The sequence below is a fragment of the Culex pipiens genome, chromosome 1 (genome assembly GCF_016801865.2).
Source record: "Culex pipiens pallens isolate TS chromosome 1, TS_CPP_V2, whole genome shotgun sequence".
In the NCBI taxonomy this organism is placed as follows: Eukaryota; Metazoa; Arthropoda; class Insecta; order Diptera; family Culicidae; genus Culex; species Culex pipiens.
The window spans coordinates 28383593-28505488 of record NC_068937.1 but is presented as its reverse complement, the minus strand read 5'-3'; the positions used below and the strand labels follow the sequence as shown (position 1 = coordinate 28505488).

Below are 121896 nucleotides of genomic sequence, written 5' to 3'. Positions count from 1 at the left end.
TCCGATCAAGTAAAAAGGGTCATTATGATTTGCAAATTAATAAAGAAAACATATATTTTTGCAACTATTACAGAATTTTACCTAAGTCAAACTTGAACGTTTTTTAAATATTTCCAAAATTGACGATTCAATCGTGTGATATTTTTTTAATTATTAAATGTTTTGAACTGTTTATTTGTATTCTAAAGTGGGGATCAAAATATTGATACATCATAAGTATTTTTATATTAACAAAAAATAAAAAAAAGATTCGCATATAAATGTTTAAAATAAACCTTATTTTAAAATCACTTTACAAGTAGTCAACGGGCCATTTTATATGATCATCCAAAATGGGTCCGCTAGCCACAAAATATCACCCCGCGGGCCACGTTTGGCCCGCGGGCCATACTTTGGTCACCCCTGGCTTACAACATTGAAGATCTGGCAACCCTGTCTCGAGTTATGACCACTTAAAAGATATTTATGTACTTTTTTGAAGCCGGATCTCGATTCAATATATGCAAACGATGTCCGGATCCATCATCCGACCCATCGTTGGTTAGGTTATCGAGAGACCTTTCCAACGAGTCCACAACATTGATAATCTGGCAACCCTGTCTCGAGGTATGGCCACTTAAGTTATATCTGTGTGCTCATTTTTCTGATCTAAAAAAATAGCTGAAATATGTGTCCAAACCTCTCATATTACCCATTGTTGGTAAAAAGCGAGGAAGGCATCAACCACATAGGTTACTTTTTTTACTGAAATTCAGTAAAGTTTTACTGTATTTTATTCTACTGAAATTTAAATAACGACGCTCCCCCCCAACCCCCTTTAAAATTGGTCCAAAAAATATTTTTTCAAAAATCTTAAAAATGTTATTGAAAATAGTAGTTAAAACAATCTAAAACGCATTTTTCTGCATTTATAATCATATTTAGCATGTTTGGGCTGGATTAAAAGTATTTTGAATTTTTAAGAAATTCCAATATACAGCACCGCAAAAACCTTTTTTTTGCAAAAAAATAAATTTTCGTCAATACTTAGGTATTTTGGAAACTAATGATTGCAAACAACTGAGCAGGTGTAAAATGCATTTTTAAATACTTTGTTCATTCAAATGTTGAAACCATGGCTCGTAAATTCATTGTTATTTTTTTTATTTTGGTGATGATTACTGAATTGAATTCAGTTGATTATTTTACTGCAATGGCAATCCAAAATTCGCTGTGCAACAAAATGTGTACATCTGTTTTAAAATTTAAAAGCATTAAGTGCTCTGAAAACTGCTGTCCCTATTCAGACTGCAGTCCCGATTCACCCAGATGACGGTACTATCAAAAATTAGCAAAGTATCAATTATTTTACCAAGAAAAAAACTGAACCTTTTCCATTTTGTACCGATCTGTGCTCCAAAAATTGAAAATTTGTAAAAAGTTAAAAAAGTCTTAATTTGATTCAAGTTTAATAATTTTTGATTTGCTATTGACTAGTATTTCTTTTGGCTTATTAATTCTTGAAAATATTTAAGGCGATTTTTTTAAACCATATTTTTAAGGTTTTTAATCCTCTATTTCTTTTCGAAAATTTTGGTTTTTCCCGTGTTCAGGAAGTCATTTTGAGCAACTTTTGTTCTAGGAAAAACTTTATTTGTCTTGTTTCATGTTTTTCTTGTTTATTTTTTAAGTATTTTAACCTGCATTTATCTTGTTTATACTTGTTTGTTTTTGGTAGTATTCGGCCTATTCTACCACCTCCTATCTTTAAATTTTGCCTATCTAATTTTTCATGTTTTTACAGTCACTTTTTCAATTTTTTGCTTGTTTTTCACTTTTTCTGCTATGAAATGGCACCATTATCATTTAAATTGTTTAAACATTCATAGAGGCATAGTCTGGTACACTAGAAAAATTACTGCATACTTCTTTTTACTTAAAATATAGACATGTTAGTAAAAAAACACAACCAAAGTTGACCCCTAAAAAAATTACATTTTTAAAAACATTGCACAGTGGGCGAAATGGAACCCAAAATCGGACTCAATTGAACGCGGCTGGTTCCTTAATATGAAAAATAGTGTTTCTTATGTAAAAAAAGCCCGGGAATCGATTGGTGATGGTTTCATCCACCGCACAAAAAGGCAATTCCCAAATTCCCCATTTTTACATTTTTTCTTAAAAATCAGTCTGTATTTAGAGCAAGCCATCCAAAATGCACTGTGAGAATGTCCGCAAAAATCATCTAGGGTAAATTTAACCCCAATTCCGCTAAAAAAGCATTTTTGGCCGTTTTTAAATGTTAGGTCAGATTTAAAAAATCTGAAAATATTTTTATCGTAAAGATCAGACAATTTTACATTAGAATTACGATTTGCACTTGATAGTTTGATACATTTATGTAGATAAAAATAAAAAAAATATATGTAAAGGGCAGTTAATTCTGCGTTTGGGAAAATTGGCCTAAAACTGATTCTTCAATCTTTTATTTAGTTTAATTTCTATATCAACATAAATGTATCAAACTATCTAGTGCAAATCGTCATTCTAATGTAAAATTGTCTGATCTTTACGATAAAAATATTTTCAGATTTTTAAAATCTGACCTAACATTTAAAAACGGCCGAAAATGCTTTTATAGCGGAATTGGGGTTAAATGGACCCTAGATGATTTTTGCGGTGCAAGTGGTTATTTTTACTGGATTCTTGGGACATTTTCACATAAGCTAAGGGCATTTTAGATGGCCGCATGAAGCCTTCGCTCTAAATACAGACTGATTTTTAAGAAAAAATGTAAAAAATGGGGAATTGGGGCAAAATGGACCTTTGGTGCGGTGGATGAAACCATCACCAATCGATTCGCCGGATTTGTTTACATACGAAACATTATTTTTCATACTCGGGAACCAGCCGCGTTCAATTAAGTCCGATTTTGGGGTCCATTTCGCCCACTGTGCATTGGCAAAGTCACAAAAAAAGCAATTAAAACTTCCAACCTATACCTTTTACAATTTTAAGAATTCTTCTTTCTAATGCTTTTTAAAGGTCTAACATTGGATGAAAAATTGATTTTTGGCGATTTTTTAAATCGAAGCCCGTTCAAGGGCGGGGTTGGGTTGTAGAGGGTTAAACCTAAAAAGCAAAAACAGAAACGATAGTAAAAAAAATAGTTTAAAAAAACTCTAGAAATGTCATCTCTAGCAGACACCCTGCACCGTTATCCTAATGTGCAAACGGAATGTCCTGCCGAGTCCTTTACAGTCACTCTCGCTCTCCCGGAAAATCTCTATCCCTCTCTCGCGTCGCTTTCTCTCCGAATTTCCCTCGCCACACACTCACACACAGTATAGGTGGGTGAGAGCCAAAAAAGGCTGGAAAAAAAAAGAGTCACAGGCCTTAAAGATGAAAAGTTTCCTCCTCCGGACGAGTTTTTAGGGTGCGCGTTTTAAAGTTGCGATTTTTACCAGGGAAAAGTTTAACTTTAATGGTTGAAAAGTTTTCCAAAACAGCACCCGGGTGCACCCGAACCGGACGGGGACAAGTTTGGCCGTGATCCGGGCGGTCGAGCGGTGGAAAACGCGCTGCGGAAAATTGATCTGGAATTGGATTTGCTGCGAGCGACGGCGGACCAGAGCTCTGGGGTAGGAAAATTTTCTGCGCCCAAAAATCCCCACACATTCGCCATCATCGTCGTCGCGGGGCTGGCATTCAGCCTCCAGCAGCTTCAGCGAGGGGAGGGGGGAAGGTTGATAAAAGTTAGACATTTTATTTGATTGCAATGTGAAAGTGAGTGAGAGTGAAATTACGCCATGGAACTCGGTCGGAACGGGAAGACGACGTCGTCCGGAAAACGCGACGCCACCCGCGGGAAGTGAAGAAAAGTGCCAGGTTTTTTCGCCACTTTTCAAACGCACCGAAAATGGAGTAGAAGTGAAGGATTTCTCGAGGGATAAAGAGGAGATAAGGAAAAGAAGGGATAGCAAAAAAAAAGGTCGACGGAATGCAGGATACGATGCCAAAGGCGCTCGATAGCGACACGGAGTCGGAGATCCCAGCCAGTGTGCAGAGCAACAACAACAGCGAACCCAACACGGACATTGACGAGAAACCGGAAGTGGACGCCCTGTGCGCCAGGCTCGGCAAAATCGAACCCGGAACGCTTCCACCTACCACCAACGGTCCTGCCCCGACCAATGGCAACTGCAGCGACACCGACAGCTCGGTCAGCATGGCCAGCAGTGCCCGGCTGACGACGACGCCCTCCCTCGTGGCCACCGGAAGTGGCAACCTGTCCGATGGGCCGTCCTCCCTCCCCGCTCCTCCTCCCACCCTGTTGCCCAAGGTCAACCCAAACGCGACCCCTCCAACGACCCCCACCAAAGACCGAGGCGCGTCCGGATATGGGTCCGGTTCCGGCGGGACCACTTCCAACCCGGATCGCGTCAAAAAGTACCGCCACCAGCACTTTAGCAAAAACATCTACATCGGAACGAAGAACGCCGAAAAGTGGGACACGCTGCGGAACCTGCTGCAGTTCAAGAACGACGTCGAGTTTGTGTCCTTTCTGCTCCGGCTGGCCGAGCTGGACGAGCGGAAGCGGAAGGTGGCGCGGGCGGCGGGGAACGGGTGAGTTAGTGGGTATTTTCGCTTGGTGTGTGGTTGTGCGGGGTAATGTTTTGCCGAATGCGTTATGTTTTTTCTTCCTTTCGTCGAGACGCACCCTGTTTTTCTTTTTTGTGTGCTGGATGGATGGAAAATGGAGAAATAATACGCACTTTGCGGTGCAAGTGACCAATAACAGTGGTCAATCGATCTCTTTTTTCATGAGCTTTATGTATCGAATACAGATACTAAAGCATAAGCATTATCAGTATTGCAATTTTTGATTGTTTTCGACAACGAATTAAAAACATAGGATGATTTTTTTAACGGTTCAAAAAAATCATAAACATTCAAACTTGTTAAAAAGTCTTTCCAGAGCCATTTGTAAAAATGGTTAAAATTACTTTCTATAAAAATGGGAAAAGGCATAAAGAATCAAATCAAATTGTTCGCTCAACAGCATTGCCTTGGCGTTCTCTATTGCGAGATTCCTACTCGACACTGGGTGTCCGAAGGCTTTATTTTTGAGGCAATCCAAACCTCTTTTTACACCCAAGCTTTGATCTACCCGAGATTCGAACTGACCTTTGGATTTGTTAGTCCAACTGCCTACCAGCGACTCTACCGAGACAGGACCAAGGAATTTTTTTTCTGGGGATTCCTAGGCCGAAATAATAAGACCCGTATTTTTTCGTTTGGCCATTAGGGTGACCTACGCTGTGTTAGGGTGGTCCAAAAAAAATGCAATTTTCTTCGATTTTTGCAAAAATAATATTTTTTCAAAAAATCATAACTCCGCGCCATTTTAACCGATTTTAAGCTATGAAAGCTTATTAGACAAGCTTTTAACCCTCTACAACCCAATCCAGCCTCTGGACGGGCTTCAATTTGAAAATTCGCCAAAAATCCATTTTTCACCCAATTTTTGATCTTTTAAAAGCATAGAAAAAAAGGAACTCTTAAAATTTTCGAAAATTTTCGGATTGGAATTTTTTAAGGAGTCAACTTTTATTGTGTTTTTACTAACTTTTTCTAAATTTTAAATTTAAAGAATTATGCAGTAGGGTAGGGTAGTCATCAATGAGACACTTTTGTTTTTCAACTTTCAACGATTTTTCTAATTATTTCATCAGCATGTTTTAATGAGGTTTTTTTTTTCTTTTAATGTGTTCTAACATTGACCAAAATATGAGATCGATCCGACATCTACAGCCAGAGTTATTCAACTGTCTCATTGTAGACGCACTTGGCAGGAACAATGAGACAGCTGGGGAACAATGAGACACTCTATGAAAATCAATACTTTTCTAGTAAAACATCATGTTTTTGTATTGAACCATAGCAGGTGACTTGCCTTGAACATTTTAGAGCAATTTTGCCAACATAAAAGTTTAATTAACAAAATTTTGTAAATCCATACATTTATACCAAATAACTTTGTATTGTTGGTTAAATGATGTTAAAACTCTATAAATATGCAAAAATCACCTTCAATTCATATGTATTTTGAATGATTTGCATACATTTTGAAAAGTTTAATGAAGAAAAATCGAAGTGTCTCATTGTTACCCATAGGCTGGAATGAGTGGGGAACAATGAGACAGCCCTGGATTTTGGGTATATTCTTAATTTTGGCCAAACTTATTGAAAGGACATTGTAGCCCAACTCAATCCCTATGGAACGTCGAAAGAAATTTGAAGAAATATTAGTTTTGGTGTAAATGGCAGCTTACGAGTGAAAAAGTATTGTCATTGATGACTACTCTACCCTATTTTTTGTAGTGAGTGTCTAAGACTACGCCTCTACACATTTTTTACTTTTTTATTTTTTAAATGATAATGGTGCGATTCTATATACAGTAAAAAAAATGTGAAAATTTGGAAGGTTTAATTTTGTAAGGTTGAATATTAACTCTTTTATAGTGCAATTTTACCTCATTTTATACTGAAAAAGTAAAATTACACCAGAAAAGTGGTAAAATTACACGTTTTCAGAGGCAAAATTACTCAATTTTTCTGACATAAAAGATGTACTCCTTCCCAGATGTAATATTACCATGATTTTTTTTTAATGTGTAGCAGAAAATGTGAAAAACAAGCCAAAGATTGAAAAAGTAGCTTTCGCAGTAAATTGAACTGTATTTTGCAGTAACTGTAATGAACCGAACTGTTTTGACCTGTTCTGAGACCTTTCGGGGAATGGAACAGATCTTGAGATGTTTTCCCTCAAGAAACTAAGGGATCAGGACAAGTTCACTGACCCTTTTCTTTCCGTTTGTGTTCTGTGAGTACAAATAAGTGTGTCTGATTCTTATTAGAAACTTATTATTGTGTGTAAACAATGATCTCTTGAACACCGGAAAAATAAAAAAAAACCGAAAAAAATGGACGGTAGAGGGTTAAGGAAAAATAGTTAGAAGTTTCAAAAATCTAGCCTAACATTTCAAAAGGTCGTATGAAAACGGGAAGGCACTGTATTGTATTAATGCTTCTGTAAATCAGAAGGAGTAGAATCTGGCCGAAATTCGATGCCTCTGTGCTCTCTTGTAATAAGCTTGCTGGTTTTCCTATCTAGTTAGCATAAGAGAGCACAGAGGCATCGAAATGATGACACAACTACTTAGTTGGGCAGCCCAGAGCTTTCCTCTTTCGTTTACCATGTTCGAAAAAGTGCAGCTGAGAAAAACGCGATTGAAATTTTTCGATCGATTTCTGTGTTTCTACGCATAATTGTCCCGTGGGTTCCTATTCGCCCTATGTGTCCCTAATTGCCCCAGTTAGCAGTGTATCACTCTTATTTGTAATCCTCTTGCCAAACAACAGGTAAACACGACATAATGCTACATAAAACTAATGATTCGGTATAAGAAAATACTTGGTGGGACAATTATGCGTAGAAGTTTAACGATGGGACAAACAGACTTGATGTTGTTTTCAATGAGTTTCCGAACAAAGTACCCGATTTTATGTATTTTTCTTAAAGTATACGACAAACTAAACTTAAAAATGTTAAAAAGTCAAAATCGTCCAAAAATGACATGGGACAATTATGCGTAGAACGGCAGTTTAACCCTTAAAAGTTTTTCAACAAATCCGTAGTAACTTTTCATTAAGGAGCGGCCGTTGCTGACTGGTTACGGTGTTCGCTTTGTAAGCGAATGGTTCTGGGTTCGATGCCCATCTGCTCCCAACGAGAAAGTTAAGAACTCATAAATTTGAAATTGAACGAAAAATTAAAGTCGCTCGAGGCGGGGTTCGATCCCCCGTCCTTTGGGTTGGTAAGCAAAAATGCTAACCACTAGGCCATAACGACTTGGTGAGCGTGGACTGGAATTAGGAATACTGTTACAGAGAGCGAGTTGTGGCGCTATAACCACGGCAAATAGTGTCCAGGGCATTCGTGGAAATACAATGTCCCATCCCAGAGGGTCCCGGAGTACCAAACCTTCTTAGCATGGTGCTCCCAACGAATACAACCATATCTCGGAGCGTATGGTGGTGTGTCCCCACGCTTCTTCCTCCCCTGTCGATTCAGAATTGTGTTGTTGTTCGAACACTCAGTGCTCAAACTCAACCCAATTACGAGTCATCTCTGCGATACGGCTTTACGCAGTAGGCCTGGCCGCTTTAACGCTTGTGGTGTCTCAATGCATTTCAATGCAATGGCGCACTACAAATGTTAATAAATGACAAGAAGAGTGCTAGGCGTCATCTAACCTAAGGCACTCTCCAGGATCCCTTCGAAAGATTGGCTGCGCTAGGGTCTGATTAGATTAGATTAGATTAGAAATCCGTAGTAACTTTTCATTAGAACGATACCTTGGATGTTAACAATAAGTCTATCCCCCTTGCTCTTGTGAATTAAGTTTGAGTGTAATAGGTTGCTTGTTTACATCCAAGGTTTCGCCGTAATGAAAATTTCATACGGAATAGAAGGTGACGAACGGGAATTCCCGGTAAATTGCCCATTTTGAGCATCTCGATCCCCAATAAATTTTATCGAGACTCCCGGAAATTTTGATACTTATAAATATTGAGGCGAAAAAAAATGTAAATCCAATCAGCGACAAAATAAGAGTTGAATTCCATACACAGAAAATATACATAAAAACATACATACATTTTAAGCTCGATTCTATCAATGCTTCTTTGATTTGCAAATTCAGAACAGGTAAAATTAAACTTGTATGGAAATAGGAAATGATGACATGACCACTAAGTTGGAGAGCCCAAATTTAACCTTCAAAAACTTGCAGTCATAGCCCAGACAAGCTCTTTTTTATAATGTTTAGTTGAGTTTTCCTTGTAACAAACAAGTTGAGAGCGAAAAAACAACTTTCAAATCTGGAGTTTTTCTTAAGGTCTAATAAACCAAATGTCCAGTTTTTGCAAAAACTGAAAATTTGGTTTAGTGGACCTTAAAAAAAACTCCAGAAATATTGCTTAGGAGTCTTAATTGTCTTATAGCAAAAATCTCAATCCTGCTAATTAGGTTAATTAACCCTCTTCCGCCCACGAATTTTTAAATTTTACCCGTGTTTAGGAGGTCATTTTGAGCAACTTTTGTTCTCCAAAAAAAAATCTTCTCTTGTTTTATAATTTTTCTTGTTTATTTTTAGTATTTCGCATTTGTATTGCATTGCATTTTTCTTGTTTATTTTATTCAATTCAATTCAATTCGGTTTTATTGGTGAATGATCAAGATACAATGAGTTATTTTGAAGTGCATAATAGAGTTTTGGAGTTCCTTTCAGCTGTGTGTTGCATCATAATCCATTTTGGAACAATTGTTTCTTTAACTAAGGCACTAGCAAGAGTAAGAAAAAAATTAAAAAAAAAACTTACAGAAATTGCAAAAGAAAGGGGATAGAGGAAGAGAAAGCTTATATCTAGATCACAGGTTATTTATCCTTTGTAGATGTGTTTGATCATCAATTCCCCAAGGGCCAGGAATTGTTCCGCCTTGTCCCGCCAGCTCCGAAACCGCGTCATCATCTCCCCCGCGAGAGCAAAGAACTCCGGCAGGGTGAAGAAATCTTCCCCGGTGACTTCTTGTTGGGCCGTACTGCCGCTACCGGCAGCGACTACGCTGGCGAACGAACGCCCCCAACCAGGAGGGAACGCTGAGTTTTCCGCTGGAACCGTAAGCTGTTCAGCTGCAGGAACGGCTGCGCTCGTACTTCGCTGAGGAGGGTGGGATGCTGCTGCTTTCTTCTTCCTCTTTTCCAGCTCCTCGAGGTAGGCCTTGCGGGCGACGCACCCGCGGTAATTGCCGGTATGGTTGCCGTCACAGTTCGCGCACTTTACGCGCGGCTTGGTTTGTTCTGCCTTGTCCCCCAAGTCCGCCTTTCGTGGCAGTGCGCACGCCTCCGAGAGGTGTGACTCACCGCACTTCACGCAACGGGGCCGTCCGTCGCCAGTTTACCCAAAAACCGTCCAACGTCTTAGTCCGCCGCAGGTCTTGGATCTTGACGGTGCCGCGGTCGAAGTACAATAGGTACAGTGTGTGCACACCCGTGACCGTTGTCTTGCGCGAGAGCACTTTTATCTCCCGTGGTTTTATTCCGGCGTCCGAAAGGTGCTTCTTCAAGTCGGAAACTGGACGGTCTTGGTAACCCTGTAAGACGAACTTAACAGGGGGCTTCTCGGGGTTGAATGTGTAGAAGTTGAAGTTGCTACGCTTCAATTCTTCAAACACCAGGTCGAAATTCCTTTTATTCAGTGTGATCACTTGCACTGCCGATTTACCAATTTTCAGACAATATCCGAGGCCTTCCAGCAACTCGTCAACATCGTCCGCCAAAGTGTCCAAAACAAAAATTGGTGGTGGTCTTCGTTCCGTCGGAGAACTGTTCTTTTTAGTCGTCGACACTTTCTTCCGTGCACGACCATCGTCGTCGTCGTCGTCGTCGGTAGTGCTGCTACCGTCGGAGTTGTTGTTGTTGTTTTCTTCGTCGTCACTCAGCATCTGGAACTCGTTCCTGATGGGGATGTTGGCGGATGTTGATGTGTCACTGGTCGTGGCACCGGAAGTACCGGAACGGGTTCGCACTGGGGATCTCGGAACATATCCGGGATGTAGTAACTTTTTATCGATTCCATCTGCGCTCACGCTCCCCTGCGCGATGGCGGCCGACACGGCGTTGGTTTGTTTACCTTTTTGCACACGGCCGGTAGACGAACTTCGCGGGTTTTTCGAGGCCGCACTCGAAATGCCACGGCCACGGCCAGCCTTTGGCATGCTGGAGAAGCAAACTCGTGGATATTCACAATTTTTTGCCTTCCTCACCTTTTTCTGTTAGTTTTTGGCTTACTCTACCACCTCCTACCATTATTGCAATTATTTGCCTATCTTTTGCCTTTCTTACTAAAGAAAGGTAGGCGTCATCCATAAAGTATGTCACGCTAAAATCGGCCAAAATTAACCCTCCTTTCTCTCTCCCGCAGATTAAACGGTGAAGATCTGCACCGCGACGACGAATCGCTGCACAACGTTCTTCCAAGCATGTTGGCAAGCTCCAAGGTCGACGGCAAACCTAGTGCTAAGAAAACCAAAAGAGTACAATTCCAAGATAGTGTAAATATAATCAACGACAACAACAGCAGCTGTAGTCTGCGCACTTCCGGTGGCGGCGGCGGCGGCGTCGGCGGTGAGGACAACGGTGGCGTGTTTGACTTCCATGAAGACGAAGAAGACGGGGACGGGGCGGAGGTCGAGTTTAGACGGCGTCGAGCACGGTCCCAGCAGCCGCTCCGATCGCCGGGTCCACCGGACGGGGATGACCAGCGAGACGAGGAGGCGGCTACGGATGGGGGAGATGAGGACGAGGAGCAGTACATCGTGCAGAATATTATTAAGAAGCTGCCGGGGCGTTTGGGGCAGGGTAACGAGGTTCAGCAGGACTCGATCAGCAGCACGATGGGTTCGGTTTCGGAGGACTCGTTGCACACGGAAATGGAAGTGCTGGACTATCGTATAGCGGAGAAGATCAAGACGGAGCTGGAGGAGAAGCAGAAGCTGGAGCGGAGATCGTTCAACGAAGAAATGCCATCGACTTCCAACTTTTCGGAGCATTCGGATCGTCCGTCTGATGACGAGGGTTATGACAGTAAGATCAACATTAAGAAGCTGGATATTCGGAAGGCACCGTTTGATCCGAAGCTTGGGGCGCACAGGAAAGTAAAGCGCGAAACGGGATCTGTGGATCTGCGTATAGAGTACGAGGAGCAGGACTACAATCCACTGAACGGCAATGTAGACGAGCAGAGAATGCTGTTGCCTCCACCGAAGAAGCCTAGAAAAGCACCTACAACGAAGAACAAAGCCTGCACGGGATGTGGACTCAAGCATGGAACGGATCCGTGTCCACTGAACTCACCACTCGCGGTAATCAATAACAAAATCGAGCTTAATGAATGGTTAGAACAGAACGAGGAAATTATCAAGAAGCACAAGATCGTGTTGAAACCGGAAAATCCGGAGGAGATGGACGACGAGAACGAGGACGATTACAATGACGACGAAGACGATGACGAGGGCGATGAGAACGAAGAGAACCAGTACGAGGAGAAGCTGGACATTCTGCCATCGTTTGCAGAAACGTCACTTCCACCGGAGTTTGAGCTGCGTTTGGCCCCACTTGCAACGACTTTAAGTACCGTCGCCGCGGCCGGACTCAACACGAGCACGCAATCGCTAAACATCGACCCGCACGATTCGGCGTCTTCCTCGGCGATACAGCTGAGCGATTCAAACCCCGCAGCACAACAGCTTCCACCACCGCCAACGGCGGCATCCGTTACCAACACAATCAACCACGGACTAAGCGTCTACACCAAGATCCCCCTGCCGAAGTACACCCAGCTGGGACCCGCCATCGGGCTGATCGTGAAGGAGACGGAAATCCAGGACGACTGCACGATGCGGTACATCTTCGAAACGTTCAACGGCACCAAGTCCACGTACTTGAGCATGGAGAACAAGAACCAAGCCAACTGGTTGCGCTACCTGCGCCCGGCACGGCACCGCGACCAGAAGAACTGCGTGCTGAAGGTACGCAACGGGGACATTGTGTTTGTGACCAGCGTCGACCTGGAGGTGGGCAGCGAGCTGCTGTACTGGAGCGACGACACCAACTCTGCCTGGGGCAAGAAGAAGATGGAGAAGACCAGTGAGTCTTTCGGCACCTTTCTGTTAAGATTAGTTCTAAAATTGTGCATTTTTTTCAGACTGCGGCGGCTGCAACCTCAAGTTCGACCACCCGCTGTTCTACCGGACGCACTGCTCGGTCTTTCACGATCCGGCGTTCAGCCTGACGATCCGGAAGTACCACTGCAAGGTGTGCGGCATCGCCGTGCTCGGCAAGGAGAACATCATGAAGCACGCGGAAAAGATGCACGACGGCAAGGGCGCGTACCAGTGCCAGTTCTGCTCCAAGGTAACCTTTTACGGGGTAGTTGTTTATCGAACCGGGCACCGAATCTGTGAGCGGAGTGGTCAAAGAATTACACTGATGGTTCACAATTTCACTTTGTTTACATATTCGGTGTCTTTTCGCAGCTGACCTGTACAGATGCGTCCGTGCTCCCGCTTGCTTCGATTGTTTTTGATTCTTCTGATTGATTGCCAAACAACAGCACGGGCACCTGTCAAAACAATAACAAGCAACACGCAGAAACGAGGGGCTTGCTAATTGATTCCCCTTTTTCGCAGTTCTTCCTGCGGCTCAACTACCTGGAGATGCACCGGACGTACGGCTGCAGCATGAACCCGCAGCGGGCCCGGCCGCTGTGCGACTTTTGCGGCCGCAAGTTCTGCCAGCCGCAGAAGCTGAAGGTGCACATCAAGCGCATGCACAGCGATATGGCCGAGGTGCTGCGCGACTTCCAGTGCAAGCTGTGCTCGAAGCTGCTGGGATCGCGTGCCGCCCTGCAGCGTCACTCGAAGGAGGTGCACAGCCGGAACTCGGCCGTGGTGAGCTGTCCCCGCTGCCAGAAGCTGTTCCAGAACCGGAGCAACCTGAAGATCCACATGCTGACGCATTCGGGGGTGCGGCCGTTCAAGTGAGTGTTGGTTTGAGGGGGTTCAGGAGTATTCCGGATGTTAATGGGTCGTAATTGTTTCCAGATGTGCGGAGGGCGAGTGCTCGGCGGCGTTCACGACCAAGCAGTGTCTGCAGTTCCACTACAAGAAGGTCCACGGGTACACCCAGGAGCAGATGCCGAAGATCGAGCGGAGCGTGGCGTACACATTTGACGCGTATTCTGGTGGTATGAATAATGGATTGGTTGGTGAGTAGCCTCTCCTCAGCCACCGCCGTCTTCGGAGCATTCGTAATCGCTGTTGATAAAGATCTCCTTACAGATGGGCTGCAACGTCGGCAACGGAGGAAACTGGAACCGGGCGAGGAGGGTCAGAGCCAGGGCGAGAAGCGGAAGCGCGCACCGAAGGAACTGCCCGGCAACATTCTCAAAACGAAGAACATCCTGGAGTCGTTCAACGAAATCTGCAAAAATGACAGCAACTTGTCGTTGCTTTCCACGAAGATTTCGTCGATCCTGAACGGGAATCTTAAAGATTTCACCAAAATGACCGGGGGAGTCCCCGGCATGGAGGGCGAAGGAGTCCGGAAGGAAGAGCTGGACGACGAGCTGGACTCGAACGAGTGCGCAGAGCGTGACGAACGGCTGGAAGCGATCCAGCGTCACCTGAATCAACCGTTGCACGAGGACAAGCACGACGACTTTGGTCAGCTGCACTCTCGTCTGTCAAACATATCAAGCCACAGTGACCCGAGTGCGATGCACTACAAACTGTCAAACAATGAAGACGAGAAGCCGCTGACGGACGCGGATGGCTTCGGAGACCTGGGCTCGCTCGCGGCCAACCACAAGTACAAGGAATTTATGAACAGCGGAAATCCGGGGCTGGTGATCAGCAAGGGAAGCAAGAAGTGGATCAGCGACAACGATCATCTTCCGGACGAGAATAACTCGGAAAGCATGCTGGCAGCAGCGGCCAACCGTGACTTCCTCACGAAGCTGATCATGAACGGCAATGTTGGCCACAGCAACTCCCAGTCTCAAGCGGTGGATGACGACGAGGACGACGATGACAACTCTACCATACTGGATGTGGTCGATTCCAACAATCAGAACCAGCAAAATTCAGCCGTTCAAAATCAACAACAATCCCAACAACAACAGCAACAACAACAGCAGCAGCAACAACAACAACAAGAGCAACAGTATACGTCTAGCTTTGCAGGGTTGAACAGTAGTCTGCCGGATCTTCCAGCGTTCCAGAGTCACACCTTCCCATCGCACTTTAACCACCAGTCGTTACTCGGAAGCTTCTACAACAACAACAGTGGAGTGTCAGGCCGAAACGCCATCAACACCATCCCGACTTCGGCTAGCATGTTGGTCGAGGCCGCCCTCAACTCGGTCAGCAACATCATAAACGAAGCGGAGATGAACAACAGCAACAACGAAAACAACGATCTTCACATAGGGGACATTGACGGCGGCACGGGAGGCGCCGGTACTGACAACAATCTACAGTCGGACACCTTCACCACCAGCGGCATCAACAATTCCGTCGACGACATGAAGATGTTGAAGCCGCACAACTTCCCACTGCAGATGAACTCGCTGTCGCAGTTCTCATCACAATCCCCCGAAGATGCCAGCATTATTCAGGAACGCAACGAAATGGAAGCGTCGCGACCAAAGTCTCGCGACAAGCTGACCAACTACCCGGACGGTGAGATGCTCGGCTACTCGGATCAGCAACACCAGCAACAACAATCCCAAACCGCACAATCCCACAAACACACCCCAAGTGTGGAGTCCGTGCGGAGCGAACTATCACCAGAACAGAACGACTTCAACTACTCAAACTCGAACGGAGCGCAGCGACAGCAGCAACTGGCAACCAACTCACCAGCACGTTCGACGACCTCTCGCCAGATCTACGCCGAACATGATCTCATATCTCCAGCGTCAACCCCATCGCTTCCACGGTACGATTTCGGCACCGAGAACAACAACAGCTACGCAAGACGGCAGGAGAAGACCATCAGCTCGCTTGCGTTGGAGAACTTTGAGGCGAACCTCAAAGCCAACAACCACCACATGCAGCACCTGTCCAGCGACGAGGATAGCAGCATCGTGATCGCGGAGAATCTGTCAGTGAACGCGAACGCCAGCGAGGCGAAGCTCAAGATTGCGAACCAAACGAGTGCGGTAGATTTTATGGCTTCCAGCAACGGCACCGCCAACAGCAAGTACGACACCGGTCGAAACAACATCGGGTCCGACCTGTCGACCGATCTTCGCCTCAAGTACAACGCGGAATCCAACGTGGACCTGCCGGACTTCCGCTCCGGCAGCACCATGAACGACACCACTTCCGACTTCCAGGGCCTGGACATGACAGCGCGGGCCGGTCTTCCGTCGAGTTATTCACACAGCAACTTCCAGGTCCCGTCCGCGGCGGGAGCGAACCTTAACTTTAACCGATATCATCACCATATCTACGACATTCTCAGCGAACGCGAGCAACACCAGCAGCAGTCCCAGCAACACCAGCACCAACAGCAGCACCAGGAGTTCCAGCTGCAGCAGCAACAACAACAACAGCAGCAACACCAGCAGATGCAGCACATGATCCAGGATCACATCGCCCAGCAGCAGCAGCAGCAACAGCAGGACACCGAGTCCGAACAACCGGCGTCAGTCGACCTGAGTCGCACCTCCAACTACCTGGTCCCATCCCCACCATCCCCAGCGCTTCCCTACTCGCACCCCCATCCGGACATGATCCGCATGGTTTCCCTCGACCTGAGCTCCAACAGCGGAGGCAACATGATCGTCGGCAACACGCCCCACCACGTGCGCCACCCGTCCTTCCTGTCCTCGCAGATCCAGCACTCCAACCGGGACCCGCTGCCCGATCACCACCGACTGCTGGCCAGCGAGCAGCACCGTCTACTGGTCGACCCGGCTGCCCATCTGATCTTCGAGCAGAACAACCGGCTGCTGGCGGAAACTCCCGGACCGGCGCCACCTCCGCCGAGGCACGTCGTCTCACCGCAGCGAGGCTTCGGTGCGTACCATCATCACCACCATCACCAGGTCAGCTCGTCGAACTACCATCACCACTCGGTGAAGCAGAATCTTACCTCTCCGCCGCTGAATCAGCACGCTTCCGCGGCCGCCGCGAACTATCATCCCTTTCCGACTTACTACTAGGAAGGGGTTGGACGGGGGGAATAGGTGGTCTCTTTCGGTGCAATAGCCATGCATAACATGTCAGAAATTTCTTGTCGGAATTTTGGATAATCGGATCATTGGATATCCGAATTGTTATCCTCCTGTCAAACGCATCATTTGATTTCGACCGCCGTGGTTTGTTTTCATAAGGTTACCTTTCTTTTGACCTGTTTAAGTCAGTTTTTGTGCGCTCGCTTCCTGATGTTGAGTTGACAAATCCTACAGGGAGGCCCTTAAACGTGACAGGTTTTTGTTTACATTACGAGTCACCCGAATCAGTGATAGGGCTTTCTAGGACAAGGCGCTGTCAGTTTACAAGTACACTGTCAGCATGTTTGTCCACTTTTGCTCGTTGCCCGTTGTTTTTTTTTGCAAGCAGAAACATAACTAAACTTTTCGGTACCCTCAAGGAGGTATCAGACTATGACAAACAAACAAGCAAACTCGTACTTTTGACAGTTTGACAATGTGTATGCACTTGTTTGCAGAAATGTCAGCCTGGCCCATTGTTTGGCTAGACTTGTGTGACAGTTCAAGCAAAAGTGTATTGTTTTTTTTACCAAATTTGTCGGATACCTAAACGTCAAATCAGTACACATTGCTGTCGGATCTTTTTCCGAATCTATTCGAGATAATAGCCGGCAGCTATTTTGTATGGTTTGATGTTCGCGGGGAGAGTCTACAAAATGTAAACAAAATTCTTCGCGCATCAGCCAACTCTGCTCACGTCGGTTTATGTTTACATTAGGAACGAGCAAGATTGATAGTTTAGGACATATTAGACTATGACAAACAAACAAACAAACTCGTTTTTTTCGTGTTTTACAGTTTGCCAAACTCGCAAACAAAGCGACTGGCGTTTCTGCAAACAAATGCAGGCAAACAAACAAAGCAGGCAAACTGCCAAACTGTCAAAAAGCTTGTTTTTTGCGAGTTTTTTTTTATTTGTTTGTCGTAGTTTAATACGTTCTTTTGTTTACATTTCGGGTTTGGCCCATATACATGGTTTTGCTTGAAATTTTTATGTTCGACTTTAAAGATCGCTTGACTTTTTTACATTGAAGTGAAGGAAAAGTTTGCCGTAAAGGAGTAGCGAAAACCTGTCAAAACTTTGTACTAAAAGATTATTGTGACTCTAAGGCTTTTTAGTCGAAAATTTACAAACACATTCACACCTCTGCGTGCCACAGAAGTCATTTTGTTTGGATCAAAATCTGCTTTCTCTTTCTCGCAAAAGTTGTTTGTCAGGCGACTTATATCTGGTTTTTAAGGCCCGATGACAGTTATAATATTTCATAGTGACAGCTCAGGCTCGATCTTTGTTTGCATCAGAACACTGTGACGAGGAGTTCGTCTTTTTGAGTTGAATTATATTTTTTTTGCACTGGGCCTAGAAAGCCTTATTGGAAATGCCAACTTGATTAGTGAGATTTACCCTCTTCATTCATTTTAAGACCACCGTGCGGACGTACTACTAAAGTTTGGACAAAAAATTCAATTTTGCGTAAGAATGAAGCAGGTATTATACTATGACAAACAAACTCGCTCTTTTTGACAGTTTGTCAGTTTTCCTGCTTTGTTTGTTTGCAGAAACGTCAGCCAGCATACATTTTGAGTTGTTTGCGAATTTGTCACAAACAAGTTTGCGAGTTTGGCAAACTGTCAAGCACGAAAAAAGGACAGTCTGTTTGTCATAGTCTAACACCTGGTTGGGCAAACAAAATGGCGGGTTTTCATAATCAACATGGCGATTGCACGAGGAGGTCGCACCAAAGAGACAAAATGTAACATAAGCTAGCCTAGCTTTGCAAACAAGAAAATACCCACCAGTAATGAGGATTGTAGAACAAAATGATGTACACGACTTAGAATTTAGTAGCGTAAACACAGACACAGAAACAAAGCAGTCGAGTTCATTTGTTGAGAATGTCACAACTGAATTTTGATAACATTAACTTATTTCCTATTGTTTTAATTGTGCAAATGTATTTCGTGAATGTATTAAGCATGGGATGTTTTTTATTTGTTACCACTATTATCTTTAGAAACTTCCAAACAATCAAAAAAAAACTTAAATCGCGCAAAAGGCAACGCCCAACTGTATTCAGAAGAACAAAAGACATTATAAATGTTTATTGGAGTTTTTTTCTTTTTTACATAAATAGTACGAAGCGAGCAGACAATGCTTTATAATAACACTTATCGTAGTTTGTAATGTTTATTCCAAGCGAAAGAAGGAGTAAAGCTAAAATACTAGAGTTATACCAACAAAACAAAACAAAAGCATACAAAATTCAACAACCATACGAAGGCGTCGTCCATGGATTGCGTAACAAAAAAAAAGTGAATCGAATATTTAAAAAAAACACAAAAAATCTTCCCCAAGTTTCCCCAACATTGTGCAATGCTTCCCATTATGTAAAAAATAAATTGTATTTGCTCGTGCATCAGTGTTACGTTGAATTTTGTAAGGCGACGCCGCCCCACGCGAGTAAATCAGTAAATAAATGTGCCAAAAACAAAACAAACAAACAGCAAACACAAACTAGTATGAAAAAAGACACATCCTTTGTTCTCATGCTCTCTTATCTATACCGAATCAACAGTCTTGTCAGTCAGTCGTTTTATGATTAGTAGCTGTATAATCGATATTTACAAAACAAAGCAAGAAAAAAAAAGAAAAACAAACCTGTATCTGTGTAATATTATGGCAAACTTTAAATACAAAACAAAATAGTGTTCTATGTAACAATGGCACAACTCAAACAAAAAAGAAAAGAAAAAGAGAGAGATATCTAATCTAGACAAGATTCTCTTCCGCGTTAGAGCAGACACACCCACATAGCAGCAGCAGCGTACCATAACTCGTAGAGAGTAAATAAAACATAAAAAAAAAAACAATGTTTCATAAATATTTGCTAACTCACCACATTTGACCAATCTGGCGAAAATACGACATACAAATGGCTACAATAAAAACATATAGAATCACCAGCATGTTTGAGGTTGGCAAGAAAAATAAAAACCTTGAAAAAATAACCTGAAACAACAACATATTACTCAGCCAGCAAAATTTTGCAAACCAAAAAAATATCAATTCAACACTTACAAAGAAGAAGAACAAAAAAGAAGAGATAAGCAGAAAACATAAATAAAATCAGGCATGTGTATAATACGATAAATTAATAAAGAAAAATTGAAATATGTTCCGCGTCTTCTGTTATCCGAAATACACTCAACCCCCGGTGGTTGGTCACTTTTTCGTTTGACACTTTTTTAGGTTGTACCCCGTTGGTTGGTCAAAGTCAAACTAAAAAGTGACGAACTGTCACTTTTTACACGGAGCTTACGCACACTATCAAAATAAACGTTTGTTAGTATGTGTGAACTCCGTATAAAAGGGGTGTCAAACTAAAACCCCGTTCGTTTGACAACACATTTTTTCAAAGATCTGACAAACTTGTGATAAAAAAATAAACTTGAGTGAGGTTTTTCAAACATTCAATATTGACAATAATAATTTTTCAAATCAAGATGAACATTGAAGAACTGGCAACCCCATCCTGAATTATTCAATGAAACTTTTTCTGATGTTGAAAATTGAAAAAGTCTTGAAAAGTTTTTAAGCGACCTTTCAAAATACCAGAAATTTAGAAAACCAAATGTTACCATTTTTGATAAAAAAAAAACGATACCAACATCCAATAATTTTCATTTCTCGAGTTAGATTGCATTAAGTCCTATTTCGAAAAGCTGGAAATATTAATTTTTTTAGGGAAGTTGAAATTTATAATTTTAAGGAATTATATAAAGCTTCTTAAAATATTTCTATAATTTTTTAAATCATGTCCTTTATAATGGCTCAAAAATATAATTCATTTTTAAGTCTTGAACAATTGGATAAATGAAAAGACAATCAATGATTTTAGTTTGTGTTTTTCATTGTCAACCATAACAGGACTAAACGTTTTTATAAGTAGTTCTTTGGCCACAAACAAATATTAAACTTGGAATTATTTTTTTTTCAAGTAATATAACCTCAAATTTAAGATATCTGGCATCAAATAATCATGATTTATTTTCAAATGCATGTTAAATTAAGGTTTTCAAAAGTTTGGATAATACCGGAAATTTTTTTTAATGTTTTTTCCATACAAAAAGGAGTCTGTGATAAAAAGTAAAACTGTAAAACTTTGATAAAATGCGCCGTCATCAAGTTTATCCTATGATAAATTTGATTGTTTTTTGGATTTTTTTAATCTCTAAATGAAGCTCAAACTTATCTGAAATTTCTATGATTTTCTATTATCAACATTATTGATTGGAACCCCGATTGGCGATAGAGTGCCTTTTGAAGTATTTCCAACATTTAAAAATTAAACAACATTTTGGTCTCAAATGCCATTTTTATGGTTTTTGTTTGTTTATGTATTTTGCAGTCATATTTACCTTATAAGCTTGCCTCTACAAAATCGGCCGATTTTGCGCACCTATTTTTTTTTATTTGGCTCAAACATTGGGACCATTTCTATGACCAAAGAACTGACACCTCCGTACAATTTTGGCAACTGTCCATGGAATTTTCTGATCGATTTGGTGTCCCCGAGCAGAAAAATAGTAGTTTATGCAACAAGTTGCAAAAAGAGGATGAATACGTAGGGTGCTGAAAAAATCAAGTTTGGCAACGAGTTCCATACAACATTTTTTGCAATTACAAAAAACACACACTGAGTGAAATTTAATGTAAAATTTTCATGTGTTTTGTCAATAAATCGTTTGTATCAAAAAAATGTTGAAAAGTGTTACTTTTCGAAACAAGTGCTGAAAAGTGTTGCTATTCGATTCTGTTATTATACATAAAAGTAGGCTATTTCGTTGTTCAAGGATGACAGGTAAAAGTAAATAGTTTCACGACGGAATTGCAAAAAAAAAAAATTTTCGGTATTCGATTATCCGAAGGGGACTATCCACAAACCACGTAAACACTTTTTTGTAAATCCCCCCCCCCCTTCCCCCCTCGAGGACAATTGTCCATACAAAAAAAAGATTTTTGGATGGAGCGTGGACAATCCCCGAGCAGACGGAAATAACTTGGGAAGGTCAGTTTTTGATATTGTGAGAAGATCGAAATATGTTATTGGGATGATCAGATTAGTTGTTAAAATAACAAAAATCAATAACAAAGATTTGTTCGAAGAATAACTTAAACTGTTATTATATTGTTATTGCAATAACAAACCAATAACACAGAAGGAATCATGAAGGAATAACAAGATTTGTTATTTTGTGCGGAGAGGTGGAGCAGCATAATAACAAAAAATGTTTTTGAACTGGTATGTCTCCATAACAAAAAAAGTTATAGTTACTCCTCTGTACTAGTCAGGGCTGCCCGGGCAGACGGTAATAACAAAATTAATAATATTTCAATAACAAATCCTGTTAAAATAACAAAAAGTGTTATTATTTTATCCTGAAGTTCAATTTCAAGAAGAAAAAATAAAAACAGTTTCTGATAAAATAACAAAATTTGGCATTGAAGTGATATTATATTGAAAATGTTTGATAACACGCTAATAAGAGGAAATGTTATACATTTCAAAAACTCTCCTTATAACAAAATTTGTTATTCGTTCGGTATACTGACCTAGAAATAAAATTACCATAAATCGCACAAATGGAAAAGTTTCTGAGTGTCCATAACACAATCTGTTATTATTTTTTCTTTTGTGAGACTAATAACATTTTGCGTTATTCTTCGAACAAATTTTTGTTATTCTTTTTTGTTATTTTAACAACTAATCCGATCATCCCAATAACAGTTGGAGTTATTCTTCCATAACAAAAAATGTTATTCCCAAGTTGTTTTGACTTTCAACCAATATCAAACCAATAACAAATTTGGTTATGATAACAAAAACTGTTATTCAGTTATTGTTATTTTAACAGTATTTGTTATTGAAATGGCATGAATTTTGTTATTACCGTCTGCCCGGGCGGGACCGACATTTTAATTCCTCATCCGATGGAAGGTTGGAGCAGATGGGAATCGAACCCAGAATCATCCGCTTACAAAGCGGACAGCGTAACCATTCGGCCACGCACTGCCATCGCACATGCCATAGTAAAATCCCTTAGGGGGTATATCAAATAATTAAAAAAATCAACTTTCAAAATTTCAACTTTTTAGAATAATTTTAGCTTAAGGATCCCATTTCATGGCCAAAATAATGACCCTGACGAAATTGGTCAACATTATCCCAAAGTTCTAACCATTTTAAACAAAGTCCTTTAGGGGGTATATCAAATAATTAAAAAAATCAACTTTCAAAATTTCAACTTTTCAGAATAATTTCATGGCCAAAATAATGACCCTGACGAAATTGGTCAAAATTATCCCAAGATATAAACATATTTCACAAAAGAAAAAATAATAACAGGTTGTGTTATGGACACTAAGAAACTTTTCCATTTGTGCGATTTATGGTAATTTTACTTCTAAGTCAGTATACCGAACGAATAACAAATTTTGTTATTAGGAGAGTTTTTGAAATGTATAACATTTCCTCTTATTAGCGTGTTATTAAACATTTTCAATATAATATCACTTCAATACCAAATTTTGTTATTTTATCAGAAACTGTTATTATTTGTTCTTCTTTATGTTGAACTTCAGGATAAAATAATAACACTTTTTGTTATTTTAACAGTATTTGTTATTGAAATATTATTAACTTTGTTATTACCATTTGCCCGGGTCGCCAGTTTAAAAAATGTCCTACAATTTCGTCTTAGAAGCATTGAAGATTGGTTGCTGAGATAAAGCGGATAAAATAAACAGGAAAATTGATTGAAGTCTCACCCAAACAACCCTCAATTTTCTAATATCGATATATCAGCAGATACGACTTTCAATGTTGAAATATGAAACATTCGTGAAATTTTCCGATCTTTTTGAAAACAATATTTTGTTTTTTTTTCAATTAGGACCAACATTTCAAAAGGGACAAATATAGAATATTACGCCCTTTTGAAATGTTGGTCTTGATTTAAAAAATCAAAATATTGCTTTCGAATAGATAGATCAATTTCACGAATGTCTTTCAATATCTATAATATGTGAACAACAAAGTTTATGGCCCATCGGCAATCACTTAGCTTAGAATAATTAAGTAAAGTAATATCTGGGTGCTGAAAAGACAGAATGCGTAACGTGATTTCCAGCCCTCTGTCACGACGGCCAAGTTTATGAAACCTAAATGTTCGACGCGAACATGAAGACAACAAAGAAGATGAAGAACGCATTTGCTGTCAAAATTTGAAAATAAACAAACCGCGTGGTAAACAAAGGTATAATTTCATAATGTTGAAATGATTTCCATGAAAATCCGACACGGGACGGATTTCCAAACACAAGTTCCCGAAGGACCCTACCCGCCAGAGACTATGCATAAATGCCCCGCGAAGAAGCGATGAAGACGGTTTTGCAAGTTTAAAGTTCAGATTTGTTCGGACCACTTCGCGATGAACTTCTTGAGAGTCCACAAAAGGTCGGATTCTACACAAGCACGCGATTCCTTCGATTCCCTGTGCGAGTCGACAGCGGGAGTGGGCCAGGCCTCGGAGAAGGTTATCGAAGGATGCTCGGAAAGACCAGCTCCGCCACATCACCGGAATCACGGATGTTTCTGCACTTGGTCGGTTACTCCCTGCCGGAGATTTCAGCGAGTTGTTCGGAAGGATCAACAGCTGGACTTGGCCAGTCCCCGGTCCAGTACTACCCAGTAAATCTTACCGGTCAATCGACAGCAACAGTTTTCATCTTTTTTCGTAACAGATTTGCACTCACAAAAAGTGATGTTTCTTGAAGATTTGGTGTAAACAAACAGACAACACCAATACTGCTACACTCACAGAGCCCACGCAGTAGTATTAGTGAAGAGCCCACGATAAACAACGTGGGCTCTTCACTAATACTACTACGTGGGCTCTTCGAGGTTTTGGTGACTGTCAAACGTTCTAGCTATTTACAGTGGTGCCAGAGGGTTGGTGATTTCCGAATAGAGTTATCTACGTGCGCATGTATTGCGTGTACGTACACGAAAAAGATTGAGGTTAAATTTTGTACCAGCCAGCAAAACAAATGGCGTGCTAGTGTGCGTGAAAGCGGGCTTAGATAACTCTAAGATACCCACTGCTCCTCACTAATACAACTGAACTACAGCTGTAAACATAAACAAAGTAGAAAGCTTTGTTCAAGCTCAAGGGTGACATATTTTTTGCTGTTGAAGTGACTCGTTTTGAAACATTTTGGATCTGATGATACATATTAAAGTTTTCGCTGAAAAATTAAGTTCTTCGTGTTTTTTTGTAGACTAAACGATGGGCGGTTAAAAGAGTCCTTCTTTGTTTTTAACGTGATGAAATATTGCGTCAGAAGTGGGGGAATTTCGTGAATCAGAAGAGCAACCGGATGGAAGTTACGAGATTATGTAACTTTGAAGCGCAAAGATAATACAGGAGTAAGATTATTCAATGTTATTTGGCAGGTGCCATTCACAGTTACTGATAATTCGTCTTAAACAATTTGTAAACATAGGTTTTGAGTGAGACATAGCGCTTATGGAAATGTTAGCAACGAATTAAGACAATCTCGATTTCATCCCTTTTCTTAAGACTGACTCAAAAGCTCGACGCCCTCGACTTTTTTATTCCTGACAAAATAAATTATAGATCGATTACAATACTTGCCAATTCATGGCATCATTTTCCAAACAGTAAATTGGTTCCGCTTTGACAGTGCTAAATTAAGGCCGCTTTGCGGACAACTATTCTGCACCCAGAGTAATAAATATAGATAAGTAAATTAAAAAAGTACGCAACTTACGGCCGTCTTCTACAATCAACTTCGAAAACATGCTAGGCTGATATACGTTGCTTTGCAGTTGTTTGTTTACCTTTGATATGGAAACGTCAACTAACCGTAGATTTTGAAATTTTCCGAATCCATTGTAGAAGATCAGATTCATTTCCATTCCTAAGCTAAGTGATTGTTGATAGGCCATTAGTCGGCATTGAATGTTTGTTGTGGCTAAAGCCTCATCTATAATCAAACTTGCGCAAACTCTTGCGAAAACATAATCATCAAGTTGATCCAGTTGTCAGTAAAGTATCGACCATCGGTTGCTGCGATCCCTGTCCGACATCGAAGTAACAAAGTAAACAGGGGCAAAAGTGACAGACCCAACCAAGACGCAACATTATGCGATTTGCCACTGTGTTATAAACGCAGTAAAAATCACGTTACTCCCACAGGAAAAAAAATGAAAAAAAGAAGTTACTGGTTCAATGCTCGTTTCAAGAAGTTTTTCCAATATAATCAAACTGCCGTCGGTAATGTCGATAATTGTAGATAACAGCCAAAATAGGTATATACTTTTTCCAGGTAGACGACTCCTACACCAGTGCCGACATTTACTTCCCCATCCGTCGAAAGGCGTAATCGGACAAATCTCGTAACGAAAAATGATGTAAGTTGAATGAAAATGTGGGATCGTTATAAATTTGACTTCAATCTTTTTCTTTATTTCTCACATAGGTCAAACATATGACATCAAACCACATTCTACTTCGCTTCATGAGCAGTGAGAAGTGGGAAAGTGAACAAGTAATCGATACACGCTGATCTCACGACTACAAGCATCACACCAATACAACCAGTCCGAACCACGTGCTACTCTCACTATCAACGCATGTACAGACCGTATTACGACAACATAACCGGCCCCTTCGACATCGTCACATCCAAGCCTAGTTGCTGCAGTTAATCAGTGTGCAAAAAGTGAAAACTAGTTCCTGATAAGTGGAGTGTCCTCTACCTGCAGACCAGCTACGTCACCAGCAACAACAGTACAACAATACCCCCTGAAGCCTGGAGGTACAGGAAGCCCGCAGTTTATTGCACCACAGAGCGTTGAAGTCCGGAGATGTTTACGAAGCAGATGAGCGCTGATAAGCGCAGAGAATGAGGAGCCCGTCACTCACTCAGACGTTGCGCGTTGCCTGCTACCTTATCAGAGACTGGACGGGACGGACAACAACAGCTCGTAAATATTATTTTGGACACACGATTGTTGAACTTGAAGTGCGCAGAAATATCCATTCAGTCGCGATTGCCGCAAGTGTACGGACGCGGTGCGAGAGTTGTCTTGCCCAGGTGAAACCCTCAACGAATCTGCGGGGAACATCCGACGACACGTGAATACGGCAAGCAGTATAGAAGACCCGTTGATAAGAGCAGCTCGAGCCCCCCCTCAGCGTCAAAGTCTGACGCAATCGATCGTCACTTCGAACACACTTCTTGGTGATTCAGCTGGGGTTTAACCGAAGATCCCGCAGAGAAGCGGTCAGCAACTGACTGTTTTAGTCTATCGCGGCGTTCGCTACAATTACAACGTACTCGCGTGGAGCAGCAATTAGTACAAATCATTACTACAGGTGCAGAGCAGAAACGGGTTTCAACGTGCGAATTTCGATTCAATTTTGATAAGAGAAGGAGGAGGACCGTTATCAGGTGCCCATTGATAGTCTGAAGGAGTAGGTGGCAACGACATCAAGAGAAACCCCTAAGGAAAAGAGATCTTCCCACAAGAATGCACGGAAAGGGTGAAGGAAGTGGGTTCAAGACCGGTGTGATAGATCTGGTGGCGGGATCGCTGGGTAAGTTTCGCGGGAAAGTGTGATTTTTTCTTTAAATTGCACAGCGTGGAAGGTATTTCACAAGCTTGACTAGTGATGATTTGAATAGGTCGAAGCAAGCGTGGCGATAAGAGGAATAATTGAAGAATGGCGAGATTAAAATTTTTACGCGTTCGTTGTTGTGAATCATTATTGGACTTGCCACTTGACATTGAAAAGAGTGTTTTTTTTTCTAGTGAAAAAAGCATGTTTTGAACGCATCCGTGTTATGACTGCGGTTATTAGCAACAAACAGAATTTATATGTTGTTGTGAATGATGCTTGATTGAAGTTTATGCGACACGAACGTTAAGAGCGAGTTTTTCACCAATGTGCAACAGGTCGTATCGAGGTGCTCCGATTTGGATGAAACTTTCAGCGTTTGTTTGTCTCTACATGAGATGAACTCATTCCAAATATGAGCCTTCTACGACAAAGGGAAGTAGGGTAAACGGGCATTGAAGTTTGAGGTCCAAAAAACATGAAAAATCTTAAAATTGTTCGCATTTCCGTAAAACTTCATCAATTCCAACTCTTTTAGATGCATTCGAAAGGTCATTTGAAACCCTTTGAAATGTGCCATAGACATCCAGGATTGATTTAATTTTTTCTCTTAGCTTTTGCAAATTACTGCTCAAAATGGATTTTTTTAAAACCTTAATATCTTTTTGCAGCAGTCTCCAACACCAATACTCCTATAGGTCGAAAGTTAAGGAATTTCATGGACTATAAGCCTATGGTATTAACTTTTTGGTCAATCGCAGTTTTTCTCAAAGTTTTTCGATTTTTCTAGAACAAACATTTTACAATGTTAGTTTTTGCCCTGTAGGCTTCCATAGATGCACCTTTTGGTCTCAATTTTGTCATATTCGGAATCCTCGGAAAATTTCACGTTAGTTAGAAGTATTGGAGTTGTAAATTTGATATAAAAAATAATGAAATAAAACACTTTTGAAAAAAGAAATAGATCTTATTTACCATGTGATCAATACGTCAAATGCTGTATCAAGTGGGCGAAAACCTGTTTTTCCCATAATCCAACAAATTGTTAAAAAATATTTTAATTCATTCTGAATGGCATTTTTTCAATCAAATTTACGATTCCATCACTTCTAACTAACTAAATTTTCCGAGGATTCCGAATACAGTCGACTCTCTGGTTGTCAATATCCAAGGGACCGTCGAGGAAGAGAATCATCAGTTTACAGAACGATGCAAAATGAAGACTCGATTGAAATTTGTTTTTTCTTGCTGACCAGCTATAGGAAAGAATCATGGCATTGTCCAGCAAACAAAAACAAATAAATGTCAAACACCCTTCAAAGCTTCGTTTCTCAAATAAAAATGTCTATGCAAGCCATGAGAAAGTAAAATTAATGACAACCGGAATAGATTTTTAAAGCAAATAGAATTCAAGGGACCGTCGAGGAATAGATCCTTCAAGCAAGAGAAAATATCGAGGAATAAAGACAATCGAAGTATGCAGTTTGAAGGGACTGAAGAATTCATAGGTAACTGGAGCATTATTGATATCGAGAAGATCGACAGCCAGAGAGTCGACTGTATAACAAAATTGAGACCAAAAAGTGCCTCTATGGAAGCCTAAAGGGCAGTGTTTAAGTCGCAAATTTGGAAATCGGTGTACTAATTGTTTTGTTCGGTTCATGTTTTATCGGTATATGCACTTCGGAAGGAATAGGTAAAGAAAAAAATCAAATGGGCAGCAACGGCAGCTAAAGCAAGCCAGAGAGGGCAAAGAAAAGCCCCAAGAAATCGTTCTGTCTCCTTTGTTCTGCTGTTCGTAAAGCGGTTTCTTGACCCCTTTCCTTCCGATCTGCGTATACTAGCCTTTCAGTCGAATTCAATCAAATACACTCAAACCTCGATGGTTTGACATCAACTGTTGTCAAACGAGCGGGGTCACTTTTAAGCTTGACACCCCTTTTACACGGAGTTCACACACACTACCAAATGTATGTTGTGATAGTTTGCGTGAGCGCCGTGTAAAAAGTGACAGTTCGTCACTTTTTAGTTTGACTTTGACCAACCAACGGGGTACAAACTAAAAAAGTGTCAAACGAGAAAGTGACCAACCACCGGGGGTTGAGTGTAAATCAAAACATTATGCAAAAAATCCAACTCGGTAAAAGTACGACTCGTGCTGGAAAAATCTTCTTTTTAAAACATGTTGCATAAACTACTTTTTTTTGTTTTGATAATGTTTTTCAGGACACCCTAAAACCAAATACAGTCATGCCTCGGTTTTGCACGTCTCGGTTTTGCACTGCCCCGGTTTTGCACCGTTCAGCTGCCTCGGTTAAGTACGGCCCAGTGCTTAACTGAAGCACAGAGCTTATGGGTTTTTGGCTATATGGGAGACATTGGCTTTAATCGTATGAAAAATCATGCAAACATCAAAAAATTATAGTGTTTTGGAATCGGGATGATGTCAGTTATCCATTAAATCTATTATTTCATGAAAATTTTCACAAAAATACGTATTTTTCCTATATTTTGAAAGTTCTTTTTTTTCTCTAAAGAATCCAAAAATATATTGTTATTGGAATATGGGTATCAAATGATCCGGTTTTTTATACATTTCTGATATAATAACAAATTTTTTAGAAAATACTCCAAATTTTCACAAAACTACGTTTTTTTGAAAAAATACTCAAAATTTCAATTTTTACAATATGGTTATCAAACGATCGGGATTTTTTCATACATTTCGAATGTAATAACTACATTTTTAGAAAATACTCAAAATTTTCACAAAAATACGTATTTTCGAATAAAACACTCAAAATTTTAATTTTTACAATATGGGTACTGAACGATCGGGATTTTTTTCATACATTTCGAATGTAATAAAAACATTTTTAGAAAATACTCTAATTTTTCACAAAACTACGTATTTTCGAATAAAATACTCAAAATTTCCGTTTTTACATTGTGGGTATCAAACGATAGGGATTTTTTCAGACATTTCGAATGTAATAAAATTTTTTTTTTTTTGAAATACTCAAAATTTTCCCAAAACTACGTATTTTTGTAAAACTTTTCAAAATTACAGTTTTTACAATATGGGTATTAAATAATCAAATAATTTTTTTCAAAAATACGTAGTTTTGTGAAAATTTTGAGTATTTTCATTGTTTTAATAACTTTCGAAATGTATGAAAAAATCCCGATCGTTTGATACCCATATTGTAAAAACGGAAATTTTGAGTATTTTTTTCGGAAATACATAGTTTTGTGAACATTTGTTTTTTTTTTTCAAAAAATATTGTTATTACATTCGAAATGTATGAAAAAATCCCGATCGTTCAATACCCACATTGTAAAACGGAAATTTTGAGTATTTTTTAAAGAAAATACGTAGTTTTGTGAAAATTTGGAGTATTTTCAAAAAAAATTGTTACTACATTCGAAATGTATAAAAAAATCCCTATCGTTTGATAAGGACCATCCATAAACCACGTGGACACTTTAGGGGGGGGGGGGTATGGCGATTGTCCACGATCCATACAAAAAAGATTTTTTTTTGTATGGACAATTATCCACGAGGGGGGGGGGGGGGGTGTTGAGATTTCCAAAAAAGTGTCCACGTGGTTTGTGGATGGTCCCATACCAACATTGTAAAAACGGAAATTTTGAGTATTTTTTTCGGAAATACATAGTTTTGTGAAAATTTGCAGTATTTTCAAAAAATATTGTTATTACATTCGAAATGTATGAAAAAATCCCGATCGTTCGATACCCACATTGTAAAAACGGAAATTTTGAGTATTTTATTCGAATATACGTAGTTTTGTGAAAAATTTGAGTATTTTCTAAAAATGTTGTTATTACATTCGAAATGTATGAAAAAATCCCGATCGTTTGATACCCATATTGAAAAAAAAGAAATTTGGAGTTTTTTTTTTTCAAAAAGACGTAGTTTTGTGAAAATTTGGAGTATTTTCTAAAAATGTAGTTATTACATCCAAAATGTATAAATAGCCTGATCATTTGATACCCATATTGCAATAACAATATATTTTTGGTTTCTTTAGAGAAAAAAAATGCATTTTTGAAATACAGGAAAAATACGTTTCTTTGTGAAAATTTTCATGAAATAATAATTTTAATGGATAGCTGACATCATCCCGATTTCAAAACACTACAATTTTTTGATGTTTGCATGATTTTTCGTACGATCAAAGCCAATGTCTCCCATATAGCCAAAAACCCATAAGCTCTGTGCCTCGGTTTTGCATCCCCATATGCGGTGCTAAACCGAGGCATGACTGTTGACGTAGGGGGAGGGCTGGATTTGCCGTCTTTTCAGCGAACAAGAAACACCGTTCATTTTAGTGATCTTAATTGCTAAAAGCTGTTTATTAAACATTAGTAATTTGGTTAAACTAGATATAATTTTACTCACAAAATAGGTTTCCTAACCCAACTTCATTCCCAACTTAGAGCAGCAATTTGGTGCGTTGCGAAAACTGTAACAAATAATTCTTAATTTTTCCTCCTGCGGTTTACGCCCACCAACTTACTCATGAATTCTTTTCACTGACTTTTCTACAATTCAAACGCACTATCCTGATTGGACATCTAAGAATAAGTCTGCTTTAACTGAGATTAAAAAGAACATCAAATTACTCGCCTACTAATCTTGTGCGTTAAATCTTCTTATTCGCTATCGCTCGCCTAGATATAGACCGTTGCTCACCATCGCCTAACCCTACGTTAAGATCTTCGAGTTCGTAAGCACATCGGCAATTTCAGCGGCAACACATGACTGTATTGAAGATTTATTGTACCATTTGAAAACAACCCTGAAATTGAGATGTAAAATCAAAATCATTCCCGAAAATCTAAAATTTGTTTGATTGGGTTTCATTTTTCCAATGTTTCATACATGAGAGGGAAGAGATGAGTTCTCATTCGAATATAAGAGCTCGAATCACACGGAAAAAATGAAATCACATGCGTGAACAAAGTTCATGGCATCGAGAACCAGAGAGAATCTGTTCAACCTTTATTGCACATTTACAAATTTGCACCATACATGTTGAACAAAAGTCTTTCTGGTTTCCGATGCCGTGAACTTTAAAAATAAATGAATTATAAAAAAAACCAGTTCAGGCTTGAATGTTGAATGTGAATTGTAAACATAATCAACATGGAAATTATAAAATTGTGTTGAGATATTTAAATGTCAGCTGAATTTACAGTGTTTAAATATTATGTAAAATTTACTGTGACGAAACATACGACACAAATTAGCGCCACCCGAAAAGATAAGATTCGCATATTTACGATGTCTGTAAAAAAAACGAAGCCAACAATTGCCATCACGTGAAGATTATTTTAATTTCGCCGCTAAAATTAGTCTTCAATTCTCTCTTGTATTTTTCCAGGTGGCATCGCCCTGGTCTACGTCAGCCAACCGATGGACACGGTCAAAGTGAAGATGCAAACCTTCCCCCATCTGTACCAAAACATGATCGACTGCACAACGAGCACCTTCAAACGGGACGGCTTCATCCGCGGCCTGTACGCCGGAACCGTGCCCGCCCTGATCGCCAACGTGGCGGAAAACTCCGTAGTATTTGCGGCGTACGGCGCCTGCCAGAACCTGGTCGCGACCGTCAGCCGGAAGCCGTCGGTGTCGGAACTGACCGCGCTGGACAACGCCACGGCCGGCTTCCTGGCGGCCTTTTTCTCCTCCTTCACGCTCTGCCCCACCGAACTGATCAAGTGCAAACTCCAAGCGTTGCGCGAGGTTCAGCAAACCAACCTGGCGGCCAACGAAAAGGTCCGGCACATCTCCCCCTACCAACTGACGAAGCAGATTCTACGCGCCGAAGGCATCCCCGGCATGTTCCGCGGGCTGACGTCGACGTTCGCCCGCGAAATGCCCGGCTACTTCTTCTTCTTCGGCGGGTACGAAGCCACGCGGGAACTTCTGGCCAAGCCGGGCCAGCCGAAGGACGAAATCGGACCGCTGAACACGATGGTGGCCGGTGCCGTCGGCGGAGTCGCCCTCTGGACGGCGATCTTCCCCGCGGACGTGATCAAGAGTCGCATCCAGGTGCAGAGCCTCACCCACAGTATGACCCGGGTCGGGATGGACATCTTCCGGAAGGAGGGCTTCCTCGCGCTGTACAACGGGCTGCAGCCCACGATCGTGCGGACCATTCCGGCCACGGCGGTTCTTTTTGTCGTCTACGAGTATTCAAAAAAGCTCATGACCGAGCTGTTTATGTGAAAGTAGCATTTTTTTTTTCGTTTTTATTACTAGCAACTGTTGTATTGTTTTTTTTTGCATTTCTTAGGTAGGAACAAAATATAACAAAAAATAAAAGAGAATTACTTACTAAACGGTACTTTTCGGGTTGTTGAGGAGGGGGTTCAGCTTGTCAAATAGATAGCCATCGCGTGACTCCGGGGCGAACGTTGGCCATTCGTGCCAAGGTATCTGAAGAAAACAGAAATGGTTTGAATAAATGTAAATTTGGTATGATGGTTTCAAGAAATTTTTAAATTTGGAACGTGTTTGCAGCAGTACTTAAACAGAAATAAGAGTTTCTGTAACAAGTGGCAGAAAGAAGATCTATTCAACACGAGTCGTACACAATTAATTTTTTTTTAGAATTCGGTAAACCTTATGTCAAAATCAACAAAATTTTACCGAATGTCGGTAGTATGATAACCAATAACGAACCATCAACACGGGTGACATTGAGTCTGGGGGTGAGATTGGGTCATACAAATTTCAGCATTTTTGTATGACCCAATCTCACCCCCAGACCCAATGTCACCCCTGATGACGGTACCGAATTTTAATAAGTTTTTACCGAATTCGCAATTCGGGCCTTGACCGATCTTATGCACTAGGTTCCCGACGAACACGCACTGCCCTTACACCTACATCTCACCCTTGCTCAGTACGAGCAGCACGCTAGAACACGCTTTGAGTGTTCGTGCCAGGCATGCACACCTTCTTTTCCGGTTACGCATTTTAACTCGGCCGGGGGTGGTACATTACGTAGGGTTTGATGTAAGTATAAGCGCCTAACCATTTATAGTGTGCCTAACAACTTTCATTAAAGCAAAAACTGTTTTATTTTTAGTTTGAGCATGAGCATGAGCATGAGCATGGTTGACTGCCAATGAGCTGCTACTCCGTTATTGACAGATCAGCTGAAGTTAAACAATGAATCAAAAATGATCAGTGGGAGCCAACCATCCGTTCACTGTTTAACCCCTGAAGATCCCTACTTTATTAGTCAATACCGGCGCCCTCCCAAGAAGCCTGCAGTTCAACGAAAGGGAGGAATGTTAGTCCGATAGTTGAAGTTGCAGACTCATCAAGCACACAGTTTTTCGCTATATACTTGTTGATACCGCTTGAGACCGTTGAATCCACAGCATCTCCTTCAAGCATCACGTGATTATTATTTTTTGGGTTAGTAGGATAAGGTATTGGCTTTTCGATGCCTCCCGAGCTACGATGCTATGGGGAGGACTTTCATAACAGACCCGTCGGCGAGCCTTCCGAGCAACGATGCTATGGGAAGGTCTTTTTGGTTAACACACAAAGACACTCACACACAATTATTTCACTCCACTATTAATTAATCCAAAATGTCAGTGCGTCTTTCGATCATTATATAGAAATGTTTTTTTCACCATTAAAAATAAAACCTTATTCAAAACATTATACACAATTTACCGACGCCGTGCCTTCCGATCAACGATGATATAGGAAGGGCTTTGAAAATCACAAAACAATTAATTAAGATCTCAAAAAAAAATCACAAAAAAAATCACAAAAAAACACCAATTACTCAACGAAAATTACGCTCAAGACACAAATAATTCAGTAAGTCATGCTATTATTCGATTAGCACAATCACTCATCCCATACGAACAGCGACACAAAAGCACACCAAAGAATTAACCTGAATAATCACGATTTCGCGTCCCCACTTCCAGCGCACCAATGATGCTATTATTCGATTACCACAATCACTCACTCCTTATGAATAGCGACACAAAAGCACACAAAAAAAAATAACCTGCATAATCACGATTTTGCGTCCCCACTTCCAGCGCACCAATGATGCTATTATTCGATTAGCACAATCACTCATCCGATACGAACAGCGACACAAAAGCACACCAAAAATTATCCTGAATATTCACGACTTCGCGTCCCCACTTCCAGCGCACCAATGATGCTATTATTCGATTAGCACAATCACTCATCCGATACGAACAGCGACACAAAAGCACACCAAAAATTAACCTGAATAATCACGACTTCGCGTCCCCACTTCCAGCGCACCAATGATGCTATTATTCGATTACCACAATCACTCATCCGATACGAACAGCGACACAAAAGCACACCAAAAATTATCCTGAATAATCACGACTTCGCGTCCCCACTTCCAGCGCACCAATGATGCTATTATTCGATTAGCACAATCACTCATCCGATACGAACAGCGACACAAAAGCACACAAAAAAATTAACCTGAATAATCACGACTTCGCGTCCCCACTTCCAGCGCACCAATGATGCTATTATTCGATTAGCACAATCACTCATCCGATACGAACAGCGACACAAAAGCACACAAAAAAATTAACCTGAATAATCACGACTTCGCGTCCCCACTTCCAGCGCACCAATGATGCTATTATTCGATTAGCACAATCACTCATCCGATACGAACAGCGACACAAAAGCACACAAAAAAATTAACCTGAATAATCACGACTTCGCGTCCCCACTTCCAGCGCACCAATGATGCTATTATTCGATTAGCACAATCACTCATCCGATACGAACAGCGACACAAAAGCACACAAAAAAATTAACCTGAATAATCACGACTTCGCGTCCCCACTTCCAGCGCACCAATGATGCTATTATTCGATTAGCACAATCACTCATCCGATACGAACAGCGACACAAAAGCACACCAAAAAATTAACCTGAATAATCACGACTTCGCGTCCCCACTTCCAGCGCACCAATGATGCTATTATTCGATTAGCACAATCACTCACTCCTTACGAATAGCGACACAAAAGCACACAAAAAAAATAACCTGCATAATCACGATTTCGCGTCCCCACTTCCAGCGCACCAATGATGCTATTATTCGATTAGCACAATCACTCATCCGATACGAACAGCGACACAAAAGCACACCAAAAATTAACCTGAATAATCACGACTTCGCGTCCCCACTTCCAGCGCACCAATGATGCTATTATTCGATTAGCACAATCACTCATCCGATACGAACAGCGACACAAAAGCACACCAAAAATTATCCTGAATAATCACGACTTCGCGTCCCCACTTCCAGCGCACCAATGATGCTATTATTCGATTAGCACAATCACTCATCCGATACGAACAGCGACACAAAAGCACACCAAAAATTAACTTGAATAATCACGACTTCGCGTCCCCACTTCCAGCGCACCAATGATGCTATTATTCGATTAGCACAATCACTCATCCGATACGAACAGCGACACAAAAGCACACCAAAAATTAACCTGAATAATCACGACTTCGCGTCCCCACTTCCAGCGCACCAATGATGCTATTATTCGATTAGCACAATCACTCATCCGATACGAACAGCGACACAAAAGCACACCAAAAATTAACCTGAATAATCACGACTTCGCGTCCCCACTTCCAGCGCACCAATGATGCTATTATTCGATTAGCACAATCACTCATCCGATACGAACAGCGACACAAAAGCACACAAAAAAATTAACCTGAATAATCACGACTTCGCGTCCCCACTTCCAGCGCACCAATGATGCTATTATTCGATTAGCACAATCACTCATCCGATACGAACAGCGACACAAAAGCACACAAAAAAATTAACCTGAATAATCACGACTTCGCGTCCCCACTTCCAGCGCACCAATGATGCTATTATTCGATTACCACAATCACTCATCCGATACGAACAGCGACACAAAAGCACACCAAAAAATTATCCTGAATAATCACGACTTCGCGTCCCCACTTCCAGCGCACCAATGATGCTATTATTCGATTAGCACAATCACTCATCCGATACGAACAGCGACACAAAAGCACACCAAAAAATTAACCTGAATAATCACGACTTCGCGTCCCCACTTCCAGCGCACCAATGATGCTATTATTCGATTAGCACAATCACTCACTCCTTACGAATAGCGACACAAAAGCACACAAAAAAAATAACCTGCATAATCACGATTTCGCGTCCCCACTTCCAGCGCACCAATGATGCTATTATTCGATTAGCACAATCACTCATCCGATACGAACAGCGACACAAAAGCACACCAAAAATTATCCTGAATAATCACGACTTCGCGTCCCCACTTCCAGCGCACCAATGATGCTATTATTCGATTAGCACAATCACTCATCCGATACGAACAGCGACACAAAAGCACACCAAAAATTAACTTGAATAATCACGACTTCGCGTCCCCACTTCCAGCGCACCAATGATGCTATTATTCGATTAGCACAATCACTCATCCGATACGAACAGCGACACAAAAGCACACAAAAAAATTAACCTGAATAATCACGACTTCGCGTCCCCACTTCCAGCGCACCAATGATGCTATTATTCGATTACCACAATCACTCATCCGATACGAACAGCGACACAAAAGCACACCAAAAATTATCCTGAATAATCACGACTTCGCGTCCCCACTTCCAGCGCACCAATGATGCTATTATTCGATTAGCACAATCACTCATCCGATACGAACAGCGACACAAAAGCACACCAAAAAATTAACCTGAATAATCACGACTTCGCGTCCCCACTTCCAGCGCACCAATGATGCTATTATTCGATTAGCACAATCACTCACTCCTTACGAATAGCGACACAAAAGCACACAAAAAAAATAACCTGCATAATCACGATTTCGCGTCCCCACTTCCAGCGCACCAATGATGCTATTATTCGATTAGCACAATCACTCATCCGATACGAACAGCGACACAAAAGCACACCAAAAATTAACCTGAATAATCACGACTTCGCGTCCCCACTTCCAGCGCACCAATGATGCTATTATTCGATTAGCACAATCACTCATCCGATACGAACAGCGACACAAAAGCACACCAAAAATTAACTTGAATAATCACGACTTCGCGTCCCCACTTCCAGCGCACCAATGATGCTATTATTCGATTAGCACAATCACTCATCCGATACGAACAGCGACACAAAAGCACACAAAAAAATTAACCTGAATAATCACGACTTCGCGTCCCCACTTCCAGCGCACCAATGATGCTATTATTCGATTAGCACAATCACTCATCCGATACGAACAGCGACACAAAAGCACACCAAAAATTATCCTGAATAATCACGACTTCGCGTCCCCACTTCCAGCGCACCAATGATGCTATTATTCGATTAGCACAATCACTCATCCGATACGAACAGCGACACAAAAGCACACCAAAAATTAACTTGAATAATCACGACTTCGCGTCCCCACTTCCAGCGCACCAATGATGCTATTATTCGATTAGCACAATCACTCATCCGATACGAACAGCGACACAAAAGCACACAAAAAAATTAACCTGAATAATCACGACTTCGCGTCCCCACTTCCAGCGCACCAATGATGCTATTATTCGATTAGCACAATCACTCATCCGATACGAACAGCGACACAAAAGCACACAAAAAAATTAACCTGAATAATCACGACTTCGCGTCCCCACTTCCAGCGCACCAATGATGCTATTATTCGATTACCACAATCACTCATCCGATACGAACAGCGACACAAAAGCACACCAAAAATTATCCTGAATAATCACGACTTCGCGTCCCCACTTCCAGCGCACCAATGATGCTATTATTCGATTAGCACAATCACTCATCCGATACGAACAGCGACACAAAAGCACACCAAAAATTAACCTGAATAATCACGACTTCGCGTCCCCACTTCCAGCGCACCAATGATGCTATTATTCGATTAGCACAATCACTCACTCCTTACGAATAGCGACACAAAAGCACACAAAAAAATAACCTGCATAATCACGATTTCGCGTCCCCACTTCCAGCGCACCAATGATGCTATTATTCGATTAGCACAATCACTCATCCGATACGAACAGCGACACAAAAGCACACCAAAAATTAACCTGAATAATCACGACTTCGCGTCCCCACTTCCAGCGCACCAATGATGCTATTATTCGATTAGCACAATCACTCATCCGATACGAACAGCGACACAAAAGCACACCAAAAATTATCCTGAATAATCACGACTTCGCGTCCCCACTTCCAGCGCACCAATGATGCTATTATTCGATTAGCACAATCACTCATCCGATACGAACAGCGACACAAAAGCACACCAAAAAATTAACATGAATAATCACGACTTCGCGTCCCCACTTCCAGCGCACCAATGATGCTATTATTCGATTAGCACAATCACTCATCCGATACGAACAGCGACACAAAAGCACACCAAAAATTAACCTGAATAATCACGACTTCGCGTCCCCACTTCCAGCGCACCAATGATGCTATTATTCGATTAGCACAATCACTCATCCGATACGAACAGCGACACAAAAGCACACCAAAAATTAACCTGAATAATCACGACTTCGCGTCCCCACTTCCAGCGCACCAATGATGCTATTATTCGATTAGCACAATCACTCATCCGTTACGAACAGCGACACAAAAGCACACCAAAAATTAACCTGCATAATCACGACTTCGCGTCCCCACTTCCAGCGCACCAATGATGCTATTATTCGATTAGCACAATCACTCATCCGATACGAACAGCGACACAAAAGCACACCAAAAATTAACTTGAATAATCACGACTTCGCGTCCCCACTTCCAGCGCACCAATGATGCTATTATTCGATTAGCACAATCACTCATCCGATACGAACAGCGACACAAAAGCACACCAAAAATTATCCTGAATAATCACGACTTCGCGTCCCCACTTCCAGCGCACCAATAAAAAAAAAAAACTGTTTTATTTTTAGTTTGAATTTAAAAACTAGTTGTTATTTTACTGTGTATTGTTTTCTCTTGAAATCTTTCCTAGTGTTGAGTCGTGTTTATATGTAGCTATTTCTTTTGTCGCGGTGTTTTGTTACAATTTTTGGTCCTAAGCATCTTATAAAAGTTTTTCAAAAGTACAATAGTAATATTTCTGTTGATTCTTTGATCATTAAAAATTGAGTAAGGGCTCAAACCTCACTTGTTTTAAAGAAAAGGGTGAAGATTGAAAACAATGGACAGTGAAAGAAATATATTATTGAAGAATCAATAGTAAAAGAAAGATAGTAATTAATGAAGTAGATAAAGAAATTAACAATAGAGCAATTCTCTACGAAATCGGTCTTTTTTCTTCAATTTTAATTTTTGTATTTTTTAATCCGGCTGAAACTTTTTTGGTGCCTTCGGTATTCCCAAAGAAGCCATTTTGCATCATTAGTTTGTCCATATAATTTTCCATACAAATTCGGCAGCTGTCCATACAAAAATGATGTATGAAAATTCAAAAATCTGTATCTTTTGAAGGAATTTTTTGATCGATTTGGTGTCTTCGGCAAAGTTGTAGGTATGGATACGGACTACACTGGAAAAAATAATACACGGTAAAAAAAATTTGGTGATTTTTTTATTTAACTTTTTATCACTAAAACTTGATTTACAAAAAAACACTATTTTTAATTTTTTTTATTTTTTGATATGTTTTAGAAGACATAAAATGCCAACTTTTCAGAAATTTCCAGGTTGTGCAAAAAATCACTGACCGAGTTATGAATTTTTTAATCAATACTGATTTTTTCAAAAAATCGAAATTTTGGTCGTAAAAATTTTTCAACTTCATTTTTCGATGTAAAATCAAATTTGCAATCAAAAAGTAATTTACTAAAATTTTGATAAAGTGCACCGTTTTCAAGTTATAGCCATATTTAAGTGACTTTTTTGAAAATAGTCGCAGTTTTTCATTTTTTTAAATTAGTGCACATGTTTGCCCAGTTTTGAAAAAAATATTTTTGAAAAGCTGAGAAAATTCTCTATATTTTGCTTATTCGGACTATGTTGATACGACCTTTAGTTGCTGAGATATTGCAATGCAAAGGTTTAAAAACAGGAAAATTGATGTTTTCTAAGTTTCACCCAAACAACCCACCATTTTCTATCGTCAATATCTCAGCAACTAATGGTCCGATTTTCAATGTTAATATATGAAACAATTGTGAAATTTTCCGATCTTTTCGAAAAAAATATTTTTGGAATTTTCAAATCAAGACAAACATTTTAAAAGGGCGTAATATTGAATGTTTGGCCTTTGTGAAATGTTAGTCTTGATTTGAAAATTCCAAAAATATTTTTTTCGAAGAGATCGGAAAATTTCACAAATGTTTCATATATTAACATTGAAAATCGGACCATTAGTTGCTGAGATATTGACGATAGAAAATGGTGGGTTGTTTGGGTGAAACTTAGAAAACATCAATTTTCCTGTTTTTAAACCTTTGCATTGCAATATCTCAGCAACTAAAGGTCGTATCAACAAAGTCCAAATAAGCAAAATATAGAGAATTTTCTCAGCTTTTCAAAAATATTTTTTTCAAAACTGGGCAAACATGTGCACTAATTTAAAAAAATGAAAAACTGCGACTATTTTCAAAAAAGTCACTTAAATATGGCTATAACTTGAAAACGGTGCACTTTATCAAAATTTCAGTAAAGTACTTTTTGATTGCAAATTTGATTTTACATCGAAAAATGAAGTTGAAAAATTTTTACGACCAAAATTTCGATTTTTTGAAAAAATCAGTATTGATTAAAAAATTCATAACTCGGTCAGTGATTTTTTGCACAACCTGGAAATTTCTGAAAAGTTGGCATTTTATGCCTTCTAAAACATATCAAAAAATAAAAAAAATTAAAAATAGTGTTTTTTTGTAAATCAAGTTTTAGTGATAAAAAGTTAAATAAAAAAATCACCAAATTTTTTTTACCGTGTATTATTTTTTTCCAGTGTAGTCCGTATCCATACCTACAACTTTGCCGAAGACACCAAATCGATCAAAAAATTCCTTCAAAAGATACAGATTTTTGAATTTTCATACATCATTTTTGTATGGACAGCTGCCGAATTTGTATGGAAAATTATATGGACAAACTAATGATGCAAAATGGCTTCTTTGGGCATACCGAAGGCACCAAAAAAGTTTCAGTCGGATTAAAAAATACAAAAAAAATCGAATGACCGAAATCCTAGAGAACTGCTCAATAGTTAATAAATAGAGGCAACAAACAAGCTTAGATTGTATAAGGGCAATTTATAGGGCAGATGAAAAATTATTCAAATAGATAAATAAAGATAAACAAAATTGACATCGCTACCAAATTAAGGGAAAACAGACAGTTTGTTACAGCAGCATCAATTAGTAAACAGAGTGGAAAAGCGTTGAGAAATAAGAGAATCAAGAAAATAAAATCGAAAACAAATGGACGATAATAAACAGAAGGCGTGTTACAGAATCAGTGAAACAAAATAAACAGAATATAGATGGTAGATAGAGAGCCTGGAGCCTATTAGAGGACGGACACCTCAAACCAAAAGCACCAAACGAAGCACGAGAACTTTCAAACGGAGGTACCAATCGAGCAAAAGACAAAGGATTTTGCTCGATAGGCACCTCCGCTTGACAGCTCCCGCGCCTCGATTGGCACTTCAGGCCTGAGACGTCCGTTCTCTAACAAGCTCCAGGCTCTCTAATGGTAGATAAAAACGGAAAGAAGAGAAACCCCGTTGTGCGATGTTTCAGGTACATCCACAGCAGTTGACTCAACATACTGCGAATCAAAACAATACCGTCTACAATCACAAATTACTTCCCTTTCCCACATTGTCGCGCCCCTTTCTTTTAGCCGTCTCGACTCTGACCCGCGGTGGTCAAAGGTTTACGATCCGTTTCCACAGGCCACCAGCTAGGTCATCATGAAAACCAAGCCAACGTGGAGGTAAGAAAATAGGACACTCGCAAGGAACCAGAGCTATACTGTTCTGATCAAGATAATTCGGATGATCTAACAGAACTACGGATGTAGTTAGTTACGCTCCTTTCAGGATGTTCCTTACGTGGACGTCAACCGAAGAGCACGCAACAAGGCCAGTGCCATTGCATGCTCTTAGGTATCAATCCTTGGCCTGCAATAAGTTTTTACCGAATTCGGTAATTTTCAGTTTACCGAACTGTTCAGCAATTGAAATGTCAGTTAACTTTACCAAACTCGGTAGTGTGTACTGTACATATACAGTACTTGTTTGGTAATTGGGATGAACGAAAAATAACGAGGGAACCACCGATGCATATTATTTCTCTACAAAATAAGAACATTAAAAAAATTTAAATTTGTTTCTAAAGTTTACCAATCAACTACAATTTGACTTGAAATTCGAAAACTAAAACAATATTTTTAATTTGTTTAACATGCATCCTCTCACCCCTTGATCATAAGGTTTGTTATTGTTTTTTGACGGTTGTCTACTTAAAATCTAAAATTTTATAATCTTTAATTTTGGATATCATTTAGGAATCCGGATTATTGAACTTCCCTTGGTATTAAAAAAATCACACATATGGTATTGGGGTCCTTTTCGACCCCAAACTTGAAAAAATCTTCAAAAATCCAGTTTTTTACCGATTCTTTTGATCACAAATGAAAACATAGGACTTCCCCTTTCCGAAACCGGCCTGGAAAACCGGATTTCAACCAATCAGGATGCTACGGCATATTAATATCAGGGCCAGGTGACCTACCGGTTCCGGAAACCCGGAACATCCGAAAAGTTCATGTTTTAAGGCTGGTATGCAGATCGGAAGGAACGCAAAACTTCATATAAAAAACGCCCAAGAAACGGTCAAGGAAAGGGTCACAAAAAGATTTTTCTTAAGCGGAACGCAGCTGAAAAGGAACAACAACGGAAAGTGGCGTTTGACGTTTCTTCGCGCGGTGCTTGTTTGTAATATGTTTTGATGAAAAAATCAAAGAATTTGAATTTTGCTTTTTGAATGCGACTGAAAGTTACAAACGTTTTAATAATTTTATATTCGTTAGAATAATAGAAAATCCCGGCGAATCTCAAAATGCAGAATCTTGAAATTAAAAAGACAGATTTAGTTTTTTGGTCGAAACGGAGTAAAAGATATAAGTTGTTTTTTTTTTTTTTTTGCTATTAGCTCACGTGTCGCCAACTATTGTGAGTTTGTGTGGATTGTGAGTTCACTGCACTGTCTGATTAATTCAACCTAGTGGGACCGAAATGAAATAAACCGGAGTTAAAATAAACTTGACAATAATCATTCAAATATATATTTTCTTACTGAAAAATTTAGTAATTATCTGATATTTGACAATACAAATGATTTAAAAATAAAAATTTGAAAATATGTAAAAACAAATATTTCAGTAATTTCAAATAACAAAACAAAAATTAAGAAAATTCCAACCATAATTTGGAAATTCAAAAAAAATCTGCAGGATTGAAAAAAATATTTAAGTCGAGATTGAAAATGTATAGATTCAATAGCTCAAATTAAAATTTCAAAACCTTAAAAATTTAGAAATTAAGTCAAAATTTCAAAATAAAAAATTGGAATTATAGATTTTCCAAAAAACATATTTACGAAAAACCCGAAATTCTAACATTTAAAAGCTCTATTTTTTCAAAAAACAAAAAAAAACTTAAAATTCCAGAATAAAAAAGTGGAGTTCAGAAATTTCAAAATTTAAGAATTTAGGAATAACAAAAAACAACAAAATTAAGAAATTTAAGAATTTTTAAGAATTTAAGAATTCAAGAATTCAAGAATTTAAGAATTTAAAAATTTAAAAATTTAAGAATTTAAGAATTTAAGAATTTAAGAATTTAAGAATTTAAGAATTTAAGAATTTAAGAATTTAAGAATTTAAGAATTTAAGAATTTAAGAATTTAAGAATTTAAGAATTTAAGAATTTGAGAATTTAAGAATTTAAGAATTTAAGAATTTAAGAATTTAAGAATTTAAGAATTTAAGAATTTAAGAATTTAAGAATTTAAGAATTTAAGAATCTAAGAATTTAAGAATTTAAGAATTTAAGAATTTAAGAATTTAAGAATTAAAGAATTAAAGAATTTAAGAATTTAAGAATTTAAGAATTTAAGAATTTAAGAATTTAAGAATTTAAGAATTTAAGAATTTAAGAATTTAAGAATTAAAGAATTTAAGAATTTAAGAATTTAAGAATTTAAGAATTCAAGAATTTAAGAATTTAAGAATTTAAGAAATTAAGAATTTAAGAATTTAAGAATTTAAGAATTTAAGAATTTAAGAATTTAAGAATTTAAGAATTTAAGAATTTAAGAATTTAAGAATTTAAGAATTTAAGAATTTAAGAATTTAAGAATTTAAGAATTTAAGAATTTAAGAATTTAAGAATTTAAGAATTTAAGAATTTAAGAATTTAAGAATTTAAGAATTTAAGAATTTCAGAATTTAAGAATTAAAGAATTAAAGAATTAAAGAATTAAAGAATTTAAGAATTTAAGAATTTAAGAATTTAAGAATTTAAGAATTTAAGAATTTAAGAATTTAAGAATTTAAGAATTTAAGAATTTAAGAATTTAAGAATTTAAGAATTTAAGAATTTAAGAATTTAAGAATTTAAGAATTTAAGAATTTAAGAATTTAAGAATTTAAGAATTTAGGAATTTAAGAATTTAAGAATTTAAGAATTTAAGAATTTAAGAATTTAAGAATTTAAGAATTTAAGAATTTAAGAATTTAAGAATTTAAGAATTTAAGAATTTAAGAATTTAAGAATTTAAGAATTTAAGAATTTAAGAATTTAAGAATTTAAGAATTTAAGAATTTAAGAATTTAAGAATTTAAGAATTTAAGAATTTAAGAATTTAAGAATTTAAGAATTTAAGAATTTAAGAATTTAAGAATTTAAGAATTTAAGAATTTAAGAATTTAAGAATTTAAGAATTTAAGAATTTAAGAATTTAAGAATTTAAGAATTTAAGAATTTAAGAATTTAAGAATTTAAGAATTTAAGAATTTAAGAATTTAAGAATTTCAGAATTTAAGAATTTAAGAATTAAAGAATTAAAGAATTAAAGAATTAAAGAATTTAAGAATTTAAGAATTTAAGAATTTAAGAATTTAAGAATTTAAGAATTTAAGAATTTAAGAATTTAAGAATTTAAGAATTTAAGAATTTAAGAATTTAAGAATTTAAGAATTTAAGAATTTAAGAATTTAAGAATTTAAGAATTTAAGAATTTAAGAATTTAAGAATTTAAGAATTTAAGAATTTAAGAATTTAAGAATTTAAGAATTTAGGAATTTAAGAATTTAAGAATTTAAGAATTTAAGAATTTAAGAATTTAAGAATTTAAGAATTTAAGAATTTAAGAATTTAAGAATTTAAGAATTTAAGAATTTAAGAATTTAAGAATTTAAGAATTTAAGAATTTAAGAATTTAAGAATTTAAGAATTTAAGAATTTAAGAATTTAAGAATTTAAGAATTTAAGAATTTAAGAATTTAAGAATTTAAGAATTTAAGAATTTAAGAATTTAAGAATTTAAGAATTTAAGAATTTAAGAATTTAAGAATTTAAGAATTTAAGAATTTAAGAATTTAAGAATTTAAGAATTTAAGAATTTAAGAATTTAAGAATTTAAGAATTTAAGAATTTAAGAATTTAAGAATTTAAGAATTTAAGAATTTCAGAATTTCAGAATTTCAGAATTTAAGAATTTAAGAATTAAAGAATTAAAGAATTTAAGAATTTAAGAATTTAAGAATTTAAGAATTTAAGAATTTAAGAATTTAAGAATTTAAGAATTTAAGAATTTAAGAATTTAAGAATTTAAGAATTTAAGAATTTAAGAATTTAAGAATTTAAGAATTTAAGAATTTAAGAATTTAAGAATTTAAGAATTTAAGAATTTAAGAATTTAAGAATTTAAGAATTTAAGAATTTAAGAATTTAAGAATTTAAGAATTTAAGAATTTAAGAATTTAAGAATTTAAGAATTTAAGAATTTAAGAATTTAAGAATTTAAGAATTTAAGAATTTAAGAATTTAAGAATTTAAGAATTTAAGAATTTAAGAATTCAAGAATTTAAGAATTTAAGAATGTAAGAATTTATGAATTTATGAATTTAAGAATTTAAGAATTTAAGAATTTAAGAATTTAAGAATTTAAGAATTTAAGAATTTAAGAATTTAAGAATTTAAGAATTTAAGAATTTAAGAATTTAAGAATTTAAGAATTTAAGAATTTAAGAATTTAAGAATTTAAGAATTTAAGAATTTAAGAATTTAAGAATTTAAGAATTTAAGAATTTAAGAATTTAAGAATTTAAGAATTTAAGAATTTAAGAATTTAAGAATTTAAGAATTTAAGAATTTAAGAATTTAAGAATTTAAGAATTTAAGAATTTAAGAATTTAAGAATTTAAGAATTTAAGAATTTAAGAATTTAAGAATTTAAGAATTTAAGAATTTAAGAATTTAAGAATTTAAGAATTTAAGAATTTAAGAATTTAAGAATTTAAGAATTTAAGAATTTAAGAATTTAAGAATTTAAGAATTTAATAATTTAAGAATTTAAGAATTTAAGAATTAAAGAATTTAAGAATTTAAGAATTTAAGAATTTAAGAATTTAAGAATTTAAGAATTTAAGAATTTAAGAATTTAAGAATTTAAGAATTTAAGAATTTAAGAATTTAAGAATTTAAGAATTTAAGAATTTAAGAATTTAAGAATTTAAGAATTTAAGAATTTAAGAATTTAAGAATTTAAGAATTTAAGAATTTAAGAATTTAAGAATTTAAGAATTTAAGAATTTAAGAATTTAAGAATTTAAGAATTTAAGAATTTAAGAATTTAAGAATTTAAGAATTTAAGAATTTAAGAATTTAAGAATTTAAGAATTTAAGAATTTAAGAATTTAAGAATTTAAGAATTTAAGAATTTAAGAATTTAAGAATTTAAGAATTTAAGAATTTAAGAATTTAAGAATTTAAGAATTTAAGAATTTAAGAATTTAAGAATTTAAGAATTTAAGAATTTAAGAATTTAAGAATTTAAGAATTTAAGAATTTAAGAATTTAAGAATTTAAGAATTTAAGAATTTAAGAATTTAAGAATTTAAGAATTTAAGAATTTAAGAATTTAAGAATTTAAGAATTTAAGAATTTAAGAATTTAAGAATGGAGGAGAGCCATGCTACTTTCGGATTTTTTTTTCTCTTGATGAACATCCAAAGCTTTTCTTTTGATGATGATTGTTCCATTGCTGATTTTAGATTTTTCTGATTTTAAATTAGAAAAAAAAAACTTTTCGATTTTTTTTTTTAGAATTTTTGATCATTATTTTTTTTAAATTTTATTTAATTTTCAAATTTTAGAATGTAGATTTATTAAATTATGAATCTAGAAATCATTATAATCATTAATATTATAAAATACAAGTTGATTTGATTGATTGATTTTTCCAAACTTTGTTTTTTTACTGATTTAATTTATGAATTCATACTGGAAGCCCATGGCGCATTGGTTGTTTTGAAAAAGTAATCTAGAATTATTAGCTTTAAAATTTTCAGGATATTTGAAATTCAAAATTTTAAAAATTTTAACCTTAAATTTCAGACCTTTTAATTTTTTTAATTTAATATTTTTAGTTTTTCATTTTGTTTTTAATTTTAGAATGTGGGTTTTTATATGAATTTATAAATCTTAATCTTAATATTATAAATATTATAAATAAATAATTATATAAATATTACAAATTTGCAGTGCTGATTTTTTCAAACTTAGATTTTTTTTACTCACTGATTTATTTTATAAATGGCACTCAACCTTCCGGTGGTTGGTCAAAGTCAAGCTAAAAAGTTACGAACTGTCACTTTTTACTAGAGTTCTGTGTGTAGAGGGTGTAAAACTAAAAAGTGACCCCGTTCGTTTGACAACAGTTGGTGTCAAACCATCGGGGTTTCAGCGTATAAGTTTTGGAATCTGAGATTCCTAGAAATTTTTAATTAAAAATGTTAAAACTTTCAAAATTTTAAATATAAAATTTAAAGATTGTTTTTTTTAGAATGTAGTTCAATTATGAATTTATGAATAATTTAATATTCTAAATTCCAATCCAATTCCAACTATGAATTTTTGAATATAAAATTTGTATCGAGATTTTCTTGCAGGCCAAGTGCGAATGATGCTGATGATACCTCTTCAGTTGACGCTCAGGCGAGGAACATCCTGGAAGGAGCGTCACTGACTACGTCCGTAGTCCTGTTAGATCATTCTTGATCAAGACAGTATAGCTCTGGTTCCTTGCAAGTGTCCTATTTTCTTACCTCCACGTTGGCTTGGTTTTCATGATGACCTAGCTGGTGGCCTGTGGAAACGGATCGTAAACCTTTGACCAAAGTCAAAGTCGAGACGGCTAAAAGAAAGGGGCGCGACAATGTGGGAAAGGGAAGTAATTTGTGATTGTAGACGGTATTGTTTTGATTCGCAGTATGTTGAGTCAACTGCTGTGGATGTACCTGAAACATCGCACAACGGGGTTTCTCTTCTCTTCATTCTCAGCTACCACCTATCTTCTGTTTATTTTGTTTCACTGATTTTCTAACGCGGCTTCTGTTTACTATCCTCCATTTGATTTCGATTTTACTCATTTGATTCTCTTATTTCTCAACGCTTTTTCACTCTATTTTACCAATTGATGCTGCTGTAACATACTTTCTGCTTTCCCTTAATTTGGCAGCGATGTCAATTTTGTTATCATCTGCCTTTTCTTTATTTATCTATTTGAATAATTTTTCATTTGCCCTATAAATTGCCCTCAATACAATCTAAGCTTGTTTGTTACCTCTATTTATTAATTATTGTTAATTTATTTATCTACTTCATAAATTACTATCTTTCTTTTACTATTGATTCTTCAAATAGTATATTTCTTTCACTGTCCATTGTTTTCAATCTTCACCCTTTTCTTCAAACAAATGAGGTTCGAGCCCTTACTCAATTTTTGGAGTGATCAAAGAATTAACACAAATATTACTATTGTACTTTTGAAAAACTTTTATAAAATGCTTAGGACCAAAAGTTGTAACAAAACACCGCGACAAAAGAAATAGCAACATAAAAACACGACTCAACACTAGGAAAGATTTCAGGAGAAAACAAAACACAGTAAATAACAATAAGTTTTTGAATTCAAACTAAAAATAAAACAGTTTTTGCTTTAATGAAAGTTGATAGGCACACTATAAATGGTTAGGCGCTTATACTTACATCAAACCCTACGTAATGTACCACCCCCGGCCGAGTTAAAATGCGTAACCGGAAAAGAAGGTGTGCATGCCTGGCACGAACACTCAAAGCGTGTTCTAGCGTGTTGCTCGTACTGACTCAGAGCAAGGGTGAGATGTAGGTGTAAGGGCAGTGCGTGTTCGTCGGGAACCTAGTGCATAAGATCGGTCAAGGCCCGTTCTTACACTGAAAATTGCGAATTGCGAATTGCGAATAAAATTTGTATCGAGATTTTCTTGATAATCGATTTTAGTGTACTATTCACAACTTACGTTGAATTACATTAAATTACAGATCAATTTCATGATAAGCTCCGAGAGAGCGCCTTCTTCTTCTCAAGATTTATCGACTCCAAAAACATCAACCGATAATTTAATCTACACTTAAAATACATCACAGAAAACTTCCATAACTCACCACCACCGTCTCGTACCCCACCGCCGCCAGCTGCTTCAGCTTCATCGCGAACCCGCCGGTAAAGCGGTGCTGATCGCGCACGTAACAGTTCCACGACCCGGCCACGATCGCCACCAGCCTCAGCCCCTTCTCGTTCGCTCCTCGCTCCCCCAGCAAGCACTCCCTGCTCAGGATGGCACCCGAGTACTGCGGCGGACAGTGCGCTTCCACGTCCTCAAAGGCGCCGGTGGTTTCGTTGAAGAGGGCGATCACGTCCGGGCGTTGGTAGTGCGGGAGTACGTGGATTATGTGGGCGAAGCGGTGGCGTTGGGTGAAGGTCGACTGGATTTCTAGGAGCATGCGGTCGGATTTGGTTAGGCGGTACTCGGTGCTGGGGACGTAGTCCTGGGTCAGTTTGGCGACCACTTTGAGGGGTTTTTCCGGGAAGAGGTTGCCGGAGTAGGTTGGGGCGTTGATGCGCAGGAAGGAATTGAGGGCGATGACTTCGCGGCCGGCGCCGGCCACGTTGCGGCCGTAGGTCATCTGGAGGAAGCGCCGGTCGAAGGCGGCCGTGATGAGCTCTTCGCTGTAGATTTCTTTGAGGGTGAGGAAGTTCAGAAGGGAGAGGTAGGACTTGGGGTAGGTCGTGATTTCGTGGATTCGGGTGGGGAGTTCCGATTGGATGGCGCGCATGAGGTTGAGGTCTTTTTGGCTTGGGAGATCCATGTTGAAGTGGGCCAGGGCGAACACGATGCGCTCCATGTCTTTGAGGCGGAGTTGTTTGATGTTCTGGGAGAAGCGGTCGATGATGGCTTCCAGGATTGGTTGGTGGCAGAGGTGGATGTCGGTTCCTAGCAGGGCCAGGTGAAGACAGCAGAACAGTGATAACCGGGGGACTTGTGGGACGAAGGTGGACAGCAGTCGTTCCATGGACTGGGCATGAGCGATTCTTGAAGAGTAGCGGAGCAGTTTCAAAATCGCTGCTAAACTTATGTCCTGAACATCACCCGCGTGATGAATCGTCAGTTGGTAAATCCTCTCAATAAGTTCCACACTCCGAACCGGCGTCATAGTCTTGAAGAATCCCATACAAAGCACCGACAAATCATCAATTCCAAAGTTGTAAAAGTTCTTCTTCAAGTTGATCTCAATGTCGACCATGTTCTCCACCGGAACCCGCGTCAAATTAATATAAAACACCGTCTTCACCAGCTGATCCTTGTTCAGCTTCCTCATCTTGCCACTAATCTTCCACACGGCCTTCCCCACAAACCTCCCCACCTTCGCCAACCTCAACGGGTACCACTGGTCCGCCATAAACAGCAACCGGTCCGTGTCCCACTCCGGAACCCTCCTCAAACAAGCCGCATCAACCGCGTTCCAAATGCGCGCATAATTCCGCGTGTCCACCGCCGGAGTCGGCCCCATCTCCACCAGCAGATTCAACACCCGCACCAGCTCCTCGTACCCAAACTCCGGAACCTTCTCCGCAAGCCCCCTCGCGAAATCATCGAACCGTTCCTCCGAGATACAAACCCCTTCGTTCCGACACTCCGCGACCACCTGTGATAACCGATCCAGCAGTTCCGTTTCGCTTGCAGCGAAATCCCGAACTGTTCCGCTGGGCGCAAGGATTCCCCTTTGAATCACCTGGTGCGCGAAGTCATTTTCCGCGTCGACGAACTTTTTGGCCGCTACAAATCCGGTCGTGTGGATGGGCCTCAAGGTGGTGGGGAGAGCCGGGAGGAGCCGACGGAATACCGCGGATGAGCAGAGCGAAACGGTTCGGGTGAACATGATTTTTTGGAAGTTGTGAATTTCACATAACTCTGGGCACGCACGAGGAGGAACGTCGCGGTTTGTTTTGGTTGTGAAATGCCGCGCGCGGAATCAAAACAAATCGGAGAAACGTCAAGGTGATGTAATGTGCAAGGTGAGCGAAAAGTGTGATCATTTTAGGGGTGCGCAACATTAAAACCATTCGATTTAGCGATTTTTTATGTTTTTGAGTTTATTTTTTCAGTTTTAGATTCAAAAACCTTTAATTCTCAAATTTTTCAATTCCTAAATTTTAAAATTCTTAAATTCTTAAATTTTTTAAGTTCTTAAATTCTTAAATTCTTAAATTCTTAAATTCTTAAATTCTTAAATTCTTAAATTCTTAAATTCTTAAATTCTTAAATTCTTAAATTCTTAAATTCTTAAATTCTTAAATTCTTAAATTCTTAAATTCTTAAATTCTTAAATTCTTAAATTCTTAAATTCTTAAATTCTTAAATTCTTAAATTCTTAAATTCTTAAATTCTTAAATTCTTAAATTCTTAAATTCTTAAATTCTTAAATTCTTAAATTCTTAAATTCTTAAATTCTGGCCAAACTATGGTTTCAGAGGCCAGTATTGTTAATAAGAAAAAATAAAATAAAATCTTGAATTCTTAAATTTCTTATTTTCTGAATTTTCAAATTCTAATATTTCTGATTTTTTGGAATTTTAAAATTCATGAATTTCATAATTTTGAATTTAATTTATCAATTATTTTTAAATTTGAAGCTTTTCGAAATCCTTAACTAAACATTTAAAAAATGCAAAGATTGTTTAATGTTTGAATGCCGCCATTTTAGATTACAGAAAACCAGATAACTTTGGAGCAATAATGTAGTCATATTTTAGGCAAGAGGCTCAAATTAATTTATTTCGCGTAATTAATTTCGTTATTCAATTATCAAAATCTTTGATTTTTTTATTTTTATTTTTTTGGATTGCAAATTTTGTTTCAAGTTTATGTCCCTACTCTTCACAAATTCCCTGAAAAATCAGATGGCAAAAAAATGTGGCTGGGACAAAAACTTGGAATAAAATTTGTACTAGCCTAACAATTGCATTTTAGAATTTTGGAACTTTTGAAATTTTAAATTTCCAAATTTCTAAATTTCAAAGTTTTCAAATATTTTATTTATTTTTTTCAAGTTTCTTTTATTATTTATTTTTGAATTTATCAATTTTTAAATTTTCAATTTATGTATCATTAAATACAAGTATTTTTGAATTTTCAATTTTTAAATACATGTTTTTCTGAAAATTAAATATTTAAATTTTTGTGATTTAAAATGTTTTTTTTTTCCTTGTTTTAAATTTTGTATATATATTTTTTTATAACATTTTTGAGTAATTAATTTAAAATTTTAAATACTTGTAACTTTTCTATTTATAAATTTAATAATTTTCGAATATTTGAATTTTCTAAAATGTTGTTGTTGTTGTTGTTAATTCATTTATTTCTGGCAGCTTTAACCTTCTTGGTCATTCGCTGCCCTATTTCTAAAATATATTCTGTAATAATGTGGCATTTTGTGATATTTTCTGACTCAAATTTTTGAAGTAAGGCTTGAAATCAGAAATTTTGTGTTTTGTTTAATATTTTGTATAACACGAGCTTGACCAGATCCGAGGGACATCAATTTGGAATGAAATTTGTTCCAGCCTAACAACTGCATTTTAGAATTATGGAACTTTTATAATTTTTAACTTCTGAATTTATGTTTTTTTTCAAATTTTCCTATTTCAGAATTTTTAATTCATGTTTCTTTAAATCCAAGTATTTTTGAATTTTCAAATTTAATTTTCTGAATATTAAAATTTTTGTGATTTTTTTTATTATTTCTCAATTTTGTTTTGTCAAATATATGGTTTAAAAAAATTAAATAATAAATTTCAAGTTTTAAATATTGGTGATTTTCCAATTTCTAAATTTAATAATTTTTAATTATTTGAATTTTCATTAATCATTCTGTAATGTGGCATTTTGTGATACTTTCTGCTTCAAGCTTTGAAAGTAAGGCTAGAAATTAGAAATTAAGTTAACTTTTTATTTTTGTAATTTTTTTTTTATTTTTGGATACATGATTTTCTTAATACTGAAATATTTAAATTTTTGTGTGTTCGTTTTTTGAGTTTTCTTTTTTTTCAAAATTTTTAACTATTCGATTTTTTTTAAATTTTTGAGTTATTTATTCAAAAGATTAAACATTTGTAACGACTCAATTTCTGAATGAATATTCTTTAAATATTTGAATTTTCTATAATTTCTTCTGTTGTAAAGGATAAAGCATTTTGTGATACTTTCTGCTACTAAGTTATGAAAGTATGGTTTGAAATTGGACATTTTGTTTTTTTTTGCCAATTTTAAATTTAAGAATTTTTTAATACACGATTTTTCAAGCCAATATGGAAGTGGATCGGGGGAATGTGAACAAAAAAATCTGCCCATCAAGTTTCTGTCATGTGATAATTCTGCCATTTAATTTTTCTGCCTTTTGATTTTACTGCTTTTTAAGTTTCTGCTTATTGACCTTGTTATTTACTTTTTCTGCCGTAAGATTCAGCCTTTAAGTTTTATGCCGATTGAAATTTCTGCCATTTGAAATTCTGCCGATTAATCAAACCCCCAGTAACTCAGATTAAAAGGAGTTTTCACATTACTGCCGTATAAAGTAGAACAACATCCTCTCACACACATTTATTGAGTAAAGCCCTTTCGCGCCAACATGCAACCCACTCCCTACTCATCAATCTCCCCCACAACGGTGACCACCATTTCTCCCGAACCCTGTTCCACCTCTCCCTCCTTGTCCGTCCCCTCGCCACTTCCACTGCAGTGCTTCCGCCGGTGCACCGTCAGCACATGCTTTGTCTTGAACGCTTTCGGACACAGATCGCACGCAAAGTCGCGCGTCTTGTTCTCGTTGTGCTTGACGGCCACGTGCCGCTTCAGGCCGTCCTTCTGGCGGAACGCGTACCCACAGAACGAGCAGATGAACGGTTTTTCGTTTGTGTGTCTCCGCATGTGGAAGGTGAGCGACTTTTGCTGGGTGAAACCCTGGCCACAAACTGAGCAAACGTACGGGCGCAGGTTCTGGTGGATCAGGAGGTGCTGCTTGAGCGATCCCGACTGGGTGAAGCCCTTGTGGCAGAGGAGGCAGGTGTAGGGCTTATTGCCGTCGTGCGTCAGCAGGTGCCGGTTGAGGTTCGTCCGAGTGGAGAAGATTTTGCTGCACTGGGTGCACTCGAAGCGGGAAGTCGTGGACTTTTCCGAATCCGAAATGGTCTTTGACCGGGGCGTTTTCGGCGGGCGACGTTTCGGAGTGGTTTGGGTCACTTCCAGCGTGTCCGACTGGGAGTCGTGAATCTCGTACACTTCGACACTTTCGTGGCCGGACTCGTCCATCGGCTGGACCAACTCTTCCTCCTCCTGGTGCTGTTCATAGTCCGCGGGAAGATCGATGTAAATCAGTTCCTCTTCCGCTTCCTGCTGTTCCTGTTCCTCCTCTTCCCCCATCTCCTCCATCGGCAGTTCGTCCTCGTACTCCAGCTCCACAATGTCCACCTCGTCCCGTTCCGGCTTGACCAACGGTGGCGGCGGCGTCGCCGGTTTCTCCTGAATCACCGCAACGGCCCGGAACTTTTCCAACTCCTGCTTCGGCTCCGACTCCCCCAACACCTGCTCCACCTCCTGCTTGCCCGGAATCGTACACATCGGAATCTTCTCCGAACTGGCCACCTCCCCCGCTACCACCTTCCCCTCCTCCTGCTCCTCCTCCTCCCCACCACCGTCACCGTCCTCATCGTCGGAACCGCCCAGTGCCAGGTGAAACTGACTATTAACTTTATCAATGAAGCTTCGCAGATGCCGGTCGGAACTTTCGCTCTTGCGCTTGAACTCGACCGCCACCCGCATCCGACCGAGGCAGCCATCGCAGATCTTCGTCGGCAGACCGTCCTGTTCCGAGATCTGGAAAAAAACGCAGTTTGAAGATGTCGTCGCCTACTGGTAGATTTTCAGTCAAATTTACCTGAAGGGCGGTGCAGTACTGAAATTTGGCGGCATGCTGTAGGATCGAGTGGGGGGCTTCCGCTTTGCAACACACACGGCACACGTTGATGTCGATGCGGATGCTCATCGTGAGGGTGGAATTTTACAGGTTTTTATCTTAAACTTCTAATTATTAATAATTTCGAGAAAAATTAGAATCCTGCGCTTTAATTAATCGCCGCAGAAAGATACCGTCGCAATGGAAAAACCTATAGAGAAGGCAAGAGAGTAGGCTTAGACAAAAAAATTAAAAACATGTTGATTGTCAAACTGAAAAAAATCGTAGGGACGTTTGGTGCTGGCTTTCGATTGCTTGTAGGTTTCTGCTGACTGATGTTCGGTGACGGAAACGGTTCTGCGACCTTCGCGGCCGGCTCGGTGGCATCCGTACCTGTGCCGGAATCTGCGACCTTCGCGTCAAGCTGTACCGTATCGTCGAATGGAGGAAATGCGGGCGTTGTTGGCTTCGTCGGGCAGGCTTCCCTCATTGGCGAACCTGCTGCCCAGGCATACGCTTATCGGGGCATGCCCTGAGGGGACCCACCTTGAAGGTTAAGCTGCCTGAGGGCATGTAGTCCTTGGAAACATGGTTCCATGCAAACTACAAAAACTTGTTTTTTTTTTCTCCAAGAAACAAAATGTAAAATGAAAAATCACCCCACACGAACCAGAGTACGGGCCACCGAGAGATCCTGATTTGTTAAATTTTCACTAAGTTTATTCAAAGAAAAACGAATTCCATTTATTTTACCAAGAATTTTTATTTAGAGGAATCCTGGAATTTAAAAACGGTTTCAAGATATCCGGTGGCCACATCCAGAACCGTATTGATAAATCAGTATAAACTGGTCATGCAACATAAAGAACTTCTGGAATTTGAAATTGAGAGTGTCTCTAGTGAAATTTCATCTCCAGGACAGGTTCCCATGTTCCCACCGGGGATGTAGTCACCGGGGGATTCAGCGGTTCTATGGCCTTCGCGGCGAGCTTGGTGATCTTTTGGCTTTCGTTAAATCGGTAGACCTAGCATCCGTTGGTCCGGGTGTGGGCTCGTATAGCGGGTGCAAGTGCCGCCGATTCACCAACGAGGGACAAATCGGCCCGACAAAGCCATCACCAGCCACAATGCGTTCATCCGACCCAGAACGGAGACCATGCCTGTCGCGAAGGCCCCGGAACCGCTGCATCCAGCGGAATTCCAACATTATTTTCTTAACCTTTATAAATTGACAGCAATGGAAAGTGGAAATCAACACGGTTGCTGCCTCGGTTGCTGCGATGAATCTGAAAAACGCTTGCGCTCGTATCTTTGAGACCCCTACAAGAAAATCACCAAAACTGATATTTTCTCGATACGCGCAATATTTTCTGGATGTTCACGATAGTTTATTTTTGAAAAATAAAACCCAAACGGCTTTTGTTTACGAAAATTTGCTTTGACGTTTGTCGGTGACAAAGTGGTTGAATGGAAGAGGTAAGCGCAAAGGTTTTCAACAACTTGCATGCAAGTTGGGATGGGAGAGAGACACTGAAAAAAATTACTGCACTTTTAAAATTTCTCAGTTTTCGTCAAAACCGAAACTACTCAAGGTCGTATTAGACCATCACAAACAAACAAACTCACAAAAAAATAAACTTTTTGACCGTTTGTCAGCTTTGTTTATTTTCCCCCAAGTAACCAAACAGCACTAAAACAAGTCAGATTGCAGCACTACAAGCGCTTTACCAGCTGTGGGTTACAGCTAAGTTGTTTTGACATCTGCACTAAATGCGCTTTTACAGCTGATACATACAAAGAAAAAATACTCTACACTGAGCAAAAATCCCACGGCTTATCGAAGTGTTCTACACATGATCTGACCCTGCTGTACAGAGCACTCAAATATCAATCGCAAAACACTTGAATTTTGGGCACCAAAATATACTGTCAATTCAATAGCAAAACACTTGAATTTGACGTGTTGCGTCACATGAAATACTATATTATATTTATTGGTTTTAAATAGCTTTTCTTTCTATAATCAATGCATGTTTGCATGTAAAAGAAATGGATTTTTTTTTTGGCTGCATTTATTTTCTAACAACTTTAAGAACAACTTGGTGTGTAGAATTTTTTAATTTTTTTCTTCATCCGGTTGTCCCTGCCTTTCACGATCGTCCTCCTGGTCAGGTTCGGTTTGTTCGCCACCACTGCTTCCTGGGAGGTTCCTCAGCGTCGGCGAGTGAAGCACCGGTGCCGGCGAAGATGGAGGCCCCTGGAGAATCTTCTTGTTGATGCGGAATTCTCTTTGGCGAAACCGCGGTGGTTCCATCGACTCAAACTGTGCCTTGACCATCCGAATGACGCATAGCTTGGCCCCTGCATCCGAATCATGCTTCTCACTGGCACTGCTTCTTGGTACGGCATCTGCAGCTCTTTCACATCTTTCCTGTGAATCATAAAAAATAAATCCAAAAATCAAAACAAAACCCCAAAAAAAATTCTCTCCCCACTCACCAAATGGGTCCGGAAAGGAACTTTATCACAAAAGTTGGCTTCTATCCGGGTTTCCGAGAGACCAAGCCCTTCCGCTGGCCATACGGAGCCCGAGCCCGAGGACGCAGCCTTTGGCGATGCTCACCTTCGCGGTCACAAACCGGGCAGGCAATTTACTGGACTGGAACATGGCGGCAGCGAACTCACGCGGTCTGCGAAAAACGAACACACCGGACTGCCAAAACTTACAAATGAGGAAACAAAGCAAAGTCTCATGAAGCTGTCGCGAACCATGGCTTTATACAGCCTTGGTCGCGAACCTGCATTTCAAATCAAAACAAGATCAATTTCAAGTGTTTTCCTCATCACTTCGAATAGTTCAACACAGTGGGGCAAATTCATGAGCAAAACACTTGCAAAATTTGAGCCACCCGAATGAAAATAAGGTGCCAAAAAATACCAAAAAGTCAATCGCCAAAACACTTGAATTTAATAATAGATTGGATTGAAATTGAAACACAAACAAATCAGATCTAAGATGCGGCTTAATTGAATCATTCAAGTGTTTGGGCACTTGGAAAAAAAGGGTGGCGTATTTTCAGTGTAAATTTAAAAAGATCGTTCGTTGGATTAAAAGTTCGCGTTGGTGAATATTCGTAGAAAGTTCAAACTTTTTAATTTAAAAGTTAGAAAGTTGTTGATACTACCATGCATTTCTGGAACAAAATCGTTGTATCGGTAAAAGTTTTTTGCTATTAATTTAAGAAGAAACTTTTTATGGCATGAATAAATAACATTTAACATTACAGTGATGATTTTCGAAAAATGTGATGGATTTTATTTCAATATTTTAATATTAAAACAGTTGCTTCCGTTTTTTTGTATTCAACGCATCTGCTTATGGTAGGCTAACTTCCACGTCCAAGCTGAACCGATTCTTACGGTACGCCACCGGTCACGTCCGAAAGCCCCATGCTGAGCAGGTTACGGATGGACGTTTCGTTGGGCAGCAACATCGCGGCCTTCATCTTGGAGCGCGACAGCGTTGTAGAGAACAGGGTGGTCTCGTTGCCGGCCATCATCAGGACAGGCTTGGAGCTGGGACGGGACGGCTGGATAGAGTCTTCTTTATGAGTGTTTACGTTTGTATTCTTCTTCTGTTTTTTTTGCAAGAAAATTCGTGTTCGAATACAAATATCAAGCAATCTGTGATTCAGATAGCTTGACAATTCAAATTTTCTTGATGATGTTTTTCAACTCAGTGCTCAAGCATGCGGATGACTTTTTCTTTGGTTGAAATGTTGTTTAGTTTTTCCTCGCAGATTTTTTTGAATTTGGCTGTTAAAATTTGCAGGCCAAGGATTGATACCTAAGAGCATGCAATGGAACTGACCTTGTTGCGTGCTCTTCGGTTGACGTCCACGTAAGGAACATCCTGGAAGGAGCGTAACTAACTACATCCGTAGTTCTGTTAGATCATCCGAATTATCTTGATCAGAACAGTATAGCTCTGGTTCCTTGCGAGTGTCCTATTTTCTTACCTCCACGTTGGCTTGGTTTTCATGATGACCTAGCTGGTGGCCTGTGGAAACGGATCGTAAACCTTTGACCACCGCGGGTCAGAGTCGAGACGGCTAAAAGAAAGGGGCGCAACAATGTGGGAAAGGGAAGTAATTTGTGATTGTAGACGGTATTGTTTCAATTCGCAGTATGTTGAGTCAACTGCTGTGGATGTACCTGAAACATCGCACAACGGGGTTTCTCTTCTTTCCATTTCAGCTAACAGCTATCTTCTGTTTATTTTGTTTCACTGATTTTCTAAAACGACTTCTGTTTACTGTCCTCCATTTGATTTCGATTTTACTTATTTGATTCAATTATTTCTCAACGCTTTTCCACTCTATTTTACTAATTGATGCTGCTGTAATAAACTGTCTGCTTTCCCTTAATTTGGCAGCGATGTCAATTTTGTTTATCATGTGCCTTTTCTTTATTTATCGATTTGAATAATTTCTCATCTTCCCTGTAAATTGCCCTCAAAACAATCTAAGCTTGTTTGTTACCTCTATTTATTAACTATTGTTAATTTCTTTACCTACTTCATAAATTACTATCTTTCTTTTACTATTCCTTCACTGTCCATTGTTTTGAAACTTCACCTTTTTCTTAAGCAAGTGAGGTTCGAGCCCTTACTCAATTTATGGAATGATTAAAGGATTGACACAAATATTACTATTGTACTTTTGAAAAACTTTTCTAAAATGCTTAGGACCAAAATATTGTAACAAAACACCGCGACAAAAGAAATAGCAACAGATAAACGCGACTCAACAATAGGGGAGATTTCAGGAGAAAACAATACACAGTAAATAACAATTAGTTTTTGAATTCAAACTAAAAATAAAACAGTTTTTGCTTAAATGAAAATTGGTAGGCACACTATAAATGGTTAGGCGCTTATACTTACATCAAACCCTACGTAATGTACCACCCCCGGCCGAGTTAAAATGCGTAACCGGAAAAGAAGGTGTGCATGCCTGGCACGAACACTCAAAGCGTGTTCTAGCGTGCTGCTCGTACTGACTCAGAGCAAGGGTGAGATGTAGGTGTAAGGGCAGTGCGTGTTCGTCGGGAACCTGGTGCATAAGATCGGTCAAGGCCCGTTCTTACACTGAAAAAAATTGCGAATTGCGAATTTGGCTGTTAAAATTTGCGGTAGGACGTGGGTGGAGAATCCTGAGTTTATGTTCTATCGTTTTACGGTGGATCCATTCATAAGGAGCTGCCGGATACAAATCACTATAAATTGTTGGTAAATGATACGATACGATCACGACGAGTCAAAAAATGTTCACTTTTTCAATTTTTAATGTGTTTTTTTATATTAAAGATTTTTAATTTTCATTTGGATTTGAAAAATGCAATATGATTTAAATGCGTTTTTCAATTTGTGGCAACGTGTTGAAATGAAAAAGTACGAAAAAAGTCAAATAGGCTAAACTGAGGCTATTATTTTGGTTTGCTTTTTTAATCCAGTTCTATGATGTTGTTTCATCACGCCACATTTTAATTTCACTGGAAGCACAGGTTTAATATTGTTCAATCTAGATGACATTTCTATGTAACGTGCAAAAAAATAACAATAGTTTTAAATGGGCAAAAGAATCTTCAGTTCATGAAATGTATTGTTTTTTTAAATGAAAATGCTGATAAGTCAACATTCGCTGTACGATAGAAATAAATGCCTTTCAATTGAAAATATTCGAATCAATCTATTAATGCAATTTATAATTATTTGTGAAACTGATTTAAAAATGTTTTATTTTTATTTTTTAACTCAGATTACAATACATCTCATTTTCTCCACATGAGAAAGGACTGGTTTAGGTTGACAGAAGCGGCCATGTTGAAAGTGGTTTAGTTTGACACTAGGTTTTTCTCTTTGTTTATCCCATCCCAGGCTTGGAGGAGTTGGCCATTGGTTGTTGATTCGGGAAGGGAAGTCGACGTTTTCCGGCTGGGAAGTAAAGCGCCTGAACGGATAGTTCCCGATCACTTCGTCCTCCTTCGAGAATGACACAGATGTTCCAACTCGCCGTCAAAGTTCATCCCGCCGAAGCTGCGTTTGTGGGCGGTAGTTGCTGAAAGAGTTTGAAAGTAAATGAAATTGGTGAGACACTGAGCACATTCTCAATACTCACCGGTGACTTCTTCGGTATTCCAGGTAGATGTTCTTGATCAGGTTCGTCGGATCTCGCTCCAACCTCTGGAAGTAATCCGAGTACGTCAACTCCAGGACTTGCGGCTTTCGTACAGACGGTCCATCCAGAACTGGTGCAAACTGTTCTTCTGGATGTTTAGGTAATAATCGTCAAACATGTCCCGCAACGAGAAATGGACTGCGGACCCTCAGGACATCCCACACTGTCCCGTCATCACTTCCGGCACATAATGCTGCTGATGGTCGTAAACCGCCGGCACCGAGTGCAACATCCGCGCTGACCACCTCCGATTATGGCGCTTCTCGTCGTTTCCCTCTTCCGTCGGATCCTTCTCCTCACCGTTAAAATTTACTTTATCGTACTTGTTCGAAAAGCGGATGTAAATCTGCTTCAACTTCGTCCACCTGGCCACCACCACCGAATACAACCGGTGCAAATCCACATCCCGACCTCCGATCTTCGGCAACCGCATAAACTGCGTCCTACAAAAACAAACAAAATTAATCACAAACGCCACCAAACACCCAAGCTTCCTTCTTACCAACTCCGGTCGTGAAACAGCTGCAGGTCCTGCAGGAAGCTGGCCTTGTCCTTTTTCGAAAACCAACTTTCCCCCCGACCTCGTCCCGTACCGGCTCCACCCACCTTCCACTGCTGCTGTTTTGGCTCACAAAGGTGTCCGCGTCCGACTCCTGGCTGTGGCCGCGTCCGGATTTGTTTCGCTTCGTGGACAACTCACTCACCACCGGCACTACCAAACTGTTTGTTTACATTTTGTACTTAGGCGTACACGGTTACACGAGAACGACGAAATGAAAGAAATTATGTAGTCGAATTAAAAGTAAAAACTTTTAAATCAGTTAGCAATGAGATTTTCAAAAGCTGTAGCAGTAAAAGTTTTCATATTCAAAACAAGAAAAAAACTTAATGGAGCAAATTTTGACCACTTTTTATTTTAACAGTAAGTTACTTTTGCCATTACAGTAATATTTTTTTGTGTGTATGCAACCGTTTTTGGACTTTATATTTCTGATTTCCAGCTGGCCTTTACTGTTGTTGATCCAACCCTGCACAAAACGTCAAAAAATTGGGAGAAGCAAAAATGTTGCTCTCTCCCTCTCTTTCATCTCCCCCTCTTCCGATCTATTTTCGTTTTGTACACAACTGCATTACCGATGAACCTGAACCACTGATTAGATCGATTCGATGCCATGAGCTAGATGTTGCCGCTGATGAGTGGAATTTTTCGAGCCTGATCCCGCACGGCCAATTTGGAGATGGTTTAGCATAGCTCGTTTGACACCTACAATTGCTAGTACTTTGCGGGCTAGTTTGCGGGACTCAAATTGGAAATTTACGAAGACGGCAGATTCCTCCATTACCACCGGGAATCGTAAGAGAAAAAAAACACTTCAAAGCCATCTGACACCATAGTGGCCGAGAAAATCCAACCTGCAAAAATCTTGCCTTTAGAAGAGATCATTTAGTTTTCCACAAATCGCAAACACCAACAAAATACAGGTTTTGAACGAAGAAATTGTTCAACTGCAGTCATTAAAATTCTTCTCAAAGAATAAAAACATCAGAAGCATAAACAACCTACGATGAATCTCAGCCATCGACTGACAGCCGTTTCCTCCGCTGGTTTGTTTTGGTCGTACTGGTTGAAGGAATGAGCGAGCAAGAGATATTTTTATTTTCGTTTATTTCGTTCTCTCTCCTTCACTCCTCAACAGTGTTGCCAGTAAAATGGGGAAAAATGCAGCAGTGTTGCTAGGAGCAGCATTAAAACTGCTGGATATCAGCTAATACTACAGCAGTTGTTTTAGAGCTGATTTGTTATCATCTTAGCTGTTTTATGACTGATTAGCTGTAGAATGCTGACAAACAGCACATTTATGATTTCTCTTAGTGCTGGATGGTTACTTGGGTCCTGCATTTGTTTGCAAAAACATCATCCTGCATACATTTTGCTTTGTTTTCGAGTTTGCCGTAAATAAATTTGCGAGTTTGGCAAACTGTTAAACCTTGTGTCAAACACAAAAATGTGCGAGTTTGTTTGTTTGCCATAGTCTAATAGCTCCTTCAGAAGTGAGTTATACGCACTTCGGAAGGAACCGGAAAGCAAGGCAGAGAGCTCGCCAGAGAGGGTGAAAAAAAGCCACAAGAAATCGTGTCCTCTCCTTTGTTCTGCTGTTCGTACACACCAATTTCTTATTACTGATAATTCAGTTAAATTTACTGAAATCTACACTACTGAAAATTTCAGTAACACTTGCTGAAATTTTAGCAAACTTTGACAGCTCCATACAATAACCGGCTCCGTGGCTAAATGGTTACGGCTTCTGTCTCCCAAGCAGAAGGTTCAGGGCAGGGTTGTTAAAATATCAAAATATCAGCCGGGTTGGGTCAGTGGCCGATGTTCGTTCAGCATCGTCATCACCTTTTCCTTCTGCTGTTTGCGGGCCTTCTTGTAGTCCACCCGCTGCAGGATCTGCGATGCACTGTCCCGGCCGGAATCGCCTTCGCCGGGCAGCGGCGGCGGCTTGGGCTGCTTTCGTTTCCCCAGGGTGCTGGTGAACACACGGGGAGCACCTTAGTGCGAGAGCTAGAATTTGACGACGATGTTTGTGCGATGTTTACACGTCGACGGTGACAGCTCGAATGATTAAGAATTTAAGAATTTAAGAATTTAAGAATTTAAGAATTTAAGAATTTAAGAATTTAAGAATTTAAGAATTTAAGAATTTAAGAATTTAAGAATTTAAGAATTTAAGAATTTAAGAATTTAAGAATTTAAGAATTTAAGAATTTAAGAATTTAAGAATTTAAGAATTTAAGAATTTAAGAATTTAAGAATTTAAGAATTTAAGAATTTAAGAATTTAAGAATTTAAGAATTTAAGAATTTAAGAATTTAAGAATTTAAGAATTTAAGAATTTAAGAATTTAAGAATTTAAGAATTTAAGAATTTAAGAATTTAAGAATTTAAGAATTTAAGAATTTAAGAATTTAAGAATTTAAGAATTTAAGAATTTAAGAATTTAAGAATTTAAGAATTTAAGAATTTAAGAATTTAAGAATTTAAGAATTTAAGAATTTAAGAATTTAAGAATTTAAGAATTTAAGAATTTAAGAATTTAAGAATTTAAGAATTTAAGAATTTAAGAATTTAAGAATTTAAGAATTTAAGAATTTAAGAATTTAAGAATTTAAGAATTTAAGAATTTAAGAATTTAAGAATTTAAGAATTTAAGAATTTAAGAATTTAAGAATTTAAGAATTTAAGAATTTAAGAATTTAAGAATTTAAGAATTTAAGAATTTAAGAATTTAAGAATTTAAGAATTTAAGAATTTAAGAATTTAAGAATTTAAGAATTTAAGAATTTAAGAATTTAAGAATTTAAGAATTTAAGAATTTAAGAATTTAAGAATTTAAGAATTTAAGAATTTAAGAATTTAAGAATTTAAGAATTTAAGAATTTAAGAATTTAAGAATTTAAGAATTTAAGAATTTAAGAATTTAAGAATTTAAGAATTTAAGAATTTAAGAATTTAAGAATTTAAGAATTTAAGAATTTAAGAATTTAAGAATTTAAGAATTTAAGAATTTAAGAATTTAAGAATTTAAGAATTTAAGAATTTAAGAATTTAAGAATTTAAGAATTTAAGAATTTAAGAATTTAAGAATTTAAGAATTTAAGAATTTAAGAATTTAAGAATTTAAGAATTTAAGAATTTAAGAATTTAAGAATTTAAGAATTTAAGAATTTAAGAATTTAAGAATTTAAGAATTTAAGAATTTAAGAATTTAAGAATTTAAGAATTTAAGAATTTAAGAATTTAAGAATTTAAGAATTTAAGAATTTAAGAATTTAAGAATTTAAGAATTTAAGAATTTAAGAATTTAAGAATTTAAGAATTTAAGAATTTAAGAATTTAAGAATTTAAGAATTTAAGAATTTAAGAATTTAAGAATTTAAGAATTTAAGAATTTAAGAATTTAAGAATTTAAGAATTTAAGAATTTAAGAATTTAAGAATTTAAGAATTTAAGAATTTAAGAATTTAAGAATTTAAGAATTTAAGAATTTAAGAATTTAAGAATTTAAGAATTTAAGAATTTAAGAATTTAAGAATTTAAGAATTTAAGAATTTAAGAATTTAAGAATTTAAGAATTTAAGAATTTAAGAATTTAAGAATTTAAGAATTTAAGAATTTAAGAATTTAAGAATTTAAGAATTTAAGAATTTAAGAATTTAAGAATTTAAGAATTTAAGAATTTAAGAATTTAAGAATTTAAGAATTTAAGAATTTAAGAATTTAAGAATTTAAGAATTTAAGAATTTAAGAATTTAAGAATTTAAGAATTTAAGAATTTAAGAATTTAAGAATTTAAGAATTTAAGAATTTAAGAATTTAAGAATTTAAGAATTTAAGAATTTAAGAATTTAAGAATTTAAGAATTTAAGAATTTAAGAATTTAAGAATTTAAGAATTTAAGAATTTAAGAATTTAAGAATTTAAGAATTTAAGAATTTAAGAATTTAAGAATTTAAGAATTTAAGAATTTAAGAATTTAAGAATTTAAGAATTTAAGAATTTAAGAATTTAAGAATTTAAGAATTTAAGAATTTAAGAATTTAAGAATTTAAGAATTTAAGAATTTAAGAATTTAAGAATTTAAGAATTTAAGAATTTAAGAATTTAAGAATTTAAGAATTTAAGAATTTAAGAATTTAAGAATTTAAGAATTTAAGAATTTAAGAATTTAAGAATTTAAGAATTTAAGAATTTAAGAATTTAAGAATTTAAGAATTTAAGAATTTAAGAATTTAAGAATTTAAGAATTTAAGAATTTAAGAATTTAAGAATTTAAGAATTTAAGAATTTAAGAATTTAAGAATTTAAGAATTTAAGAATTTAAGAATTTAAGAATTTAAGAATTTAAGAATTTAAGAATTTAAGAATTTAAGAATTTAAGAATTTAAGAATTTAAGAATTTAAGAATTTAAGAATTTAAGAATTTAAGAATTTAAGAATTTAAGAATTTAAGAATTTAAGAATTTAAGAATTTAAGAATTTAAGAATTTAAGAATTTAAGAATTTAAGAATTTAAGAATTTAAGAATTTAAGAATTTAAGAATTTAAGAATTTAAGAATTTAAGAATTTAAGAATTTAAGAATTTAAGAATTTAAGAATTTAAGAATTTAAGAATTTAAGAATTTAAGAATTTAAGAATTTAAGAATTTAAGAATTTAAGAATTTAAGAATTTAAGAATTTAAGAATTTAAGAATTTAAGAATTTAAGAATTTAAGAATTTAAGAATTTAAGAATTTAAGAATTTAAGAATTTAAGAATTTAAGAATCTAAGAATTTAAGAATTCAAGAATTTAAGAATTTAAGAATTTAAGAATTTAAGAATTTAAGAATTTAAGAATTTAAGAACTTAAGAATTTAAGAATTTAAGAATTTAAGAATTTAAGAATTTAAGAATTTAAGAATTTAATGGAAATGCATTTGTAAACACGTGCTTGGAGGTGGTCAATACGTTCGAATTAGGAGACTTTTGAAGTAACGAAATTCGAACTAACAAATCCGCTATTTACACCTGTTCAACAAAAAAATTGTTTATTTTTATGAGTTTTTTTTTTTAAATAATTGTTTGATCTGCTTTTTTTAATCACCCCTCGTCGACTCAAAAACAAAATTTGTTATTTTCTACGCCACCTTCCCTCTGCACGAATCACCTTGCGCCATCCCCCAAAACTGTCAGAAAATGCTTCTCGAAGCAACACAACTGTCAAACCGTCCGCCATTATCCAAAGTCGATTGCTCACATCGCTCCGTTTCGTTCCGCTGGTGCGCAAAATTCCGCTGTTTTTCGCAAAAAAACACTTCTTTTCTAGGAAACTTTACGCTTCCGGTGCTTCTTAGACGACCGTCCGTTTCGGCGACGTGAAAAAAGGGTTGAAAGATTCGCTACCTGCAGCCCGCAACCGCCCGTGCCCGGAAGTCTCGTGAGTGTTCACGCCAAGAAGAAGACTCGTTTGTCCAGCGGAATGTCGTCGGAAGCGGGCGAAGTGAAGTTGTCTCACCGCACCCGGAAGCGCGTCCGGGAGGTGAAGCGCAAGGCGCGGCCAGGTGAGAATGCTTGATTACGCTTTTGAGAGGTGTTTTTTTTTAAATTTAAGTTCCTCCTTTCCCCTTCCCCCGGCAGAGTTGGCCGACAAGGTCGCGTGGATGCAGCTGGAGTACTACAGAAAGTTTGACAAATTCCGGGAGTTTGAGGACAACGTGGAGCGCATTCACGTGGACGAGGTCAGTCCGGAGCAGTTTATCGAGCGGTACGAGAGCATTTACAAGCCCGTGGTCATCGAGGGCGTGCAGAACGGGTGGAAGGCGCTGGAGAAGTGGACGACGGGGCGGTTGGCCAAAAAGTACCGCAATCAAAAGTTCAAGTGTGGCGAGGATAACGACGGGTACAGCGTCAAGATGAAGATGAAGTACTACATCGAGTACATGCGGAGTACGACCGACGACAGTCCGCTGTACATCTTCGACAGCAGCTTCGGCGAGCATCACCGGCGGAAAAAGCTGCTCGAGGATTACGACATTCCGGTGTACTTCCGGGACGATCTGTTCAAACACGCCGGCGAGGAGCGTCGACCGCCGTACCGTTGGTTCGTGATGGGGCCGGGCCGATCCGGCACCGGAATCCACATCGATCCGCTCGGCACGAGTGCGTGGAATGCCCTCGTCAAGGGCCACAAGCGCTGGTGTCTGTTCCCCACCCACACCCCAAAAGAGCTGCTCAAGGTAACCGGCGCCATCGGCGGGAAGCAGCGGGACGAAGCGATCACCTGGTTCAACCTGATTTACCCCAAGACGAAGCAGCTGGACTGGCCCGCGGACTGCAAACCGCTGGAGATTCTGCAGAAGCCGGGCGAGACGGTGTTCGTGCCGGGAGGGTGGTGGCACGTGGTGCTCAACCTGGACGACACCGTCGCCGTGACGCAGAACTTTTGCAGCAAGACCAACTTCCCCGTGGTGTGGCACAAAACGGTGCGCGGCAGGCCGAAACTTTCCAAGAAGTGGTTCAAGGTGCTACAGGTGAGAATGAGATGGGGCGTAGCAGGGTGGCATCGCTATTTTTGCCTTCCTCACCTTACTGAGGAAAGGCTATAAAATCACTCAAAAAATGAACTTTTTAGTTAGACCTCCTAGACCTACCTTCATTTGTACATATCGACTCAAAATCACCAGCTGAGCAAATGTCTGTGTGTTTGGCTGTATGTAGACATGTGTACCAAATCAATGTCACTGGAATATCTCGTCACTGGCTGAACCGATTTTGACCGTATTGGCCTCATTCGTTTCGTCTTGAGGTCCCATTAGTCCCTATTGAAATCCATGAAATCTAGTAAAGCACATCAAAAGTTATGATTGAAAAACTGCTGCATATAAATTTCACAATTTGCAAAAAAGGGTGGTTTTTGCATGAAAACCTGCCATATTATATATTTTCAGAAAGGTTCTGAAATGACCTTTCTTGTGGATTAAGAATTTTTCAGATCTGACTTACCTATCTAAAATTACAAGCAGTTTAAAAAAATGGTCTGAATTGACATAACCTCAATCTATTTTCCAACAGGTTTTTCCTATTTGTTTTTGTTTACTAAAATTCGATTGTACAGGGTGGTTCAGTTCAATATATGAAAAATGACAGTCGATGATCGACGAACAGGGTGAGGAAGGCATCAACCACCTGAAGGTGGATTAAGCAACGTTTTTTTTTCAACAAAACGATTGAAATTTAAAAAAAACAAAGTTTTTTAAAAAAATTATGAGGATTTTGAAAATGTTTGAAAAATGTTTTTGTTTCAAAATGGGAAAAATATTATGTTCTTTAAACAAACCAACGTTGTTTACCGATAAGATTATCGCCAATGTCAAGTGTCAATCAAAAATTTGGAAATTCTGTTTTTTAACCACAAAATTAATAAAAAAAAATATTAGAAATTCTAAAATTCAAGATTTAAAAATTTTAAAAATCAAAATTTAAAAACGTGAAAATTCCATGATATTGAAATATTGATATTGTAAATTTAAAACTTTTAAAAATATTCAAAAATACAAAAAAAAAAAATCAAAAATTATGAAAATTTAAAATAAACCAAAAATTTTAAATTTCAAAATTCAAGCTTGCATAATTTAGTAATGCACATATTTATGAATAAAAAAAATCGGAATTAAAAAATTCAATTCAAAAGCTCAAAAAAAAAAAAAATTTAAAAAAAATCAAAAATTATTAAATCCAAAAATGAAACTTAAAAATTTTAGTTCTTTTTAATCCTGAATTTAAAAATAATTTTAGAAGTTCAAAAATTTAAATAATTTTAAATTAAGAAATTGTACGAAAAAAAGGAAACAATATTTGAAAAATAACAAGATTAAAATATTTAGAAATTAAAATAGAATTTAATAATTCTAGAAAATCTGAAATTTAATGAAAAATATAAAAAAAAGTATAAAGACATTAAAAAAATCCAAAATACATTACTATTAAAAAAAAATTATAATTTTTTAATATTTTAGCATTGAAAAGTTTAAAAGTGCAAAATTTTCTTAAATTCGAACAATGGAGATTGAAATTTATTCAAAAATAAAAAAAACTAAATTTCGAGACTCCAAATTTAAAATTTAGAAATTCCAAAATTCTAATGTCTAAAATAAAAAAAAGCTTAAATTTAAATTTTAACTTATTTAAAAAAAATAGTTTAAAAATTGAAAAATTCTAAAAAAAATTAATTTGAAAATTTGAAAGTTGAAAAAATTAGAAATAAAAAAAAATGTATAAACAACAGATAACAAAAATCGAAATCTAAAAGTTCAAAGATTAAGAATTACAAAATGCAAAAATAAAAATAAATACATATAAAATCAAGATTCAAAAACTCTAAAATTTTTAAAGTTCAGAACTCAACATTCAAAAAATTCAAAATTTTAAATTGATTTGAGGAATAATTTTAAATTAGGAAATTGAACGATTAAAAAAAAAACAATATTTGAAAATTACAAGATTTTAATATTTATAAACTAAAATAAAATTCAATAATTCGAAAAAATCTGAAATTTAATAAAAAATATAAAAACAATCAGAAATAAAAAAAAAAAAAAATCAAAGATACCTGAATATATATAAAAAATCATACATTTTTAATATTTTAGCATTGAAAAATTTAGAAGTGACGATGCAAATATTTTTCAAAGTTTTTGTTCGATGTTGGGGCAAAACAAAATATAAATATTTAAATAACAAGGCATAGTTTCAACATTTGCATGGAAAAAGTGTTTTAAAATGCATTTTGCGCTAGTTCAGTTGTTTTGCAATCATTAGTTTTCAAAAATGTAAAATTTGACGAAAACAAAAATTTTAGCAAAAAAAAAATCCGATAATAAACATCGAAAATTTTTAAAAATATAAAAGATTTTTAAATCAACCCAAATAGGCTAAAAAAGATTCTAAACGCAGGGGAATGCAATTTAAATTGATTTCAGCTGATTGCACTTCTATTTCCGATGAAAATTTGAAGTTTGTTGAAAAAAAATTTTACCCCTTGATTTTTCGGGCAATCTTTCAAGGGGACAAAAACTTAAAATAAAATTTGTACCAGCCTAATAGAGTCTGAAATGTATTTAAAAAATAAAAATAAATCCTAAAATTCGGGACTCAACATTTAAAATTTACGTTTTGAATATTCAAAAATGCAAATGTCTAAATCATAAAAATACTTCAATTTAAATTTTAACTTATTAAAAAATAGGTTTAGAAATTAAAAAAATCAAAAAAATTAAACGTTTTAAAGTTAAAAAATATTACAAAAAAAAGTGAAATAAAAAAAACAATAAATAACAAAAAATCGAAATCTAAAAGTTCAAAAATCAAGAATTAAAAAATGCAAAAAAATTAAAAAATACATTAAAAAATCTAGATTTAAAAACTCAAAAATTTTAAAAATTGAGGAACTCAAAATTTTAAAAATTCTAAACATTTAAAATTTCAAAAACTCAAAGGGTAAACAAAATAAAAAATATGTATATACAGTTCAGACTTGATTATCCGAAGCCTCGATTATTCGAAGTTTCGATAATCCGAAGTTCGATTATCCGAAGGTTTGTATGGGACTCACGAACAAAAAAAAAACCTCGTTTTTTTCGTACTTTTAACATCAACTTTGAGTTTTACGACTCTATTTTAGTCAAATTTGAATGGTTGATTGCCTATAAAATTAGAAAAATGTATTTTTTCAATATTTAATCACTGCCATTTTGACCGCCATCTTGGATTTAAAAATTCTAAATCATTTTAGAGTAGTTTAGGGGCCATACTAAAACTCAACAATCAAAAATAACTCTTCATTTCCAGTAAATTTCCAAAACTAACATATCTTTCCCCCCAACCCCAGGAACTGGAACCGGAGCTGGCCCGCGATGCGGCCAAGATCGACGTCGGCCAGAGCACGGGCGTCGCCTCGGACAGCTCGAGCAACTCCAGCTCGTCGTCTTCCAGCTCGAGCAGCGACGAGAGCGACAGCGACTCCAACACGGACAGCGGCCAGGAGTCGCTGTCGGCGCGCAAGACGAAAAAGCGCCGGAAAACCGGCATGATGGCCTGATTGTTGCTGTAGGCGGAAGAAAGTGGGATTTCTTTGACGATTAATCATTTTTCCCTTTGACACTTTGTTATATTTTTTCCAAAAAAAGTAATGATTTTAAATTTTTGCTACGTTAGTTTAAACATGAAGAAACAATTCAGAAACAGCCAAGTATTAAAGAATAACACTGAAAGAAAGAGAGAGAATTCGTAGAATGGTAGTAATTTATTTTACGACTTGTAACTATTAGTTAGAAGGACGATGTGAACACAAGGGTCTAGCAGAATTGAACTCTATAGGAAAGAATTATCAATTAGTGACCTAACCATGTGTAATAACCATGTTATCACCAATTTATCACAATCATAAACGTAATATAATATAAACAAACCAACCAACAAACTGAAAACAAAACAAGAAAAAAAAAGAAGCAAACTATTACGATGGTATCGTGCCTTGGGTTAACAACATCAAAACATAACAAACAACAACGCCTCAAATACACGTAAACGTAACAACACTGCTCAGCGTTCAGGGTTGTTTTCCTCTCCTTCCTGCGTTTCCCGTTGGACGACGGCGACGCTTTACAACGGAAGTGGAACCAGATCGAGGCGAAAGAAGTGGGATTTTAGGGTGAAGAACGTAAAAAACCAAGTCAGCCAAAATTCGGTGGTAATAATGTAGGTAAACAATAAACGTCTTTCGAGGTGAACAGTGAAGATGCTGAATTTTACGCAAATGATTTTTCTGTGTGAAATTCCCTACTATCTTTGAATATGACTACCCTCAGTTAAATCCGAAATAGTCCCCTATAAGGAAGATCACCTTGGTACAGGTAAGAGTGTCAACATGAAGCAACTGCTAGACAAATTTTCTGCATTCCCTTTCGAGAACTATTTGCAAAAATAAAAATCTAAACAACAAGTTTCAGGTCCAATGATCATATCACATTTCAAGAGGTTTCCGGAAGGGTTTTCTGCTTTTCCTTTTGAAAACTTACATCTGTAAAGCAGAAGAAATGCCTGAACTGGAAATATCGCATCGGTGCTTGGTGACTTCCTGTTTATGGTTTATGGAGTACAGTATCGCTGACGATGGACGCTGAACTCAGATTTTCAAGATAATATAAACAACTTAATGATGATTTCGAATGAAACTAGTAAAGTTGGGGAAAATGAAATAGATATAGATTACCGTGCATTGAAAGACTGATGTTCTTTCCATGAACGCGCTCTCACAAATAAAAATAAAGGAGGAAAAATTCAAAAGGAAGATGTGGCTGTAAGCAGCAGAAGTAGTTGCATGACGTTGGTGCTGGCTTTGCACTGAAGGTATGGTTAAAAAGCATCCGGATGCTTTCGAAATTGCAAACTGACTTAGGCTTGGACTTAGGTGGAATTTGAAAAAGCTTCAAAAATAATGAAGTCCGTTTTTGAATTGTGCAAGTTGAATCAGGCACACTTTTAGATTTACTGATTGTTTTAGTTATGATTTGAGTCGTTATAATCGTTCTGTCTTCCTCACTGAGGTAAGGCTAATTAACTTTTCACAGAAAGCTCGTAGTCCCACCTTCATGTATACCAATCGATTCAGAATAAAAAAAAACTGAACAAATATGTCTGTGAAGGTGTGCGGCCAACTTGGTGAACAATAATGCCACTCAGTCCCACATGTCTCTATTGAACTGTTTCAAGTTTGGATAAATAGTTTAAAAATTATGTATAAAAATGTCTTTTCGCCTAGACTCAAGTACCATCATATTATACTTGTTTGGATATATAAATGAAAAATCTTCCCAACGAAACCAACAGTTTGAAGTTCCCTGTTTAAAGTAATTATGAGATATTTTTATATTTTTTTTTGAAGCTAGATCGCTTATCTGTATGAAATTATATCCGGATCCATCATTAATCTATCACTGGATACGTCATGAATAGTCCTTTCAAGTTTGTCTTATTGTGAAAGCAGACAAAAATCAAAATCAGAGCGCAACTTATCACAGCTTGTACAGTGAAACCTATTTTTACGCGATGCGTAACGTGTTTCTAATTTGTGGAATTTCTCTGGAACGACGCAACATTTTTGCAATCTTTTAATAGCAATTTGCAGGTTTTGTTCAGAATCGACGAAATAAAAAGCGTAACGCCACCGCGTAACGATAATAGACGAGAAATCATTTTTAAAATCGATTAGTTCAACATGATATGGTTAAATTTTCAATGCTTTCACTAAAAATATATTTTTTGAAATGTAGCAAGTAGGGTTAGTGAATTTTCACGATTCCGCGGACAGCGTGAAATACGTGAAATTTTGAGATTTCCGTGAATTCAAGTCAATTCTTTGATATAACAAAATAATAGATATTTTATCCATAGATACTTTTTAGGTAAATTTTAATAGTTTTCAATTGAAAAGTTTGATACTAACTATTTGAAGAATTGTTAGCAAAACATACATTAACATAAAATTGTTACAACATTTACTGAGAAGTGAATGCTGCGAATACTTTAATGATGTTATCAAAAATCAGTCAAAGTAAAAACATAATCTCGGATTCATCGAGTTATCAAAAGAATGATTTCGTTTTTCTTGACTTCTATTTTATTAAAAAGGTATAAGTTTAAAAGAAATTAAAAGATTCAAGCTGGGTTATTCAAGATTAAATGAATAGTATTTTTATCTTTAAAATCACATTTTTAGAACATTTCAGAGTTTTTCTGAGTCCTGTTAAATTCAGACGACACCGTTGCCGTGGATGTTAAAAAATTCAGTGTTTCATGATTTTTTCACGTTTTCATGATTTCGTTACAGAATTAAATTATCTTTGCCTATTGATTTTTAATGTAGCTTTTGAGAAGAGAGATAAAAATCCTAAAAAATATTTTTACTGGGCAAAATTTCACAGAAAATTCAAGTTATTTTAATAATTTTGGTTAGAAAGATTGTTGAAATTTGCTCTGATATGAAATTAAATAACATGGAAAAAGATAAAATAGATTCAAATAAGCGAAAGCTTTTTTGTTATATTAGTCAAATATTAGAAAAAAACATTGCTTAATCCACCTTTAGGTGGTTGGTGCCTTCCTCCCATTTATATAGTGAATATCTTCATTCAGAATTGCATCATTCCCCCTTAACATGTTTAACAAATTAAGCTTCATTACTCATTTCTTTCGATAGGGTTTTCAGATCTTCAATCTTTTTGGCTCATCGGTAAGGTCTTTTGATAACCTATCCAACGATAGTTCGCATGATAGATCCGGACAACGTTTTCATCAAAATATCTGAGATCCGGCCTCTAAAAGTGTATAAATAATACTTAAGTGCACATAACTTTTGATAGGGTTATCAGATCTTCGATGTTCTAGGCTCATTTGAAAGGTCTTTCAATTATCTAACTGACGACGGGTCGCATGATGGACCCGGACATCATTTTAATCGAAATATCTGAGATCCGGCCTCTAAAACGTGGATAAGTAACATTTAAGTGCTAATAGCTTTTGATAGGGTTATCAGATCTTCTTTTAAATACCTTTCATGTATAACATGACAGGGTTTCTTACAAAAACCACCCTTTTTACAATCTTCCGGACTTTTGTTACACGGAAAGAAGGTTTATCGTGAATCTTACTAAATTTCGGTTAAAAACCCTAAAAAAATTGGTTGTTTTTTCAACCACCATTTTTTTAGCTGGAAATCCTAAAAAAAGTCCTGGATTTGACAGCTGGATCCAGGTCCTAAAAATGATAAATCTAGCTAAATTTTTAGTAAATTTTACTAATTTACAAGCTGGAAAAATGCTGTCAGTCTCAAAAGCTGTATGTTTTGAGAAGGTCTGTTAGCTATTTTAGCTAGATTTTATGGTATGCTAGGAAGTTTTACAGTTAGCCCAGCGAGTTTTTAGGCTGTTTCAACCACTTTTTTTGGAATCATTCTCAAAATTTTCCATTGATGGCTGCGAAGCCAGGTATTTTCACACATCTTTTTAGCTAGTTTAGCTAACTTTGCCACTATTCTTGGTAGGTGTTTTGGTTGGAATAGCTAATTTTTCCACTATTTCTACAAGTTTTCTTTCAAAAGCCTCCGTTGCACTATGGTACATTGGGTGGCCAAGTTTCAAAAAAGTTACCTTCACCAAATATTTTTTGGTATTTTTTTCTCGAAAGTAAACATTCTAACTAAGAAAAATCCAAATTTTCAAAGCTCTAAGTTTGTTCATTACGGAGATACGCAAGCTGAAAGTCAAAAAATGGAGTAAAAAACTAGCGTTTTTCGTAAAAAAGGCTGATTGTTTAATTTTAACATAGCTCAGCCATTTTAAATATTTTATTAGGACAATTATACATCGTTGGAAAGGTAATGATATAAGCTTTGAAACTCTTAATAGATAAAATGTTGTTTCCAAACCAAAAACTGAAGTTTTCATCGAATAACTGAAGCATTTTTTTGACAAAACTTATTTACTTGTGTTTTTTAACACCTAAACTACCATGCAAGCGAAAAAAGGCGAAGTCCAACTTCAAACAGCTGTATCTCGGCTACCTGTGGACGGATTTTCAAAATTCAAGAAGCAAAAGATGCGGACAGATCTCTAGTTTATTTTGCTTTTTGAAAAGTCAAAAACAGAGGCACTTACCCTAAGTTATTCCCAAAACCAACCAGGTAACTTTTTTTTTCCCTCTATTTTCTAGTTGTTTTGCATTTTGGATCGAATGTTGAATGACAATTTGTTTAAAATTTTATCATAATGCAAGTTACAGTACAATTATAATACCCAATACCATATTGGACCGATCTGGACACATTGGGACCGGTTCCAGGTTCTCCGGTGAAACCCGGAATATCCCCAATTCCAGAGTATTTTCAAGAATTTTATTAGAGTGGCAATATGGGTATCAAAATTCAGCATTTTCAAAATCAAGCTCACTGATGACGCTGAAAACCATTTTGGACATATATGGCCACTTTGGGACCGATTCCAGGTTCTCCGGTGAAACCCGGAATATCCCCAATTCCAGAGTATTTTCAAGAATTTTATTAGAGTAGCAATATGGGTATCAATATTCAGCATTTTCAAAATCAAGCTCACTGATGACGCTGAAAACCATTTTGGACATATCTGGCCACTTTGGGACCGGTTCCAGGTTCTCCGGTGGAACCCGGAATATCCCCAATTCCAGAGTATTTTCAAGAATTTTATTAGAGTGGCAATATGGGTATCAAAATTCAGCATTTCCAAAATCAAGCTCACTGATGACGCTGAAAACCATTTTGGACATATCTGGCCACTTTAGGACCGGTTCCAGGTTCTCCGGTGAAACCCGGAATATCCCCAATTCCAGAGTATTTTCAAGAATTTTATTAGAGTGGCAATATGGGTATCAAAATTCAGCATTTTCAAAATCAAGCTCACTGATGACGCTGAAAACCATTTTGGACTTATCTGGCCACTTTGGGACCGATTCCAGGTTCTCCGGTGAAACCCGGAATATCCCCAATTCCAGAGTATTTTCAAGAATTTTATTAGAGTGGCAATATGGGTATCAAAATTCAGCATTTTCAAAATCAAGCTCACTGATGACGCTGAAAACCATTTTGGACTTATCTGGCCACTTTAGGACCGGTTCCAGGTTCTCCGGTGAAACCCGGAATATCCCCAATTCCAGAGTATTTTCAAGAATTTTATTAGAGTGGCAATATGGGTATCAAAATTCAGCATTTTCAAAATCAAGCTCATTGATGACGCAAAAAACCATTTTGGACATATCTGGCCACTTTGGGACCGGTTCCAGGTTCTCCGGTGAAACCCGGAATATCCCCAATTCCAGAGTATTTTCAAGAATTTTATTAGAGTGGCAATATGGGTATCAAAATTCAGCATTTTCAAAATCAAGCTCACTGATGACGCTGAAAACCATTTTGGACATATCTGGCCACTTTGGGACCGATTCCAGGTTCTCCGGTGAAACCCGGAATATCCCCAATTCCAGAGTATTTTCAAGAATTTTATTAGAGTGGCAATATGGGTATCAAAATTCAGCATTTTCAAAATCAAGCTCACTGATGACGCTGAAAACCATTTTGGACTTATCTGGCCACTTTAGGACCGGTTCCAGGTTCTCCGGTGAAACCCGGAATATCCCCAATTCCAGAGTATTTTCAAGAATTTTATTAGAGTGGCAATATGGGTATCAAAATTCAGCATTTTCAAAATCAAGCTCATTGATGACGCAAAAAACCATTTTGGACATATCTGGCCACTTTGGGACCGGTTCCAGGTTCTCCGGTGAAACCCGGAATATCCCCAATTCCAGAGTATTTTCAAGAATTTTATTAGAGTGGCAATATGGGTATCAAAATTCAGCATTTTCAAAATCAAGCTCACTGATGACGCTGAAAACCATTTTGGACATATCTGGCCACTTTGGGACCGGTTCCAGGTTCTCCGGTGGAATCCGGAATATCCCCAATTCTACAGTATTTTCAAGAATTTTATTAGAGTGGCAATATGGGTATCAAAATTCAGCATTTTCAAAATCAAGCTCACTGATGACGCTGAAAACCATTTTGGACATATCTGGCCACTTTGGGACCGGTTCCAGATTCTCCGGTGGAACCCGGAATATCTCCAATTACAGAGCAATTTCAAGAATTTTATTAGAGTGGCAATATGGGTATCAAAATTCAGCATTTTCAAAATCAAGCTCACTGATGACGCTGAAAACCATTTTGGACATATCTGGCCACTTTGGGACCGGTTCCAGGTTCTCTGGTGGAACCCGGAATATCCCAACTACGGAGTATTTTCAAGAAATTTATTAGAGTGGCAATATGGGTATCAAAATTCAGCATTTTCAAAATAAAACTCATTGATGACGCTGAAAACCATTTTGGACATATCTGGCCATTTTGGGACCGGTTCCAGGTTTTCCGGTGGAACCCGGAATATCCCCAATTACAGAGCAATTTCAAGAATTTTATTAGAGTGGCAATATGGGTATCAAAATTCAGCATTTTCAAAATCAAGCTCACTGATGACGCTGAAAACCATTTTGGACATATCTGGCCACTTTGGGACCGGTTCCAGATTCTCCGGTGGAACCCGGAATATCTCCAATTACAGAGCAATTTCAAGAATTTTATTAGAGTGGCAATATGGGTATCAAAATTCAGCATTTTCAAAATAAAACTCATTGATGACGCTAAAACCATTTTTGGATACTTCTGGCCATTTTGGGACCGATTCCAGGTTCTCCGGTGGAATCCGGAATATCCCCAATTCTACAGTATTTTCAAGAATTTTATTAGAGTGGCAATATAGGTATCAAAATTCAGCATTTTCAAAATCAAGCTCATTGATGACGCAAAAAACTATTTTGGACATATCTGGCCACTTTGGGACCGGTTCCAGGTTCTTCGGTGGAACCCGGAATATCTCCAATTCCAGAGTATTTTCAAGAATTTTATTAGAGTGGCAATATGGGTATCAAAATTCAGCATTTTCTAAATCAAGCTCATTGATGACGCAAAAAAACTATGTTGAACATATCTGGCCACTTTGGGACCGGTTCCAGGTTCTCCGGTGGAACCCGGAATATCCCAACTACGGAGTATTTTCAAGAAATTTATTAGAGTGGCAATATGGGTATCAAAATTCAGCATTTTCAAAATAAAACTCATTGATGACGCTAATACCCATTTTGGACATATCTGGCCATTTTGGGACCGGTTCCAGGTTTTCCGTTGGAACCCCGAATATCCCCAATTACAGAGCAATTTCAAGAATTTTATTGGAGTGGCAATACGCATAACAAAATTTAGCATTTTCAAAATCATTCCAAAAAAATAATTTGAGTGTCAACAAAAAACTTTATTTTGAAAATGCTGAATTTTGATACCCATATTGCCATCTAGGAAAAGCTCCGTAATTGGGGTTGTTCCGGGTTCCACTGGAGAACCTGGAACCGGTCCCAAAGTGGCCAGATATGTCCAAAATAGTTTTTAGTTTTTATTTTAATCAATGAGCTTGATTTGGAAATGCTGAATGTTGATACCAATATTGCCAATCCAATAAAATTCTTGAAAATACTCTGGCATTGGGGATATTCCTGGTTCTTCTGGAGAACCTGGAACCGGTCCCAAAGTGGCCAAATATGTCCAAAATGGTCTTTAGCGTCATCAATAAATGCTGAATTTGGATACCCATAATGCTCCCCCAATAAATTTCTTGAAAATACTCTGGAATTGGGGATATTCCGGGTTTCACCGGAGAACCTGGAACCGGTCCCAAAAAGGCCAGATATGTCCAAAATGGTTTTCAGCGTCATCAATGAGCTTGATTAGTGAAAATGCTGAATTTTGATACCCATATTGCCACTCTAATAAAATTCTTGAAAATACTCTGGAATTGGGGATATTCCGGGTTTCACCGGAGAACCTGGAATCGGTCCCAAAGTGGCCAGATATGTCCAAAATGGTTTTCAACGTCATCAGTGAGCTTGATTTTGAAAATGCTGAATTTTGATACCCATATTGCCACTCTAATAAAATTCTTGAAAATACTCTGGAATTGGGGATATTCCGGGTTCCACCGGAGAACCTGGAACCGGTCCCTAAGTGGCCAGATATGTCCAAAATGGTTTTCAGCGTCATCAATGAGCTTGATTTTGAAAATGCTGAATTTTGATACACATATTGCCACTCTAATAAAATTCTTGAAAATACTCTGGAATTGGGGATATTCCGGGTTTCACCGGAGAACCTGGAACCGGTCCTAAAGTGGCCAGATATGTCCAAAATGGTTTTCAGCGTCATCAGTGAGCTTGATTTTGGAAATGCTGAATTTTGATACCCATATTGCCACTCTAATAAAATTCTTGAAAATACTCTGGAATTGGGGATATTCCGGGTTTCACCGGAGAACCTGGAACCGGTCCTAAAGTGGCCAGATATGTCCAAAATGGTTTTCAGTGTCATCAGTGAGCTTGATTTTGAAAATGCTGAATTTTGATACCCATATTGCCACTCTAATAAAATTCTTGAAAATACTCTGGAATTGGGGATATTCCGGGTTCCACCGGAGAACCTGGAACCGGTCCCTAAGTGGCCAGATATATCCAAAATGGTTTTCAGCGTCATCAGTGAGCTTGATTTTGGAAATGCTGAATTTTGATACCCATATTGCCACTCTAATAAAATTCTTGAAAATACTCTGGAATTGGGGATATTCCGGGTTTCACCGGAGAACCTGGAACCGGTCCTAAAGTGGCCAGATATGTCCAAAATGGTTTTCAGCGTCATCAGTGAGCTTGATTTTGGAAATGCTGAATTTTGATACCCATATTGCCACTCTAATAAAATTCTTGAAAATACTCTGGAATTGGGGATATTCCGGGTTTCACCGGAGAACCTGGAACCGGTCCTAAAGTGGCCAGATATGTCCAAAATGGTTTTCAGTGTCATCAGTGAGCTTGATTTTGAAAATGCTGAATTTTGATACCCATATTGCCACTCTAATAAAATTCTTGAAAATACTCTGGAATTGGGGATATTCCGGGTTTCACCGGAGAACCTGGAATCGGTCCCAAAGTGGCCAGATATGTCCAAAATGGTTTTCAGCGTCATCAGTGAGCTTGATTTTGAAAATGCTGAATTTTGATACCCATATTGCCACTCTAATAAAATTCTTGAAAATACTCTGGAATTGGGGATATTCCGGGTTTCACCGGAGAACCTGGAACCGGTCCCAATGTGTCCAGATCGGTCCAATATGGTATTGGGTATTATAATTGTACTGTAACTTGCATTATGATAAAATTTTAAACAAATTGTCATTCAACATTCGATCCAAAATGCAAAACAACTAGAAAATAGAGGGTTAAAAAAAAGTTACCTGGTTGGTTTTGGGAATAACTTAGGGTAAGTGCCTCTGTTTTTGACTTTTCAAAAAGCAAAATAAACTAGAGATCTGTCCGCATCTTTTGCTTCTTGAATTTTGAAAATCCGTCCACAGGGAGCCGAGATACAGCTGTTTGAAGTTGGACTTCGCCTTTTTTCGCTAGCTTGGTAGTTCGCGGGATAATATTGAGGATGGTAGTTTAAGTGTTAATCGAGTACTTTTTTTGCTAACCGATGCTAAACATGAAACTAAGATCACTTGAAAGATTGGATCATAATCTAACATTGCTGAAATTTCCAGCCTGCGATTTTTTGCGTTTTCGGAGATATGCCATTTTGAACATTTACGTTTTATCAAAATTTGCTGCAATCTACATATGCGCCCGTTTATTTCACTTGCTTTGCTACCTACTTCGTGGGCATCGTCGCTTCAAAAATCAATACCTGGTTTCAAGAAGTTCGAAATGACTTTATTGGAATTTTCTGTTGCCTACATTTAACCCTTACAGTCCGAACGTCTGATGCGAGATACCGAAAAAACCTTTAAAATGCTGTATCTTTGGCCTGTTTTGACCAAATAATCCCGTTTACCCCTCAAAAGAACCGGACAAATCTCTATTTTCAGAATCTATAAAGACATCCGGAATTGGTCACTTGGCCACGGAGATATTCCGGAACCTACTGGGGTAGGTTTTTGTCTGGGTATTCAACCCAATCTACAAGTGATGGTTATAATCATACATTCTTTATAAAAACAATCCAAATTTGCTCCAAGACCTATTCGGGACATATTTCGCATATTCCTTTGGTCCCGGACCACTGGATTTGAATTGGCCACCCTTCCGGAACCGACCACAGAGGAACTGATGGCGAACTCTAAATCAAGTCGAATACGGCTACCGACATGTCAAACAACACTGATTTTGACTCAGCAGTTCAGAATTGACATCCAAAGTATGATTTGGGTCCATTTGGCCATTTTGGAATCGACCGGGAACATCCGTAACATGGTTCCGGTGGACCGTTTTTGGAAACATCCCAAGTATGCCTTCCGACATGTCAAACAACACTGATTTTGACTCAGCAGTTCAGAATTGACATCCAAAGTATGATTTGGGTCCATTTGGCCATTTTGGAATCGACCGGGAACATCCGTAACATGGTTCCGGTGGACCGTTTTTGGAAACATCTCAAGTATGCCTTTCGACATGTCAAACAACACTGATTTTGACTCAGCAGTTCAGAATTGACATCCAAAGTATGATTTGGGTCCATTTGGCCATTTTGGAATCGACCGGGAACATCCGTAACATGGTTCCGGTGGACCGTTTTTGGAAACATCCCAAGTATGCCTTCCGACATGTCAAACAACACTGATTTTGACTCAGCAGTTCAGAATTGACATCCAAAGTATGATTTGGGTCCATTTGGCCATTTTGGAATCGACCGGGAACATCCGTAACATGGTTCCGGTGGACCGTTTTTGGAAACATCTCAAGTATGCCTTTCGACATGTCAAACAACACTGATTTTGACTCAGCAGTTCAGAATTGACATCCAAAGTATGATTTGGGTCCATTTGGCCATTTTGGAATCGACCGGGAACATCCGTAACATGGTTCCGGTGGACCGTTTTTGGAAACATCCCAAGTATGCCTTCCGACATGTCAAACAACACTGATTTTGACTCAGCAGTTCAGAATTGACATCCAAAGTATGATTTGGGTCCATTTGGCCATTTTGGAATCGACCGGGAACATCCGTAACATGGTTCCGGTGGACCGTTTTTGGAAACATCTCAAGTATGCCTTTCGACATGTCAAACAACACTGATTTTGACTCAGCAGTTCAGAATTGACATCCAAAGTATGATTTGGGTCCATTTGGCCATTTTGGAATCGACCGGGAACATCCGTAACATGGTTCCGGTGGACCGTTTTTGGAAACATCCCAAGTATGCCTTTCGACATGTCAAACAACACTGATTTTGACTCAGCAGTTCAGAATTGACATCCAAAGTATGATTTGGGTCCATTTGGCCATTTTGGAATCGACCGGGAACATCCGTAACATGGTTCCGGTGGACCGTTTTTGGAAACATCCCAAGTATGCCTTCCGACATGTCAAACAACACTGATTTTGACTCAGCAGTTCAGAATTGACATCCAAAGTATGATTTGGGTCCATTTGGCCATTTTGGAATCGACCGGGAACATCCGTAACATGGTTCCGGTGGACCGTTTTTGGAAACATCCCAAGTATGCCTTCCGACATGTCAAACAACACTGATTTTGACTCAGCAGTTCAGAATTGACATCCAAAGTATGATTTGGGTCCATTTGGCCATTTTTGAATCGACCGGGAACATCCGTAACATGGTTTCGGTGGACCGTTTTTGGAAACATCTCAAGTATGCCTTTCGACATGTCAAACAACACTGATTTTGACTCAGCAGTTCAGAATTGACATCCAAAGTATGATTTGGGTCCATTTGGCCATTTTGGAATCGACCGGGAACATCCGTAACATGGTTCCGGTGGACCGTTTTTGGAAACATCTCAAGTATGCCTTTCGACATGTCAAACAACACTGATTTTGACTCAGCAGTTCAGAATTGACATCCAAAGTATGATTTGGGTCCATTTGGCCATTTTGGAATCGACCGGGAACATCCGTAACATGGTTCCGGTGGACCGTTTTTGGAAACATCTCAAGTATGCCTTTCGACATGTCAAACAACACTGATTTTGACTCAGCAGTTCAGAATTGACATCCAAAGTATGATTTGGGTCCATTTGGCCATTTTGGAATTACTTCTCAACATTTGTTATAACATTCATATGGTTTAATTTTTTTAGTTTTTTATTACCGTTCATCCGCTCTTTGGTTTTGGAGAAGCTTCCGTGGAGCAGGTTCCACAAAGCTTCAGGTGCACAACAGTTTTCTTGTGTAGGGCACACATGTAGTCACCACAATTATGACAATAAACCGGAGTTTTTTTGTCAAGGTGTCGCTGACAACGATTACAACGCTGAATGCCACTTTTGAGTTTTACCTCTCCTTCTGTTACATCGCAACAATCAGCACATCGGTAGAACTTTTTCTCCAAATAATGAGTCGTACAGAATACGGCAGATTTGCACCTGGCGCACACAAGCAAATTTGTGTGCACACTGCACACATTGCAAGAAGCAGTTGGACGCGTAGTTGGACCATATTTTTGCGAGAAATTCAGCAAAAAGTTATCCATCAGGTTGACAACATCCGTGTGTAGACCAACGACGGTTTTTCTGCGAGTTTCGACGTGCGCAATCGCCATCTGTTTAGCCAGCCATTCGATGAACTCCCTCTTCGTGATTTTCGCCATCGGATTTGCCCACGTGAACATGACATGAGCGTTGTGTATCGCAATGTCAACCAAATTCTCAAAAAGAGCTTTTGACCATCGCCGAGTAGCACGCTGGCAGCTGAACTTCTTCGTCACCTGGTCCGTCAAATCCACGCCTCCTTTGTACTTGTTGTACATTTCTACAACTGCTGGCTGTAAACATAAACTCATGAGAATACGATTATAACACATGTGGCGATTGTGCCTTTTCTGCTCCGGTTCCAACTTCCGCTATCGGCTCGGATGGAATCACTGTGGGGTCCGTCGACAGCATGATCACGTGCTTGTTCTTTTTAGATATGTATGACGTCATCATAAGTTCACTATGGTACACATGGAGTCGAGATCCAACCTCACGAGCCGTGTCCTTCAATGCATCCTGGACGACCACCGGTATTTCCCGCTTATTTTTGCGGAGCGTACCAATACAGGGTAAATTCCTCTCCACCAGCTCCTCGCACAGTGGGATCGATGTGAAGAAATTATCAAACACCACGCGACGACCTGAACCGATATAAGGCTCCGTCAGCTGCAGCACTACGCGTTTACCTTGGCCAACTTCGGCGGTATTTCCAACCTTGCCTAAATAGGACAAAAATCATGAGTAGAACACAAGTAGGACGTAACCGATGGAATAAATTACTTACCGGTGTAAACATCAAATGTCGAAAAATACGCGCTGTCCGCATCGGATAATCCGAACACTTTTATGCCATACGGATCAGGCTTTCCCTTACTGTAGACGCGAAACTCTACTCTTCCTCTAAAACTAACAATTCGTTCATCCACTGCAACATTTTCACCGGGTGAATATTTGTCCCGAAAGTTCTTTCGGAAAAGTTCCAGAATCGGCCGGATCGGCGCAAGACGGTCTGCGGATTTCGTGTATGTGGGCTTTGCCTGATCGCCATATTGTCGCGGAGTCCTCCGGGCGACCGAGTCGTCAAATCGTACATATTTGCATATTGCCTGATAGCGCTCCAAACTCATCACCGACCGGAAAAATCCTGATCCATACACAGTGTCGGTTGTCCATAACGCTCGTGCACCCGTGTGGTTGGCTCCCATCAAACCTGCCGCCACAGAGCAGGACATCCAGGCCAAGAACTCATCGCTGGATACGGGTTTGAACTTGGAGTCACCAGCCGCAACAGCCTCAGCATTCGTGTATTTTGTGATAGATTCAAGCATTTCTGCGTCCACAAACTCAACGAATGCGTCCTTGGGAGTGCGAATCTTCATGGGATCGACATTGAAGCTGCCCTCAGATTCCGAGAACTTTTGGCGGTTCTTGTCCCAGCCTGTCTCGTGGAACTTCGATGTCCACTCCATGTCTTGCGCCTTGTTGAGGTAAATCCGTTCTGCTTCTTCTTCTTCTTCTTCATTGTTGTCTTCTTGATCGGATTCTAAATCCCACGGAAATGGTTCGTCAATTTCGTCGTCGATGTCGTAGTCTGGAATTTCCCCGTCCGAATCGCTGCCGTAATCCATATCCACTAGCCGGATGTCGCGTTCAATGAAACTCTAAATTCAGATTGACACTTCTCATTTTGGCGCTAAAAACCAAGCATTGGTTTGAATTACACTAATACACGTAAACACGGTTGAACTATTGACTACGGTTTTACAACTACATGTTCAATACACTCTGAGCAAGTTTTCAATGAAAGTTTTACGAATGCGCCAAACAATAAATTCGGTGGGATGATTCGTACATATTCTTTTGATACCATTCATAGAGGAAAAACTGTGCTCTTTTTTTTCTTATTCGCAGTTTTTGTTCGTGCTGACACTTTTTCAAAGAAATCAGACGTTACATGTACCCCAGTTGATTCCGTTTCTTTCAGAAATGAACCATGTTACGGATGTTCCCGGTCGATTCAAAAATGGCCAAATGGACCCAAATCATACTTTGGATGTCAATTCTGAACTGCTGAGTCAAAATCAGTGTTGTTTGACATGTCGAAAGGCATACTTGAGATGTTTCCAAAAACGGTCCACCGGAACCATGTTACGGATGTTCCCGGTCGATTCCAAAATGGCCAAATGGACCCAAATCATACTTTGGATGTCAATTCTGAACTGCTGAGTCAAAATCAGTGTTGTTTGACATGTCGGAAGGCATACTTGGGATGTTTCCAAAAACGGTCCACCGGAACCATGTTACGGATGTTCCCGGTCGATTCCAAAATGGCCAAATGGACCCAAATCATACTTTGGATGTCAATTCTGATTTGCTGAGTCAAAATCAGTGTTGTTTGACATGTCGAAAGGCATACTTGAGATGTTTCCAAAAACGGTCCACCGGAACCATGTTACGGATGTTCCCGGTCGATTCCAAAATGGCCAAATGGACCCAAATCATACTTTGGATGTCAATTCTGAACTGCTGAGTCAAAATCAGTGTTGTTTGACATGTCGGAAGGCATACTTGGGATGTTTCCAAAAACGGTCCACCGGAACCATGTTACGGATGTTCCCGGTCGATTCCAAAATGGCCAAATGGACTCAAATCATACTTTGGATGTCAATTCTGAACTGCTGAGTCAAAATCAGTGTTGTTTGACATGTCGGAAGGCATACTTGGGATGTTTCCAAAAACGGTCCACCGGAACCATGTTACGGATGTTCCCGGTCGATTCCAAAATGGCCAAATGGACCCAAATCATACTTTGGATGTCAATTCTGAACTGCTGAGTCAAAATCAGTGTTGTTTGACATGTCGGTAGCCGTATTCGACTTGATTTAGAGTTCGCCATCAGTTCCTCTGTGGTCGGTTCCGGAAGGGTGGCCAATTCAAATCCAGTGGTCCGGGACCAAAGGAATATGCGAAATATGTCCCGAATAGGTCTTGGAGCAAATTTGGATTGTTTTTATAAAGAATGTATGATTATAACCATCACTTGTAGATTGGGTTGAATACCCAGACAAAAACCTACCCCAGTAGGTTCCGGAATATCTCCGTGGCCAAGTGACCAATTCCGGATGTCTTTATAGATTCTGAAAATAGAGATTTGTCCGGTTCTTTTGAGGGGTAAACGGGATTATTTGGTCAAAACAGGCCAAAGATACAGCATTTTAAAGGTTTTTTCGGTATCTCGCATCAGACGTTCGGACTGTAAGGGTTAAAATTGAGTACCTTAGTCAAAATAAGGTATTCGTACCGAAGTTTCTCAAGCGAAACTGGAGAATCTCAGTTTGATACCGAAAATAGTATTCAGCAAAATATTGACTTAGCATGATGAATTTCTGCGATCAATCCATGAAACTGATCCACATTTAAGTTCTATGTTGGTTAGTACAAAACATCATAAAAAGTACCTAAAAGGTCTCAAGTTATATGGCATGGACTCACAAAAAGAAACGCACAGCAGTAAATATTAAATATTTGACTAAAAATTAATTTATTACGCCTAACAAAATTTTGTTGGAAGGGAGGAGGGGAGGGGGGGGGGGGTGAAAGAAAGAGGAGGGAGGGGTTGTGTCCTTAAAGTGGGGATGTATTAGCTTATCCATAATTTAATAATATAAACTTGCAATACAATATATACGCAATTCTGTTGCACTTGCAAATGTATGAAAAGACTATTAAAAATAAACAATCAACTATTGAAAAACATGAAAAGTCATAAAAATGGACGTATATCATTTCAATACCATACAATTACCCAAATTTGTATGAAAAAACATTTAAAAAGCAAAAAAATAATTTGGCCGCCAGTTTGTATGGAGATGGCCCATAGTGCGTTGCTGCCTGCAAAGCACGCATTATTCACCCAGCCTTTTGGCTGATTTAGCTCGTTTCTTTTTTGTTCTTGCTTCGTTTTTCGGTAAGTCCAGCTAATTTTTCGACTGTTTTAACTGGTAATTTCGAAATCATTTTTAAAAATCCCTTGCTGCCTGTAAAGTTGTTTTTTATTTTCAAAAAGACTTTTGCTGGTGTAGCATGATTTTCCGCTATTCTTGGTACGTTTTTTGGTAGTCCAGCAAGTTTTTTGGATGTTTCAATAGTTTCCAGGCTTTTAAACTATGTTATAGTTGATCATCCTAATTGTACGGCTTTGTTGCGATATTCTATTGACAAATAAAAAAAAAAAATGAAATACAGTAATACAAAAATACAAAAATACAAAAATACAAAAATACAAAAATACAAAAATACAAAAATACAAAAATACAAAAATACAAAAATACAAAAATACAAAAATACAAAAATACAAAAATACAAAAATACAAAAATACAAAAATCCAAAAATACAAAAATACAAAAATACAAAAATACAAAAATACAAAAATACAAAAATACAAAAATACAAAAATACAAAAATACAAAAATACAAAAATACAAAAATACAAAAATACAAAAATACAAAAATACAAAAATACAAAAATACAAAAATACAAAAATACAAAAATACAAAAATACAAAAATACAAAAATACAAAAATACAAAAATACAAAAATACAAAAATACAAAAATACAAAAATACAAAAATACAAAAATACAAAAATACAAAAAAACAAAAATACAAAAATACAAAAATACAAAAATACAAAAATACAAAAATACAAAAATACAAAAATACAAAAATACAAAAATACAAAAATACAAAAATACAAAAATACAAAAATACAAAAATACAAAAATACAAAAATACAAAAATACAAAAATACAAAAATACAAAAATACAAAAATACAAAAATACAAAAATACAAAAATACAAAAATACAAAAATACAAAAATACAAAAATACAAAAATACAAAAATACAAAAATACAAAAATACAAAAATACAAAAATACAAAAATACAAAAATACAAAAATACAAAAATACAAAAATACAAAAATACAAAAATACAAAAATACAAAAATACAAAAATACAAAAATACAAAAATACAAAAATACAAAAATACAAAAATACAAAAATACAAAAATACAAAAATACAAAAATACAAAAATACAAAAATACAAAAATACAAAAATACAAAAATACAAAAATACAAAAATACAAAAAAACAAAAATACAAAAATACAAAAATACAAAAATACAAAAATACAAAAATACAAAAATACAAAAATACAAAAATACAAAAATACAAAAATACAAAAATACAAAAATACAAAAATACAAAAATACAAAAATACAAAAATACAAAAATACAAAAATACAAAAAAAAACTTACAAAAAGTTATTTTGGTTAAATTATAGTAAATTCATGTTAAATTTAAACTATGTTTTGCATTTAACAAAGTTTAAATATAACATCAAATTACTTTCACTTAAACAAAATAACTTTACTTTATCCAACTTAATTTAACTAAATTTAACTTAATTTAACATACTTTAACATAATTTAACTTAATTTAACTTAACTTGATTTAACTTAACTTAACTTAATTTAACTTAATTTAACTTAATTTAACTTAATTCAACTTAATTTAACTTAATTTAACTTAATTTAACTTAATTTAACTTAATTTAACTTAATTTAACTTAATTTAACTTAATTTAACTTAATTTAACTTAATTTAACTCAATTTAGGCTGGTACAAATTTTATTTTAAGTTTTTGTCCCCCCCCCTTCAAAGTTGGCTCAAAAAATCAGGGGGCAAAAAAAATATTTTTTTAAAAAACTCTAATATTTCAATTTTAAATTTAAGTGCAATCAGTTGAAATTAATTTTGAATGCATTCCCCTGCGCTTAGAATCATTTTCAGCATGTTTCGGTTGATTTAAAAATCATTTGAATTTTTGAAAATTTTCGATGTTTATTATCGCAAAAAGTTTTTTTTCGCGAAAATTTTGGTTTTCGTCAAATTTTACATTTTTTTTTGAAAACTAATGATTGCAAAACAAAAGATTTAATATTAACTAAGTATGTTTTTTCAATCGGTCGTTTTAATTCAACTTCTAACTCTTACATTCCAATAAAACAAATATATAAATAATTAATGTTCACTCCGCATCGTTGTAAGAGTTTAAAATCACAAGTTCAACTATGCGTTAAATAATTCATAACCTCGAATTTCGCTAAAACACATAATCATTTAAAGGAAAATATAATTTTTTTTGTACTCTTACAGTCGGTAGCATGAGTTTAATAACTGACTTGTTAAAACTGTGTTTAATCAGCATTGATCTTACCTGAGAAAATGATTGATTTACCTCAGTAAATTTTTATCACAGATTTATCATGCACGGCTTCGTCGCGTTGTGTCTGCCGTGGCTTTAAACAAAATATTTATAAATCATGCATCTTGTACACTATACTGATGGTATAAGTTTAATAATTAAAAAACTAACTCTACTTGATTCGCCCGCAATACCTTTCGGGGTATATCCTAGGGTTCTACCTCTCCTACTAACATTGAGTCCAAAACCACCCTACAAACATCTATACCACTAAGGTGACGTAGGGGTCCCTGCGCACTTTAGATAGGTGTTTACTAACATTCCTTCATTTCCCCGAGGATAGCTTGGACCCGGCGTGGACCCCCTTATGCCCTGGGCTGTATTACACACTCATCAAAAGATGAAAACATGGTATCTCCCGTGTTGGATTATTGTTCCGGATGAGGGTCTAACACAACCAGACCAAACAGTGGGATAAGCGTTGTGGAGCCTTCCGGTGGTGGGGCGTCCTCCAAATGCTAATGCTAATGCTAATGCTAATGATTGCAAAACAACTGAACTAGTGTAAAATGCATTTTAAAACAACTTTTCCGTGCAAATGTTGAACTATGGCTTGTTATTTCAATATTTTTATTTTTTTATTTTTTTGCCCCCCCTCGAACCCGGCCCGAGCCGAGGGACAAAAACTTTGAAAAATATTTGCATCGGCCTTAACTGAATTTAACTGAATTTAACTTAATTTAACTTAATTTAACTTAATTTAACTTAATTTAACTTAATTTAACTTAATTTAACTTAATTTAACTTAATTTAACTTAATTTAACTTAATTTAACTTAATTTAACTCAATTTAACTTAATTTAACTTAATTTAACTTAATTAAACTTAACTTAACTTAATTTAACTTGATTCAACTTTATTTGACTTAATTTAACTTTATTTAACTTTATTTGGCTTTATTTAACTTTATTTAACTTTATTTAACTTTATTTAACTTTATTTAACTTAATTTAACTTAATTTAACTTAATTTAACTTAATTTAACTTAATTTAACTTAATTTAGCTTAATTTAACTAAATTTAACTTAATTCAACATAATTTAACTCAATTTAACTCAATTTTACTAAATTTAACTTAATTTAACCCAATTTAACTGAATTCTACCAAATGTAATAACATTTGAATAAATGTACTTAGATTTACCTATATTCTACTACATTTACCTAAATTCAACTACATTTTTCTAAATATAACCATTTTCAACTAAATTAAGCTCAATTTAACTGATTTAATTTAATTTTACTTAATTAAACTTGATTGAAATTAATTTGACATATGTTAACTGAATTTAACATAATTTCAACTCAATTTTACTTAATTTAACTTTATTTTACTTAATTTTACATAAATTTACTTTATTTTACTTAATTTACTTAATTTTACATAATTTTACTTAATTATGCTTAATTTTATTTAATTTTGCTTAATTTTACTTAGTTTTGCTTAATTTTACTGAAATTTGCTTAATTTTACTTAATTTTGCTTATTTTTTTTAATTTTACTAAATTTAACTTAACACAACTTAATTTAACCAAATTTGGGCAAATTCAACTAAATCACACAAAAAATAACTAATTTCAACTGAATGTATCTGAATTTAACTAAATTTTGCTTAATTTAACTATTTTTTTAAATTCATCTTAATTCAACAAAATTTATTTAAACTTATCTAAATTTTACTTTGTTTTACTAATTTAAACTAAATTTAATCAATTTTAACGAAATTTTACTAATTTCAACTAAATTTAACTAATTTTAACTAAATTTTATCAATTTAACTGATTTTAACTGAATTCTACATTTTTATTTAAATTTTACCAAATGTAACTTAATTTAACTGAACTTAAATTGATTAAACTTAATTTCACTTAATTTCACTTAATTTAACTAGACATTCTGTACCCGCCGCCCCTCCAGGTGGACAGATGTCCATACAAAAAAGTATACTGTGGACAATCGCCAGCCTCCCCTTTCCCCTGCCAAAGTGTTAACGTGGTTTAGGGATGCTCCCACTTTATGTTAAGTACATGTTTTTACCTACGCATCATCCAAACAATAACGAGAGGCTCAACTTCTAACCACTTTCCCTCAACACAAAAAACTTCTCACCTTATCTACTGAAACTTACCTTCAGATGTCGATCCGCAGAAAACCTTCCAGGCTTTTGATTTATTCACTCACACAACACATTCTATCACCTTTTGCACTTGCACTTGCACTCAAACAGCACACATAACCATCAAAAAACTTCGCGAACTTGCGGCTCAAACAGGATCGAACACGATACAAGACGATGCTTTGTTTCGGTCTCGAACTGATGATCTGTCAAAAAATCCATGCTGCCGGTTCCAGCTAGTTTTTCGGTAAAAAGTAGGCAAAATTGTGCTGAAACACCATTATTTTTGGAGAAATCTCTCCTGTCATTTTGATTTGGGCTGTCAGTTTTGGATAGCAAATCAGCAATCAGGGTTAGCTGTTTCACCAATCCCAAGTTGGTAAATTTACCTGTAATTTTAGCTAATTTAACCAAAAAAATCACTGTTCCACCAATTTGAAGCCAGCTAATTTGATTTGTTAAATTTAAGATGGAACTCCTTTCCGTGTGAGAATGAAGAGAAGAGAAACCCCATTGTGCGATGTTTCAGGTACATCCACAGCAGTTGACTCAACATACTGCGAATCAAAACAATACCGTCTACAATCACAAATTACTTCTCTTTCCCACATTGTCGCGCCCCTTTCTTTTAGCCGTCTCGACTCTGACCCGCGGTGGTCAAAGGTTTACGATCCGTTTCCACAGGCCACCAGCTAGGTCATCATGAAAACCAAGCCAACGTGGAGGTAAGAAAATAGGACACTCGCAAGGAACCAGAGCTATACTGTTCTGATCAAGATAATTCGGATGATCTAACAGAACTACGGATGTAGTTAGTTACGCTCCTTCCAGGATGTTCCTTACGTGGACGTCAACCGAAGAGCACGCAACAAGGTCAATGCCATTGCATGCTCTTAGGTATCAATCCTTGGCCTGCAAAAAAAAAAAAAAAACACTCTACTCTACAGAGCAATTCTCTACGATATCGGTCTTTTTTTTTTTTAATTTTAATTTTTGTATTTTTTAATCTGGCTGAAAAAAGTTTCAGCCAGATTAAAAAATACAAAATTTAAAATTTAAAAAAAAAGACCGATATCGTAGAGAATTGCTCTGTAGAGTAGAGTGTTTTGCATACTCACTAGGCGCAATGGTCTGTTTGAGCTATTTAGCAGATGCTATGACACAAACCAAGCTGGTTCCAACTTTCGAAATTTTATCCACAACAAACTATCGTCTAATTCGAATTCTATAGTGCTAGCACCCAAAACCCCTGAAAATACCTCACTTTCAAACAAATGAGCTGCTACTTTTGGTCTCGCCCACAAACCATCACTTGCGAAACAAATGTTGGGTTTGGCAAATGAATGGGGCTTTCAAAAGCTTTCTGTTTTGTTACTACCCCCTCTATCCCGTTGTAACACATGACGTAGTAAGTGTTCCCGCTTCCTCCTGGACAGGGAAAATTAAGTTCTCGGTTGAACTTCTCCCATCAGCAGCACAGCATAAATGTGTTTTGGCCTGGAAAGCGTTGGTAATTTGGTGAAAAGTTTTTGTTTCGTGCCACCCTGCCCCCCTTTTAGAAGGGAGGTGGCGCTGCACATATGCTTTTTCTTCTCTAGCACAAGTGTATTGCTTTGAAACACAACACACAAAATGAATGGGAGGAACTTTTACGATTTATTCGTGTTGAGGGAAAGTCTGGAGTTTTTTTTTTTGGGTGAGCCGAACTATCGATGTTGAGTTTTGAGTTACAAAATTTAAAAATTTAAGATGCTTTTGATGGAGAACTTATTTGAAAATTTACAGTAATTTATATATAAATTAAATCAAGTTGTCCATTTGAACCAGTTTGCCCTTCTTTGTGAATGATGTGTACAATAAACAATTTATTGCAGAAGCTTTCAAAGTGAACAGAGTTTCAAAGGAGTGCATTTCGTCTAATGTGGCAATTTGGGGTGTCTCAAAATTTTAATGCTTAAATTCTTGAAATATGCTTAAAATCGAGATTTTAAATGACTGTTTGGATTGTGGTTAAGACCGTAAAAAAAGTATTTAATATTTTGTACCCCAGCTGACCCTGAAATAAGTGCACCTGAGATCCTGTGCCCAAAATGAAGTCGTTACGGTTTCATGATAATTGCTACTGGCAGGTGCACTTGAAGTAGTTATCCATCAACGCTCGAGGAAAATGAGAATGAGATATTTGTAGCTTGAAAAGTATTTACGTTAAGGGATTGTTTCACACATGAATTATAGGTTGAGTGACGACTAAAGCCTATTGTGAAAATTCCAGGGGAAGTATATTTTTGATCTCGAAATAGGGGAAATATACTCATTTTAAGCCTAATAAGCGGTCGTGTTTGAATGATGCTGAATAATTGAAGTGTTCCTTGAAATTTCATAAAACCAAGTACACCAACGAGTAGAGCAATTTTTTGTGAACATTTCTGTTTATTTTCACTTTTATTAAAAGTTATGCAATTCCTTTTATAAGCATTTTAAAAAAAATCCAAGTGCATTCTAATCAGTCGAGTGCATTGGGCCACGCCCATTTTCCTATTTTCAGTGCTTAGTTCTTTTTTGCTTCCAGCGCTCTTTTGGGTCTGCTTAGTGCTGCCAAAACTGATGAAATTTAAAGCGAACACTCACGAAAAGTAGCATTTATAGAGAAAATTTCCTGGCATCACTGGCTCTCGCCAACAGGCGCTGCTGGTGGTGTTGGTGGCCACCCTTTGTTCTTTATTTGCCTTCGCTTTTCGCTCGGGTTTCTTCAGCTTTCGATTTGAATTAGGTTTTACGCCGACTCGATTTTTAGGTTAGAAATTTGACAGTTCGGCTGCACTGTTTACATTTTTTGCACGTGTGTCTAAGTAAAAATGTGTGTGCGTGTGCGCTCATGACGTCACGCTGTAAAACCTAATAGGTATAGACTGGTGGCAAGCTTGTCAAAAAGTGAACCTCACTTTTGACAGTCCATATAGGGTGAATGCTCCATAAACTGGTTGCACAAAATAGGGTATACAGGCCATTTATAAGTAAATTTGAAAATAAGTTTATTTAATATTTAGGTTTGTAATTTGAAATTGTTATTTATTGTCTAGTTAATTTTTTTGTTAAGACTGAGTCATGCGGTAAGGCTTCCGCCTCGCAAATGGGAGTTCAGAACCCGGTGCGGACCAACATAGCTGGTGATCGTTTTCCTTCTGGATACGATTTCTAAGTAAAGGAAAGGTAGTTTATCGTCACAAGCTGTACATTATCTTCTTGGAATATTGACATTTAACCTCATTTAACACTAAAATATGTTAATAAAGTTAACATTAAAAAATGTGAACGATTGATTTCGTCCTCAAAAGGCTGGATAATATTTTATTTTTTTATAGTTATTTATTTTTCGACAAAACATATTCAAAATTATTCATCAAAAACACAATTTGAAATATTTTTTCACAAAAAAAAACTTTTTTTCAATTGCACATTTGCTGGCTCTTTTACCCTATATTTAGCGTCAGAGGGGTAAAGCGACCAAATAGCGGGGTCCACGGTCCAACCAATGTGAGTATCGCGGCCCATACATACAATTTGACAATCTTGCCATCAGGCTGGTATAAACGTCAAGTGACTTAGCGCGTTTGTTTTTTTGATGGCGCTTGCTAATTAGTTACATGTTTCGGGATTATTTTTCAAGTGAGTGACTAACTAATGTTCAAAAGAACATGTTGCCGATAGTTGGAAGCAATTTTATATCTTAAGCGCTTTGAAATCGTTAGCGCAAGTGAAAAGATATTGATGGCGACTTTCGTTAAGCAGTTAAACTCTCTTCTTGCGTGTGGGAGTGTGTGTCACTAAAATGATGAGAAATGGTCTCGCAAAAAAGAAATTATGATCAAAAGTGCATTAAATTTGATCTTTTTGGTCAGTATGTAGCATACATTTGCGTGTTACTCGAGGCGATGCGGTTGCTGGTAAGTTCATAGCCTAAATAGTATTTTTGGAGCTTTAATCGAGCATCAAACTCTTCATATGACGAAGATAGGTGTTTGATTAGAAAGAGTATATTTCCGTTAGTAGACTGTTCAACAAGTTGTAAAATGACGATTTTTCAGAACGAGTCGTAACTTTTACACAACAATTAACTACATAAAATCACATTTACATGCAAATATTAATCGAGCTAAGGGTCAGATTTTAGCTGTAGGGGAGAGTGGGGAGACTTGATCCCCGGGGACACTTGATCCCAAGCCTGTATCTCGTCAGCATGTGGGTAAAACAATTAGCTTTGTTCTAGAAAGTTGTGCGGAATTAACTAAAACTCATTGTAGAAAACAAAGAAAAAAATTAAAAAATGTTTAGATTCAGTTACAAACATTTTTCTAAAACGAGCTGCAAAAAACTTCCAAGAGATTTTTTTTTCTTTGTATTGATATGTATAGAAAACACTCAAAAATTATTCAAAAAATATTTTTTACGCATGAATTGTTTGATAAACTTATCAACTCCAAAACCCTTACGCATTTGATGTTAAATTTATCGTCATATTATTTTTACAATCAATTGTTTAAAAAAGTGCGTTTAGGGAGACTTGATCCCTGCATTTTTACAGTCACTGGAATCAGCCTCAAGATTAATTAATTGAGCTGGGTTTTCATACATAGTTTCCTTTAGTATAGTTGTACATAACTTACTGCAGTTTGAACCATTTTTCAAAAGTTTCGTAAACAAAAATTTGCAGCTTTTGTAAACATGCTTAATTTTGGTCTAAAAAATAATATTTTAAGTTTTTAAATATTTAACATAATAAACTTGTTATATTTTGAACACAAACGTACAGGTTTTATGTGAAATTGCTGTAACTTATAGAAAATTAAAAGTTTGGATGAATAAGAAACATTTTGCTTAAGATTTCTTCAAAATGTTGAAAGGGGGATCAAGTTACCCCTAACATTTTTAAAATGCCGGTTTAAAATATTTTTTTAAAACGCTTGGCATGATTCGAAGAGTTCATCTGATGAAATATCCTTATTAGCCAAACACAGATGAATGTTTAAGCTTTCAATTCATGCAAAAAGTTTATAGTTTTGTGAGAAATTGACAGAGTTATGTGCGATACAAAAAAAGGGGATCAAGTCTCCCCACTCTCCCCTAATTAATTGTTGAAAAGTTGTAATATTCGGCACTTGTATCGAAAAGTAATACTTTGCTGACGTCTTTTGGTTTTTGAGTTGAGAAACAAAAAAAAAACTGTGAGTTTCATTAATTAAAACAACAATCACTGCTCACATTCGTCCCAAATTAGATTTGTCATTTCACAATCACGCTCTGTCACCAAATCAAAGTTAATTAGAATTCCGTTGAATAGCAGACTGCTGACTGGCAAGCAAGCAAAAAAAAAAGTCCTTCGCAAAACCGATTCCCTGCGGCACATGACATAAAAACGTTTTTCCTCTGAGTCGGAGCTGATCACAATGCAATCCAACCAATATGCTGCACGGTAGCCGGCCACCAGCCAGTAAACCGGTCATCTAATTAGCGTCTAATTTAATTACTATTATTTCTCTAATTAATTGGATTCAATTCTCGCCGATAATCGAGATTGACGGACCCCCCTCCCTCCCCTCCCCTCTCCCTTCACAGGACGTCGTGGTTGTGATTTGTCAGCTGCAGTCGCCGGTTTCATTTCTTTGATATATTTGCCCTGATTTTCCTCCTCACTCTCTCTCTATCAATTTCTGTCCACTATCGGCGCCATAATTATAACCAAACATATTTTCCGAACCGCCCGTCTAAAGAGTGCAATAATGGGATCGTGACAGCTGAAATGCCCCTCTCTCCCCTTTCCACTCTACCACAATCCTTATAAAATTAGCATATCAAGTCCCCATTGGAATAGAAGAAAATGTCCACCGTGGATTTATTGATGCTACCAGGCCAAGAGAATGATTATAATCAAATTTTGCCGATCTCGATTATTGCCGGCTGACCTCGGTCTCAAAGTTTAGCCGGGAAATTTTATTAACCTCACGTGATTTTTTCTTCTGCTGAACTGGAGCTTGGTAAATGCGCGATAGCGAAAAGAATATTTTTGGCTCGTGAGGTGAATTATTTTTGAGCATTTTCTGAGTTTTTTTATCGTCTCAGGCTCTGTCGAGTTGGATAAATACTGCCAGAATCCTGCTAGAGCGGTAAAGCATTCCCGACAAAATTCTGTTAGAAATAATTAGCAAATATCTGTTTGTGGAGATTAGTGCATAAAAAAACAATTGTCACTCTAATATCTCGGAACTAGCTGAACGGAATTGTGTTGGATTTGTTACATTTGGTCCGATTTTGGGTTCCATAAGTCCCTGTTGAAAATTATTAAGTTTGATTAAGTGCTTTATGCACAAAAAAAGATTTTCGTAGATCCAATCAGTTCCGAGGCAGCGAATGACCACTCTGGTTAAAGTTGCCTCAAATAAACAAATTAACAACAACAACAACAATTAGTTCCGGCTCGGATGTTGTATACAAATACATTCCTGGTGATTATTGCACGATCAAGATGCTATGCTATGCTATGTACCATCCGAAAATTACGGTAAAATTTTACTATCAAAAATTACAAAAATTACAAAAATTACAAAAATTACAAAAATTACAAAAATTACAAAAATTACAAAAATTACAAAAATTACAAAAATTACAAAAATTACAAAAATTACAAAAATTACAAAAATTACAAAAATTACAAAAATTACAAAAATTACAAAAAATACAAAAATTACAAAAATTACAAAAATTACAAAAATTACAAAAACTACAAAAATTACAAAAATTACAAAAATTACAAAAATTACAAAAATTACAAAAATTACAAAAATTACAAAAATTACAAAAATTACAAAAATTACAAAAATTACAAAAATTACAAAAATTACAAAAATTACAAAAATTACAAAAATTACAAAAATTACAAAAATTAAAAAAATTACAAAAATTACAAAAATTACAAAAATTACAAAAATTACAAAAATTACAAAAATTACAAAAAATACAAAAATTACAAAAATTACAAAAATTACAAAAATTACAAAAATTACAAAAAATTATGATCTGTTGGAACTCACTAGAATACTGCTAGAACGCCGTGAACATAATGTTCAATTTTGTTGACATTATGTTGCCTTCCGCACTGAGAAATGGCTACAAAATCACTAGCAATATTAACTTCCTCAATACACTTGCTAGACCTACCTTCAAGTATACATATCGGGGAGATGAGTGAAGAAAAAACAATTGTCACTCTAATATCTCGGAACTAGCTGATCGGATAGTGCCAGATTTGTTCCATTCGGTCCGGTTTCTGGCGCAATCAAATACAAACCAGAAGCTTTTGCAATTGATTTTCTGGGGAAAGTATCAATCCCCGAAAGGGGTTTAAATAATGTTTTTAGACGTAATATTTTTTGTTATAAAATAGCACTATATAGGGGAAATATACCCTTTCTAATCAAACACCTATCTTCGTCATATGGAGAGTTTGATGCTCAATTAAAGCTCCAAAAATACTATTTAGGCTATAAACTTACCAGCAACAGCACCGCCTCGAGTAAGCACGCAAATTTATGCCATTTACTGGCCAAAAAGATCAAATTTAATGCACTTTTGATCATAAATTCTATTTTGCGAGACCATTTCTCATTATTTTGGTGGCACACACATCCACACGCAAGATCAGAGGTTAACTGCTTAACGAAAGTCGCCATCAATATCTTTTCACTTGCGCTAACGATTTCAAAGCGCTTAAGATATAAAATTGCTTCCAACTACCGGCTACATGTTCTTTTGACCGTTACTTAGTCACTCACTTGAAAAATAATCCCGAAAAATGTGAATAATTAGCAAGCACCATCAAAAAAACAAACGCGCTATGTCTTTTGACGTTTCAATTTTGACCACCCATTCCAAACGAAGGCTGAAGAAAACCGAGCGAGAAGCGAAGGCAAATAAAGAACAAAAGGTGGCCACCAACACCACCAGCAGCGCTTGTGGTGTTGCCAGGAAACTTTCTCTATAAATGCTACTTTTCGTGAGTGTTCGCTTAAAATTTCATCAATTTTGGCAGCACGAAGCAGACCCAAACGAACGTTGGAAGAAAAGAAGAACTAAGCTGAAAATAGAAAAATGGGCGTGGCCCAATGCACACGACTGATTAGAATGCATTTTTGAAATATTTTTTTAAAATGCTTGTAAAAGGAATAGCATCACTTTTAATAAAACTGAAAATAATCAGAAATGTTCACAAAAAGTTGCTCTACTCGTTGGTGTACTTGGTTTTAGTAAATTTCAAGGAACACTCCAGATTATCCAGCACCATTCAAACACAACCGCTTATTAGGCTTAAAATGGGTTTATTTCCCCTATATTTTTTATTATAAATAGTGGTCGCTAGTGGTCATGAATGGCCCAAATATGCAGCAATTCCATTTGAAAAGAGCCTAAACCGAAAAAAAAATCTCCGATAGGGCTCAAAATTTTTCTGGGTGTTCCTTGGCCAAAATAATTAGACCCGTATTTTTTTGTTTGGCCATTAGGGTGACCTACATCGTGCTAGGGTGGTTCGAAAAATGGCAATTTTCGTAATTTTTCGCAAAAACCACTTTTTTCAAAAAATCATATCTCCGCGTCATTTCATCCGATTTTAGCTGTCTTAGACGCAAAAGAAAGGTGATGAGTTTGGCTATTTGAGAAAAATAGTAAAAAGTTTCAAAAATCTAGCTTAACATTTGAAAAAGTCGTATGAAAACTTAAAATGGCGTTTTGACCGTGTCTGGACCAAAGAGCCTATGTCTGAAAATATTTTTATCGGATTCCTCGGAAAATTTCACATAACATACAGAAAAATTGGCGATGTCGAACCGTACGTTTCCGAGATATGATTTCTTGAAAATAAAAACTGAGTTTTTCGACGCGCCACGCGCAAAAACAGGAAAATGACGAAATCGGCAAAAAATCAACTTTTTTCACTAAAACTGCGATAACTTAAAAATTTCAGCGATGACCTATACATGTTAGGGTACCAAAAGTTGCGTATTTTAATTACGAAAATTGTGGTATTGAAAAAAGTGGTTTTTGCGAAAAATGACGAAAATTGCCATTTTTCGAACCACCCTAGCACGATGTAGGTCACCCTAATGGCCAAACAAAAAAATACGGGTCTAATTATTTTGGCCTAGTAACCCCCAGAAAATTTTGAGTCCGATCGGAGAACTTTTTTTTCAGTTTAGGCTCTTTTCAAATGGAATTGCAGTATGTATATTTTTTTTTTCAATTAAATCAAATTAAAATAAAATGATTTATTTTTCCACGATGGTTGTTTTGCGCAGTTTGATTATATTTGTTGGAAAACAAAAATTGATATTTTTGGAGCGTTCAATTTATTCCCTGTTTTTTTTGCTCATTTCTACAATTTTGCTGAAGCCACCAAATCGGTCAGAAAATCAGAAATTTAAAAAATTGTAATGATTTAAATCAGATGAAAAAAGGTGTTTCAAAATGCATTTTACACCAGTCCAGTTGTTTTGCAATCATTGTTTTTCAACATATGAGGAAAATGATCTATTTCGAAATAAAAAGCTTTTTGCGGTACTGTGCATTGGATTTTTGCAATAATTCAAAATATGTTCAAATGAGCCTAAACATAGTAAATATGATTTTATACGCAGGAAAATGTATTTCAATTTGTTTTCTGTTGATTAGACTTCTATTTCTTTTAAAATTTTGAAGTTTTTTGAAGAATATTTTTCTCTCCTGTTTTTTTTAGCTGCTTTTAAAATTTGAAAAATATTGGCAACGGCTTTTTTAGTTTTTAGTTTTTAGTTTTTAGTTTTTAGTTTTTGGTTTTTAGTTTTTAGTTTTTAGTTTTTAGTTTTTAGTTTTTAGTTTTTAGTTTTTAGTTTTTAGTTTTTAGTTTTTAGTTTTTAGTTTTTAGTTTTTAGTTTTTAGTTTTTAGTTTTTAGTTTTTAGTTTTTAGTTTTTAGTTTTTAGTTTTTAGTTTTTAGTTTTAAGTTTTTTGTTTTTTGTTTTTTGTTTTTAGTTTTTAGTTTTTAGTTTTTAGTTTTTATTTTTTAGTTTTTAGTTTTTAGTTTTTGTTTGCACGCTTGCAAGCACGCTTCATCACATCGTTCGATTTGAAACTTTTCACCAACACGTGCCACCTGTTTAATTTAATTTTCCCCCATGCATGTGGAACGTGGCGAACCATATTGAACGCGTCGTACAACGGCTTTCCACAACAAGCTTTCCTCTCCGCCCAGGACGACGTGTGTAGAACAAGTTTTTTGTGTCGCAGGAAAAAAAGTTCCTGTTCTGCTGCTGCAGAACCTAAACACATCTTCCAAGCTCAATTTGATCCGGGGGGAGAGAAAATACTTGTCTTTTTTTCTCGTTCGCTCTTGTTTTTAGTTGTTTTTGCCACCGCCATCCACTTCGAACTCACTTTCAAACATCAAATTAAATTTCAAACATATCGAACACCAACACGTTTTCCGCCGATCTGGCGTATCGATATAATGCCAAGCTTCATGGAAACTCCATCCCTCAGGGCTAACACTGACTGGAAATAGCGTTTATCTGCCACTGTTTCGACGGGACGTGTGTCGTTTGAACACATGGATTGATGTGTGGCGCTGAAATGTTCTGATAAAAAAATACGCAGGAAACCAGAGGAAACACGTGTTTTTTGCACTTTGAAGTGCGTGAGTTCTAGGTTGTGTTCTAGGAAAATTGATTGAAACAACAAAATTTACAAAAAAAATAATTGGAACGGAATGGCTTTCAAACTATTAATTAAAAAAAAGCTCATAACAATTACAAGAATAGATTGAGAATCTTTCAAATTCCTAACACAAGTTAAAAACTCTCTTCCCCCTAACTTTCATCCTTAACCAATGTTGAACCAAAACCAACTGTACTCAAAGTAACTGCAGCTAATCTAATCACGTGCAGCCCCCTTCAACTCCCTTTCTCCTCCTACTAGTGTGTAAGCAGTCGAATGGGTTTTGCATAAATGCATATAAATGCAACGCATGCAGTGTCACATCTTGCCAATAATTTACTAATCCCCATCGTGTCCCATCGTCATCGCCAAGCCCTTATAGTCCAGACCAGAACTGGCTTTTGTACGATGATGACAGACTCGAAATCGCAAAGTCGCACATTAGCGTGTCCCAAAAAAACACGAATTCGAGGAATTCAATGTGCTCAGTTCTCAAATGATAGAAAATCATGTTAGAAACAACTCTCTCATACATGAAAACTTTCGGAAAAATCGTTTACCACGTTCCCTGGGCATTTTTTTGAAAAAAGTCAGTTTTTTCGACAATTTCACAAAATCTGCTTAGAAAAAATGGAAAATTTTAAAATTTCAAATAGCCTATACCATTAAATGATGGTCTGTGGTCCAATAAACAAGTTATTGTATCGATTTGGCCTTTTAAAACTTTGTTTTCACTTTCCCGGTAGCTTTTATGTCGAAAAATACGAGTTTTTGCTTTACTTTTTTTCAATCTTTTCCCTCGGTATTGAACACAAAAATTTCCTCATATGTGAAAATACATGCATCTTGTAGGAAATTTTCCGCCGAAGATTTTCGTCTAAGCAATTTTGAAGTTTCATCAACTCTGAGCTGAGATATTCCAGTTTTTGTGATGAAAGAATATTGAATATTTGAAAATGTTGATATTAATCATCATTGGCATACAATATTAAGGATAATTTAAGCCTAATTTGAAGTGAGGCTGTATCGCATCTGTTTTTAAACATGATTGGTTCATCCTTCAATACTAAGGTCCACCTGGTTTTGTTTTCTCATGGCACACTACGTGCTAAATGAATGAATTACTTTTAGCAAATAACTCATATTTAGAGCATTTGGCATTTAAACCAATCGATGCACGTTTGCTGTGTTTCCATGGATACAAATAAACAAATAACAAATATAAGGTTCAATTGTACGCATTTCCGTGATCTGAACCACAACGTAACGTTTACACTCCCTTCTTATAACTCCTGTTGATAAATCCGATGTTCAGGTAAATTAAAAATATCACTAATATTTGGAATTTATTCTATAGGGATCCATCCATTAATCACGTAGACATTTTTTTTAAATCTCAGCTCCCTCCCCTTCTCATGGTCAATTGTCCATAAAAAAAACTTTTTTGGTTGGAGCGTGGACAATTGCCAACCCCGTACAATCGAACCATATATTTCGATGCCTCTGTGCTCTTGTACTAAGCTTACTGGTTTTCCTATCTAGATAGCATAAGAGAGCACAGATGCATCGATTTGTTATTTGTTTATTTGTATCCATGGAAACACAGCAAACGTGCATCGATTGGTTTAAATGCAAAATGCTCTAAATATGAGTTATTTGCTAAAAGTAATTCATTCATTTAGCACGTAGTGTGCCATGAGAAAACAACACCAGGTGGCCCTTAGTATTGAAGGATGAACCAATCATGTTTAAAAACAGATGCGATACAGCCGCACTTCAAATTAGGCTTAAATTATCCCTAATATTGTATTCCAATGATGATTAATATCAACATTTTCAAATATTCAATATTCTTTCTTCACAAAAACTGGAATATCTCAGCTCAGAGTTGATGAAACTTCAAAGTTGCTTAGACGAAAATCTTCGGCGGAAAATTTCCTACAAGATGCATGTATTTTCACATATGAGGAAATTTTTGTGTTCAATACCGAGGGAAAAGATTGAAAAAAAGTAAAGCAAAAACTCGTATTTTTCGACATAAAAGCTACCGGGAAAGTGAAAAAAAGGTTTTAAAAGGCCAAATCGATACAATAACTTGTTTATTGGACCACAGACCATCATTTAATGGTATAGGCTATTTGAAATTTTAAAATTTTCCATTTTTTCTAAGCAGATTTTGTGAAATTGTCGAAAAAACTGACTTTTTTCAAAAAAATGCCCAGGGAACGTGGTAAACGATTTTTCCGAAAGTTTTCATGTATGAGAGAGTTGTTTCTAACATGATTTTCTATCATTTGAGAACTGAGCACATTGAATTCCTCGACTTCGTGTTTTTTTGGGACACGCTAGTCGCACATACATCGTCGCAAATGTACGTAATTGCGAGCATAAAGTCATAAAATATCTATCTCTTTAATTGAATTACATATTTATATTACAGATACAGGGCTGCTGGCTGGCTGCTGTGGAGAGCTTTAGATTTGTATGCAGAATCAGTAGCTTTACAATAACCCACATTGCATTGGCTGCTGGATTGGACGCATAAATGACTTATTTGAATGAATACAAAATTATGTAATTTACACACTTAGATTTTTTACCGAATTCGGGAGTTGGAAAATCGGTAAACCATCTTTCAAAATGAACAAAATTTTACCGAATTTCGGTTGTACGATGAACAATAAAGAACTTCATTACCGAATTTCAGTAAGTTTTTAACAAATTCGGCAATATTTAGTTAACCGAACTTTTCAGCAGTTGAAAATTTGGTAAACTTTACCGTATTCGGTAAAAACAACTAATGGTACGTTCGTTTGATTGTTAGTTCCGCACTGAGTGCCGCACTCAGAGCTGTCAAAGTGTTTCTTTGAAGAAACTCGCGCTAGTTCCGCACGAGTTTCGTCGCCATCTTGGAACTGAAACTCTAGTGCCGCACTCGATATTTTTTCAGTTTCATGCGAGTTCCACGCACACTGAAAAATGACGTTCGATTGAACCAAAACTGGCACCGACGAGTGCGGCACTCAGTGCCGCACCGGCTGTTCAAACGAACGTACCATAAGTGTGTATGTTTTCCAATCTTTAAAAATATTGTAAGATCAGTTCCTAACTGGAATCGGTCGCTGGAAACGACCGTCGGCTCAACGACCGACGAAATAGGCGGCGGGCCAGATGCGGGCATAAAAATGTCAAAACCTCTCTCACCATCCAGCTGCAGCTTTGTTGACAAACAAACGGAGCACGCGGTCGCATGATGGCGGCATCGAGCCAGAATTAGGGGTGGTCATGTGGTTAAAAATTAAACTTTTTTCAAGAAAAATAATATTTTTTCCGACTGAATAAAAAAATTGCGAGCATCTTCAAACAATTATTCCTGATGTCAGAGAAGTGACTAAAAATCAAAATTTTAATCTATAATTTTTCCAGAATTGGACTTTTTTTACACCAATTGGGAACCCCTAGGTCTATCCACGACCGTTTTCAATGAGCGTGAGAAGATGCCAGAAAATCCAGCTACCAGCTAAATCCACAATATTATTTGCTAATTTAAAAAATAGTTTCATGTAATTAAATTGCCATTGGGTTCACCAATCGGACAGTTATTCAGTTATTAGTTATGGGTGGACAAACGATGGAATGGAATATCTCTGGAAGGCCGTGGCAGAAGCCATACTCTTGCTCTGAACTGGTCAAGAGCACCATATCTCTTCTTATGTAATCTAGATATCAACACTGAAGGAGACTGTTGCTTTACTGGCTACAGATTTGCAAAAGTATGTTAAAATGTAACAATATGTAAAGAGCCCGTCTTTTTTTTTATCATGAATTAAATGTGTATTTTGTCAAAGAATTTCTTAATATTGGTTAGTTGGTTCAAGTTGGTTTTGAACGGGACTTGAAAAAATACGCAGAAAAATTCATTTTTTCAATTCAGTATGTTGACTCATGAAATGTGTAATTGTTATATAATTAGCTGAAGAAACTTAAACATACAGTGAATAAAAATTATATCGAAATATTTTTTCAATTTTGCTGTAAACGTTTATAACTTTGACAACATAGAGTTACTTGACATTCTGACAGGATTTCTATTCGTGGAACACAGATAAAATTCAGTTGACAGTGTTGCCGATTTCCTGAAAAAAAAATCTTTTTATTGTAATGTCTCTAGTAGCAAAAAAGAAGACCTTTTTTTAATGAAAACCATTTTCGAGTGATAGCCACCTAAATTTGATTTTTAAGATTAATTGAATTTTGTTCGTTTAACACACTTGTACGCTCGGGTAGAATTTTTCAGGTAGTTTTTTATCTTAAAAATCATGTAACTTTTGATAGAATCGACCAAATTGGACGCTTCCGGTTGCAAAAGATCCGGAATTCCAATTACTTGATATGGCCAAGGCCTCCGGGGACCCTGGGACCGGTTCCAAGTGGCCATCTGATGACCCAATGTTGGTACATTGATGCAATGTTCAAATATGTCAATCGGCATGTCAAAACGCTTGGAAATGGTTTTATAAATTCAATAAAAATGTCAGAAACTCAGTAGCTCCAGGGGGTAGGTCTGGCCACTTTGGCCTAGTTACAACTGCCAGTTTAAACGAACTCGGAGAAAGTTGTCACGAGCTCTCTTGATGATGTCCTAAGAGGTAATATTGTCCCTTATCACAAATATGTGGTCCTTGTCTCGATATCTCGTGACGGAGAGGCGGCACGTCCCTTTCAATTATAAAATTTATAAAATTAAAAAGAATACATTTTTTCATTATTTCGCAGCCTAAAATGGTGATGATTTGGAAATTTGGAGTCAATGGAACATTTAGAGGTTTTGGGTGACTCACCAGACATAACCTTCGGACGCCTATAAATGAGCAGAAACTTGCAACAGAGACCACAAAAGACCCGGGGGTCGTTAAAGTGGATTGCTTTCCTTTTTTTTGGAACTTTTATGTAATATTAAACGCCAGAATTGATGGTGTACCGAAAATTCCGAAAAAAACGTATTTTTCATGGAAAAAGTACAAACATTGTTTAAAACCTCTGCCACTTTTCATTACCTGACTGTTAAAAAAAAGTGAAGGGAAATTTAATGTACTTTTTGAATCTGCAAAAAAAACTGAAGGGGCATTTCTAAAGTTTTTTTTTGAAAAGTCCCTATAAGCTATTGTGTTCCATATGTTTATGCTGCCTCTGATCGCATAAATGTCCCATATGTATTTTCATCGTTTTTGAGTTATTGATGCAGTTTTGTTCAAAATATCCAGTTTTTTCGTGAAAATTCAACGCGTAGTTTCACTAGATAACAAACACGCGAGGAAATCCATACCTTCTATTAAAAGTTAAGAAATAACTGAAACGGAATAATTTATTACAGAATTAAGAGAAATAATAAAAAAAACTAGTGCCTTCCGTATGGTCAAAGAAGTCATATAATTTTCAATACAAATTAAACAGCTGTTCATACAAAAATGGTATGTAGAAATTCATAATCTGTTTCTTTTTGTTTCTTCCGGACTACACAAAAAAAAGGTACATAAAAAATTGTTGCTGATTTTTTAAATCACTTTTTTTTCTATGTTAAAAATGACATGACAATATTTTAAAAAGTTGAAAAAAGGGTTCACTTTATTTTTTTAAGTTAAATTAAATTTGCAATCAAAAAATACATCCGTTCATCGTTTTCAAGTTAGAGCCATTTTTGGTAACTGTTTTTTGAAAAATAGTCGCAGTTGAAAAAAATACAGGAAAAATTAAATTTTCTTAGTGTTGCCCTATTAACCCTCCGGTTTGATTTTCAATGTAAACAATGACAATTTTGTAAAATTTTCTCCTTTTTTTTTTAATTTCATTATTAGGTATTACTTTTTTAAAAGGGCTAAAACACTTATTTTTGAAATTTTCAAATGTTCGATTTCCAACATTTCGAAAAAAAAAATATTGCTCAGAGCAATTTTCAAAAAACGTGGGTTAATTGGGCAACACTTTGAAAATCTAATCTTTTCACTTTTTTTTATTTTTGCATGGCCACATATCAGCTACAAAAGGCCGTATCAACAAAGTTCAAAAAAGCAAAAAAAGGGAATTGCCTCAACTTTAAGAATACATTCAAACATGGGAACTTATTTCAAAAATTAAAAACTGCTGTTTAAAAAAAATACTTATTTAGAATGGCTATAATTTAAAATCGGTTCACTGAATTGTTTCACAATAGAGCTTTTTCATTTTAAATTTAATATTACTTTGAAAAATAAAGTATTTTAATTTTGATTAAAAACACATTCAAGACAAAAATTTGTTACTCTAAATTTTTTTTTGAAATCAAGTTTTGGTGACAAAAAATTAATTAAAAATTGCGACAACAATAAAAAAAACAAAATGTAAGAAACCTAGATAAAAACAGAAGATATCATAAAAATAAGAAGAGAGGAAGTATGTAAGAAAGAAATTTAGCATAAAAAAATCAGAATTGATAAGAAAATCCTCTTCATTATTCCATTACTTGTACAAAAAAAAAATACAGTGTTCATCCCTTACAAAGGTTGAGGACTCACAAATTTACTTTCCAGCATAGACAGAGCTTTAATTAAATTATCACATCTGCCGGTGATTTCATCCACTCATACCTCTCTGCACTGGGTTAGTTATAGTTGAAGCTGGACTGCAGCCCTTTCTTCACAGGAATGCCCTCCAATGTCCCACTCTACTAGTATAGCCAGATTTGTGTTAGTAGCTCTTTTGCCTACATGTTATGATTGTGGCAGATTTACTATCCATTCTATCTAGATTTGAAGGGTTAAGGGGTAAGAAATGGTTTTGGAAATGGGTTCAGACTTTCCGACAGTGATTAGTTTGTTATCTTTTCACTTTTATTGGAAAAATTAAATTTTGATTAATAATTTAAAAAAAACTGAAATATATTGTTTTTTTAAAGAGATTTTTTAACCAAAAAATTTACTCTTTTTAATAGTTGGTCCAGCCCCAATAAAGATGCCTGTCCCCTTTTCTGGACAAGACACGTTGAAAGCCGACTCATTTTCACCATGGTCCGGAATCCGTGATTGTATGTCATTATGACGATATCCGGTTTGGAGTGCGGTAGGTAGTTCTGGAACGAACCGGTGTGGAGGAGTTGTGTGTGTGTGCAGTTGATTGCCAGGATGACACTCCGGAGATCCTCCCCAGAAAAGTCGGTCGTTATGTCTTGGGTTTGATGAGTGTGCAAGTGGCTTCGTGTGTGTTTCAGTATGTGTGATCTAGATCTGTCTATCATGTTTCCGGGAAAATGGATTTCATTAGATTACTGTGTGGGAGGAGTGGTCGGAGTGAATAATTTACTGCCTGGCAAAGTGTGAAGTGCTCAAATGCACAAATCAAAGGGAATCTGGCGAAGAAATATGGCCAAATTAGAGTGTTGTATCTCAGGGAGTAATATGCATTCTGATAATTAGGAAATATCATTTGATGAACATAACAACTTTAGAATAACGAAAACTCACACTCACACTCACACTCACACTCACACTCACACTCACACTCACACTCACACTCACACTCACACTCACACTCACTCTTTTTTTAAGAACATCGAGAATGCCAATCGAAAAGTGCAGTGCACATAAATCCTCTAAGCAAAAAGCAGATTAAAAATAACGAATGTATCCACATTGAAATTTGTCAAATTAGCGACTCACGGAAAATCAAGATCTCAGCCACTGCAAGGAACCAACATGTGAGAGCAGAAAGCAAAACGAATTTAAGGTTAGTGATTATGATTTTGGCACTTCAATTTTTGAAAAATTAAAAAATGTTCAAGAAATTATTAAAATGTGACATTTTTTTCTAACTCAAAATGTTAGGTTCAAATTTCAAGAAATAAAAAAAATGTTTCAACATCATTGTCAAAAACCCTTTTCCAATCAAAAGTCGCCACTTTTCAAATATATCCGTCGTCAAAGTCTGTTCGCGTTCAAAATTTATTTTTATCGTTTCCTTCCCATTACATTTCCGTCCGCCGCGAAAAAAAAAGGGTTGAGCCAACAATTCTGGCTCCATAGAGTCAGTCGACGGACGGCGAGCGACGATTTTTGGATGAAAGGAGACCGCCAAATGTGACATTTCAGCAAAAGATTTAGCAACCCTGATTGGGCTGATATGAATTCCCGATGAAAAGTTTGGGCGAGGTGGGGTAAAATGTCATTTAAATATTTATTTTTTATATTTTTAAAAATATCTGACAGTTCTTTTTTCACATAACTGAATACGATTAAGTTTACTAAAAAATCCTTCTAATTTTTCAGTAAAGTGTAAAGCAAAAAATTAACTGAAATTTCAGCAAATTCAGCAGTTGACCCCTCGTGCCCTCCACGTGTCCCAATCCCATCAACCGTCAGCGAGCAACTTTTGTTGCCGGTTTCCTCCAGAAAAAGAAAAGCTTTTCCCCGCCAAGGTTCCCAACAAGCACGTCACGACGAAAATCGTGAAAGTGGAGCCACACGCGGAAGGGGAAATGATTACGATCTGAAACTATTAGAAAAATTGAGCAATTGAAAAACAGAAAAGAAAAGAAACGTTGCCAGAATATCTAGTTTGCGAAAGCTTTCCCTTGGGGGTTCCAATCTCGAACGACGACATGTGGATCGGTGATTGGAAAATCTTGAGATCTTTTATTTTGCGTTTTTTTTTTGCAATATCCTGATGCTAAATGGCACAATGTTGCATCTTTCTGGTTTTGTTTTGTTTTTTTTTGGTATAGATTGCTGGTTGAGTGATTTGATTGCCATGGAAAGGGATTTCATATCCGCTCAATCAAGAGATTGACATTTTTTTTTTCTTTAACTCAGTTGAATCGGCTCTTTAAAAAAATCTCAACTCTGAAAAATTTAACAAAAGGGCAGCGTGACCAAAAGGGCACAAAAACCATCTTCAATTTCCTCTCATTAGAGATGCTCCACTTTCTGATTGAACCCGGTCGGGATGTACAACTGAACAAAAAATCAATATTATTAGCTATAGGTACCGACCATCAGCGGGACAGAATCGAGAACACCTTTCGTTGTTGATTAACACTTAACTTTTTGTTGCACCAAGCCGCCCAGCAACATCACCGAACACCGAGCAGAATCTAGGCCATCCGCGGACACGGCGCAGAGGCTGGTCGCGATCTGGATCAGATAAAATTGCTCGCTCAACTCAATTTCGCGCGTTTGGGGGCCCCGTTACGGCCGATTAGTTCCAAAGTGCGCCACCGCGGCCAACTAAAAAGTGCTACCTCGCATTTTTTTTGCTCTGTCTTGAAGTTGTTCGTCAACGTGCCAGACCTTGCCTTAACTTGCCGCGACTCGAGCACGGTAATTTATAATAAACACCAATTTTCACCTTTTTTCATACCATCTTGGACGATGATGGTCTGAGCAGTGTAAGACAACGTCGCTTGTTCACATGGCTTCTGTGCGGGATCAAGGGGAAAGATACAACACCACACTCGGTAAACGATGAATGGACCAACTTGCACATTGCAGACTACGCCGAAGAAAAGCCTACACACGAAGCAATAGACGGTTTATAAAGTATTCACCTAGCAGTGGCGCTTACTGAATGTCGACTAACAAAAATGTGACTTAGATCAATTTACTGTCTACCAAACTGAGAACTTTCTTAGATATGGCGTGGCGTGACTACTTTAAAAAAAACGAGTCGGGGATTACGTGTTTTTGCGATTACAAACTCCTGACCAACCTAATTAGATTTCTGAACTCGAGATTTTGTTTGTTATCGTCGTTTTTCTCGTCTGCACCAAACAGACAACTTTTACGTTACGGCATTTTCTTTAAAACTGCTTTTGAAATCTCGAGTATTGGAATCAATATGGCGGACTGTCCCGTATCTCCTTAAATATTGTTGTTCTTTTTTCAAAAATGTACTACACAGTCCAGATCCAGTTTCGTTACTTATTTTTGATTGTTGAGCTTAAGTATGACCCCTAAACTACGCTAAAGCGATTTTAAATTTATAAATTCAAGATGGCAGCCAATATGGCGGTGACGAAATATCGAAAAAGGGCATTTTGTAATTTAATAGACAAGCAACTATTCAAGTTTGGCTAAAATGGGATCGCAGAACTTGAATTTGAAATTAAAGTAAAGAAAAAGAAAAAAAAACGAAAAAAAAGTTTTTTGGTCGTGATTCGATTATCCGAAGTTCAATACAAATTTTCACATAATCGAACTTCGGATAATCGAGTCTGAACTGTACTGACTTTTGTTTTTAAAGAGAACTCATGTGTGTTTTAAAATACTTTCAAATATGAGTAGTTCTTGATAAAACAGTTATGCCCTGGTTTTGCACTGCCCCGCTGATGATTCATTTCGAATGTAACAACACATATTTTGGAAAATACTCCAAATTTTCACAAAACAACGTTTTTCTTAAAAATAACCTAAAAATTCTGTTTTGTTTGCAATATGGATATCAAAAGATCGTGAATTTTTCATACATTTAGAAAGCAATAATTTTTTTTTTAGAAAATACTCAAAATTACCAGAAAACTAAGTATTTTGAAAAACATTTCAAAGTTTTTTTTTTCGAAATTGTTATCAAATAATCGGGAATTTTACGAACATTTCGAAAGTAATATATTTTTTTGAACAGGTTTTTATTCACAAAACTCCGTACTTTCGAAAAAAACTAAAATTTTAATTTTTTGCGATACGGGTATCTCATGATTGTTTTCATACATTTTGAAGGTATGAAATTACACATCTTTTTGAACATATTTTAACTTTTCACATAACTACGTGTTATCCTAAATCTTCAAAACAATAGTTTTTAACAACATTGGTTGTGAAATGAAATAAACTAATATTTTTATTCAAAATACTAAACATTTTTACAAAACTGTTCATTTTTTAAAAAAAATATCTAAATTGGGTATTAAATAATCGGTCTTTTTTCATAAATTTCGAAAGTAATTATCAAGGCTGTTAACGATAAAATTATTGAGGCTCGATAACGATAACAATATTTCTATCGTTATTTCGATAATTCTATCGGCGATAATCTTATCTTGTACGCTTTTTTACTTTATTAGAGTTTTTTTTGAAAGTACTAAAATTTTCTCAAATTACCGTATTTACTAAAATACTAAAAAATTTCAAAATATGCAATATGGGTATTAAAAAAGTGAAATTTGGTATACTTTCTCACTTTATTTTAGTTTTTTGTTAAATATATTTTTTTTCACAAAATACCGTATTTTTCGAAAATACTCTAATTTTAAAAAAATGCAATATCAAACGAAGCGAAATTTGGTTTGCTTTTTCACATTAAGTGAGCACAGCAACGAAGGAAGTTGTTTTTTCTTATTTCAAAATTGTTAAACTTACGGACCCAATCCTGCAAAAATCTGATTGTAAAAATAGTCAAAATTTGCTGTAAATTATTTTGTAGACAGCAGTTTTTAAGATGAATGAAAAATTATATCGATAGTTCCCGTAGCTTTGAAGATACTAATATGTCTGTAACTAAAATCTGGGTGCATAAGCTCGGGTTGATGTGCACCGTTAAAAGAGTTTTTTTTAGAAAATACTAAAATTTTCACAAAATACCGTATTTTTTCGAAAGTACTCAAATTATTATAATTTGCAATATGGGTATCGAACGAAGCGAAATTTGGTATGCTTTCTTACTTTATTTAAGTTTCTTTTTTGTTTAATATATAAAAATCACAAAATACCATATTTTTCAAAAATACTCATTTTTTTTTACTTTTGCAATACGGGTATCAAACGAAGCGAAATTTGGTTTGCTTTTCGACATGAAATGAGTTTTTTTTAAATTACTAAAATTTTCACAAAATACCGTATTTTTCGAAAGTACTCAAATTGCAATTAGCAATATGGTTATCTAACGAAGAGAAAATTTGTATGCTTTCACTTTATTAGAGTTTTTTTCGAAGTGACGCAAAATTTGTAATTTGTAAATTTTGTTTGAGAATTATCGAATTAACGATAACAATATATTTTATCTATTATCGTCAGACGATAGTATTAACGACGAAAATTTTATCGATTTACAATTTTGGTAATTATACTGTTCACGCCCAGTTCACTCATTTTTGACGATTAGTAGAAAAACACTTCCAGACAACACTGTAGATTATGTAACCCCACACACACAATCACAGTAGCCCTTCGTGTACCTTTATGTTCAATGTTAGTAGTCGTTTCAGCACACGAAGTGGTTTGTCTTTTGTAATGTTTTGTAGACTTCCCGGTCGCAAGAACTTGACTAGCTTAGGAATCAGACCAGACCTCAACCACAAGACACTTCTGACCAGATGGTCGACCGGGACAGTCACCCCTCCTCAGGGGCAAGTTAAGTAAAACCAATAAAACTTGTAATATTCGAACCCCAGTTTACCCACAATAAAGACTTCCCGAAGTTATCGCGACTTTTAAGTTCACTTACCGGACCACTAAGTTTCACCCCCGACACACAGGACCATTTTAAAAAAAAAAAAAAAAAAAAAAAAAAAAAAAAAAAAAAAAAAAAAAAAAAAAAAAAAAAAAAAAAAAAAAAAAAAAAAAAAAAAAATAAAAAAAAAAAACAAAATGTTGACGCACATCGTAGCGGATGTGGTCCTGTGTGTCGGGGGTGAAACTTAGTGGTCCGGTAAGTGAACTTAAAAGTCGCGATAACTTCGGGAAGTCTTTATTGTGGGTAAACTGGGGTTCGAATATTACAAGTTTTATTGGTTTTACTTAACTTGCCCCTGAGGAGGGGTGACTGTCCCGGTCGACCATCTGGTCAGAAGTGTCTTGTGGTTGAGGTCTGGTCTGATTCCTAAGCTAGTCAAGTTCTTGCGACCGGGAAGTCTACAAAACATTACAAAAGACAAACCACTTCGTGTGCTGAAACGACTACTAACATTGAACATAAAGGTACACGAAGGGCTACTGTGATTGTGTGTGTGGGGTTACATAATCTACAGTGTTGTCTGGAAGTGTTTTTCTACTAATCGTCAAAAATGAGTGAACTGGGCGTGAACATATACTGTTTATTGAAATATTTTAATTTTCACATAACTTAAAACTCTCAGAATGTTAAAAAAATCTTGTGTATTTCTCGAAAATACGAAGTTTTGTAAAAAATCATTATTTTGAAAAATACGACTTTTGATAAGTATTACCAATCGTTTTACAACCAATGTTGTTAAAAACTTTTTTCTATAGATTTTCAAAAATATGTGAAAATTTTTAGTTTTAAAAAAATCCCGTTTGATACCCATATGGCAGTAACTATAATTTAAAACATTTTTTCGAAAATATATGTACGTCTGGGAAAAAATATTTAAATGCATTATTACTTTCGAAAGGTATCAAAAGTTCCCGATCATTTGATACCCATATTGTTAAAAAACTCAAATTTTCAATTCAAATTTCGATTTGTATCAACAAATCAATGATTTTGCCAAATAATAAAACTCCCGGGTCCCGTAAATTCCCCGGAAATTGCAAAATGTAACTCTCGATTCCCGGGAAATTTGAAATCTTGAGAATCGTGACCCTCTACTTCCAAATATTTATACTAATATTGAAATAACAATAATTTGCAGTTGCTTCGACCCCACTTCGATATGCGTGAAACGTTGTCCAAAGGGGAAATTTTCGTCCCTGATCATTTTTGTAACATACGAAAAAGACGAGTTTTTCAATAATTTTCAGACTAAAATGGTGATGATATGCATATTTGGTGTCAGCTTAAAAAAAATCGTAAAATCGTGATAACTCGTGATGGATACTAGCAAACCCCTAATGTCTATACATAAAAAAATAGTTTATTTTTTCAAATTACCCTAAAGTCGAAAGTAAATCTTTTTGTGTAAATGTTTAGTGCTATTCTTATCGCTTTACTACCTGTAACATAAAATATGTACCTTTCTTCAAGACCTGGTTTCAACAGCTTCCTTCAAAAACCTTACCATCTTTTCCAGAAGCAGAAAATGCCAACTCATGTGATTGCGCTTCAAACTGAGAGTACAGAAAAAAGCCAAGTTACACACTTCTCGAGCAACTGTCTTGATCTCACCGCGTCGCCGCGCGTCGTCACTATTGATCTCGGTCACGATAGTTTTTCTCAGTCGAAACCCGCTTCACCGCTTCTGAATTAACTCGTTCATTAAAATTGTTTCATTTCACGGCTGTTGAGAGTTTCATCCTGCGTGTAGGTAGCTATAGGCATACACCTTAATACAGCTGAACCACTTGGCTACGCAATTCAATTCTCACACGGCGGAACAAATCTCGCCGCCGCGGTGAAATAGCGAAATTGAGCGATGAAGCGACTGACCTTTTCAGTTATAAATCAGCCAAGAATTACCAACCCGATTTGCGAGTGATATTCACGAACAATTTAATATAAATGGACGACGAATTGGCCGCCCCCCCATCGTATCGGGGCAGGCTCATTCCGGCCTGATGGGTTTTCCTTGTGGCCCAATTTTCCCGTTTTTCATTTTCTCCTCGCGCGAACTATAAGGAATGGAAACTTATCAGCAAGCTTCGGGCCTTCTGCCAGCGCCGACTAACGATGGCTTTTAAATTTTAATATAATTCAATTAACCCCTTGGTCCCACTGCCACCTCACCGACGCCCGAGCATCAAGGAAGAATTGCCCTTTTGGCGAAAGCTCAGCAGAAAATAACAGGATCGAATTTCAAGCTCGATCTGGGCGAGCGAACGCGTGAAAACGCCTAACCATCTCAGCACCAGCTGCTGCTGCTAGTGCCGTTTGTGACGGGAAGGTAGAGTCAGGGGTTCTCAAACAGTGGCCACACAGAGGACCCTCTCTGTCGATTTCGAATGGACCATCCAGAACGGGAGGTATCAGGATATCGAACAAAAAATCAAACAATGCTTTCTGAAGGGACTAAACAATTTATTGAAACAGGAAGGTTTATCGAGATATCGATGATCGACAACCAGAGAGTAGACTGACTGTATTCAATGATAAGAAAATCAACAATAACTTCCGTTTAAATTCTTTAAAATACTACAAAATGTAATTGATTTCGTTGGGCTTGATATGTTTTTTTTTGCGAATTTGGTCCAAATTCAGTAAAGAGCGCCATTTTGTGCAGCTAACAATGCCACACCTTTTGACCTTCACAGATCCCAAAAATTCGATTCCAATCCTGAGATATTCAAAAAAATCGAACAAACTCCGTGCATTTTTGTCACTCTTCATATGAAAGAAGTTTCAGTCATGTTGTGCTTTCTTTACACACTCTGAAAATTTGTGTAAGTACGACAACTGGCCAATGGGATTTCAAGTCAGAACGCGTTTGACACACGTACCTGCCCGACTACCGTAAACATGTG

At 36.7% G+C, this 121896-nt stretch overlaps 6 protein-coding genes across 8 annotated transcripts; 3 read left to right on the top strand and 3 right to left on the bottom strand.

Moving 5' to 3' along the window:
- Window positions 1-3354: 3354 nt before the first annotated feature.
- LOC120413718 (uncharacterized) lies at window positions 3355-20063 on the top strand. Of its 3 annotated transcripts, none has more exons than XM_039574644.2 (6): window positions 3355-4605; window positions 11029-12752; window positions 12811-13019; window positions 13295-13644; window positions 13709-13851; window positions 13934-20063. In XM_039574644.2, exons 1-6 carry the CDS (start codon window positions 3980-3982, stop codon window positions 16834-16836), a joined length of 5955 nt encoding a protein of 1984 aa, XP_039430578.1. In that variant the 5' UTR covers window positions 3355-3979; the 3' UTR covers window positions 16837-20063. The 3 variants fall into 3 exon arrangements, with proteins under 3 accessions (XP_039430578.1, XP_039430576.1, XP_039430575.1); XM_039574642.2 differs by having other exon boundaries at window positions 13709-13872; window positions 13946-20063; XM_039574641.2 differs by having other exon boundaries at window positions 13709-13872.
- A 6418-nt stretch (window positions 20064-26481) lies between these two features.
- On the top strand, window positions 26482-33853 carry LOC120413707 (mitochondrial ornithine transporter 1). The gene is made up of 2 exons (XM_039574627.2): window positions 26482-27573; window positions 33003-33853. The coding sequence occupies exons 1-2, from the start codon at window positions 27507-27509 to the stop codon at window positions 33851-33853; spliced, it is 918 nt and encodes a 305-aa protein (XP_039430561.1). The 5' UTR covers window positions 26482-27506.
- LOC120413705 (uncharacterized) lies at window positions 33845-53349 on the bottom strand. Its single transcript, XM_039574625.2, has 2 exons — window positions 51481-53349; window positions 33845-34063 (listed from the first exon to the last, which is right to left on the bottom strand). Exons 1-2 carry the CDS (start codon window positions 53254-53256, stop codon window positions 33962-33964), a joined length of 1878 nt encoding a protein of 625 aa, XP_039430559.1. The 5' UTR covers window positions 53257-53349; the 3' UTR covers window positions 33845-33961.
- A 2647-nt stretch (window positions 53350-55996) lies between these two features.
- Window positions 55997-57466, bottom strand: LOC120413706 (zinc finger protein 160-like). The gene is made up of 2 exons (XM_039574626.2): window positions 57310-57466; window positions 55997-57248 (listed from the first exon to the last, which is right to left on the bottom strand). The coding sequence occupies exons 1-2, from the start codon at window positions 57415-57417 to the stop codon at window positions 56019-56021; spliced, it is 1338 nt and encodes a 445-aa protein (XP_039430560.1). The 5' UTR covers window positions 57418-57466; the 3' UTR covers window positions 55997-56018.
- An 11869-nt stretch (window positions 57467-69335) lies between these two features.
- On the top strand, window positions 69336-74927 carry LOC120413732 (bifunctional arginine demethylase and lysyl-hydroxylase PSR). The gene is made up of 3 exons (XM_039574658.2): window positions 69336-69674; window positions 69751-70643; window positions 74000-74927. Exons 1-3 carry the CDS (start codon window positions 69593-69595, stop codon window positions 74207-74209), a joined length of 1185 nt encoding a protein of 394 aa, XP_039430592.1. The 5' UTR covers window positions 69336-69592; the 3' UTR covers window positions 74210-74927.
- A 12727-nt stretch (window positions 74928-87654) lies between these two features.
- On the bottom strand, window positions 87655-88964 carry LOC128093832 (piggyBac transposable element-derived protein 4-like). The gene is made up of 2 exons (XM_052711664.1): window positions 88121-88964; window positions 87655-88055 (listed from the first exon to the last, which is right to left on the bottom strand). The coding sequence occupies exons 1-2, from the start codon at window positions 88962-88964 to the stop codon at window positions 87655-87657; spliced, it is 1245 nt and encodes a 414-aa protein (XP_052567624.1).
- Between the last annotated feature and the right edge of the window lie 32932 nt (window positions 88965-121896).

Excerpts from the sequence above, each read along its gene's own strand:
- LOC120413706 (XM_039574626.2), bottom strand. The coding sequence starts at position 57,417 with ATGAGCATCCGCATCGACATCAACGTGTGCCGTGTGTGTTGCAAAGCG. Across the intron at positions 57,249-57,309 it reads AGTACTGCACCGCCCTTCAG|ATCTCGGAACAGGACGGTCT; the intron begins GTAAATTTGACT and ends GTTTTTTTCCAG.
- LOC120413732 (XM_039574658.2), top strand. The coding sequence starts at position 69,593 with ATGTCGTCGGAAGCGGGCGAAGTGAAGTTGTCTCACCGCACCCGGAAG. Across the intron at positions 69,675-69,750 it reads GAAGCGCAAGGCGCGGCCAG|AGTTGGCCGACAAGGTCGCG; the intron begins GTGAGAATGCTT and ends TTCCCCCGGCAG. Across the intron at positions 70,644-73,999 it reads AGTGGTTCAAGGTGCTACAG|GAACTGGAACCGGAGCTGGC; the intron begins GTGAGAATGAGA and ends CCCCAACCCCAG.
- LOC120413707 (XM_039574627.2), top strand. The coding sequence starts at position 27,507 with ATGCACGGAAAGGGTGAAGGAAGTGGGTTCAAGACCGGTGTGATAGAT. Across the intron at positions 27,574-33,002 it reads TCTGGTGGCGGGATCGCTGG|GTGGCATCGCCCTGGTCTAC; the intron begins GTAAGTTTCGCG and ends GTATTTTTCCAG.
- LOC128093832 (XM_052711664.1), bottom strand. The coding sequence starts at position 88,964 with ATGGATTACGGCAGCGATTCGGACGGGGAAATTCCAGACTACGACATC. Across the intron at positions 88,056-88,120 it reads GACATTTGATGTTTACACCG|GCAAGGTTGGAAATACCGCC; the intron begins GTAAGTAATTTA and ends TGTCCTATTTAG.
- LOC120413705 (XM_039574625.2), bottom strand. The coding sequence starts at position 53,256 with ATGTTCACCCGAACCGTTTCGCTCTGCTCATCCGCGGTATTCCGTCGG. Across the intron at positions 34,064-51,480 it reads TGGGGTACGAGACGGTGGTG|ATACCTTGGCACGAATGGCC; the intron begins GTGAGTTATGGA and ends TGTTTTCTTCAG.
- LOC120413718 (XM_039574641.2), top strand. The coding sequence starts at position 3,980 with ATGCAGGATACGATGCCAAAGGCGCTCGATAGCGACACGGAGTCGGAG. Across the intron at positions 4,606-11,028 it reads GCGCGGGCGGCGGGGAACGG|ATTAAACGGTGAAGATCTGC; the intron begins GTGAGTTAGTGG and ends TCTCTCCCGCAG. Across the intron at positions 13,645-13,708 it reads TCGGGGGTGCGGCCGTTCAA|ATGTGCGGAGGGCGAGTGCT; the intron begins GTGAGTGTTGGT and ends AATTGTTTCCAG.